Here is a 144,179-nt window from a genome sequence, read left to right on the forward strand (position 1 = left end):
GTACTCCAGTTCTTGTGTGCATAAATAAATAAATCTTTGGGGAAAAAAAAGAGTTAGGGCCTTTGGGAGGCGCTTAGGTCATAAGAGTGGAATTAGAGTAGGATCAGTGTGCTTATAAAAGAACCCACAAAGTTCCCTACCTCCTTTGCCTTCAACTGAAATTCTCTGTCCTGGAGGACACTCAGCCAGCATGATTTTAGTCTTCCAGGCTCCAGACTTATAAATTTCTGTTGTTTAGAAGCCAGTCTGTTGCATTTTATTATAGCAGCTTAAACACATGTAATTAATGGAAATTCTAGATCTGATTGACATGAGCTAGGGACCACAAGTCCTGTTAATTAGAAAAAGTCTTATATTTAGATAAATGTAACCAAATTAGAGAAGTTGCACTTCTCAGATACAAAAATTTTGAGAACCCCTGTCATATTGACTTCCCCTAAAGTGGTATTTGTCATTCTCTGGCTCTCTGGCTCACTCATGTTCTGCCACTCCAGCTTCAGCCTGTCATCTTGTCCACATTCCAGAATATCATGGGTCATGGCACTAGTTCATAGGAGAAATATGATACCTGAGTCATGAAAACACTGCTTGTGGTTCCTAAATAGCTTACATGTTCAAATTGCCATCACCATTACTATCACCACTGTGCTATCTAAGGACTCCTTAAGAAATAGAACAGAAAAAAGAAAAGGAAGAGGGGCCTCCCCCATGGTGCAGGGATTAAAGTCTCAGCAACTGCCAGCCACTGCAGCATGCGTTCAGTCCCAGCCAGGGAACTACCCACATGGTGCAGCAGACCTCTCCTGTCTCACCCGTTGCTCCCTTCAGCAGTGTATCTCAGTAGATCCACCTGTTCTGTTGCCCACTCTGTCTCTGGTGAATCCTCTCACCCACCCCCCACCTCTGGCCTACATCCCAGCTCCTGTATGTGCAAACATAAATGATTTTTTTTAAAGATTTATTTATTTATTTATACAAGCACTGGGTACAGTCAGAAGCGCGGGAGGGTGAGAGGATTCACCAGAGCCAGAGTGGAGAGCAGAACAGGCAGACTGATGAAGTACACTGATGAGGGGAGGAGCGGGCCAGACAGGAGAGGTCTGTCACGCCATGTGGGACCCTCACTGGCGGCGGGGATCGAACTGGAGCTGCAGAGGCTGCGGGCAGCTTCGCAGCCCAGCGCTCAACGGCTGCATCACCAGGGGAGGCCCCATAAATGAATCTTTTTTTTTTTTTTTAATAGAGGCATGTTATTTATTTGTTTGTTTGTTTGTTTGTTTGTTTTGTTTACACAAGCACTGGGTACAGTCAGAAGCGCGGGAGGGCGAGAGGATTCACCAGAGCCAGAGCGGGGAGCAGAGCAGGCAGAAGGACCGAAGTACACTGCTGAGGGGAGCAGCGGGCGGCAGGAGAGGTCTGCGCGCCATGTGGGATCCTCCTCTGGTGGCCGGGGAGCAGCCGGGGATCGAACCGGCGCCTCAGAGGCCGCGGGCAGCTTCGCAACCCAGCGCTCAACCGCGGCGCCACCGGGGAGGCCCCCCATAAATGAATCTTTAAAAAAAAATGGTTATAACAACACAGGACTCCCTCAAAAGGCCCTTTATACCATACCCATTTTCTCTCCATATCACCATCTACTGCTAAGCTGATGACACTTTCAAAATGTTATATAAATATTTCCAAAACACACACAAAGCAGTACACTGTGTGTATATGTGTGTGTGTGTGTGTGTGTGTAAAACATTTTGGAGGGGGCCTCCCTGATGGTGCAAGGGGTTAAGACCCAACCTATGAAGCTGTCTGTAGTCTCTGTAGCACGAGTTCGATCCCCGGCCAGCCAGGGAGCAACCCACATGGCTCAGCAGACATATATCTATATATACACACACACACACAAAGAGTACTCTGTGTACGTATATGTGTGTGTGTGTGTGTGTGTGTGTGTGTGTGTCTGTGTATGTATGTATATAAATAAATATATGGAGCGAGAGAGATCTTATATTTAGAAAAGTAATAAGGCCTAAAAAAGTAGCCCAGGGGCCTCCCCGGTGGCGCAGCGGTTGAGCGCTGGGTTGCGAATTTGCCCGCAGCCTCTGCGGCGCCGGTTCGATCCCCGGCTGCTCCCCGGCCACCGGAGGAGGGTCCCACATGGCGCGCAGAACTCTCCTGCCGCCCGCTGCTCCCCTCAGCAGTGTACTTCGGTCCTTCTGCCTGCTCTGCTCCCTGCTCTGGCTCTGGTGAATTCTCTCACCCTCCCGCGCTTCTGACTGTACCCAGTGCATGTATAAACAAAACAAACAAACAAACCAGCAAACAAATAAATAAAGCATGCCTCTATAAAAAAAAAAAATAAAAAAATAAAAAAATAAAAAAGTAGCCCAAATAAACATGTCACAATCCTACTCCTCTAAAATGGGTATAAGACAAACAAAAAAACTGATACCTCTGTTATCCCTTTCAAGCCTTCCAATATTTCCCCAATTTTACAAACTAAACTATTTTTAAACTATTTTTAAAGGACAGGCCCCTCTCATTCTTTTCAGCCTCTCAACAATAATCCTACACCCCAATATGTTCAGTTGGTCACTAGCTGAAATTTCAGCATCCTGAACTCTAAAGTAAGGCATGCAAAATTGTTCAATAAATATATTTCAAAAAATTGCTGAAATTCTTGCAGAGGAGTGATTTACTGTGAGAAAGGCAATTTCATTTCCATTTCTATCATACTATCAAGTCATAGCTTAGCCTTAGGCCTAATCAAATCACTTCTGCATTTCTTTCTCTCTCTCTCTCTCTCTCTCTCTCTCTCTCTCTCTCTAACTGCTGTTATTTTGGAGTAAAGCTTCAACTTCTTAGTGGAAAGAAGTGAAGGAAAAATGTGAAAAGCATTAAGAAAAGGGAGGGGAGAGGGAAGAAGAGTTTTGATCTTGCTGTCAGATCTGGATGTTGCTTCTGCTCCATCTGCAGATATGTGTGATTCTGGGTAAACCACTAAGTCTCTGGACTTTTTTCCACCTTTACAAAGTTGGGGTGGTGGTGGTAGGTGAATGGTGGTGGAGGTGGGGGGATTTTTTGGATGAAGTCTCAGTGCATTTAGCTCTCAGTGCATTTAGCTCTCAGTGCATTTAGCTCTCAGTGCATTTAGCACAAACTTCAGCCAGCCAGCCAAATCCAGTTGCCACCTTTTTGTATACCTGCCAGGTAATGGTGACTTTTACACTTTAAAATGGTTGAAAAAATTGAATAATATTTCTTGGAATGCGAAAATTATCTAAAATTCAAAACTTCATGTTTTATTGGAACACAGCCACAATTAGTCATTTACATACTTTGCCTAAGAAAAGTTTCATGCCAAGACAGCAGAGAACTCACGGTCCACAAAATCAAAAATAATTACTATTTTGACCTTTGCAGAAAAAGTTTGCCTACACCTGCTGTATGTATGTATAGTATATACCTGCTAATTTGGGGTTGACCCCTCTCTTTTATATGAGGCCTGTACTCATCAGGTCTTTTCAAAATGATAATATGTTAATATATGTTAATATATAATAATATAATCACATAAACTGTTCATCTTTTTAGGAGGGACTCTGATTTGCTAACTATTGGAATCCTGGTGCTTCACACAGTGCTGGCATACAGCTGGACACAGTAGTCTACCATCAGTGCCAAGCAAATAATTGCAAACCTCCAAAAGGAATTTCTCCTCTAGAACAAACTAAGTTGCTCATTTTATAATTTCGATTAAGAAAATATTTTTAAAACTTTCTCGATAACCAAAATTCTCCCACTTAATTTTACAAATGTAAAGAAAAGAGGATTTTAAAACATTGATTCGTCTTTCTTCGTAAATAAAACATATTAAAAATGAAATGGCCTCAGCCTTTTACATCTGTGCGCCACGTTTTAAAAAATGACGATTACTGGCGACCGCGGCAAGGTTGTCAGAAACATTCCGCGCAATTTAAGCACAGTGGGGGGAAAAAAATGCAAGCATGAGTGCCGACCAAAATGAGTGTGTAAGGAAAAAAGTAAAATTTTGCATTCTGTGCAATGTGTCGAACGTGAACGTATTACACGCTGTGTTGCAGATTTACTACAGCTGAGTCATTTCGGGACACGAGTGTGTATTTCCAGGAAAAAAACGAGAGGAAGGAACCAGACCGAGGGGCTCGCCGGGTTCCCCCAGGCACTCCCAGTAGCATTCACCGGTATTGCGCCGCGCTGCTCGGCGTGGTCCAAAAATGCGTTGCGGCCCCTTTAAGAGGCACAGCACCTTCTCCAAGATACCATCTTGCACCAGGAGTTCACGTACGCTCTCTACCTACCTTGCTAGAGCCCCTCCTGCTTAACTGGGTACGACCAGCCGGGCGGGGCGAGCGAGCCTTTTCATTGGCTTGGCGCGCACGGCCCTCTCTCTACTATTGGCTCTCGCAGTTGCCACTCAGCGCTGCCTCCCGCCCTCCTGAGCCGTCAGGCTAGGTTGCGTGAGCGCTCTTGGGTTAGTTCCTGTTAGGCCCCGGCCGGGGGAGTAGGTTGAAGTCTCCTAAGATGCCCGGTGGGCTGGGGCACCCGGAGCTGTGAAGAGGGCGTCAGGTGGCGGTGAGGGGAGACACGCGGCTGGCCTGAAGAAGAGCGGCGGCCGAGCCCGCCTTCCCTGCACCATGCTCATAGAGGATGTGGATGCCCTCAAGTCCTGGCTGGCCAAGTTACTGGAGCCGATGTGAGTGAGCCGGCCTGGGCCGGGGCGGGCGAACGTGGGCGTTGGGGGCCCGCGGGGGCGTGGGGGGAGGGGAGGCGGCGTGGGGGAGGGCGCTGCCGAGGGGCGGCGGTCGGGAGGTCCCGGCGACGTCTTCTCTGTAGTACTATCACCATTGTGGGGGTGGGGGGGGCAGGGTAGAGCAAGGGGCGAAGAGGCGGGGTGGCTGTGGGACCCGGGAGGGGCCCCCCCAGGATGGCGAAGGCTTTTAAAATACGGTGGGGTGCAGGAAGGAGTCGAAGGGACTGTGAGGGAATTTAAAATACTGCTGTTCGAGAACTGAGGGGTGGCAGGACTATCGAGGGATTTTTAAATGTGACTCCTGGGATCTGGGAGGGAATCGCCAGAAACCGAGGGCTTTACAAACAATGTTATTCCGTGACGAGAAGATCTAGAAGCGGAGTATCGAGGGCCTTTAAAAAAAACACGAGGGCAGAAAGGGAGAGGAGGGAGGTTTGAGGGCTCTGTGGAATTATTCATGAGCTCTAAGGGTTCAAGAGTATTGAAGGGTTTGAAATATGGGGGGCAGTTGAAAGCGATACTTGAGCCTTTGGAGGGTTTTAGGAAGCATTGGATAAGGGTGGTGGCAAGGATATTGATGGACTTGAAAATACTGACTTGATAGTGGGAGGAGGATTGATGAGTGAGGTACCATTGGGGGGAAAAATGGGGGTTTTCTAAGTTTAGGGGTTCACAGGGCTATCCTGGGGTGTAATAAAATTGAAGGAGGGCTGATAACCTGCAACATCTAGAGAGTTTCAGATGCAGGTGTGAGAGGAATAAAAGGGGTTGTAGGAAGAATCGAGTTTTGTAAATATTGTTGAAAAGATTGAGAGGGCAGCTGAAGATATTGAGGTGTAGAGTTGTTGTTGAGGTCTGAAAAGAATGAGAGGGGCCTGTTTTTCAAAAATGGCTTGGATTGTGTTCGTTGTAGAAATAGTGGGAGGCTTGAAAGGGATAGGCAGAGGTATCAACTTTTTGTTTGTCTTAAAACCATTTTAGAGGAGTAGGATTGTGAAGTGTTTATTTGGTACCCTGGGCCGTAGCTACTCTGAAACATAGTCTGAGGGAAAGCTGGAGGGAGGGTTGGAGAAAGACGATATCTTGAACCCTCTTTGGAAAGAAGGCATGGAAAGGGAAAGAAAGGGATCATTTCCTGCCCCCTCCTCATTTCTTCTGCTTCTTAAATTGTCCTCCTGTTAGAGGTCAGGGTTTTCTGGTTGAAAGAGAGGGGGTAGAGGAAAAGGGGGCAGGCTTTGATTCATTAACTTAGATCACTTCGGTGGAAAACTTGAGTGTTTTTCAGAGGTGAAGATAAGGGGTAGTTTGGGAGGTCCGCAGGTAAATTTGGGGCTGTTTGGGGAGTACAGTAACTTCCCTGTTTATCTATTTCCTGATCCTTTTGAGAAATCTTGTTAACTAACTTTTGTTTTGCTACTTCGGTTTCTTGGGGTGGAAAGAGAGTCATCTGTAGTCCAGTGTGTCAGCCTTGTGAAGGTAGGATGGATAAGGGGAGCAGCACTAGGGGAATTTTGATGTCTGAAGTGGTATTTGCATTCTGAGGATGAAAAGTATGTTTGTAGAGCACAGAAATGAATCAGTGTGCACTAAGGGCTTAGTGATGGTCTAGTTAAAGTGAAAATGACTTCTGAGCACACTTCAAAGTTTTGTAGAATGTGGATTTTTTCTCTTTTTTTTGAAGATTTATTTATTATTTATGCATGCAAGAACTGGTGTATAGGCCAGAGGTGTGGGGGGTGGGGGTGGAGGGTGAGAGGATTCACCAGAGACAGAGTGGGGAACAGAACAGGCAGATTGACTGAAATACACTGCTGAGGGGAGCAGCAGGCCAGTCAGGAGAGGTCTGCTGCACCATGTGGGTCACCTCCCTGCTGGGGTATAAACCTTGTGCTTCAGTGGCTGCACATAGCTTCATAGGCTATGAAGGCCATGAGGGCCTTCATAGGGCCAGGGAGGCCCTAGAATGTAAATTTCTTAAGTGTGCATATTTTTTTCTACAATGAGAAGTTTTTTTAGCACTAGGATGGAGGTAGATTGTGATGAATGTGGGAAATAATGAAATAGATCACATGTGGAAAGGTTGAAAAAAGGTCTGTGATTTCAAAATTCTTTACCTTTGGAGTGCTTACAGTTTTTCATGCAAACTCTGATTTTGTTGGTAGAGATGCAGAAGTATTAAATGTACATCTTATGTTTTGGGTAGAGGATGACAAGTTTTAGTAATACAGCTAATTGCTCTTTTTAAGGTGCCCTGAAATGTTTTACTGTGGGTTGTGTGTTTTTTTTTTTTTTAATTGTCAAAAGTGAACTTAAATCTCCTTATGGTGTTTTTTTATTAGGCTTTTCTAACTGTTTATGCTGATCTGTATAGATAATTTGTAATTTTTAAGAGTAGTAATTATCTTTCAAAATGATTGAATTTAGTTTACCCGTTTGAGTTTTATGTTCAATGTAAAGCACACATCATCCTTTTAAAAAAATTGTTGTTTATTTAATATTAAGAAAGATCTAAAATTACTTCTGACTTTATCAATGTCAGTGACTCTCCTAGAACTTCAGAATGAAAGTACTTATTTTTAACTCATATAAATAATGATTTTGAATGGAAGTCCTAATAAAAAATAGTAAATGCTAATGCAGATATCACATATGTTTTTATTCTTAGTGCGTGTCATGGGGGTTTATTTTTTGTTTGTTTAGACATCCTGACATGTAATAAATGATACGCTAAAGTGAGTTGTAGTTGTAGATTTACTTTTTTGCATATTCCAGATTCAAGAAAAATTTCACAGCAGATTGGCATGTTGCTACAACATAATATTTCAGAGCAGTTGTTAGGCTTTCAGATAATGTAGTTGCAGTGGATATGCACATGATTTTCTATTGCTCTTTCTTATTTAGCTTAATTTATAGTTTAAATTTATAAAAGTTTGCAGTTTGAGTATTTTTCAAGTATGTTCCATATTGTGACTGGTGAAACAAATGAAATAATGGGTTATTTTCTGTTTACATGTCGTTATAACCTATGGACAAATTAGAAGTGTCCTTTGCTGTTAGGTCTCATCTATTACCTTTCATTCCTTTTTTTTGTATGTGTTGGAACTTAGCTATAACTTTTACTGGAGGAAAGAGAGAAAGAGGGGGCCTGGAAGAAATTACTCTTTAACTGGCTGGGAAAAACCCAGTACCATTTTTTTTTGGCCATGCAGTAAAGGGAGAGAAACCATCTTAGTTAAGAAATTTATATAACTCTGTTCCTATTGCTTGCATGAGCAGACTGAGTTTGCAGATCTTGTTGGGGGTCCTCACTTTTTTTTCACTTAATATTCTAGGTAGCCTAGTCATCAAGACTTTGTCGGGAGTATACACAATTGGGAGATGTAATGGTTTTATTTTCATTAGAAATAATTGTTCATTTTAAGTGTGTGAACCCCTTGGAAGTAAGATTCTGAGTAAATCTTGGGGATAAATGAATCACTGTAGAAATTTGTACAAGTTCAGAAAAAGTTCAAGAAGCATTTTTCAATAACGAACATGTATTTCTTCCCAAAAAGGTTGTTTTTAATGGGGAATGTCTTATTTATATTATATGTATTGTATTAGCCATATATAAACATACAATTCACTGTTGTATATTTGGCTTATTGTATAAGCTTATCTTGGTATATATTTTAAAATTAATTATGAGGCTGGTAATACTTTTTGGACTGTTGCATCTTTATAATATCTGTTCTAAGTAAAGTTTCATTTTAGGAATCAGGACATTTAGTTGTCTAATTCTGTATCTCTCTAATTCACTCTGTGACTTCAGAGAAATTCTCTAACTTTTCTCTGTTAAACAGATCTAATTATAATAGCCTTTTATCTATCTCACATTATGGTATGAATATTAATGATGTAGGTTATAAGAAGTGTTTGGTATTCCTCAAATTCATTAAATATAAATGAAATTTTATGGTTTTGAAATATGAAAATATATTAAACTATCTGCAAAAATATTTTACTTGTTAATGTTAAGTACCACTGCCACTTAACACAATAATAATTAATTAGCAGTACAGAGCTAGAGGTAGTAATAGGCCCTAAGGTAGTAATAGGAATTGCTAGCAAAAGCCATAGAATTGATGTGCAGTTTGTGCAAGTTCAGTCCATATCAAGATATTTTTATTTACAAGAACTGGGGTGTAGGCCAGAGGTGCGGAGGGTGAGAGAGGTCACCATAGACAGGGTGGGGAGCAGAATAGGCATATCTACTGAATTACGCTGCTGAGATGAGCAGTGGGCGAGACAGACGAGATCTGCTGCGCCGTGTACTTTAGTTCCCTGGCTGGGGATGGAACTCTTGCTGCAGTGGCTTCTGATAGCTTCATAGTGCTGAGTCTTAACCCCTTGTGCCACCAAGGAGACCCCATATCAAGATGTTTTTAAGTGCACTAGTAGATTGAATATGTTGTCATCTATGAGTTTGATGGAAAAGGCAACAGTAAGGTTCATAGAATGAAATAATTTTATTGGTTTATGTTTATTGGTTCCCTGGACATGGAGGGGTATATACTGTACTTGAACTCTGTCTAGAGTTTATATGTTGTTATGGGTTTATAATCCTTATCAAGTTCAACTCTGACTAGCAATCTCTACAGTTGCTCAAATGGGAGGAAAAATCATCACCTAACAGCTGTTAGACCTGACCTCCATGATAAATAAACTACCAGGGTTAAGTAAGTATTGGGGAGGGGGTGGGAGTAATGTTCTTATTGAGAAGTACTGATTATTTTCTAAAGTAGTTAATGGCTTCTAAGAATGAGTGTCCCTCTAATCTGTGGAACTTGTCGTTCACCATTTCATAGAAAAGGACTTTTTTTAAAAAAAAGATTTATTTATTCATGCAAGAGCTGGAGTGTAGGCCAGAGGTGCCTAGGGTAAGAGGATTCACCAGAGACAGAGTGGGGAGAAGAACAGGCAGATTGACTGAAATACATTGCTGAGGGGAGCGGCGGGCAAGACAGGGGAGGTCTGCTGTGCCATGTGGGTCTGCTCTCTGGCAGGGGATTGAACTCTTGCTGCAGTAGCTGCTGATAGTGTCATCGTGCTGAGAGTTAACCCCTTGCACCACCAGGGAGGCCCAGAAAAGAACTTATTTTGACCAGAAGACTTATTAGCAAGTTTTAAGTATACTAAGTTGAGATCAGATTTGTTCTTGTGTCCTTTGAGGTCTGCCTCCTAAGTATGTCTGACTTCATTCTTTCTGGCCCAATTGCTACAGTCTAGAAGCCAGAAGTTTTCTTTTATAGCCTTATGTTTCCTACGAGTGTTTCTATCATCTTCGCACAGTGTTATAACTTCATTATTATTTTTTTTTACCATTTGTTATTTTTGTACTTTAATTATTTGTTTTTATATCCATTTCTCGGCCAGTGACTGAAGGACAAGTAAACACTCAGGAAATGTTTAAAAGAACCTGTGTTCTCATATGTATGTTTAGGTAGGTTGACAATTAGAAAAATAAGGTGGTTTGTTTTTTTTTTTTTAAAGATTTATTTATTTAGGGGCCTTCCTGGTGGCGCAAGGGGTTAAGCACCACGCTACGAGGCAATCCGCAGCCTCTGAAGCACGAGTTTGATCCCTGGCCAGGGAGCAACCCACATGGTGAGGCAGACCTCTCCTATCTCACCCACTGCTCCCCTCAGCAGTATATTTCAGTCGGTCTGTCTATTCTGCTCCCCACTCTGTCTCTGGTGAATCCTCTCACCCCCTGCATCTCTGGCCTACACCCCAGCTCTTGTATGCATAAATAAATAAATCTTTATTAAAAAAAAGATTTATTTATTTATACAAGAGCTGGGGTAAGGTCAGAGGCCAGGGAGAGTGAGAGAATTCACCAGAGAGACAGACTGAAGACACTGCTGAGGGGAGCAGCGGGCGAGGCAGGAGAGGTGTGCCCTGCCATGTCGGTATCTCCCTGGCCAGCCGGGAATTGAACCCGTGCTGCAGAGGCTGTGGACAGCTTCACAGTGTGGAGCTCAACCCGCCGCGCCACTAGGGAGGCCCCAATAAGGTTTTTTTTTTTTATATATAGTGTAATTTTCTTCGTATGGCTATCTAGTGTCTGCTGTTCCAGAAATGGTAGTCCAAATATTAATCACAATGGCGTTTGCAACTGACAAAATTATGAATATATTTTTCCCCTAAACAAAATCTAGAGGTATTTTCTTCCACATCATATTTGTTCTTGGAAGCCCCTAATTAATTAAGGGGAGGATGAGATCTTTAATTTCAGAAGAAAAAAATAGAAGTAGCAGTATTTGTATATCTTTAATATATTAACTGCTTCTTAGAATTGAATAGTTACTTTGATAAAATCAACTGTTTTATCAGTTATTCTCCTCCTAAATTTACTTTTTTATGAATTAAAAATGAAAGCATTGTATAGAAAGAGAAAATAAAATTATTTGTATATGTTTCTATTTCCAGTTTTTATTTTGTATATGAACTTTTGTGTAGCTGTAATCATATTCAAAGTAAAATTTCTTGATTTCCTCAATTGACATGTCAAAAGCATTTTTTTTATATTTGTGGAACTATTAGATGTCTAATGTTTCATACATTCAACAATAAGAAAAGTTACTTTGAGCTTACTTTTTATGTTAGTAATACTGTTTTCATTTTTATCATATATATTTAATAACTTAGGTACCAATAGTATTTTCTGTATTTGGATTTCCTGGGACAGGTTTACCTTAGGTATAATTACTATTCAAAGAATATGAGCATGGGCCTCCCTGGTGGCGCAAGGGTAACGTTAAGTCGCAACCTATGAAGCTATGTCCCCGGGCCGCCAGGGAGAAACCCACATGGCGCAGCAGACCTCTCCTGACTCACCCTCTGTTCCCCACTTTGTCTCTAGTGACTCCTCAAACACCCCTCCCTCCCCCACCCCTTTGGATCTCTGGCCTGTGTCCCAGCTTTTGTACGCATAAATAAAAAATCTTTAAAAAATATTAAAAAACAAAAAATAACATTTTTATTCACTGTTCATACACTGTTCATACGCTTTTCCTTTGGCTTACTAAATTAATTGTCTTGCTTCTGAAACAAAGACTAAAGGGGAACTTAAAATGAACCCCATACACAGAAACAGTTTTTTGGAAGGTGGAAAAGGTTTTAAGTAGTCTTGACTTTTTCCGAAAGCAAACAGACTGTAAGAGCTTATTAGTCGTGTTTCTTGGCTTCGGGCCTGAGGTAAGGAAGGACCTTTACTCTTTGGTCTTAGGATTGGGTATGTGTCTGAAATCTCTTTCAGTGATGTGCCTGCTCAGCAGATAAGTCATATACCTGCAATGGAAATTTCATTAGGGAGGAAAAAGACAAATTGGAGGTTTTTGCAAATAAGACATTTTTAAGGCAACATTTCTCTTAACTTCCCCTAATAAAAGTTTATTCTAATTTCTTTTTATTGATAAAAAATTAAAAGATAAATTATTGAAATATGTCCTTACAATATAATTATGCAAGACGCAATTTTTTTTTTTTTTAAGATTTATTTATGCATACAAGAACTGGGTTGTAGGCCAGAGGTGGGGGGGTGGGAGGGGTGATAGGATTCACTAGAGACAGAGCCAGGAACAGAACAGGACAGGCATTTGACTGAAACACACTGCTGAGGGGAGCAGTGGGCAAGACAGGAGAGGTCTGCTGCACCATGTGGTCACCTCCCTGGCCTGGAATTGAACTCAGTTTGCAGTAGCCGCAGATTGCTTCCTAGTGCTGACGCTTAACCCCTTGCACCACCAGGGAGCCCCATAAGATGTGATTTTTAAGGAGTCCGCATAGTTGTAACTTCGGTTAAGCGTTAGGAAATTTGTTGTTGTGTCTTTCACTGAAAGGTGACTACTGGTTGAGACTTAGCATACATTAATTTGTTGTACAGCAGTGTATTAGGAAATAGTGTCTTAGGAAAATGTGTCTTGTGAAACAGATTTTACAGTTGAGGGATTGCAGCTGAGATTTAGATTCACAGGTATGCTCTCTGATCTTGAATGGCTCACTTAATTTGTGCATATATATATATTTACAAATTAGGTATATATAAGATAGAGAATTCATTGATTATTCTGGTACGACCTTTTTAAAACAATAGTAAAATAAATTTTTAAAAAAATAAAAACAATAGTAGTTTTTAGATGAGTATTTCCTGTGTCTAGATTTTAAATCTTTTTCCTTCCACAATATGCTTGTCCCTCTAATGAAGTAGAAATGAATATCCATAAGTGTTGGTTACCAAAAAAATAGCGTCACAGTTTTTTTTTTTTTTTTAATAGAGGCATGTTTTATTTATTTATTTTGTTTGTTTGTTTTGTTTATACATGCACTGGGTACAGTCAGAAGCGCGGGAGGGTGAGAGAATTCACCAGAGCCAGAGCAGGGAGCAGAGCAGGCAGAAGGACCGAAGTACACTGCTGAGGGGAGCAGCGGGCGGCAGGAGAGGTCTGCGTGCCATGTGGGACCCTCCTCTGGTGGCCGGGGAGCAGCCGGGGATCGAACCGGTGCCGCAAAGCCCGCGGGCAGCTTCGCAAACCAGCGCTCAACCGCTGCGCCACAGGGGAGGCCCGCGTCACAGTTTTAAATACTGTTCTTGGATACTTCTTTTTTTTTTCTAAAGATGCCTTTTTTTTTTTTTTTTTTTTAAGATTTATTTATTTATACAAGCAGTGGGTACGGTCAGGAGCGCGGGAGGGTGAGAGAATTCACCAGAGCCAGAGCAGGGAGCAGAGCAGGCAGACTGACTACACTGCTGAGGGGAGCAGCGGGCAGCAGGAGAGGTCTGCGCGCCATGTGGAACCCTCCCCCTGTGTGGCCAGAGAGAACGAACCGGCGCTGCAGAGGCTGCGGGCGGGCAGCTTCGCAACCCAGCGCTCAACCGCTGTGTCACTAGGGAGGCCCTTTCTTGGATAGTTCTTGAATAAGAGCAATAAGAAGTGGTTTGGTTGCGGGGGCGAGGGTAGACCGAGTTGCTTTAGTTTTTCTGACACACTTCTGGAAGTCTTGTTGGGCTACTACTAGCACTGGTACCATAACTACTACAGTACTGTAATTGTCAGTTTAAAATGTTATATAGTTAGTAAGGGTCAGTGTATTGAAAGAATAAATAAGAACAATCATAAGGGTACAGAAAATTACAGCATTTAATTCCCAGGAGTACTTAAGTTTCTTTCACCATTCAGTTGGTGTGACTTCTTATTCAGACCAGCAATTTCCTTCATAGTGTACTTTATGGATATATGTTAGGAACTGTTAAATTTAAATGTTCCCATTCCTTTGGCAATAAATGTGTTTTTGTATGTGGTGTAGAATTCTAACTATCAGTTGACAATCATTTCACTTACATTAAACAAATATTTACAATCTATGGTCATTCTTGGTGTCTATTTTTTTTCCCTACTCTTTTACCTTCTCATAATTATTCTCCTTGAGTTTAAACATCATTCCATCAAAATGTATTTGATCTGAAGTAATCTAGTTATGCGTTTGTTTTTCAGAGTCTGAATACTAAATATAAGTGTAAGATAGCTGGGTTTGTTTAATCTACCCTGTTTATTCAGTTTTCTGTTGTTTTCTCATTTTCTCCTTAGAAACCTCATATCCTTACCCAGCATGTTATCCATGAGGTCATGAGACTCCTGAAGCCTCTAATAATGCTAGAGAAAATAGCGTTGCCTCTCTCTGACATTCTTACTTATTTTTTTTAAAGATTTATTTATTTATTTATACAAGCACTGGGTACAGTCAGAATCATGGGAGGGTGAACGAATTCACCAGAGCGGGGAGCAGAACAAGCAGACTGACGAAATACACTGCGAGGGGAGCAGCGGGCACGGTAGGGGAGGTCTGTCACGCCATGTGGTACCCTCGCTGGCGGCTGGGGATTGAACCAGCACTGCAGAGGCTGCGGGCAGCTTCGCAGCCCAGCGCTCAACTGCTGTGCCACCAGGGGAGGCCCCATTCTTACTTATTTTTTAAAGATTTATTTTTATTTACTTATGCATATAAGAATCGGGGTATAAGCTAGAGTTGCAGAGGGTGAGAGGGGTAACCAGAGACAGGGTGGGGAGCAGAATAGGCAGATCTACTGAATTGCGCTGGTGAGACGGGATAGGTCTGCTGCTCCATGTGGGTAGCTCCCTGGCTGGGGATCAAACTCTGTGCTGCAGTGGCTGTCGATAGCTTGATAGCTCTGAGACTTTAACCCCTGTGCCATCAGGGAGGCCCTTTACATATTTTTAAAAATCCTTTTATTTTTGTGATTGGAATACCTTCCTTATTCAGGATCTTAATTCAGAAGCAAAGGTAGAAATGTGATTCCTTCCCTCCCTCCCCCGTTTGAATGTTGGTCAGCACTGTACTGATCAAATATCTTACTGTTTTCAGGAGTGAACGTAAGTCTACCGACACATCTTTGCTTTATGGTGTTTATAGAATAGCCAAGGTGAATGTGGCATATGTAACATTTTTGTTGTTTTGTTTTGTTTTTTTAAAAAAGAGTTGAAGGAAATTTGGCATTTTTTTTAAGGTTTTTATTTTACTTATACAAGAACTGGGGTACAGGCCGGAGGTGTGGGAGGGTGAGAGGATTCACCAGAGACAGAGCGGGGAACAGAACAGGCAGACTGACTGAAATACACTGCTGAGGGGAGCAGTGACCGAGACAGGAGAGGTCTGCTGCACCATGTGGGATTCTCGCCCGCCGGCCGGGATGGAACCTGCCCTGCAGAGGCTGTGGACAGCTTCACAGTGCGGCACTTAACTGCCTGCACCACCAGGAGGCCCCCTAGTTTATATTTTTTACTGACAAAAATGTCCCTTTTAAATTGTATGGTTTGTTATGCTTTTTAACATTTTATTTATTTTTTTAAGATTTGTTAATTTATGCATGCAAGAGCTGGGGTACAGGCCAGAGATGTGGGGGGTGAGAGGATTCACCAGAGACAGAGCGGGGAACAAAACAGGCAGATTGACTGAAGCACACTGCTGAGGGGACCAGCAGGCAAGTCAGGAGAGGTCTACTGTGCCATGTGGGTTTCTCCCCAGCTGGTCTGGAATGGAACTCGTGCTGCAGAGGCTGCAGGTCGCTTCACAGTACAGTGTTTAACCCCTTGTGCCAACCGGGAGGCCCCGCTTTTTAACGTTTTAAAAGGACAGGTTTATTAGGAAAAGGAAAATGAAAGAGAGGCATAGTCACAAGTGAGCAGGAGAGCTGTTCAAATTACATGTTTTTATGAATCTAGTCTCATCATCTTTGCCACCCTTTCCTAATGTACCTTGACCCTTGACTTGCTCATAATTCTTTTAATTAACTCTGGATTTTGTAAAATTAACTGTCAGTGAAATTTGCTATTTTAGAATTTGGTATGTAGATAAATGTTTAAAAAAAAAAGATAGCCTTCCCCACAACAATGTTAATATTGACAATGAAAAACATTTTTGTTATTTTATTGAATTGTGAGTTTTTAAAATATAGACTAGAAGGAATTAAAGGTGCTGGTAGTTTTTTCTTTTGTTTGCTAATATCATAAGGTTGATAGAAATGGTATTAATACATATGAGCTGAAACTTTGTGGCTTCCTGGAGGCCCATGGATTACTGAACAAGATTAAATTTGAGTAATGTTTTATAGGGATAGGGTCACTTTGCTTGCATAATAATTTTATTTACTCTCATTCTGATTCTTTTCATTTTAACTTCACACCAACCTTACAAAGTCACAAAGGAGATGTATTACTTAAAGTACATTCATGGGGAAAGCAGAATTGTAAGTGTCTGTGTGTATTTATATATACATGCACATACTCCCTGAAAAGTTTCAGTTTCATGTAATTAGATAAGATATAAGTCTAACAGATTGCTATATGTCAGAAGTAGGCAACTCAGGGATCATGTGTTGCTTGTGCATAGTGATTTTTGAATGTCAAAGTTGGGTTACTACTGACCTGGGGAAAAAAAAGTGAAGTAGGGCCTCCCCAGTGGCGCAGCGGTTGAGCGCTGGGTTGCGAAGCTGCCCGCGGCCTCTGCGGCACCGGTTCGATCCCCGGCTGCTCCCCAGCCACCGGAGGAGGGTCCCACATGGCGCGCAGACCTCTCCTGCCGCCCACTGCTCCCCTCAGCAGTGTACTTCAGTCCTTCTGCCTGCTCTGCTCCCCACCCTGGCTCTGGTGAATTCTCTCACCCTCCCGTGCTTCTGACTGTACCTAGTGCATGTACAAACAAACAAACAAACAAATAAAGAAAAATACATGCCTCTTTTTTTAAAAAAAAAAAAAAGGTGAAGTAGATGAAGGTTATCTCTGCTGCCCTTATGCCACTTCCCTTATCCTTTCTTTTTCTAATCCTAAGAGCTTTATTTTCTTTCTTACAGCTACTAAAGAGTTGGCTAATAATACTTAAAGGGACATCTTACATTCTCACTTTTAACTTTTATTTTATAAGATTTTTTTATTTATGCAAGAATTGGGGTACAGGCAGAGGTATGGGAGGGTGACAGGATTCACCGGAGACAGAGTGGGGAACAGAACAGGCAGTCTGACTGAAATACACTGCTGAGGGGAGCAGCGGGCAAGTCAGGAGAGGTCTGCTGTACCATGTGGGTTGCTCCCTGGCTGGGGATCAATCTTGTGCTGCAGTGGCTGGGGTTAGCTTCATAGGTTGCATCTTAACCCCTTGCGCCACCAGGGAGGCCCCGTGTGCAATTACTTTTTAAAATAGCTTTTGACTTTTAGCTTTATAAAACGGAGATGGTTTCATTAATGACAGCATTGTTTTAAAAAAATGTTTAAATGCTTTTTTCTCTTTTTTTTAACTAGATGTGATGCTGACCCTTCAGCCTTAGCAAACTATGTTGTAGCTTTGGTCAAGAAGGACAAACCTGAGAAGGAATTGAAAGCCTTTTGTGCTGATCAGCTTGACGTCTTTTTGCAAAAAGGTAACCATAATGTACCCTAAATTACTTGGGTAAAGATTTTAAATTTAAAACTTCATAATAAAATCTTGAAGCTATAAGCTTGAAAGAAACTGGTCAGAGTCCTTAGAATATTTATATATATATATTTATGCTTAATTATTTATCATGTATTTTGGCAGAACTTTTTTTCCTTTTCTGCTGCTTTTCTATATTGAGGCAGTGGTGGCTATAATCCTTTTTAGGTGACTGGGTCCTAAGTGACTTGTGACAGGGTCTAGTTGATGGTGGGGGGATATTACTATTTTTTTTTTTTTGGTAAAGATTTACTAACTTGTGCATACAAGAGCTGGGATGCAGGCCAGAGATGCGGGGACAGGGTGTGTGTGAGAGAAGATTCTTCCCACACATGTGTGGGAAGAGAACAGGCAGACTGACTGAAATACACTGCTGAGGGGAGCAGCGGATGAGACAGGAGAGGTCTGCTTCACCATGTATGTTACCTGGCCGGCCAGGGATCGAACTTAAGCAGCTGAGGCTGTGGATTGCTTCTTAGTGCAGTGCTTTAATCCCTTACTCCACCAGGGAGGCCCGGGTATTACTTTTTTTTTTAATTAATTTATTTTTTAAGATTTGTTTTTATTTATTTATACAAGCACTGGGTACTTGTATTTATTTATACAAGCGCGGGAAGGTGAGAGAATTCACCAGAGCCAGAGTGGGGAGCAGGGCAGGCAGAAGGACTGAAGTACACTGCTGAGGGGAGCAGCGGGAGGCAGGAGAGGTCTGCGCGCCATGTGGGTGGCCGGGGAGCAGCTGGGGGTTGAACCGGCGCTGCAGAGGCTGCGGGCAGCTTCGCAACCCAGCGCTCAACCGCTGCGCTACCGGGGAGGCCCCCCCTCCCCTGGGTATCACTTTTAAGGATAATTAAGCTGCTTATTTTTGCTCTTTATTAGGACAATGAAACTGTATACCTCTTGATTGTGGCTACATGATATGGAAGAGGAGATGGGCATGGTCCTCTTCTTTTTATGCCTTAAACTTCCCATCTTTTTATTTTTTTAAAGGTTTATTTTTATTTATTTTACATGTACAAGAACTGGGGTGTAGGCCAAAGGTGTGGGCGGTGTGTGTGTGTGTGAGGATTCACCAGAGACAGGTTGGGGAACAGAACAGAGAAATGAACTGAAATACACTGCTGAGGGGAGCAGCGGGCGAGTCAGGAGAGGTCTGCTGTGCCATTTGGGTTATCTCTCTGGCCGGGGATGGAACTCTTGGTTCAGTGGCTGCTGATAGCTTCATAGTGCTGAGATTTAACCCCTTGCCTCACCAGGGAGGCCCAGTTTCCCATCTTTTAATAAATACATTGCTTTCCATGGTCTGCACAACTTTCAGGAAGTATCCCCTGCTGCTTTTCTGGCTTCTCTCCTCCCACCTCCCTCACTTACTCCATTATAGCCACATTCTAGCTATTCCCCCCACCCCCTCAATGGCAGACATGTTCCCAACTCAGGGCTTTTGAACTCTCTTTACCCTTGTTGGAACATGGTTTCCTCCCTATGGTTTCTGGTCTCTTCTCAAATGTCAGCTTCTCAGAGCGGTTTTTCCTGAGCAGCCTGTGAACAATATCATATGCCTCATGCCTCTGTTCACATCTCTTTCCAACTTTGCTTTGTTTGTTTTTTTCATGGCACTAGTCACTTCTCATGTTAAATATATATTTTTTGATGTATTATCTTTATTTACATGTTCATCTGTATGTGACTCTCCGCTTCTTCCTCCTGGCCCCCTTTTGTCTTTCCCTTTGTTGTAAGTGGAGACTTGGAACCTACAGTGCCTGGCACATAGAAGATATTCAATATTGTTGAATGGATGAATAGGAATGTGGATAATACGCACTTTTTGGTTCATCTAGCTACTGGCAATGAGAAGATAGCCTTTAACTCAATTACCTACTGAAAAAGAAAAGATAGTAAATATAACTTCTCAATCTAAAACACAGGATTTTTTTGTCCATTTTAAGGCTTTTTATACCCCTAAAATCTCAAGTCTTTCCCGATACATGAGTATTTTAATTTTTGCATGAATTAATTTATATGACCTAGTTTTTATTAAAGATGAATTATGAAATGTAGAACCATGAAAAAAGATGAAGAAAAACTAAACTTAACAGAGACATTTGGGATAAGAAGCATTTGTTATTAGACATTAAAAAAATGCCTTACTATAGGGCCACCCTGGTGGCGCAAGGGGTTAAGCACCGCACTATGAAGCAATCCTCAGCCTCTGCAGCACGAGTTCGATCCCTGGCTGGCCAGGGAGCAACCCACATGGCGCAGTAGACCTCTCCTATCTTGCCCGCTGCTCCCCTCAGCAGTGTATTTCAGTCAGTCTTCCTGTTCTGTTCCCCACTCTGTCTCTGGTGAATCCTCTCACCCCCGAACCCACCTCTGGCCTTTACCTCAGTTCTTGTATGCATAAGTAAGTAAATCTCTAAAAATATGCCTTATTATAAACCATAAGGGTTTTTTTTATTTTCAATATCATTTCTTTTTTTTTTTTTTTAATTTATTTTATTTATTTATTTATACAAGCACCGGGTACAGTCAGAAGCACGGGAGGGTGAGAGAATTCACCAGAGCCAGAGTGGGGAGCAGAGCAGGCAGAAGGACCGAAGTACACTGCTGAGGGGAGCAGTGGGCGGCAGGAGAGGTCTGCGCGCCATGTGGGACCCTCCCTCAGGTGTCCGGGGAGCAGCTGGGGATCAAACCGGCACTGCAGAGGCTGCAGGCAGCTTCACAGCCCAGCGCTCAACCGCTGCACCACCAGGGGAGGCCCTCATTTCTTTTTTTTTTTTTTTTTTAATTTAAATTTTATGTTTATGTTCCCCATGCAATTACAACCCCCTTATTTTGACCCCAATCCCTCCTTTCCCCGCCCCCCACCCCCCATAGAGTGTCTCTGGTTCATAGTTGTTTGTTGATTTTGATATTTTCTTTCTTATAGTTATTCTTTTTCCTGGTCCCTTATTTAAGTTTTCTAGATTCCTGCTATGAGTGAGACCATCCGGTATTTTTCTTTTTCTTTCTGGCTTATTTCGCTGAGCATGATCCCTTCCAGCTCCATCCATGTTGCTGCAAATTGCATGTGTTTATCTTTTTTGAATGCTGAGTAATATTCCATGGTGTATATGGACCACATCTTCTTGATCCAGTCATCTATTTTTGGGCATTTGGGTTGTTTCCAAAGCTTAGCTATTGTAAACAGTGCTGCTATAAACATAGGGGTGCAGGTGCTCTTTGGAATTGATGTTTCTGTGTCCTTTGGGTAAATACCTAGGAGTGGAATTGCTGGATCATGTGGAAGCTCTATGTTTAGTAGGTCAAGAAATCTCCACACAAACCATAAGGGTTTTTAGTGACATTTCGAAGTTGCAAAACCAATACATGTGGGGAAGAATTATAACAGAAAATGAACAACCATAAATTTGCCATCAGAGATAAAGTCACTTGCCTGTTCATAGAAGTCTTTAGATTAGCACTGTCCTGTAAAATTTACCTGTTATCTTCACTTTCAAATTCACCAGCTGCTAGCAGCTTTTGAACCCTTGATATGTGGCAAATGTGGCTTAGGAACTGATTTTTTTGTTGTTGTTGTTTTTATTTATTTATTTATTTTTATTTATTTATTTATACAAGTACTGGGTGCAGTCAGAAGCGTGGGAGGGTGAGAGAATTCACCAGAGCGGGGAACAGCACAGACAGATTGACACTGCTGAGGGGAGCAGCGGGCATGGCAGGAGAGGTCTGCGCGCCATGTGGGACCCTCGCCAGTGGTCGGGGATCGAACCGGTGCTGCAGAGGCTGCGGGCAGCTTCGCAGCCCAGTGCTCAACCACAGCGCCACCGTTGAGCGGGGGTGGGGGGCTGATTTTTTTATTTTAATGCATACAAGAACTGGGGTATAGGCCAGAGGTGCAGGGGTGCAGGGGTGGGGGTATGAGAGGATTCATCAGAGACAGAATGGGGAACAGAACAGGCGGACTGACTGAAATACAAAGCTGAAGGGCTAGGTGGGTAAGACAAGAGGGATCCACTGCACCATGTGGTTAGCTCCCTGCCTGGCCCGGGACTGAACTCATGCTGCATTGGCTGCGGATAGCTTCACAGTGCTGTATTTAACCCCTTGTGCCACAAGGGAGGCCCGGATTTTTTTAATTTAAATTAATTTAATGTCATGTAACTAGTTGCTACTCTCTTGGACAGCACAGTTCTAGATTCCTGTATATATGTTTATATTATATATTAAAATGGTTTTAAAGTAGTATACTCTTTAATGTGCTTTAGAAAATTTAATAGTATATTGAATCTTATTTAATATCAGATGCTTTGTTTCTTTCAATGGGTTACATGTATTTTAACTGACAAAAGTAATGCATGTTTTAAATATGTTTTAGAAATAACAAGCATATGATGAAAGTTCTGATCATAGAGTTTTTGAAGGTGTTGATTAATTTGTTCGTTGTTTTAACGTTGCGTGCAATAGCCAACAAGAGCTAACGGTTTTGTAGTCATGGAAAATGCTGACTACACAAATAATGTAAAGAAATTCATAGGAAGATGTTTTTCTGAAGAAAAATTAATTTGACATTTTATTTTTATTTATTTATTTATTTATTTTTATAGAGGCATGCTTTATTTATTTATTTTGTTTGTTTGTTTTGTTTATACATGCACTGGGTACAGTCAGAAGCGCGGGAGGGTGAGAGAATTCACCAGAGCCAGAGCGGGGAGCAGAGCAGGCAGAAGGACCGAAGTACACTGCTGAGGGGAACAGCGGGCGGCAGGAGAGGTCTGCGCACCATGTGGGACCCTCCTCTGGTGGCCGGGGAGCAGCCGGGGATCGAACCGGTACCGCAGAGGTTGTGGGCAGCTTCGCAACCGAGCGCTCAACCGCTGCGCCACCGGGGAGGCCCTAATTTGACATTTTAGACAAATTTATGTGACGTGAGTAACAGTTGCAGTGTAAGCATAGTGTGTTGTACTTTTTTTTTTATTTTTATTTTTTAAAGATTTATTTTTATTTATTTATACAAGCACTGGGTACAGTCAGAAGCGAGGGAGGGTGAGAGAATTCAGCAGAGCCAGAGCGGGGAGCAGAGCAGGCAGGAGGACGGAAGTACACTGCTGAGGGGAGCAGCAGGTGGCAGGAGAGGTCTGCGTGCCATGTGGGACCCTCCTTCGGGGACCGGGGAGCAGCTGGGGATAGAACTGGCACTGCAGAGGCTGTGGGCAGCTTTGCAACCCAGCGCTCAACCGCTGCGCCACTGGGGAGGCCCGTGTTGTACTTTTAATATGCTCTTTAGCTGTTGCTTACAGTAGGCCCAATGAAAGTTATTTAAATTTAAACTAGGTTTCAATAACTTTGTAAATATTTTGACATTTATATTTTTAATAAGTTTATCTGGTTTTTCCATTCAACTAGTCTGGAAATGTTACACAATAGAGCAGCTTTTATGTAAAATATGAAAGATACTTTAATATCATTTTCATGTCAGTATTTTTTCAACTACTTAAAAATGTTTTTAATTAAATTTTTTGAGGAGGCAGAGCAATTATGCCATATAAATGTATACAATGAAAAGTTTCTCTCACTTGTTCTTCTGTTTCTGCCTTCAGTATACAATCTTTGTCTTTTTAGCATTTATGCAAATGTAAACAGATACAATTATTTCATCCTATATCTTTGAATCTGGTGTTATCCTTGTTGATTCTTTTTATAATTACTGTGTATTCTATTGTATGGTTGTCTCATAGCTTAGACTTTTATTTGTGGCAGTTTGGGTTGTTACAGTCTTTTGCTTTGACATGCCAGAGAAATAATCCTGTATAGGTATCACTGTCTGTGTTCAAAGGATTTAAAGACCCAGGAGTGGGATTCTCCCCCTTAGAGTTAGGCTCAGTTTTATTCCTACCACCAGTGTATAAGACGTCCCATTTTCCTCAGGTTTGCCAGTAGCATTGTCTAACTTGTTGTTTGTGCAACACTTAAATATTATTTCTTCTTCTTAGAAACTTCAGGTTTTGTGGATAAACTTTTTGAAAGTCTCTATACTAAGAACTACCTTCCACCTTTGGAACCAGTTAAGCCTGAGCCAAAACAACCTGTCCAAGAAAAAGAAGAAATTAAAGAAGAGGTAATGCAAGGTTTTCTTTTGCTTTTGGGAACTTCTTAGATTCCATTACCAGTATCATTCTTAGTTCAGTGTTGCCCTATTTAAAAGTAATTAACTGTTATTGAAGTTTCAGGGTTTGAGGTTTGAAGCATAATCTTTATCAGTCCTTAGTTCATTCAATTTAAAGGATTAGAAGAATTTAAGACATGATTGTAGATGGTATCCTAATTGTTTGAACCAAGAAGGAAATTTTGCAGAGTTCGTTTGTAATTCTTTTATGCCCACAAAACTAACTATATGATGAGAGTGTAGGTTCAAAAATCAAGCTGCATGAGTGAAAATAGTTTCTGTATGCATAAATAAAAAATAAATCTTAAAAAAAAAATAAAAATAAAATACACACTATGAGTATTTAGGAGCCAAGGGAGGTAATGTATTTGACTTACTCCTAAATTATTCAGAAAAAAGTTATGGGTATGGATAGGTAAAGAGCGTAATAGGGTAAATCTTCAATAGGTGAATCTAAAATATAGGGATTTTGGGTACTATTCTTGAAAATTTATGGAAGTGTAATTTTATTTTGAAATAAAAAGCTGATCATATAATTGATTATAGTAAAAAGTCAGAAAATAAACATCTTGCTTTGGAGCCCAGCCCCAGCCCTAGGCAATCACTCATTCTTTCTGTCTCTACAGATTGGCCTACTCTGGATAGTTTATATTAAAGGCACTATATAATATGTCATCTTTTGTGTTGACTTCTTAGCATGTTTTCAAGTTTCATTCAAGTTGTAGCATGTATTAGTACTTGATTTTTTTAAAAAAGATTTTTATTTACTTACTCTGGCATAGTAGAACTGGGGTGTAGGGCCTTCCCAGTGGCACAGCAGTTGAGCGCTGGGTTGTGAAGCTGCCTGCAGCCTTTGCAGCACTGGTTCTATCCCCGGCCACTGGGTGAGGGTCCCATACGGCGCGCAGATCTCTCTTGCCACCCTCTGCTCCCCTCAGCAGTGTACTTTGTCAGTCTGCCTGCTCTGCTCTCCGCTCTAACTCTGGTGAATTCTGTCACCCTCCCGCGCTTCTGACTCTACCCAGTGCTTGTATAAATAAATAAATAAATCTTAAAAAAAAGGGGGGGGGAGAACTGGGGTGTAGTCCAGGGATGCAGGTAGTGACAGGATTCACCAGAGCCAAAATTGGGGAGCAGAGCAGGCGGATTGACTGAAATACACTGTTGAGGGTAGTAGCGGGTGAAACAGTAGAGGTCTGCTGTGCCATATGTGTGTTAGCTCCCTGGCCGGGATGGAAGTCAGGCTGTCACAGAGATAGCACTGAGACTTAACTCCCTAGGCCACCAGGGAGGCCCGGTGCTTGATTTTTTTTTAATGGCTAAATAGTATTTCTTTATATGGCTTTATCACGTTTTCTTTTTGGGGTTGATAGGCAAATGGGTTTTGGATTTTGTATTTTTTTTTTTAAAGATTTATATATTTATGCATATAAGAACTGGGGTATAGGCCAGGGGTGTGGGGGTGAGAGGATTCACCAGAGACAGAGTGGGGAACAGAACAGGTGGATTGACTGAAGTACACTGCTGAGGGGAGCAGTAGGCAAGTCAGGAGAGGTCTGCTGCGCCATGTGGGTAGCTCCCTGGCCGGCCAGGTATTGAACTCATGCTGCAGTGGCTGCAGTTAACTTCATAGGTTTCTTTTACATCTCTTCATAAAAGAGATGTAAAAGAAACCAACTTTGCTCTTTTTCCTTCCTTTTGATATTCTGTATTTTCCAAGGATTTTTTTTAGATGAACAAGTATTAACTTTTAACGGGGAAAATTATTCTTGAGAAAAATCAAAGGATTCAAGAAAAATAAAACATAAGTCCACAAAAAAATGCATAAACATCTTAACCTCATGTACTGCCAGGGAGGCCCTGGTTATTGGATCTTAATGAATAATGTTTCTAGAAATGTTTATGCATTTTTTTGTGGACTTATGTTTTATTTTTCTTGAATCCTTTGATTTTTCTCAAGAATAATTTTCCCTGTTAAAAGTTAATACTTGTCCATCTAAAAAAATCCTTGGAAAATACAGAATATCAAAAGGAAGGAAAAAGAGCAAAGTTGGTTTCTTTTACATCTCTTTTATTCTTTAAATCCCACTTTTAATACCTCCCTACGTGTCTTTTACTCATTTCCTCTGTAAATTTTGTTTTCTTGCAGAAACTCAATCATTTATCCTATAGAGTGTTTTACTGTTTGGATTTTGCTGATTGCATCCCAATGGAGTAATATATTCTCTGTATGTCCTGTCAATTGATAGAGAGAATGGTTTTTAAGTGTAGTCTGATTATATAATGTTTTTCTAAGCACCATATGGTTGCCATCTTGTGGCTTCCATTTTATGTTGCCTGAGTTGTTTTTTTTTTTAAGACTTTTTTTAATTCATGCATACTAGAGCTGGGGTGCAGGCCAGAGGTGCAGGGGGTGAGAGGACTCCCAGAGACAGAGTGGGGAGCAAAATATGTTGCCTGAGATTTATCAAATTGTTAGCTTTTGTTCCATTCACTCCTGACTAGATACTTATATCTCTACTACTTTTAAGGGACACTTGTTTAGCTCTTGCCAAATGATACTATTTCACCTAACTTTGGTAAAGACTGTACTTCTTTTGAGATTAACTTCTGTTTAAAGACAATAATGCAACCATTAATTCTCTATTTCTGGTGAGTCTTGGTTGTTAGACTTTAGGAAACCATAACATTTTCATTAGTCCCAATACCATTTTTTTTAATTTACATAAAATACTTAGTCTTACTCATTAATTTAATTATTTGATCCTAAAACCCTTTCCCTGAAACAGATCTAAAGCCTTCCTTAAATGAATTATGGTATGAATATGTTTTATAACTAGGAAAAAAAACTGTTTTACTATATGATAGTTATAAATAGAGATATGCTATTTTTACTTTTTCAATTTAAAGAATGAATTGCTGTTTTTCTCCCCTGCTATTTCTACTTTAAATTAACATTTAAAAATTATCATATTGCTGTTACAGTAGTTTCAGCATCTTTTTTACTTCTCCCTGTTGCCTAACTTTTTGTATGTGATTTACTTCATAATTGTTTCTTTGTATTTATTTGTTCCCTTTTATACCAGAAGGATGATTGGATAAATCTGTTTTGTAATTTATAGAAGAACTCTTCTTATTTCTAATAAATTTTTTCATACAGGTATTTCAGGAGCCAGTAGAAGAAGAACGAGATGGCAGAAAAAAGAAATATCCTAGTCCCCAGAAGACTCGTTCAGAATCTAGTGAGCGAAGGTTTGTGTTTAATTATTAGAAAGACATTAATAACTTTTCAGTTACCTTATAAGGGTATTACAGGATTTTTAACATATAGTCTGACTCTCTTAAGAACTGATTAAAGGAAGAGAGTGTTAAATCTCTTCCTTTCATTCTTTCTGCTTTTTGTCTTTGTCATACTTTATTTTCCTTTTATAAACAGTCATCATTATGTGCTTTCCCCAAGAGCTCAGGGGTGGGAGCTTTCTCCTTAGAGAATATTAATGAAATGTTCCATTTGGTTAGGGGTGCTCAGTGTTAAAATTATCCATAGCATTTTATGTTACTAGTAGCGCAGCTTAGATGTTGAATCATCAGCCTGCCATAAAATAAAATGGTCTTTGTGTAGGAAAACTTTGTATTGAGACTTCTTTCTTTTATAGTTTTGAATTTCCGTTTTCCCCTATTCCTCCTCTTATTTTGGATTCACCTCTTTTTCATTTCTCCCCACCCATTGCAGTTGAGGGAATACCTTTTCTTTTTACATAGTGGATTAGAGGAATTATGTGGCAGTCTTAGAGCTTTCTACTGATTTGCTTGCAGATTTGTTTTCTATAGTGTTCACATGGCTTTTATATCGGTGTATTATAGGACACGTGAGAAAAAAAGAGAAGATGGTAAGTGGAGAGACTATGACCGGTACTATGAACGGAGTGAATTGTACCGTGAGAAATATGACTGGAGAAGAGGTCGGAGTAAAAGCCGCAGTAAGAGCCGAGGCCTGAGTCGGAGTAGAAGTCGAAGTAGGGGACGCAGCAAAGACCGGGATCCAAATAGGAGTGTTGGTGAGTAGATGAGGCATTCCCCTAAATATTATCTTACTGTATCACAAGGGCTCAAGAATTTTGTTTGCTTAAAGGTAAATGTACTTTTAATGTGTCTGAACTATGTAGAAACTGGAATGGTTTAAAAAAATGTAATACTGATTTTGGTACAAAGATAGGGCCTCTGTTCTTGGGATAGAATCAAGGTGGTTTGACTAACAAGAAACTATTCATATAACTGTATCATAATTCATGTTTAGACTTAGGTCATTTTGCATAATTGAAACATGTCCATTTATCAACAAAGTTATCACTCTAGGAAGTGGATAGAAACATTGACTTTTTAAGAATAGTTTTTCACATTAGAAGTTAATACACGTCCATCAAAAAAAAAATCTCCCACTCTCCCCCAAAATAATTGGTTTGCTGTAAGGTTGCCTGCAGTTTATAAAACTAAAAGGAAAAAATTTACCTTATGTGCCGACATCCCAGCCACTGATCTCCTGGGATATCAGTTTGGGGAATCAATTCTTGGATAGCATTCTTATTAAGTGTCAGTGGAGAAACTGGCCTTTCTTCATTTTAAATTGATGTTGATGTTATGAAAGGTGATTTTACACGTTATTGTTACATATGAGACATTGTTGATGTTTCTGCTCTTAGAATATATTAATAATGAGAGTACTTGGAAATATGGATAGCTCAGTAATTTTCATTCAATATTCTCATCTTTCCAATTCTGTGAGAAAATAAAATTTAAGAACATAAATTTCTGATCTATTTTTTTGTTGTTTGTTTTTATATTGTCTCTAAAGCAGAGCATAGGGAAAGATCAAAGTTTAAGAGTGAAAGAAACGACTTGGAGAGTTCCTATGTGCCTGTGTCTGCACCACCTCCAAACTCTTCTGAGCAGTATTCTTCTGGGGCACAGTCTATTCCCAGCACTGTTACTGTGATCGCACCTGCGCACCATTCTGAAAACACAACTGAGAGTTGGTCTAATTACTATAACAATCACAGCTCTTCCAATTCTTTTGGTCGAAACCCACCACCAAAGAGGCGATGCAGAGATTATGATGGTAAAAACTCTCTTTTGTACCCAAAAGTAATAGTAAAGCAAATGTTGCTTATATTTGCATACACTTATCATTATAGCCCAGATTTTGTTAAAAGGATAATTGAGGAGACTCTTCTTTAGCATGTGCTAATTATTGTTTGATTTAATATTTTGACTCTTGTCAAGAAATGTTCAGATTTGACCCTTCAGTTGCTTTTTATTGTTTTTGTTATTTCAGACACTATGTATACCATAAAAATTGGTAGGATGTGATTTCTTTGTGGTATGTTTGGTGCTTGGAATTTGTTAAGCATATGTAACTGACTTACACTATTAACTTGGTGACTTTCCAATTCTGTGATTGGATCAGTGTGTGTGTGTGTGTGTGTGTGTGTATTCTAGTTTTTTTATTATAGAACTATTTAAATATTTCTAAGTCAACAAGATACTATAATTAACCCTAATGTTTCCAGGGCTTTGTATCCATGATCTTGGACACCTGTGTTTTCATCTATACTCTTTCTTCCTGGCCTATATTATTTTGAAGCAAATAGTAGATATATCATAAGCATTTTTCTGTAAATATAGAATATATGTATTTTTATATATAGGAAAGGAACTTTTTACATACTTATACAAATAGGAAATAAAATCATATCCTAAGTCAGGTACAGCTTCAGTTTTGCCATTGTCTCCCAACCACTGAGCTCTTTCCCAAGGCCATTTTTTTTTTTAAAGATTTATTTATCTATGCATACAAGAGCTGGGGTACAGGCCAGAGATGCGGGGGTGAGAGGATTCACCAGAGACAGAGTGGGGAACAGAAGAGGCAGATCTACTGAAATACACTACTGAGGGGAGCAGCGGGGGAATCAGGAGAGGTCTGCTGCGCCATGTGGGTTGCTCCCTGGCCAGCCGGGGATCGAACTTGTGCTGCAGAGACTCCGGATTGCTTCATGGTGCGGTGCTTAACCTCTTGCTCCACCAGGAGGGCCTCCTCCCAAGGCCATTTTAATGTTTCTTATATATCTTTCTAAACACAGTCTATACATGTGTATATAAACAAATGCATCTATCTTCCCCACTTCATTACACAAATGCTTGTTTATTCACACTCTTCTACATAGTGGGTGTTTTTTTTTTTTTAAATCTAGCAATATTTTCTGGCAATCTCCCTATATTAATATATAAAGAACTTTACATTTTTTAGGCTTCTTAGTATTCTGCAGTACTGGAGAAATGACCTTAACTTATTCCTTATTGATGCACTTTTGGAGTGTGTCTATATTTTGCTCTTAAAAACAATGCTGCAGTGAATAATCTGGGTTTTTTAATGGCCACTTGAATACTTTAAAGTCTCAGCTTGTGAATATATAGAAAAATGGTTGCTTTAGAATAATATGAAAATAAGTAGTTGAAGTTAGATCAACTAGTTCAGCTCCCTTGTTTTCACCTACCCCGGCCTTTGTTAGTAGATATTTATTTATCTTTCTATTATGAAAACATAGTAATAGCTAGTGGGTTTGTGTTTTAGTGACTAGTTACTTGTTTCTCACTCTGTGTCATTTGCTATCTCAATATATTATAGTGTCATAGTGTAGAAAGTAGAGAGAACACCTGCTTCTACCTTAGGGATATGTCATGATTAACAGAATAATACCAAGAGGACTTTAGACCCCCTAGGGAAGTGCTGTATAAATCAGATTGATGGGTTTTTTTTCTTTGTTTTCTGAACTCTAAGTAGGTCATAATAAGATTTTTTCTTTCATTCTTATAGAAAGAGGATTTTGTGTACTTGGTGACCTTTGTCAGTTTGATCATGGAAATGATCCCCTGGTTGTTGATGAAGTTGCTCTGCCAAGCATGATTCCTTTCCCTCCACCTCCTCCTGGACTTCCTCCTCCTCCACCTCCCGGGATGTTAATGCCTCCGATGCCAGGCCCGGGCCCTGGCCCTGGCCCTGGCCCAGGCCCAGGCCCAGGCCCAGGCCCAGGTCCTGGCCACAACATGAGACTTCCTGTTCCCCAAGGACATGGCCAGCCTCCACCTTCTGTTGTTCTTCCCATACCAAGTAAGTATATGTTCACTGACTGTTTCTTTGGTGGAGGATGATACATAGAAGAACCTGTCTTTTTTTGGCTAACCTAACACTATACTTAAAATTTTTGGAAGATAAGTTGATAATAGAATATGGTATATATTCATATAAATGCCGGTTAAAATGCTGCAATTTCCTTTACTCCATCCATCTTCGTATTATTGTATTATTTGTTATATCCTCTAAGTATAAAATATAAATGTAATCAACTAACTTATATATCTACAGTCAAAATCTTGCTAGTTTTTTTTAAGATGCTAGGAAAAAAACTCTGCTAATAGTATAGTGAAATTTCTCAATCTTTAAATAAAAAATCTTTAAGAATATTGAAAAAAAAAAAAAAGAATATTGAAATAGGGCCTCCAGGCCACCCCGGTGACAATGCAGGTTGAGCGAAGCACTGTGAAGCTGTCCGTAGCCGCCGCAGCGCAGTTTCAATTCCTGGCCAGCCAGGGAGATTCCCACATGCTCCCCTCAGCAGTGTACTTCGGTCAGTCTGCCTGTTGTGTTCCCCATTCTGTCTCTGGTGAATCCTCTCACCCTCCCCCCCCCAACCCCACACACACCTCTGGCCTAAATCCCAGCTCTGTGTGCATAAATAAATCTTTAAAAAATAAAAATAAAAATTTTGAAATAGGACCTCCCTGGTGGCGCAGGGGGTTAAGCACAGAACTGTGAAGCAATCCACAACCACTGCAGCATGAGTTCGATCCCCGGCTGGCCAGAGAGCTACCACAAGGCACAGCAGACCTCTCCTGCCTCATCTGCTGCTCCCCTCAGCAGTGTATTTCAGTCAGTCTGACTGTTCTGTTTCCCACTCTCTCTGGTGAGTCCTCTCACCCCCCACATCTCTGGTCTGTACCCCAGCTCTTGTATGCATAAATAAATAGATCTTAAATAAAGAAGAATATTGCAATAGTTTTAAAAACCTTTTATTATGGAAATTTTCAAATATACACAGAAGTAGAATAATAATTTAAGTATTCTATGTGACATCATCCATCTTCAGTGGCTATCAGTATTCAGCTCTTTCATCCCTTTCTCCTTTTATTTTCCCCTCTTTTTTGGCTTATTTTTTGTTGCTGGAAGAAATTCCTAGTGTCCTATTATTTCAACATTATATCCTTAAGTTTGACTCTCTTTGCTAATGAGGACTGTTTTTTGTTGTTGTCATTGTTTTATTAATCTATGCTCTTATATCCACCAAAATTGAATGAGTAATTAGGAGTTGATAGCTTAGCAGAAACCAAGACGAAACTTTTAAAATATTATTTAAAAAATTTATTATGAGTTTAACAACTTGTGTGATAGAAGATAAAATGTGTCTCTATGTATATCTAAATATTATTTATGTCTTATATTAACTATATCTAAAATTCTAAGTTTTTTAAAGATTTATTTATTTATGCATACAAGAACTGGGGTATAAGCCAGAGGTGTGGGGAGTGAGAGGATTTTCCAGAGACAGAGCGGGGAGCAGAACAGGCGGGCCTACTGAAACACACTGCTGATGGGAGCAGTGGGCGAGTTAGGAGAGGTCTGCTGTGCCATGTGGGTCAGCTCCCCGGCTGGGGATCGAACACATGCTGCAATGTTTGGTGATAGCTTGGAAGTGCTGAGACTTTAACCCCTATGCCACCAAGGAGGCCCTGTATCTAAAATTCTAAAGGATATTTCTAAACACATAAGAAACTTTACTTGAAGAAATTTAACATTGTTAAGTGATCACAGATATTAAGAATGATTGTCATTCATATTATTTAAGCAATACTTTTTTGTTGTTGTTGTTAAAGATTAATTTATTTATTATTTATACAAGCACTGGGTACAGTCAGAAGCGCGTGAGGGTGAGAGAATTCACCAGAGCCAGAGTGGGGAGCAGAGCAGGCAGAAGGACCAAAGTACACTGCTGAGGGGAGCAGCGGGCGGCAGGAGAGGTCTACGTGCCATGCGGGACCCTCCTCCCGTGGCCGGGGAGCAGCCGGGGATCAAACCGGTGCTACTGAGGCTGCGGGCAGCTTCGCAACCCAGCGCTCAACCGCTGCGCCACCGGGGAGGCCCTAAACAATACTTTTAAAATTTTCTTTTTTAAAACTTTACATTTTTGAAATTATAGCCTTATAAGATGTTCAGAAGTCATTTAGCATGATCTTTGTACCTATCACCTTTTATTTGTGCAGTAGCATCCTTACGGAACATATTTCAAGTTAATAAAGATTTGGAGTCATGCTTAAATTTGGTCAATAGAAATATGGCTCTTTTAACTCAGTGTTTGTGAATGCTTAATATTGTGACAAAAGTGGTGTAAATGAAGCCTGAGATTTTATTCCTCAGATAAAAAAGCATCTTTATATACAGTTTCTCCTACTGTCTGAAAAGAGGAGGTTCCTATTTGGTAGGATTTGGTAGGTTATTTTTGGGGTCTGGAAATACTGTTACCATGAATTTATATGGAAAATTTAAGGTGAATCCTATCATTTCCCCATGTATTCCTATGAAAAATTTCAAGGAAACAGAAAAGTTGAAAGTATTATATGTTGATCATCCATATACTCATCATTCAGTTTCTGCAGTTAACATTTTACTATATACATTTGGATTATTACATGCCATTTTAATTTTTGATGCATTTCATGCATAGTTCATTGCAGACATCAACTTAAACATGTCTGTAGAACATAACGTCACCCCAGAAAGTTTGTTCAAGTCCCTTCCTCGCTATTTTCCACCTCAATCCCTGAGGCAATCAGTTCTGCTATTTTCTTCCGGGATAAGTTTTGTCTGTTCTAGAACTAAGATGTCATTTTTAATTAATTATGCAGCTCACAGTGCTTAAGCAATTACATATATCAAATTCCTTAATTCTGTTCTCAGCCAAAGTAGGTAATTAGTATCAAGTAGAAACTATAATACCCTACCTTTCACTTCTGTTTTTAGGACCACCCATAACACAGTCAAGTTTGATAAACAACCGTGACCAGCCTGGGACAAGTACAGTCCCCAATCTTGCACCAGTGGGAGCAAGACTACCTCCTCCTTTACCCCAGAACCTCCTTTATACAGTATCAGAACGTAAGTAATTGTTGTTTGACTTAAAAATAGAAAAGCCAAGTTTTCTCCTATTTGGTTACTCTGTTAAAAAAATAGATAGTTAAATATCTCTTTTCAGGGACTGTGGCTTATAAAGATTATGTTGTGTTCACAAGGAATTTTCTTTGAGATTATGCTGTATAAAATACAGGTTGGCTATATTATGATTTTGTGTGATATTGGGAAAGGCAAGAATTTCTGTTTTAAAGAAGTCTACTCTGATGTAGCAAAATACAGTGTCTTCTAAAGTCATTTTATTTCTAAACTTCTGTTGAAAAATTGTTCCTCTGAATGAGTTTCTAAAACATAAGGTTTTCGAATAAGGACAACACAAAAAAGGAAAACTACAGGCCAATCTCCCTAATGAACACTGATGCAAAAATCCTCAATAAAATTTTAGCTATCAGAATCCAACAGTGTATCCATAAGATAATTCACCACGACCAAGTAGGATTCATTCCAGGGACACAAGGATGGTTTAACATCAGAAAATCAATCAACGTTATCCAACACATCAACAAAAAGAAATATAAAAACCATATGATAATATCAATAGATGCTGAGAAAGCTTTCGACAAAGTGCAACACCCATTCATGATAAAAGCCCTTGAAATTCTTGGGATACAAGGAACATACCTCAACATCATAAAGGCCATCTATGACAAGCCAACAGCCAATATCATCCTCAATGGTGAAAAGCTGAAAGCAATTCCATTAAGATCTGGAACAAGACAAGGATGTCCACTCTCACCACTGCTTTTCAATATAATACTGGAAGTCCTAGCCAGAGCAATAAGGCAAGAGAAAGACATCCAAGGAATCCAAATAGGAAAAGAAGAAGTCAAACTATCACTATTTGCAGATGATATAATAATATACATAGAGAACCCCAAAAACTCCACAGAAAAACTAATTCAACTTATCAATCAATTCAGTAAAGTGGCAGGATACAAAATCAACACGCAAAAGTCAATAGCCTTCCTATACACAAACAATAAATCTGAAGAAGAAGAAATAAAAAAAAACATCCCTTTTATTATCGAAACAAAAAAAATCAAATATTTGGGAATAAATCTAACAAAAGAGGTAAAGGACCTATACAAAGAAAATTATAAAACACTGTTAAAAGAAATAGAAGAAGACACAAAGAAATGGAAAGACATCCCCTGCTCATGGATTGGAAGAATAAACATTATTAAAATGGCCATCCTACCAAAAGCAATATACCGATTCATTGCTATTCCAATCAAAATTTCAATGTCATTCTTCAAAGAAATAGAACAATTATTGATGACATTCATATGGAATCACCAAAAACCCCGAATAGCCAAAGCTCTACTGAAAAAAAAAGAAGGAAATGGAGGCATCATACTCCCAGACTTCAAACTCTACTACAAAGCCATAATCATCAAAACTGCATGGTATTGGAACAAGAACAGACATACAGACCAATGGAATCGAATAGAAAATCCAGAAATAAACCCACAGATTTATGGTCAACTAATCTTTGACAAAGGAACAAAGACTATGCATTGGAGCAAAGAAAGTTTGTTCAATAAATGATGCTGGGAAAACTGGGTCGCTACATGCAAAAGAATGAAGCTTGACCCCTACCTCACACCATACACAAAAATCAACTCAAAATAGATTAAAGAACTTGACATAAGACCTGAAACCATAAAATATATAGAAGGAAATATAGGCGAAACACTACGTGATTTGTACATCAAAGACATCTTTACAGACACATCACCCAAAGCAGTGATAGTGAAGGCAAAGATAAACAGCTGGGACTACATCAAATTAAAGAGCTTCTGCACAGCAAAAGAGACAATAACAAAAACAAAGAGAAACTCCACCAACTGGGAGAACATTTTTGCACCCAACACTAATGATAAAGGACTGATCACAAAAATCTGCAAAGAGCTGATGAGACTCAACAACAACAAAGAAAATTATCCAGTCAAAAAATGGGCAGAAGAGCTAAAAAGAAACTTCTCTGAAGAGGAAATGCAAATGGCCAACAGGCATATGAAAAAATGTTCAACATCACTTGTCATCAGGGAAATGCAAATCAAAACTACCATGAGATACCATCTTACACCAGTGAGAATGGCACATATTAAAAAAACTAGCAACAACAAATGCTGGCGAGGGTGTGGAGAAAAAGGAACTCTTCTGCACTGTTGGTGGGAGTGCAAACTGGTCCAACCACTGTGGAGAGCTGTGTGGAGATTTCTGGACCTACTAAACATAGAGCTTCCATATGATCCAGCAATTCCACTCCTAGGTATTTACCCAAAGGACACAGAAACATCAATTCCAAAGAGCACCTGCACCCCTATGTTTATAGCAGCACTGTTTACAATAGCTAAGCTTTGGAAACAACCCAAATGCCCAAAAATAGATGACTGGATCAAGAAGATGTGGTCCATATACACCATAGAATATTACTCAGCATTCAAAAAAGATAAACACATGCAATTTGCAGCAACATGGATGGCGCTGGAAGGGATCATGCTCAGCGAAATAAGCCAGAAAGAAAAAGAAAAATACCGGATGGTCTCACTCATAGCAGGAATCTAGAAAACTTAAATAAGGGACCAGGAAAATGATTAACTATAAGAAAGTGAAAATCAAAATCAACAAAAAACTATGAACCAGAGACACTTTTAGGGGGGCGGGGGCGGGAGGGGAGGGATTGGGGTCAGAATGGGGGGGGGCTGCAATTGTATGGGGAATATAAAAATAAAATTATTTATAAAAAAAATTAAAATAAATAAATAAAACATAAGGTTTTATCTTCTAAGAGTCAAATAAAATATTGTTAATAATGATGTTACTTGTATGCTGAAGTGAAGATAGCGTCATTTAAACTAATATTAACATGACATTGTATTGGCACTGGAACTTTGGTGAAGCATGTGCACATGTTGAAGTGTGAAGTTGTACTCCCCAAATTTTTTAGTTATGTAAAAAAATGGCAAATCAATTAAATTATTTAAAATGATGAACTATAATATTTAGTGGTTAGGTTATTGTAAGTTTTATTTAATGATTTATTTTATTTATGCATACAAGAACTGGGGTGTAGGCGAGGTGCCAGGGGTGGAGGGGGCACAGCAGTGAGAGGATTCACCAGAGTGGGGAACAAAACAGGCAGATCTACTGAAATACACTGCTGAGGGGAGCAGCAGGCAAGGCAGTAGAGATCTGCTGCGCCATGGGGGTCAGCTCCATGGCTAAGGATTGAACTCAGGCCACAGTGGTTGGTGATAGCTTGATAGCACTGAGACTTTAACTCCTGCACCACCAGGGTGGCCAGCGCATTATGTTTAATGTTTTCCTTAAATTCCAATTCTCTTATTTCTTGGATTTTTCAAATTTTTTTTAAGTTTTTTTTTTTTATATAGAGGCATGTTTATTTGTTTGTTTGTTTGTTTATACATGCACTGGGTACAGTCAGAAGCGCGGGAGGGTGAGAGAATTCACCAGAGCCAGAGCGGGGAACAGAGCAGGCAGAAGGACTGAAGTACACTGCTGAGGGGAGCAGCGGACGGCAGGAGAGGTCTGCGCACCATGTGGGACCCTCCTCCGGTGGCCGGGGAGCAGCCAGGGATTGAACCGGTGCCGCAGAGGCCGCGGGCAGCTTCGCAACCCAGCGCTCAACTGCTGTGCCACCAGGGAGGCCCTCAAATTTTGTTTTTAATTTACTAAAGCTTATACTTTTAATTTACTGAAGCTTAAACTCCTTTCTCAAAAAACATAAAAATAAGGTCTTTATTGTCGTTAAAAATGTCAGGGAGTGAGATTTTTTTTTTCCAAGAGTGTGGATACATTCATCTTTTATGTTAACAGTATTTGTCAAAACAGTTTCTTTTGCCTCCTAAACTTTTCTTATCTTTGTCATGTCTTGGAGAGTTAAATTCAACTAGTGTTTAAGCATATTTTAAAATCCTTTTTCCATCATTTATTATTGAGACCTTGGACAGGTTACTTAACCCCTCAGTTTCATCTTTTTTTAAAAAAAAAAGATTTATTTTTACTTATTTATGTGTACAAGAACTGGGGTGTAGGCCAGAGGTACAAGGTGTGAGAAGATTCACCAGAGAGGTGGGGAACAGAACAGGCAGACTGACTGAAACACACTGCTGAGGGGAGTAGCGGGGGAGACGGTAGAGGTCTGCTGTGCCATGTGGGTTGTTCCCTGGCTGGCTGGGGATCGAACTCGTGCTGCCGTGGCTGCGGACAGCTTCATAAGCTATGTCTTAATCCCTTGCACCACCAGGGAGGCCCTGTTTTATGAAATATTAATTATATTTTTCCCTCAGACCAATGAAAGGTAACAACTTCCCATTTGCATTAGTAAATTACTGCTTTCAAAGATAGTATTCCTTATTTATTTATTTATTTGTTTGTTTGTTTATACAAGAACTGGGGTACAGGCCAGATGCGTGGGAGGGTGAAAGGATTCACCAGAGACAGAGCAGGGTACAGAACAGGCAAACTGACGAAACACAATACTGAGGGGAGCAGCTGGCGAGACAAGTGAGGTCTGCCGCGCCATGTGGGACCCTCACGGGCCAGCCGGGATTGAACCGGTGCTGCGGAGGCTGTGGACAGCTTCACAGCACTGCACTCAACCGCTGCACCACTAGGGGAGGCCCCAAAGATAGTATTTCATGCAGTACCAGTGTTGATAGAGATTTAATTGTTGGCAGCTGAATATTTTGAAAATTATAGAATACACATATTGAATGATTTAAAACTCTATAAGCCACTTTCTTAAAAGCTAAAAATTTGATTCTAAAATTTGTAGAGGAATTTGAAAGCCTATTAGATAATACTTAATAGCAATCTTAATCATTTAAAAAAATTTTTTTGTTGTAGTATGGATCAGTAATAGATTCTTTTTTGTTTTTAAAGATTTCATTTATACAAGCACTGGGTACAGTCAGAAGCGTGAGAAGGTGAGAGAATTCACCAGAGCCAGAGCAGAACAGACAGGCTGACGAAGTACACTGCTGAGGGGAGCAGCGGGCGTGGCAGGAGAGGTCTGCGCTCCATGTGGGACCCTTGCTGGCGGCCGGGGAGCAAACCGGCGCTGCGGAGGCTGCGGGCAGCTTTGCAGCCCAGCGCTCAACTGCTGTGCCACTGGGGAGGCCCAGTAATAGATTTACTTGATTTTAAAGTTTTTTAAAATTGTCCTTGAGGAGCCTCCTGGTGGCACAAAGGGTTAAGCACAGCACTGTGAAGCTCTCTGCAGCCTCTGTGGCATGAGTTCAGTCCACGGACAGGCTGATCAGGGAGCTACCTACATGACGCTACCTACATGGAGCTACCTACCTACATCAGGGAGCTACCTCTCCGGTCTCGCCGACAGCAGTGTATTTCAGTCAATTTGCCTGTTCTGTTCCTCACTCTCTCTGGTGAATCCTCGCTGGCCTAGACCCCAGTTCTTGTATGCATAAATATATAAATCTTTTTTTTTTTTTAAGATATTTTTGTACAAGAACTGGGGTACACTGAGAGACACAGGAGGGTGAGAGAATTCACCAGAGACAGAGTGGGGAGCAGAACAAGCAGATGGACCGAAGACACAGCTGAGGGGAACAGCGGATGAGGCAGGAGGGGTCTGCCGCGCCATGTGGGTTTCTCCCTGGCTGGCTGGGATCGAACCCATGCTGCAGAGGCTGCTGACAGCTTCACAGTGCGGCGCTCAACCCGCTGTGCCACCGGGGAGGCCCTAAATAAATAAATCTTGGAAAAAAAATAAAATGAAATTGTCTTTGAGACATAAGATGAATCCTTCAGGGCCTCCCTAGTGGCGCAGGGGTTAAGGTCTCAACTTTATCTAGCTATCGCCAGCTACTGTGGCGTGAATTTGATACCCAGCAAGGGAGCTACGGTGCAGCTAGAGGTGCAATGGGTGTCTAGCCCATTGCTGCCTTCATTAGTGTGTTCCAGTAGATCCAGGAGAGCCTGCTCTGCTCTCCACTCTGTCTCTGGTGAATCCTCTCACCCTTGTACCCCCTGCACGTCTGGCCTATACCTCAGTTCTTGTATGCATAAATAAATAGAAGTAAATCTTTTAAAAATTATTAATTCATAATGCAGAAAATTTATGCATGAATAACAAGTATATCAATCAATACTAAGTTGTGGAGTTTTGTTAGCAGGAACCCAAAGTAAAAGAAAAATGAAATCTGAATTTTCGGAGGTAAAACTAGGAGGCTGATCAATGCTAAATATAGGAGATATACAAATGAGCAGTAAGAAATGAGTCTTCCTAAAGAAAGTAGAAATCTAATAGTGGGGAAAAATACATCTTTAAAAAACCAACAAAATCCAAGCCAAAATCTGTTTTGCCGTTAGTAAATGAACATAATGCCTCAGAAACACAAGTGTGATAAAGGAACTAATTCTGCCAAAAATAAAACCTTCTAGTCTGTAATTATTACCTGTTTTGAAAGGCAACGATTGAATGTTAAAAGAAGGAAAAGAAACTACCCCTTTGTAAAACTGGAGAGGGTATGTGTGGCTCCTGATAATGCTATTTAAAAGTTAATGTTAAGAAGTTACAGCTGAGGGCCTCCCCTGGTGGCGCAGCAGTTGAGCGCTGGGCTGCGAAGCTGCCCGCAGCCTCTGAGGTGCTGGTTCCATCCCCAGCCTCCAGGCAAGGGTCCCACATGGCATGACAGACCCGCTGCTCCCCTCAGCAGTGTACTTTGTCACTCTGCCTGTACTGCTCTCCACTCTGGCTCTGGTGAATTCTCTCACCATCCCACGCTTCTGACTGTACCCAGTGCTTGTATGTATGTATGTATGCGTAAATAAATAAATAAATAAATCTTAAAAAAAAAAGTTAAAGCTGAGAAAAAAACTTTGAAATTTTATCATTTTTGTTGAGTGAAAATGTCACATATTTTGAGAGGATTTGAATAATGAGATGAATTGGTATTTCATGGAAAGAAGCAATATCACATACCCATTAAAATCAGTTATTTCCTCTGAAGTACTTAAACACTACTCAAATTTTAAGTCACCAACTCTAAATATCTTTTTGGTTTTCATAAGACCTTTTTAAAGTATACTTTCCCTTCTATCTAAAATTTGGTATGTTTCCTCTGCTTCTTTGGAGACATAGTACAAATATTTTATAACTGCTAAGTATATTATACTGGCTATATGCAATTGTCAGTTTTCAAATAAATTTGTGTAAGTTATCTTTATCCCTCAAAAAATAACTTTTTTTGCTATCAGCTATATAAAGTTACTATAATACTGTATTCCTAAACTTGAGGCTCCTCATTTAATTCTAACATTTCTCTGTGCAGAATGAAGGATTTTGATGTCTAAAAGAGTGAATTGGTTTCCAATAGACTATCTTCTGCCTTTAGTTTCTCCCCTGTGTTTTATTTGGATTTATATTGGATTAGTTGTCATAGTGCCCATTTCAACATACAGATTCTCATCCAAAGAAATACTTAATTGTCGTTGGGTTACTTTAAGTAAATAATCTTTAATTCTTTTAAGTGACTCTTTATTGAGTTCCTGCTATATGCCAGGCACCATTTAAGTCCTAGAACTCAAGAAGGTGTGCCAGTGACCTTGGATTCTAAAGAAGATATAATAAAATGTCAATATTTGGAAGAGGTAGCCTTTTATTTTTCTAAATTGAACCTTTTAGTTTCAAATATACCTTATGTTTTTTTTCCCCCTGTAAGTACTTTTGAAGACAAAAATCAGAAAAATCATGAAGAATAACTAAAATTTTAGTTTGAATAAAGACTTGTCAGCTGACTCAACTGAACATATTATGAATGTGAAAATGTTGCTATCAGGCGTGTAAGATACATGAACAGTTTAAGACAGGAATGTGAAACTGGAGATGTTTGTGGTTTGGAATTACCCAGTCACTCCCTACACTGACCAAAGCTAAATTGAGTGACTATAAATTGTGACTAGGTCATCTTCACCATTTTTGTAACTTTTAACAAATTACATTTTGCTTGTTTTTTTTTTTTTTTTAAGATTTATTTACATATGCATACAAGAGCTGGGGTACAGGCCAGAGGTGTGGGGGGTGAGGGGATTCACGAGAGAGAGTAGAGAACAGAACAAGCAGATTGACCAAAGTACAATGCTGGGGGGAGCAGTGGGCGAGTCAGGAGAGGGCTGCTTTGCCATGTGGGTTGCTCCCTGGTGGGCCGGGGGATCAAACTCAGTGCTGCAGAGGCTGCGTTTAGCTTCATAGGTTGTGTCTTAACCACTTGTGCCACCAGGAGGTCTTGCTTGTATTTCTTCATTTACACATTCACCACTTTGAACATTTACCTGTGTATGGTTAATCTCTAACTCATCTCTGATTCGATTATTTTTGAAAAACCCCAAATGTTAACATTTCATTTGCAAGCTTTTTATTATGTGTCTCCAAAAGATAAGGATTCAACATACATGTGCCCATGTATGCACAAATACATATGCAATCACAGTATTTTATCATTCTTCACAAAAAATTTATGACAGTTCACTATTGTCAAGTATCCAGTCAGTATTCATATTTCATAATTGTATCATAAATTTCCTTTTACAGCTGATTTGTTTAAAACTGGATCCAGGGTTATGTATTACATTTATTCATTCATTCATTTATTTATGCATAGAAGAACTGGTGTGTAGGCCAGAGGTGGGGGGTGGGTTAAGAGGATTCACCAGAAGCAGAGTGGGAAGCAGAGTGGGGAGCAGAGCAGGCTTGATCTTGTGAAATATACCGCCGAGGGAAGAAGTGGGCGAGAGAGGAGAGATCTGTTGTACCATATATAGGTTAGCTCCCTGGCTGGGAATTGAACTCAGGTCTTCATGGTGGTAGCGCTGAGACTTAACCCGTAGACCATGAGCGAGGCCCTACATTCTACAGTTAGCTGTTGTGTCTGTTAAGTCTTGAAAAATCTATACTGCTTCCCCCTACATATTTTTTTCCTTGACAATTTTTTGTTTGTTTTTGAAGAAACAGACCATTTGTCCTTAAGGATTTTTTCGCATTCTCAACTTGGCACATTTCTGTCTCCCTATTTCCTGTAAATTAGAGATAAGAGCTAGAGGAGCTAGTGTTAATTCAGTTCCTATGTAGAATTTTGGGGGGTCTGGGGGAGCATGACTATTTCATTGATGGGGCTATGTACTACTACTGCAGTACATCACAATGTTCGCAATATTGAGCTGTCGTCTTTCTGTGTTACATTTTTCAGCATTTATAGGTGTGTTCATTCTGACCCACTCATTTTACAAGTTGGTAATGGTTTCAACAGCTATTTGTGATCACTGTCTAAGTCTTCTGTTTTCCTTATAGGTTATAAAAGTGTGATATTCTGATTCTATGATTTCTTCTACATTTATTGGTTGGCATTCAACAAATTAGAACTTCTCATTTTTAACCACTAGGTTAATGTGAAATGCAGTTTTTCACAGGAAAGGCCAGATAAATGCTTGTTTCCATTCATTTGTCAGTTTTCAGAATAATGAACTCATGAAAATTTAACGTGTTTGCTACCTTGTTCCCTATTACAGCCCTTTTGGATATTCAAAACCTTTGATCACTGGTAGCCTCTTCATATTGGTTCCTACTGGTGGTTTGGTTACCATTGTTTTGATTTGTTTTTTTTGTTTTTTCTTTAAGATTTATTTATTTATTTATACAAACACTGGGTACAGTCAGAAGTGTGGGAGGGTGAGAGAATTCACCAGAGCCAGAGAGGAGAGCAGAGCACAACAGGCGAGTGACGAAGTACACTGCTAAGGGGAGCAGCGGGCGGCAGGAGAGGTCTGCGCACCATGTGGGACCCTCGCCCTGGCAGCCGGGGATCAAACCGGCGCTGAAGAGCTTCGCAGCCCAGTGCTCAACCGCTGCGCCACCGGGGAGGCCCTGTTTTGATTTGTTTTTGACATGCTATTGTTTGATAGCCATTTTCCTTCTGGAAGGATAAGGTGTATCAAGGTACCAGACTCATCTTATAAAATTCCTGCTCAGACCTAGAATCAGTCTTTTATTTAAGAAATGGTTTGTTTTTGAAATAATGTTCAGTGGTCTGAATAGGTTTAGGAAATCAGACTTCATTTGAATAAATAGCTTTCTTTTTTTTTTTTTTTAAGATTTATTTATTGATGCACACAAGAGCTGGGGTTTAGGCCAGAGGTGTGGGGGGTGAGAGTATTCACTAGAGACAGAGTGGGGAACAGAACAAGCAGATCAACCAAAGTACACTGCTGAGGGAAGCAGCAGGCGAGTCAGGAGAGGTCTGCTGCGCCAAGTGGGCAACTGCTCCCTGGCAGGCCCGGGAATCGAACTCGTGTTGGAGAGGCTGCAGACAGCTTCATGGGTTGCGTCTTAACCCCTTGCACCATCAGGGAGGCCCTCTGAAGTGTTTGAATACATGCTCTTTGTCATTTGAGAATTATTAATTAAATATACATGCTACGTTGAGTGGTATATCATAAATCATAGTCATAAGGACTGAGGTTACATTTACTATTCTCCTTTGCACACTACTTTATTCCCCAAGGAGTTCTCTGTAGTAGGTCAGCCTTTAAACTACTTCCAGATCTTTGAGATTTTGTAACGTAGTGGTTGCATAATTCTTTTTTACTGTAAATTTTGAAAGAATAAGTGTTAAATGTACAATTATATGTACATTTATTTCTCACTTTCTCCTTGGAAGAGAAAGGTAGTGAAATTTAGCTTCTATTTCCCTTTTGCATTTACCATGAAATTAAGTGGTTGCTTTGTGGCTTGTCCTATTAAGGTATTTTGAAAAGTATTTAGGAGCTTTGTAACTTTCAATGACATTTCTTAAGATGTAAAAAATATTCTAAATTTGCTTTATTTTGTCTTTTGCCATCTAATGAATGCCTGACTGTGAGCATAACATGTTGATTAAATCTTATAAGTAGGTCTCATTAGAGTTGTCAATGAAAAGGACTATTTAAATGACTAACCAAAGAGGTTTTGCTCCTTGATACCTTGTCCTTTTTAATCCACTTCTGTAAAATTTGACTTCATTGTGTTTGATATTCTTGCATTGGTATATATAAACTCAGAATGTACTTACTCTCACAAAGTGGTTCTTAACATCTGAGATAATTACCTGTGTACAGTGGCTGATGTGTTTATCTGAGATTTGTGTCCTTTTTCCCCCTTTCTCTGTATTTGTTATCCACCTGCTCCTGGATAACAAATTTTTATTATCTTGTTTAATTTTTCCTTTTGAATATTCCTTATTCTCTGTGAGGGTATGTTTGTAGTGGTTTTTCTTTTTAAAGTTTCTTTATTATTGTTCCTTTTCTTTATCTAGACATAGGAGTATATTTTGTACAAACATGAAATTATCTAAGTTTGGGGAGGAATGTTAGTTTTCTTTTTTTTCCTAATTGTGCAACAGCCTTCCTGCCACATGAAGGCATATTCATGACAGAACAAAACTGCTTGACAAGCAGCTCAGGGCTCCTTTGTCTAATAACTTGATGCTCACTTTTGGGTTAAATTAGCAAATAGTTGTTCCCTTTAAGATTTTAACAAATGGAGACGTTTGCTGTCATACTCCCTAATTCTTACTCTTTTCTTTATACCTTAGTGCATCCTAACGAGTTGCATGTCTGTTTCTTGAGTTAGAAAGAATCTCAGTAATATCTTTCTCTACTACTGTTCTTGGTGGTGTAATTTTTTCTGTTCTTGGCTCAAAGTCTCAGCAAGAATTCATTACCCTAAGAGAAGCTGTGCCTCTCAATCCCGGTTGCCTTCCTATTCTTTCCTCTGTAGGACAGCCCATGTACTCTCGTGAACATGGCGCTGCTGCATCTGAGCGACTTCAGTTGGGGACACCGCCTCCTCTGCTGGCAGCTCGTTTGGTGCCACCTCGAAACCTCATGGGATCTTCCATTGGGTACCATACCTCAGTCTCCAGCCCTACCCCTCTGGTCCCAGGTAAGCTTTGCTACAGATGACCATCCACCTCCCTGATCTTTTGTACCATAAACTGCCCAGCCTTGTGGGTGACCTGGCATCCTGATTTGCTGTCGAATTCCCATTAAATTTCTTAGGTGGTAGTATTTTCTGTTCTTCTACTACTTTGGTTTGTCCCTAGTGGCTGCTAGATGATTAGGCCTCCTGTGTGTCTGTCATCTCTGGTGTCCTCTGTATTTACTTTCAGTACCTCGGTAACAAAAGTCATGCTAGTTCCTTGAACTAGTTCTAATCAGGTGGATAGGGAGAGGATATCTACTTGAGTGTTTTCTAATTAATTATATATTAGAAGAAAAACTAGATTAATTTTTCCTTTAGACAAGACCAAAAAGCATCTAGTTTCTTGCTAATCATGGATGAACTTTTCTTTTTCTCCTCTGCCCTTTGTTGTATGGACTATTATATAGCATAGTGATTCTTAAAAAGAAAAATCCTTCCTCCCATTGAAGATCTGTGGAGTGTTTTGTGGTTGTCTCATAAGATTTAAACATTTCTCACTTGGCTTTTAGATACTAATTCATCATAATTAAAGAACATTAAAGTTTTTTGATATTCCCAGGAATAACAGAAACAAGGTCATTTGATTATATAATGTCTATAAAACTTTCTGCAGCCCTAATTATAGGAGCTTTTCTGTCAAGAATACCAACTGGTAACGAAAAACTTTTATCATGATTTGCTGATACTATTCTCTGAATCATAGAAGTAATTGACCAGTAATATATATGAATACCTTATCTTATAGCTGAAATGATAGGAAGTACATAAGGAATTTTTACATAAAGGAGAAAAGAGACTTGAGGGCTTTTAAATCACAATTGTAAAAATCAGTGTCTTCAGTTAGTCTTAACCCTTCTTTCATTTTATGTAGGATGAAGAGGATATATATATCATTTGGAAATTAACAGATTCAAAACTTTTAATCACTAACAAGTGTTAATTTAGCTTTATAATTCTAAAAGTTAAATTTTTAGTTGTAGAGAAAACACAGAAAACCTGATAAAAGTTGTATTGTGAGGAGTATGTTAGTGAGATAATGATTATTTTTATAAATACAGACTTATTTTAATGTTTGAAATAAAAACATATAAAGCCAGCTATTATTTCTACAGTATAAAGTGCAGTTAACCACATTAATAGATTGATGCCCCCTACCTCCGTCCTAATTAAGGGAGTATCTAGAAATTGGTGAGACATAACAAAAGAGTCTCCTTCATATATGGAATTTTGTGCATGTGAAAATTTCTCTTAAAAGTGTACTTTTAAGTTTAGATGGGTTATTTATAGGCTAAAAATGAGTAAGTGAATCTGGAAAGTTTTGTCTGAAGATTTATTTATTTATGCATGCAAGAGCTGGGGTGCAGGCCAGAGACGCGGGGGTGGGGGTGAGAGGATTCACCAGAGACAGAGTTGGGGGCAGAACAGGCAGATTGAGAGAAATACATGGCTAAGGGGAGCAGCGGGCAAGACAGGAGAGGTCTACTGTGCAATGTGGGTCACCTCCCTGGTCAGGGATCGAACTGCTGCAGTGGTGGCGGATAGCTTCATAGCGCTATGTGTTAACTCCTTGCGCCACCAGGGAGGCCCCGAATCTGGAAATTAATCGGTATTTAAGAATGGATTTGTTTATCAATGTTTTGTGACAGAAGCATCTTTATTTCTTTACCTTTAGGAAAAAAAAAATGTATATGGGTTGATGGAACTATATTTGTTGAAGGAAATTCATTTTTACAGTTACTTATTTTATAATAAATAATTTAACCATTCTTTGATTTGGTATGTGCTTTTTTGCTTTGTTTTCTCTCAGATACATATGAACCAGATGGTTATAACCCAGAAGCTCCTAGTATTACCAGTTCTGGTAGATCTCAGTACAGACAGTTCTTTTCAAGAACACAGACACAACGCCCAAATCTCATTGGCCTAACATCTGGAGATATGGATGCAAATCCAAGAGGTGAACTTTCTCTGTTGCTAAATGTTATATAATAGTTGAGTATAGTACTTCTGATCTCACAAAGGTCTAAAGGTATTTACATATTACTTCTTTTGAAGATTTAAATTGTGTTTGTCTTGTGTAGCTTTATCTCCATTTTTTCTTTTAAAGATTTATTTATTTATACAAGAACCGGGGTATAGGCCAGATGCGTGGGAGGGTGAGAGGATTCACTAGAGACAGAGCATAGAACAGAACAGGCAGACTGACTGAAATACACTGCTGAGGGGGAGCAGCGGGCAATACAGGAGAGGTCTGCTCGCCATGGGGGCCTTCGCCAGCCCACCGAGATTGAACCAGCTCTGCAGAGGCTGCGGACAGCTTCATATGTGGCGCTCAACCGCCTACGCCACCAGGGAGGCCCCTCCAAATTTTTTTTTTTTTTTTTAAGGATACATTTTTGGGGGGGGGGGGATACTCTTTTTTTTTTTTTTAAGATTTATTTATTTATTTATACAAGCACTGGGTACAATCAGAAGTGTGGGAGGGTGAGAGAATTCACCAGAGCCAGAGCAGGGAGCAGAGCAGGCAGAAGGACCGAAGTACACTGCTGAGGGGAGCAGCGGGCGGCAGGAGAGGTCTGCGCGCCATGTGGGACCCTCCTCCGGTGGCCGGGGAGCAGCCGGGGATCGAACCGGCGCTGCAGAGGCTGCGGCCAACTTCGCAACCCTGCACTCAACCGCTGCGCCACCGAGGAGGCCCTCCAATTTTTTTTTTAAAGAAATTTAACAGTGAGGGCCTCCCTGGTGGCGCAGCGGTTGAGCGCTGGGTTGCGAAGCTGCCCGCGGCTTCTGTGGCGCCGGTTCGATCCCCAGCTGCTCCCCGGCCACCGGAGGAGGGTCCCACATGGCGCGCAGACCTCTCCTGCCGCCCGCTGCTCCCCTCAGCAGTGTACTTCGGTCCTTCTGCCTGCTCTGCTCCCCGCTCTGGCTCTGGTGAATTCTCTCACCCTCCCGTGCTTCTGACTGTACCCAGTGCATGTATAAACAAAACAAACAACCCAGCAAACAAATAAATAAAGCATGCCTCTATAAAAAAAAAAAAAAAAAAGAAAGAAATTTAACAGTGAGGTTTTCATTTTCTTTTTTTATTTATATGATAGCTGGGGTACAGGCCAGAGGCGCTGGAAGGTGAGAGGATTCACCAGAGACAGAGTGGGGAACAGAATGGGCAAACAGACCAAAAGCACTGATGAGGGGAGCAGCAGGCATGACAGGAGAGTTCTCCCGCGCCATGTGGGAATCTTCCTCAGCCGGCCAGGAATTGAACCCTCACTGCAGAGGCTGTGCACAGCTACACAGCGCTGCACTCAACCCGCTGCCACTGGGAGTCCCTTTTTTTTTAAGATTTATTTATTTATGCATACAAGAGCTGGGGTACAGACCAGAGATGCAGGGGGTGAGAGGACTCACCAGAAACAGAGTAGGGAACAGAACAGGCAGACTGACTGAAATACACTGCTGAGGGGAGCAGCAGGCCAGACAAGAGAGGCCTGCTTTGCCATGTGGGTTGCTCCCTGGCTGGCTGGCTGGGGATTGAATTCAGGCTGCAGAGTCTGTGGATTGTTTCATAGTGTGGTGCTTAACCCCTTGTGCCACCAGGGAGGCCCAGACTTAGGCTAGTTTAGCTGAGTACTCCCACTCTGCTAGATATTAGGTATAGAAAGGTGAAATGACATGGCCCACTGCCCTCAAAGAACTGATCATATAAGGGCCTTCTTTGTGTTGCCAGAGCTATGCTTCATACTGCTATTATTGAGAACCTAAAACATTGCAATAAAACTTTAATATTTATGATTATTACCATCTGTTAGAACCCTTACAAAGCATATGCACAAACCTTGAAAGATTTAATCCACGTGTTTAATATGGGTGGGTACCCTAATTTCCTCTTCCCTCATAAACGTTCGATTAAAGAGTTTGATGAGATTCGAGTTTGCTTTTATTTACAGTAAGATTTCCAGTGTTTAATTTCAACTTGAATGACTGGTCATCGTGATGATATTTTTCTGATATAATTACATGATGAACATTTTCTGTTCTATCCTGATTTTATTAACCATTTTTTACAGCTATTACTAACAATCTTATCACGTAGGCTAACAGTTTTGTGACATGACTAAAGGAAATGCTTTTACATGTATTTTATCTTTTGTATCCCTTACTAACAACACTTTAAAAAGGTACTATTTTCTTTTATTCTCTTTTTACAGGTAAAAACATTGAGGCTTAGAGAAGTTAAAGTACTTCCCCAAGGTCACATAGCTATTAATGGGAGAACTGCAATTTGAACCCATTTCAAATAATAGATGTGTTCTTATTGCCTTTGCTTTAATGCATGCATTGTTAACAGCATACCTGAAATTAATGGGAATATCTCAGTGACTTCTGGTCTTTCCTTTGCCATCAGCCTGGTTTATATATTCATATGTAGTAGTCCTTAGATTTAGTAGATTCGCTATTATTGAGAACCGAAAGCATTGCAATAAAATTTTTTCAGTCTTTTTTCCTTGGACAACTTGAGAGTAAATTATAGACATTGTGGCACTGCTATACAAAAGACTTGCTTTGTCATCTTAGGCAAGTTACTTAACCTTTAGCTATATCTTTGCTTTTTTATAAAGCACTTCAGTTAAGAAAAATGTTAGGCAATTTCAGGTGGTAATGATTAACTATTTAGGGAAGACATAAAGACATCTCAAATTTTAGAATGCTTTATGCCATCACTATTGGCATGTCTCCTTTAGTCTTCTGAAAACACAGATCCTACAAGGGCAGGAATTGTGTTGATTTTATTCACTAATTTATACCCAAGGTGTCGTATGGTAGTTGAGCTGTAGTAGCTGCTCAAAAAAATGTGTATTAAATGAATGAATCTTCATCATGATTTCCCTGATTGTCACACTGTACCCCATTCTATTCCAGCATCCAGCCCTGTATGTTACTCTTTCCTGCTAATTGTACTTTTGGTTGAATTGCTGAAGTTAGGGAGAATACCCAAGAATATAATGCATTGTTTGTGTTATTTACTTTTTGGTTGAGCATACCTCCTCCCACCCACATATAATACATTGTAAGGTCAGTTTCTTACAGTATTTTAAGTGTTAGCTCTTGTGAATGAAATGTGCTGATTTATAATACTGGTGTTGGATTTTTTTTTTGCTTTTAAGTTTAGAAATTATAACCCTACCAAAAAAATCAAAAGAAGTACAATAAATGCCTGAATACCTTCTCATAGATATGCATTTTTCTTTTTCCTTTCCTCCTCCTGACCATGTTTTTTTTTCTTGGACAACTTGAGAGTAGATTATAGACATTGTAATGCTAGCTCCTTTCATCTTAGATACCTAAAAGGAAGACATGATCTTTTCATGTAACCACAGTATCATTGTTATACATAAGAAAAATCATAATTTCATAATATCTATCCAGATTAATTTCTTAGTGATACTTAAGGAAACATCAGGAGACAAATAATTTTGCTGTATTTAAAATGTTAAGTTTAATTGCTTGCCCAAGATGATAATTGTTAGACCTGTCCATTGTGAAGTAAATAATTTGTGGAGTAGTACATTTGTGGAGTAGTATATGACATCATATAATACATGTTCTCTAACAAACTTTCACTGCCTTTCTTTTTTGGGGGGGGCATCCATTGATGATACTTGACTTAAAATAATTTACTGCATAGGGATTGTCTGTGAGTTTTTAAACTTGGATATTGTTTTTTAAAGGGACAAAAAGACAGTTGATAATTTTTCTTGCTATTATGCATTTCTGAAAAGAATTATAATAGTTGGGTGCCTTTTTAATTTTTGCACTAAATGTTGTAATCATTTGAAATTCTCCAAATATAATGAATTGTGAGTAAATGTTAATTTTTGTTTTCAACAGCTGCAAACATTGTCATCCAGACTGAACCACCAGTCCCAGTTTCAATTAATAGCAACATAACCAGAGTCGTTCTTGAACCAGATAGTCGAAAAAGAGCTATGAGTGGTTTGGAAGGTCCACTCACAAAGAAACCTTGGCTGGGAAAGTAAGATAATTTGCTAACTAGTAGCATTCATTTTGTGTGTGTGTGTGTGTGTGGGGGGTCATTGTTTTGCTTGCATTAGTAAATTTGTAAAAATAAGAGTTCTGATTAATCAGTGATTTTCAAACTAGGTTTCTCAAAGTTTGGGATCCCGGAGGCACCATTAAAATGTCTCAAAAATTATAGTAGTAATTTGGTCCCATTTGTTTACAGGTCTGAGCCAATATTAAGAATTATTAAGATACTAGAACGGAATAGAAGAGGAAAGTTCTATACTTGTGCAGAAAAATGCACCATTAAAAAGTGATCGTTCTATGCTTTCCTTAATGTGAATCTTCTTGTTAATTTATATAATCATTTATAATTTAGTATAATCTCATTTGGACCTCTTCTGTTTGTGTTTTGTTTTGTTTTGCTTTTTTTTTTTTTTTAATTTTTTTTAAGATTTATTTATTTATTTATACAAGCACTGGGTACAGTCAGAAGCGTGGGAGGTGAGAGAATTCACCAGAGTCAGAGCGGGGAGCAGAGCAGGCAGAAGGACCGAAGTACACTGCTGAGGGGAGCAGCGGGCGGCAGGAGAGGTCTGCGCACCATGTGGGACCCTCCTCCAGTGACCGGGGAGCAGCCGGGGATCGAACGGGTGCTGCAGAGGCTGTGGGCAGCTTCGCAACCCAGCGCTCAACAGCTGCGCCACCGGGGAGGCCCTGTTTTGCTTTTTTATTTTTTTAAGATTTATTTATACATAATACATACATACATACATACATACATACATACATACATACATACATACATACAAGCACTGGGTATAGTCAGAAGCGTGGGAGGGTGAGAGAATTCACCAGAGCCAGAGCGGAGAGCAGAACAGGTAGAATGACAAAGTACACTGCTGAGGGGAGCAGCGGGCGGCAGGAGAGGTCTGTCGTGCCATGTGGGACCCTTGCCCAGTGGCTGGGATCAAACCAGTGCTGCAGAGGCAGCTTCGCAACCCAGCTCTCAACCGCTGCGCCACTGGGGAGGCCCTTGTTTTACTGTTCTATCTCTTCTGTTCCCATGTAATGAGGCTGGTGTGAAAATGGCCTAGTAGTTTCTGAAGTATGCTAAGGACTTATAAATGATAATTTATTATAAATTTGCATTCTTTACTGATTTATCCCTTGACTAGGAGTGAGGTAAGAGAATTAACAAGATCTGTTAATATTCCTTTCAGGCAAGGGAATAATAATCAGAGTAAACCAGGATTCTTGAGAAAGAATCAATATACAAACACCAAATTAGAAGTCAAGAAAATCCCTCAGGAATTGAACAACATTACCAAGCTCAATGAACACTTCAGCAAATTTGGAACCATTGTTAACATCCAGGTAAACGTGATCCATGTTGGTGACAGAATCCTTGTCTTTTATACATCTTTGAAAATATTTCTATCAGCTCCCCTTGCTTAAATGAGCCAGCAGTTAGTCTGATCACCTCTAAGTGTGAACTCCACTGAATTTTTGTGCACTCACCTTTATGATGGAATTGTTAAGCCAACTTTGTTCTTGTGACTTCAGTTTGGTCTTTTCTGCAACCTTTTCCTGAAAAACAATGTGCTAGTTACATTATTTTTGTTCAAAGTTCTATCTGTGGATAAATGATTTTTTTCTGCTTTAGTATTCTAACTAGGTAGATAAGTTTTATGATAGTTAATGCAACAATTGTAATTTTGTCTACTGATTTTTTTAATTTTTTTTTTTTAATAGAGGCATGCTTTATTTATTTGTTTGCTGGTTTGTTTGTTTTGTTTATACATGCACTGGGTACAGTCAGAAGCGCGGGAGGGTGAGAGAATTCACCAGAGCTAGAGCAGAGAGCAGAGCAGGCAGAAGGACCGAAGTACACTGCTGAGGGGAGCAGCGGGCGGCAGGAGAGGTCTGCACGCCATGTGGGACCCTCCTCCGGTGGCCGGGGAGCAGCCGGGGATTGAACCGGCGCCGCAGAGGCCGTGCGCAGTTTCGCAACCCAGCGCTCAACCGCTGCGCCACCAGGGAGGCCCTCTACTGATTTTTTTAAAATAAATTTTATTTTTATATTCCCTATACAATTGCAACCCCCTTATTTTGACCCCAATCCCTCTTCTCCCTGCCCCCCACCCCCCATAGAGTGTCTCTGTTTCATAGTTTTTTGTTGATTTTGATTTTCACTTTCTTAGAGTTATTCATTTTCCTGGTCCCTTATTCAAGTTTTCCAGTTTCCTGCAATGAGTGAGACCATCTGGTATTTTTCTTTTTCTTTCTGGCTTATTTTGCTGAGCATGATCCCTTCCAGTGCCATCATGTTGCAAATTGCATGTGTTTATCTTTTTTGAATGCTGAGTAATATTCCATGGTATATATGGACCACATCTTCTTGATCCAGTCATCTATTTTTGGGCATTTGGGTTGTTTCCAAAGCTTAGCTATTGTAAACAGTGCTGCTATAAACATAGGGGTGCAGGTGCTCTTTGGAATTGATGTTTCTGTGTCCTTTGGATAAATACCTAGGAGTGGAATTGCTGGATCATATGGAAGCTCTATGTTTAGTAGGTCAAGAAATCTGCACACAGCTCTCCGTAGTGGTTGGACCAGTTTGCACTCCCACCAACAGTGCAGGAGAGTTCCTTTTTCTCCACACCCTCGCCAGCATTTGTTGTTACTAGTTTTTTTAATATGTGCCATTCTCACTGGTGTAAGATGGTATCTCCTGGTAGTTTTGATTTGCATTTCCCTGATTACAAGTGATGTTGAACATTTTTGCATATGCCTGTTGGCCATTTTCATTTCCTCTTCTGAGAAATTTCTTTTTAGTTCTTCTGCCCATTTTTGACAGGATTATTTTCTTTGTTGTTGTTGAGTCTCATCAGCTCTTTGCAGATTTTTGTGATCAGTCCTTTATCATTAGTGTTATGTGCAAAAATTTTCTCCCAGTCAGTGGGGTTTCTCTTTGTTTTTGTTATTCTGTCTTTTGCTGTGCAGAAGCTCTTTAATTTGATGTAGTCCCAGCTGTTTATCTTTGCCTTCACTATCACTGCTTTGGGTGATGTGTCTGTAAAGATGTCTTTGATGTGCATATCACGTAGCGTTTCGCCTATATTTCCTTCTATGTATTTTATGGTTTCAGGTCTTATGTCTAGTTCTTTAATCCATTTTGAGTTGATTTTTGTGTATGGTGTGAGGTAGTGGTCAAGCTTCGTTCTTTTGCATGTAGCGACCCAGTTTTCCCAGCACCATTTATTGAACAAACTTTCTTTGCTCCAATGCATAGTCTTTGCTCCTTTGTCAAAGATTAGTTGACCATAAATCTGTGGGTTGATTTCTGGATTTTCTATTCAATTCCATTGGTCTGTGTGTGTGTTCTTGTTCCAATACCATGCAGTTTTGATGATTATGGCTTTGTAGTATAGTTTGAAGTCTGGGAGTGTGATGCCTCCATTCCTGACTGATTTTTATATTGTCATGAAATAGTAATTAAGGATGTTTCTAACATTGAGAATATTCTTTCTTATTCTTTTTTTATAAGATTTATTTATTTATGCATACAAGAACTAGGGTACACGTCAGATGTGCGGGGGGTGGGGGGTGAGAGGATTCACCAGAGGCAGAGTGGGGAACAGTACAGGCAGACTGATTGAGTGAAAAATACACTGGTGAGGGGAGCAGTGGGCAAGACAGAAGAGGTCTGCTGCGCCATGTGGGTAGCTCATTGGCTGGCTGTGGATAGCACTCATGTTGCAGACACTGCAGATAGCCTCATTGTGCTGTGCTTAACCCCTTGCACCACCAGGGAGGCCCAACATTGAGAATTTTAGGCAATGTATAATGTGTTCTGTAACATCAGGTAAATCATAGCTTTTGTATTTTGCTGTTTGCTTGTTAAATATTTTAATATATGAATTTGTTTTCGTGGTTTTATTGTAATCAAAGTCCTGTTTAAGTTGCAATTTTAGTCACTTACCCTGATATTTAGCACTGCCATCAAACCAAGATATAATTTCTATAACTGTGTTTAAGAAGGTGGTATTGGGGGATTTGATGTTTCAACGAAACAAATCTACAGATAATTGAAAATACAGTAAATTGAAAGTTTAAAATAACCAGTTACCCAAAACTTACCACGTAGATAAAGCCTTTAATGTTTATTTATTTATTTTTAAAGATTGGTTTATTTATGTATACAAGAGCTGGGTTACAGGCCAGAGGTGTGGGGGGTGAGAGGATTCAGCAGAGACAGTGGGGAACAGAACAGCCAGACTGACTGAAATACACTGCTGAGGGGAGCAGCAGGCAAGGCAGGAGAGGTCTGTTGTGCCATGTGGGTTGCTCCCTGCCCAGCCGGGAATCAAATTTATGCTGCAGAGGCTTTGGATTGCTTCATAGTGCAGTGCTTAATTTAATCCCTTGTGCTGCCAGGGAGGCCCTAACCTTTACTGTTTAGATGAAAAGACATAACTGTGTTTACTTATAAGCAAAATTACATGGACATAACATTCTCTTATAAAATATGATTCATGTGCTTAAAATTACAAAAAAGGTAATTATAGCAATGTATTGTAACTACCCTTGTTCCCTTCCATCTTTCCTAGGTCATTCTTTATGGCATTTAGAAAATTTCAGATGGCTAATGTAGATTAGTAATATTATTCTGCTCGGATTGCCATAACAAATACCATAGGCTGGTTGACTTAAACAACAAAAATTAACTTTTGGGGGGGCATTCCAGTTCAAGGAGGTGGCCAGTATGGTTTCTGGTGATGACTTTCTGATACCTACCTACTTGATTTGTCCTCACATGCAGAAGAAGGGTAATGAGATGGAGAGGGAGATAGAGGAGAGAGAGAAAGATCTCTTCCGATAAGGCCACCAATCTTACCAGATTAGGCCCTCTCCCTTATGAGCTCATTTAATCAAAATTATCTCCTAAAAGCTCCATTTCCAATTATAGTCATATGAGTTTAGGACTTCAGAATATAGGGGATAATTTATTTAACTATTCTTTGTTGTTTAGAATTTGTTTTCATTAGTTTTTAGAAAAACAGTGTTATGGCAAACCTCTTTGTGTCTGACTATAACTTTCATCATTTTTTCATTATTTTTTATAGTGCATTCCTGAGAATTTTACAAGTTTTTATTTGAATTGCCAAATTGTTCTCCAAAAGAGTTGTGCCAATTGATATTTCCAAATGTGCTGTATAAAACTTCAGCAAAACTGTACTAGGAATCAATTTAAAAAATTTTTAATAAGTGAAAAATTAGTTTTTTCTACCCAAGTGAAAAAATATTAAAATATATATATATATTTTTTTGGGGGGGGTGGGGCCTCCCTGGTGACGCAAGGGGTTTAGTACTGCACTATGAAGCTATCCGCAGCCTCTGCAGCACGAGTTCGATCCCTGGCCTGCCAGGAAGAAACCCACATGGCACAGCAGACCTCTCCTGACTTGCCCGCTGCTCCCTCAGCAGTGTACTTGGGTCAATCTGCCTGTTCTGTTCCATACTCTGTCTCTGGTGAATCCTCTCACCCCCCACATCTCTGGCCTGTACCCCGGCTCTTGTATGCATAAATAAAATAAATCTTAAAAAATATATATATTTTATTTTTTTCAGTTTGATAAGTGAAAAATCATACTTAAGTTGCTTTTTAAAATTCTGATAGACTAATTTATATAGAACATTTTAATTTTTGTATTTACTTATCAAAAATCTTTGCCCTCTTTATTAGGGAATTTAGAAAAATGCATGTTCAAACCCTTGCTTTGTGCACATGTGTGAGTGCACAGACATGAACATTTTTTCCATTTGTAATTTTATGTCATGTTTTAATTGACAGAGGTTATAGAATTTAATATGGTCAGATCTATAGCTGTTTGTCTTTATAGAGCCTGCCTTTGTAGGTGTGCATTAAGTGGTTTTTCCAAATGCTCAAATTATACAAAGTATTCTTCTGAGTTTTATTTATTTATTTATTTATTTTTTTGTTGCTGTAAAATATGTTCTGTTTTTGGAGTTCACTTGAATGTAAGCTGTCAGGGAGGTATCTAACAACTTTCCCCAAGTGGTTAGATAACATTACTGGGATTATTACTAAATAAACTTTTGTATATAATTCTGAAATACAAATGTCTTTTAGGGAATGGAGAACTTTATTCAAGATGGATTTCAACAGTTTTCTGTTTATAAATACTTTATTCACATTTTACTTTGGTTCATTTCTGTATTTTTATGTTGCTTTTTTTATGTTCTTGTTAGGTTGCTTTTAAGGGGGATCCAGAAGCAGCCCTCATTCAATATCTTACAAATGAGGAGGCCAGGAAAGCCATTTCCAGCACAGAAGCAGTTCTGAACAACCGATTCATTCGAGTCCTGTGGCATAGGGAAAATAATGAGCAACCAACACTACAGTCCCCGACACAGCTGCTCCTGCAGCAACAGCAAACACTTGGTCACCTGTCACAGCAGCACCATCACCTCCCACAGCACCTTCAGCAGCAACAGGTGCTGGTGGCTCAGTCTCCTCCCTCAACGGTACATGGAGGCATACAAAAGGTAATCACAGGAAATTAGAGTATCTATTTCCACCTTCTAGATGATTGTTTTTCAGTTTGTGGTCTGTGAATCTTCTATATCAGAGCTACTCAATTTGATCTGCAGACCAGCAGCATCTGATTTCCTGGAAGCTTTTTAAATATGCAGTTTCTTACTAGATAAGGGCCTCACCCCAATCTCCTGAATCAGAATTGCTGTGGTTGGCACTCAGGAATCTATCTTTTAAGCAGCTCTCCACGTGGTTTCTTACGTACCCTAATGCTGTTTTACATCAGAATTATTCCTGAGATTACCTTCCCAAACTTAATCACTTTCTCTATGCAGCTCATAATTCCATATGTTTAAAAATACTCTTAGTGATTCTGCTCTCTCTCGTTCTCTTTTTCCCATGATCAGACAATTACGTTTAGTAATCGACAATTACATTTAGTAATCATGGGTGCAAAAAAAAAACAAAACAAAAAAACTGCATTAAAATCCTTTATGGCAATAGAACAGAAACTGAAATAACCTGTTATGCAGTTAGTCACAAATACAGTCCTCGAGGTATTCCCTCCATAGACATGAGTATTTTCTAAAACATGTCGTCTTTGTAGTACCGATGCCCTACCACCACTGAGCTTCGCTGAGTTCACAAATCTGTTGTAACCTGTAGCTGCCCTATCACTTCTCTGTCTCTTTTGGCCTGCTGAGCTTTGTTTCCTGGCAGTTAATTAAAACCTTCTGCCGCTGCCATAGCTATAGCTACTGCTGCTGATGGCACCACTACAGCCACCTTGGTTTCGTGGTTTGGCAAAGTATTGGCTTCTGCCACCACAGGGGCCAGAGCTTCTGCCTCCAAAGCCCAAAATTTGAATATTGATTTTTGTAATTGCCAAAATCAATATAGCTTCCAGTGTATTCAGAATTGTTCTGCATACTTGCATCTAAAGTTGCCTTCCTTCTGTCTGTATCACACTTCTTGTTAGAGCCCAAAGGTGAATACTTCCCTGCTTGCTGACTGAATACTGTATACAAGAGTGATATCACTTCTGTGATTCATTAGACAGTATTTTCTTAGTGCCACCCAAGATTGCAATATGTTTTAGGGGGGTAGTAGCCTAATCTGTCAAGTAAAAGCCTTCCTAAGAACTACATATTGATGAAAGCATAAGACCTTATTAGACACTTATGTTTATATGAGGATGTACACATTTGCATGCATTTTGTTGTGACGTATTTCAGGTTTCTAAAAATGTATGGATGATAATTCAACAATTACTTGAATACCACCACTTCACTTAAAAAATAAACCCTTATAAAAATAAGCCCTTAAAAATAATTAAAGTGTTCCCTCTTCCCATTTCCTTACTTTCCTACCCAGAGTAAACACTATCCTAAACTTGTTTCATTCTTAGGCATTTAAAAAATTTCTTACCACATTTTTATTTTGTACATACAGATGATGAGCAAACCACAGACCTCAGGTGCGTATGTTCTTAACAAAGTTCCCGTTAAACATCGTCTTGGACTTGCAAGTGGTAACCAGAGTGATACCGCACACTTACTGAATCAGTCAGGTGGTGCTGGAGAGGATTCCCAGGTATGTACTTCTGTGAACTTCAAATACTAGAGTTGTTCAATGACACGAAGAAATTAACAAATTGATTATCATCCAGATTTGTAGTGTATTGCTTCTTTGCTCAAGTAAGTGTGACAGCCAACTTAAGTTAACATAATTTCCATATAGTTAGCCAGAATTTTTTTTTAATTTAAATTTTATTTTTATATTCCCCTTACAATTGCAACCCCCTTATTTTTACCCCAAACCCTCCTTTCCCCGCCCCCCCACCCCCCATAGAGTGTCTCTTGTTCATAGTTATTTGTTGATTTTGATATTTTCTTTCTTATAATTATTCTTTTTCCTGGTCCCTTATTTAAGTTTTCTAGATTCCTGCTATGAGTGAGACCATCCGGTATTTTTCTTTTTCTTTCTTAGCCAGAAATTTTTTGCTATTCAAAACTAAATAGGTATTTGAGGATTTTAGCCACTTATTAATACATATCTGTCTCTCCACTTCTTTTATCATTTTTCCTCTTGGATAAATTCAGAACACAGTGAAGGGAATTTACCCTAATCAAAAGTCAAACTTTTATTTATTTATTAAATTTTATTTTTATATTCCCCATACAATTGCAACCCCCTTATTTTGATCCCAGTCCCTCTTTTCCCTGCCCCCCCCCCCCCCGGTGTGTCTCTGGTTCATAGTTGTTTGTTGATTTTGATTTTTTCTTTCTTACAGCTATTAAAAATCAAACTTTTAAACATAAGTGGTGTGTTTTGCCCTTTGGAATGTAGCTAGACTGTGACTCTGGCATGATGATTATTTCAGTGAATGAGGAAAGCTCAGAAAAAATAATTACAAGAGGGTGTTAACCCTACTAGACAATAAGAAGTGCTGTAGTCTCTTAAAGTAGATAGTTTAATACTGGCACATGAAGAGACAGCCCAGTGGAATAAAAGATTGACTAATAAACTCATTTGCAAATAAAAATTTGTTCCTCCATGGTATCTCAGATCAGTGAGGAAGATACATACTTTCTGATAAATTGTTTTGGCGTAACTAGATAGCCATATAGAACAGAGCAAATTAGATTCATTTTTAGTTTTTTTAAAGATTTGTTTATTTATGCATACAAGAGCTGGGTATACATAGGCCAGGGTGCAGGGTCGAAAGGTGGGTGAGAGACAGAGACAGAGTAGGGAGCAGAACAGGCAGATTGACTGAAGCACACTGTTGAGGGGAGCAGCAGGTGAGACAGGAGAGGTCTGCTGGCTTAACTCCCTGACCGGGAATCAAACTCATGTTTTAGTGGCTGCCAATAGCTTCGTGGTGCTGAGACTTAACCCCTTGTGCCACCAGGGAGACCCTAGATTCATTTTTAAATTACATTTTAAACCAGGGTGAGTTTCAAACCAATCAGATTTAGATGCTTTGGAAATGCTAAATGTTACAACCTGCATGAAAAGAAATTTGATAGCATCTGGAATAGTTGTGTGTACATTTCTCTAACCAGTAATCTTTCTAAGGATATTGCAGAGATGCACAATTAAAACTGAAAAGATGTAAGTACAAAGCTAGAAATTGTGGACTCTTTATAGTCACAAAAGAATGGAAACACCCAAATGCCCATTAGTGGAGGACTGGATACTTAAAATGTAAAATAAACCAGAAAGAAGAATAAAATTTCGAATGGTTTCACTTATAGGAGCAATGTACGGGATCCAAATAAGGGATCAGGGGGGAAAAAGGTAATTATAATAAGTAAAAATCACAATCAACAGGCAACTATAAACCAGAGACATTCTGCAGGGGGTGGGGAGGTGGGGGGAGAAAGGAGTAGGATCAAAACAGGGGTGGGAAGAGCACAAGGGACCGTGGTGATGGTTCATGGGTGAATGGGTGGTAGGAATTTCATGGGGACTATAACCGAGATGAAAATGCATACATTATACAAAAATGAAAAATGATGTAAAAATATATAAAATAAAATAACCCAAAAAAATGTTTTGTATCTATACAGTAGCATATGGGTAACTTTGCAAAGGATATCTTTGTAACATGGGGTGATCATGAGGGTATATGACATCATGCAAACAAAATGGAACAAAAAAATGTATAATCAGTCACTGTTGGTACAAGAAACTAGGTGCAGGGACTCCCTGGTGGAGAGTTAAGTCTCAGCACTATATCACCACTAGGGCCTAAGTTCAATCCTTGGCCAGGGAGCTTAACCACATGGTGCAGCAGACCTCTCCTGTCTTGCCTTTTGCTTCCTGCTCTGTCTCTGGTGAATCCTCTCATCCTCTGTACTTCTGGCCTACACCCCAGTTTTTCTCTGCAAAATTGAAAAAAAAAATAGGGGCAATGAACACGTAAGTGTTTGTAGTAGGAAAAAATGTGTGTAATTTAAAACTGGTGGTTATAGCAAGGACAGAGAAGCCCATCCTACAGCTTTGACTATGTCTTGTTTTAAACATTTGTTTCGGAACCATGTAAATGATGCATGTAATTATGAAATGTAATAAAACAAAGATAATCCATAACAGTTGAAAAGTGAAACAAATGAACTAGCATGTCTGCATATATAGTGCCTTAAAACAGTTTTTTGACCGAATTCCTGGTAAGTTGTACTCTGAAGACAAAAAAAACAATTTTAAAAAGCCCTTTTCAGAAATAATATTGTTGGCTATGTTTTAATATTGGTTTCTGAGCATTGCGGAATAAATCAAAAGGAATTATATTGGTGTCATTAATTACTAAGATTTCATTGTGATTGAAAGAGAGATGTAAGATATATGAAATTAAGTAAAAACTCTATAGTGTCCTTATCTGAATTGAAAGTATAGTGTAGATTCAGGTTGTATTATATGTTAAAAAATAAGTAAACAAACAAACAAAAAAATCTCTAAAGCATTTTCTAATTCTGTTCACTAGAAAGATCTAGAAAAATGGCCTACCCAGTTAATGTGTACCCTTTGCACCCAAAGGTACTATTTTGTCAAACCTTAGAAAGTGAGGAAATTATTAGGGATTAGTGGAATCTTGTCAAAGAACAAAAATGTCATTAAGACTTTATATCTTTTCACCATCTTAAAGGAAATTCAGAAGACAGAGAAACATGTTAAAGGGTACTGTTGAGTCCTGGGGAGAACACTATAGGAAGAATGACCTGGTTTCTTCAACAGTTGTTTTGCAAGGAAAAGAAAGAACTGGAATGGGACATTGAATGAAAGGAAACTTTTAAGTGTACTGATGGTATTATGGTTATGTTTTAAAAAGAAAGGAATTCTTATGTAGAAAAAAACTGAAGTAGTTATAGATAACAATACTGTTTGGGTTGCAGGTATAGTTGGGAGGTATAAGTGAAACAAGTTTATTTTCTGTGTTGATCATTTTTGCTGCTTGTTGATGGGTGCATCAAGTTTATGTAACTTTGTAGTTTTGTCTGTTTCAAAAATTCCATTATAAAAAGAAAAAGAAAAACAATTACAGAGTTGGAAGCCAGGCAGACCTGACTTGATCTGCCTCTTGCTAGCTGTGCCAGATAACTTGTGAGCAATGATTTTCTTTTCCTTAAGCTGCTGTGGGTACTAAAACTTTCATGTTACAAAACATGAAAGGGAAGTGCTTAGCACATAATAAATGCTCACTAAATTATAGGTGTTTCCGTGTTTTATTAATAACTAGCAGTCATAATAGCACCATGAACAACAACTATATAGGATTCCAACCATACTTAAGGAATTTTATGTGTAGTTAAAATGACTTTGCTTAAATTTGAGAACAATTAAGCATTGTATGATTGAGAGAAATTTGGTATTTGTGATTGAATTTCACATGAATTCCTTAATATTATATCCTGTGTTCCTACATCTTGTATTCAAAGGTAATTTAAAAATTGAGAAAGGAACAGCATGTCTTAGGAAAGACCTGAACCAGGAAGATTGTAGTTTACCTTGTTGTTTTGCTGTGCCTTAAGGCGGGGGTGGTGGAGATTAACTAGAGAGTTATATGTTCAGAAGAGAAAAGGAATTGAGATACCAACACTAGTATAGTAAGGATGGCTGTCATTTGTTTGCAAAATCAGATCTATGAGCTAACTATTAGTCTTATGTTTGATTGTAAACTCATAATATTCAGTTAAGTAAATATTAAGATTATGATTGCAAAATACCTTAATTCTTTTTTTTTTAATATTTGTTTATGCATATAAGAACTGGGGTACAAGCCAGAGGTGGGGGGGGTGAGAGGATTCACCAGAGAGAGTGGGGAACAGAACAGGCGGATTGACCGAAGTACACTGCTGAGGGGAGCATCTGGTGAGTCAGGAGAGGTCTGCTTCGCCATGTGGGTTGCTCCCTGGCCAGCCGGGGATCAAACTGGTGCTGCAGTGGTTGCGGATAGCTTCATAGGTTAAGCTATGTCTTAACCGATTGTACCACCAGGAAGGCCCCAAAGTACCTTAATTCTAAGAAGGGTTTGCAGTTATCAGGAATGTGGGTTCTTCTTTCACACTTCATTTATGACAGTACCCTCTAGCTAAAGACCACCAAGAACACACCTATAGTTGAACATGTCTAGTTTATTATTATTCAGTAAGGAAGTATACACAGTGAAACTTCTCAGTCAAAATGTTATTTTAGGATTTGGACTGTGTCAGGTGATTTGGGGAAGGTTTAAATTAAGGAAATAGAAGAAATTCCACAATTGTGGATGTCTTAATAAATCTTAGAATTATAGAAGACTAGAATGAGGCCAAAGCTATAATTGGGTAAAGAAGCTACAGTGTTTTCTGTTTAGCCAGGGTAGAGAAATGTTTGGTCACTTTCATGGGTATAGTTTTCATGGGATTTTCCCCCTGATGTTTTATCATGATTATGTAGTGAGTGCTCTTGTTTTTGTCTTGATCTATCGTGGTCTTAGGAGTGACTTTATCTGAGATTTGATAGTTTGTGAAACTGTTTAACAGAAGGACACAAAGGCCTAGCTGTGCATGGCAGACCAACTGCTAGATATCGGGGATTGTTGTTCATTTTCTTAAAATAAATAAATATAATGATAGAGGTGATTGCATTCAGAAACAAAACGTTGCTAAGAATTAATTTTTGTATTTTGTTTTTGAATGATAATTGAATTTTACATATAAGGACCTAGCTAAGTTTTTCAGAATTCCTAAAAAAAAAAAATTTATATATGTAAAGTTTTTTCTTTTTTAAAGATTTATTTATGCACACAAGAGCTGGGGTACAGGCCAGAAATGTGGGGGTTGAGAGGACCCACCAGAGACAGACTGGGGAACAGAACGGGCAGACTGGCCAAAGCACACTGCTGGGGGGAGCAGCAGGCGAGTCAGGAGAGGTCTATATATGAAATATTTTTATATGTGTGTGTAGATATACATATACATTTACTTCCTTTCTAAGAAATGATTGTAAACATTTAATCTTGTGTTTTATAGATATTTTCAACTCCAGGTCATCAAAAAATGGTTTACAGCTCCTCAAACTTAAAGACACCTTCAAAACTTTGTTCAGGGTCTAAATCTCATGATGTTCAAGAAGTTCTTAAAAAGAAGCAGGTAACAATCTTAATTCTCCCCTTAAAGATGAAAGAACCTATTGAATTCTTAAGTGATTATGTTAACACCCTTGAACACTTCAGTAGTAATGGAACTACTTTATACTGTTTATTTAGCTCTTTCTTGATACAGTATAAACTTGGAAGAAAAATCAACAAACAGGAAAAATGTTTTGTAGTTGTCTTTCAGGGACTACATCAAACACAAAGAAAAAAAATTTTTTTTTTCTCTATTAAAGTAAACAGCATTGAGCTGTCATGTGTTTTTCCCTCCAAGGAACAGAAGCAAGCAGGCACTTTCATTTTTTTTTCTTTCAGTTCATTTCTGGTTTTGTTTCACACAAACTATAACGTTTATGTGGTTGTATTCATATGACTAAATTCTGAGTATCACTATCAGACTGACTTAAAAACTCACATGAGGTTTTTTTTAGAATTTTTTTTTTTTTTAAGATTTATTTATTTATTTATTTATTTATACAAGCACTGGGTACAGTCAGAAGCGCAGTAGGGTGAGAGAATTCACCAGAGCCAGAGCGGGGAACAGAACAGGCAGACCGATGAAATACACTGCTGAGGGGAGCAGCGGGTGGCAGGAGAGGTCTGCCCACCATGTGGGACCCTCGCCAGCGGCCCAGGATCGAACCGGTGCTGCAGAGGCTACTGGCAGCTTCGCAGCCCAGCGTTCAACCGCTGCGCCACCAGGGGAGGCCCCACATAAGGTTTTTAAATAAATATTTATGTGTATTACCCTGCCTCCCCTCCATGAATTAGTTTTGGTGATTTAATTTGACTGAGAGGTGGGAGGCAACATTTTCCTGGAAAAAGTTTATAGATGTTGCTGTCATTTCTAACCTATGCATCTCACATTGTGAAATTTTAAACTTTAAAGATAAGGTTTATTACATTGGCAAGTGAAAACAACTTATGTTTTCTTCATTTGGGTCAATAAGTGAATGAGCCCTTATATAGACAACTAATTAATGGTCAATATTTTAAAGGCCTTTAAAATTACATTTATAAATGTGAACAACTTTATGTTGGAAGTGTTGGGGGAATATATGTAAAGGTTTTAGCTATTTTTTGATAAGGAAGAAAATTCATCTTAAATAGGAATGTCCCAGAATAAATGAGAATATAATAGTCATATATCACTGGCAAATTCTATATTCCCTTACTAATTTTTTTTTTATTTATATAGGAAGCAATGAAGTTACAACAAGACATGAGGAAAAAGAGGCAAGAAGTGTTAGAAAAACAAATCGAATGCCAAAAGGTAAGAGCTCATTATTTGCTGTAATTGATATATAGAATGAATCTTATAAAGCTATTCCTAATAGTGAAATTTTTAAGGATTATTCATACAGAAATTTTCTAGGTATAGTTTTACTTATTTCTGTTTACTTTATAGATGCTGATATCTAAGTTAGAAAAAAACAAAAGCATGAAACCAGAAGAGAGAGCAAATATAATGAAGACTTTGAAAGAGCTTGGAGAAAAGATCTCACAGTTGAAAGATGAGTTAAAAACATCTTCTGCAGTCTCCATACCATCTAAAGTAAAGACAAAAACAGAGGTATCTATTTGCATTGTTCAGATGTTCAGGATTATTGAACATCTGTTTCAAAGTTTGTGGCACTTTGAAAGTATATCTGGAACTCTTGTGTAGCCAATAGTTTAGTAGGGAAACAATTATAAAATTTTTTTTTAATGTTTCTATAGGTGCTTGTGTACTCTTTGAGAGAGCAGACTTGTATTTTTTAAGTGAATTTCTTGGTTCTCTATACTGAAGATGAAACTGCTGGTGATGGGGAGGACAAAGGTGTCTCCTATTTCAGCAGGTTTTTTTGCTAATGTTATAATATTGTAATAACATTATTGACTTTAATATGGGTAAAAATGTGATGTTATTAAAAAGAATCTCAAGTTTAGATCCATTTCAGTCTAATTTTATCATTTCTCTTATTTCCATACCCTGGGAGAGAAATTGCTTTACCACAGTTCTGTAGTGGGATTTTAATTTCCAGCCCCTTGAGAACTAGGAATAAATTTGTCAGGTATATGGAATAAAAATTTTTATGTACAATATCATATTACATTTGAAGTTGTACTTCCTTATCATTATAGGAAGGGAAAGTGTTCCATTGCTTTTTCTTTTTAATAATACAAATACCTGATGGTAGAAAGAAAGTGTGCACATTGTAAAAATTAAAGCGCATATGGGAGAAAACAAGTATTTGAGTCTTGACCACAAAGATGGATAATTTATTTCATACCCTCCCCCCCAAAAAACAGTGGCAGCAGTACACGGTTCAAATCTGAAAGCAATTATGTAACTTACATTTGTACTGTTAATGAATTTTTGTTATTTAATTTACTTAAGCCCATTGTATTTTATTTATGATGCCTCATTATGGGAAAATTACTCTCAGATCCCTTATCTTAGATGACTTTACAAGGTCTCATTTTTAGGTCATCTTCAGCAGTAGTACTGCTTATTATTTTTACTAATATCATTATATTGTTTGCATGTTTTTAGTATTATACCTGTGAAGTTACTTTCTGTAAGGCACAAATGTATTGCCGCATCCTCTCATTTCTCCAAAAGAGAGATGCATCATTCTGTAAGTATAGTATTCTGACTTAAGATCTTTGATGTTATCTAACAATACATTTTTACTCTTAATTTTCCCAAGGCCCAGAAGGAGCTGTTAGATACTGAACTGGACCTTCACAAGAGGTTATCCTCAGGAGAAGACACGACAGAATTACGGAAAAAACTCAATCAGTTACAAGTTGAGGTGAGATTTAAGAGGGTTACTATACATTGATACCTCAAAAAAATAGTTTTCTGTTCTTCTGTTGTCCAAGGTTCAGTTTGTATTCTACATTCTGTCTTTTGCTGTTATTCAGGCTGCACGATTAGGTATTTTACCTGTGGGTCGAGGAAAGACCATGTCTTCTCAAGGTCGAGGACGAGGCCGAGGTCGTGGAGGACGAGGAAGGGGCTCACTCAATCACATGGTGGTTGACCACCGCCCCAAAGCACTAACAGTTGGGGCATTCATTGAGGAGGAAAAAGATGAATTACTTCAACATTTCTCAGTAAGTTTTAAAGTAGTAAATGCTAACTATAAAAAACACTGTGTTAAGCATTTTCTTGTTGCATACTGCATAAATGTCAAATGTTTTATGGATTATAAAAAGTTGTAAAAACATGGGTATTAGCAAATTCTTACTAATACACTTGAAGGTCAAATCAGTCAACATCATACAGTTAATAAGTTGCCAGAACCAATAAAAAAAAAACCATGGCTGACTATTAACATTCAGGATCCCTATTCGTTAAACTACTTTTCTGAGAGAAAATGCTTTTAACCTTTTAGGTTAAAGATGGTAAGGGGAAACTTGAAGAGCACACTTTCCTTCAGGGTTCTTATTAGTTTGATGTCCATTAATCCTATTTCACCCTGACTCGTGAAGACTGGTGGGTTGTTACAAAGCATACAAATTTGAGATCTGGACTGTGACTTAATCAATCTGGAGCAATTCTTTGATTAGTCTGAACCTTTTTTTCATTTTTGATAAAATGAGTTACTAGCTATAAATGACTCTTTGATAAGTAAATAGTATCCTTGTAGAAGGATGCAAAGTACATGTGCAAAGTATCCTTGTAGAAGCTGAGTGAATGTAGACTTTTCCCTTTTAAGAATGAGTATATAAAATTAAGATCTTTGCCAACTAAGTTGAACTTTCAGATCTAATGCCAGCTCAGGTGAGGTGATAATTCAATTATGTAACAAATTTTGAAAGTGAACTCTGCAGAACTTTCTTTTTTTTTCTTTTTAAAGATTTTATTTATTTATTTATTTGTTTAAGAACCGGGGTACAGGCCAGATGCACGGGAGGGTGAGAGGATTCACCAGAGACAGAGCAGGGAACAGAACAGGCAGACTGACGAAATACACTGCTGAAGGGAGCAGCGGACGAGACAGGAGAGGTCTGCTGCGCCATGTGGGACCCTTGCTGGCCGGCCGGGATCGAACCGGTGCTGCAGAGGCTGTGGACAGCTTCATAGTGTGGCACTCAACTGCCTGCGCCACCAGGGGAGGCCCCCACTGCAGAACTTTCTAGTTACGAATAGTGGGTAATCTTGTTAGGTAAGAAGCTGCATGCTCCACCATGAAGGTGAATAGAGACTATATCTAGATGTTTTATACTTGCTCAAATGGATATCTCTCTCTTAGAATTGGGGTCATTCTAGAACATCTAATAATAATTAATTGTTATGGTCATATGTTTGATAAGTCTGAAATACGGCATTCAGTTGCTGAAAGGGTTGTGGCCAGGCCTTTGGAGAAGGAACAAAGCCAAGGCAGATGAGTAACTCCAAGAATGATATACTACCCTTGGTTTTGATGGTGGGTGGTTTTGATAGGGTGGTATCAGGCTGTCTTGAATACAAGTAACATACCATAGAAATAGGTATTTGGGCAGTCTAGAATTCTTGGAAAGAAATATAGAAATACATATACCTAGACATCATTGTAGATAGATTTAGCAAAGTGAAAGGGTAAATTTTCTTCAAGGTCTTTCATAATCCACAGAACCTAACGTAAAATTTATTTGTTTCAGTTTTCCTTTACTGTCCTTAATGATTCTGAAGAGATCATGGATAAACCATATCTATAAAAAAAAAAAAAGATGAGTACATTTTAGTGAAGCTATTCTCAAGTGTGAGGATCTAATTCTTTCAAAGTTTATTCGTGTATCCAGTAATCCGCTTCTAAGATTTTTGGACTATGGTAGTGGGGTCTAACTGTGAACTCAGTGACATAGGTTGGCACTTGATTTTTTTCTTTCTTCCTGATTATGACAGTAATACATGCTACTTTTAGGATGCATTTGACTACAAGTAACAGATAAATAGCTTGGAAAATATGGACGCTTATTTTCTTTTATTTCATGGGGTGTATGTAGATAAATATTTAGGATTGATTGATTCATAAACTCAGCCACACAGATTCTTTTCATAATTGGCTTTTTTTCTTAGGCCTTTTTCTTCATGGTGTCAGAATGGTTATAGCAACAACAAACATCATGGCTTCTAACAAGAATGTCCAAAGACAGAAAAAGAAGAATACCTTTCTTAGGACATTTTTTATATTATGAAATAAACCTTAACAGAAAGTACTACAATGCTCTAGTCAGCAAAATGCCATCATGTGTACTAGCCAGAATTGCCACATACCCATTTCTAAACTTAGTACCCTGTTTAAGGGAAACAGACTAACCATAATTTAATTAAACCAGTCATGGTTCACCATATAGAGATTGGCCAGTGATGAAAATCAGTATGTATTAGAAAGAAGTTGAGTTAGTAGGTAGTTAACAGGTCTTCCATGTTCACTGACAAAAACTTGAAAAGTATGCAGTTATAGAAAGATGAAAACAGCTTCAAGTATCTTAGATTCTTTCCTTATGGATTTTTCAGGTTTTATTTTCATGAAAGTTAATATATGCATCATTTGAAGAGTCAAATGAATTTAACCACAAGCTGTTAAGTAGTCCCCAGCCCTATTCTCCCCATTTCTCCTTCTTTAGAGATGTCTGCTTTACCTCATATAACTGATTTCTTTGTTTTTTACTTCTAAATAATAGTGTACTTTTCTTGATTTTTGTTGGTTTACAACATTATATATGATTCAGAGGTAGAGATCTTGCTTTTTAAATTTATTAGTCCTGCTTTCCAGTTCCACAGTTTTTTTGACTGTTACATCTGCTTTTACTTTCTCTCTTCCTGTGTATTTATGCTTTAAAAAGAAGTCACTTTAGGGCCTCCCCTGGTGGCGCAGCGGTTGAGCACTGGGCTGCGAAGCTGCCCGCACCCTCTGCAGCACCAGTTCGATACCTGGCCACCAGTGAGGGTCCCACATGGCGCGTAGACCTCTCTCCTGTCACTCCCGCTGCTCCCCTCAGCAGTGTACTTTGGTCCTTCTGCCTGCTCTGCTCCCCGCTCTGGCACTGGTGAATTCTCTCACCCTCCCGCGCTTCTGACTGTACCCAGTGCTTGTATAAAATAAATAAATCTTAAAAAATAAAAATAAAAATAAATCACTTTACTGTCATTTCAGAGGGAATGGGAAGGATATGAAATTGTATACAATGGATGTCAGTCAGCCCTCCATCTTTAGCCAAAACAGCCTTTTTTTAAATTCATTATTTTTAAATTTTATATATTTTTTACATCGTTTTACATTTTTGTACAATGAATGCATTTTCTTTTTTATATATATTTTCTTTTATATATTTTCTACATCATTTTTCATTTTTGCACAATGGATGCTTTTTCAGTCTTGAAAAGAGCCTTTTGAGTCTGAAGAAGGAAGTTTAGAAGTCTGAGTTTCTGTGTCCCTCCCAAATATTTGTTTAATTCGTTCTAATTGTTGTTTTTTTACTGGCAGGAACCTTTAATTTTCCCACTTCATTCGTGGAACTTCATTCCAGACAACTGAGTACTTACGCTATAATTACTGGGGCTTTTCCTGATAGCCTCTCTAGACAAGGTTTTATCTTATCTCATTGTCCAAGGGTCTGAAAACATATTTGAGATTTTTACTGTGTATGAAAGTGATATCTTTTTGTTAGACCTTGTTTTTATCAAAACAAAAGTTACCTTTTCTTTGGATGAAGCATTCAGAAACTTTTTAGAATAGTGTCTTACTGATATCCCTTTATCAGAACTTGTTAAAAACTTTCAATAATAGTAGATCCTTTTGAATGACTGATATTTGCTGTTGGTTTTTTCACCATTGGGAACAGTGTTATATACATGTGACTGGATTTGAGGGTGGTCCTACACATTGCAAGTCCTTTAGGTACCTCTGGCTCTCCCACCTACTAAAAGTTAGTGAATGTTCTTTAGTTAGTGTGACAACTAAAATGCCTAAAGCAACATAATTGTCTCCATTTGAGAACGATTGCTTTAGGTAGGTTCATACAAGTGAGTTGACTGGATCAAAAGCATCCATATTTAAACTTTTGGTTGCCACATAACCTTTCAGAAGGTGCACTGATTTATATTTATTGTAACATTGGATGAGAGTGCCTATTTTCCCATACTCTGAAAGGCACTTGAGGTTTTTTTTAAGTTTTTTTTTAAAGATTTATTTATTTATGCATACAAGAACTTGGGTACTATGGGCCAGAGTTGTGGGGGTGAGAGGAATTACCAGAGACAGAGTGGGGAACAGAACAGGCAAATTGACTGAAATACACTGCTGAAGGGAGCAGCAGGCAAGTCAGGAGAGGTCTGCTGTTCCATGTGGGCAGCTCCTTGGCCAGGGATCGAACTTGTGGTGCAGTGGCTGCGGTCAACTTCATAGGTTGTGTCTTAACCCCTTGCGCCACCAGGGAGGGAGGCCTTTGAGTTTTTTTTTTTTCTCGTCCTTGCCAGTTAGGTGATTACTGAATGATGACAGGCACAGATTTGGCATTAGTTTCTGATATGGGAAATTGACGGGGCTAGATGATTTTCTTTCTGAATAACTTCTGCCCCTAAAGTTCAAGTACCTCTGAGTTGCATGTAACTTTTCATTGATGATATATATTTGATTTGCATATGTTCCCATATATTACTATTTTATTTGAGGGTTTTTTTTTTTTTCCCCAACACACATTTGCAAAGTATAAAGGAAATAAAAATGTATGTAATGGAAAGTAAAATTTCTACTTAGGTCACTGAATTTCATATAGTCAATTGCTGTTTATTATTTCTCACATTTTCTTAAGATTTTTTTTCTCTGTGCACACAGATACAGTTTAATCTTATTTTGCACAAATGGTAGCATGTTATATAGCACTTTTGCATGTGCACTTTATTTATTTATTTTTGAAGATTTATTTATTTATGCATACAAGAGCTGGGGCACAGGCCAGAGATGAGGGTGGGTGAGAGGAGTCACCAGACAATGGGGAACAGGACAGGCAGACTAATGAAATACACTGCTGAGGGGATCAGCGGGCGAGATAGGGGAGGTCTACTTCGCCATGTGGGTTTCTCCCTGGCCAGCCGGGGATCGAACTCGTGCTGCAGACACTGCGGATTGCTTCATGTGCGTTGCTTAACTCCTTGCACTACCAGGGAGGCCCTACATGTGCACTTTTAATTTATAACAAGTTGTTTAATTAGGAATTATGCTATACTAGTGTATAGCATGTTGCTTCATTCTTTTTAATGACTGCGTGGTATGTCATTGTAATAGTGCCACACTAGATTTGAATAGTCCCATATTGATGGGATCTAATTATTTTCCAATATTATTTCAAGTCACAGATATATGTGTAAGAGAATATGTGTTTTAATAACTACATGGCATTTTAAGAGGCGAGCCTTAAACTTTTTTAAGTGTTAAAAATTAGTATATATGGTTTAAAAATGTGCTTAATAAAGAGTAAAAATTTCTCTTAACATCTGCCTACCTTTAAAAGTTAGCTACTTCCTCCCTGGTGGTGTAGGGGTTAAATCTCAGCGCTATCATGCTATGACCACTGTGGCCTGAGTTTGATCCCTGGCCAGGGACCTAACCCACATACGGTATAGCAGACCTCTCCTGTCTTGCCCACTGCTCCCCTATTTCGTTAGTCTGCCTGTTTTGTTCCCCACTCTGTCTCTGGTGAATCCTCTCACCCCTCATACTTCTAGCCTACACTACACCCTTGTTCTTCTATAAATAAATAAATAAATCTTTTAAAAAAATTTTTGAAGTTAACTACTATTCTTGGGTATTTGCATAGAAAAAAGATTATGAATATAAAAATATACACATCTTTAAAAATAATTTTCTAAAGTGGGATCATATTAATACATGGTTGCATCACCAAAAATCACTTTTAGCATATAGTTTGGTATTTTTTAAAATTAAGCTATTGATTTTAAGTACTTATTAAAACATGCACTATCAATTCTAAACATATAGTTTAATGATTTATCAGAAGGTAAACTCCCAAATGCCTACCCCCTCAGTTCAAGAAATAGAACATTCTCAGCAACCTAAAACCTTTCTGCTATCCCTTTCTAGTCACTATCTTTTCTCTTGTCAGAAAGGCTTTGTTCAGGCATGAGAGATAATACTATGGCTGTTATTCAATGTTAGTGAAGCAAGTAGATATTAAATAAGATCTCTTTAAACATGAAACAAGCTTATGCATTGAAAAGGTGATGAAAATATATTCACCAGAAGCTTGTGGGATCCCAATCCTGTTTTTCCCCTAGAAAGAATGGTTCATTATTTGCTAATTTAGTGTTAGAATTGGCTTTATATAACTACCACAAATGACGAGAATCAGCTGTAGTTTTATCAGCCAAATGTGCGTTCTAGAATTTTGTAGTAGTATTCTGCCTGGTTTTTAAATTTTGTAACTGGAATTGCAGTGTTTATTCTTTTTTTTCTAGTTTCTTTTACTTAACCTTAAATTGTGAGATTCATTTGTGTTGTTACATATAAGAGTAACTTGCCATTTTTACTACTGTCTAATTTACAGTCATATAAATGTAGCACAATTTGTTTTCTATTTTCCTATTGTTAGGCACTTGGGTTATTTCCACTTTATTTTTATGAACATATGGTAACATGTAAGGATCTAGTATATGGCTTGATGGCTATAATTATAGCACTGTATGATATAATTGAAATTTGTTCAGAGTAGAACGTAAAGATTTATTTATTTATACATACAAGAGCTGGGGTACAGGCCAGAGATGTGGGGGGTGAGAGGATTCTCCAGAGACAGAGTGGGAAACAGAACAGGCAGGCAGACTGAAATACACTGCTGAGGAGAGCAGCGGGCGAGACAGGAGAGGTCTGCTGCCCATGTGGGTTGCTCCCCACAGGCCAGGGATCGAACTTGTGCTACAGAAGCTTCAGATGGCTTCATAGTGCAGTGCTTAACCTCTTGCACCACCAGGGAGGCCACCCCTAAATTTATAAGCCCCTCTTCTATGATGTTTTTCACAACTGAACCAAGAATTAGGATTATTCCATAATCCAGCATTGTTGATAGAAGAGCTATAGGAATGAATAAGTTTCCACTTTTCATGTAATGTTGGGTCCTTTTCATTTGTCTCTGCTGCTTTATATTTATTTTATTTTTAAGATTTATTTATTTATGCATACAAGAATTGGGGTACAGGCCAGTGGTGTGGAAAGTGAGAGGATTCACCAGAGATAGAGGAGGGAACAGAAAAGGCAGATCGACTGAAATATACTGCTGAGGGGAGCAGTGAGTGAGACAGGAGAGGTCTGCGGTACCGTGTGGGTAGCTCCCTGGCCAGAGATAGAACTCGTGCTGCAATGGCTGTGGATAGCTTCATAGTGTTGCATCTTAACCCCTTGCACTACCTGGGAGGCCCTGCTTTATCTTTAAAAGTAAACATTTTATTTCTCTTACTGAATTTTGCTGGGGAAGAAAAAAATGTACAGTACTACAAAGAAATACATTTGAAACTGAGGAGTTTTACCTTAAGTTAGACGAGTAGATGTTTAATGAATATTTGTTGAATTCTTAGGTGAGTTGGGGAGTACTTGTCATAGTGATGTATCATGTTAGAAGGTGAAATAGGAATAGCTTTAGCAAATATAGGTGGAACTATAAGAGATACCCTGATGTAAATAAATGCTTTTTAAAAAACTGCTTATAATTTTAAGGTTCCAGTCTAAATATGCAGTCAAAGCCAAAGACCATTAATTGTATATAGATAGCTTTTGTTTTCATCATGACTTAAGTAGAGTGACTATATAATTTATTATCCAGACCAAGATATATGCTAAATTTTACCTGACATAGGTAGAAGCTTTGAACTATGAGCAAACCAGAACATCCAGTCTTCTAATCAAAAAAGGCCCTTCAGTTTTTCTAATCCTCATTGCAAATCATGGATCAGCTTTACACATTTTACAATTTAAAATAGCACACATTTGAAGAAATCATTAGTATTGTGAATACAAACTTTTGTGTTCTTCTAAAATCTATTTTAGGCTCCAAACCAAGGGTCAAAATTCAAAGACCGTCGGCTACAAATATCATGGCACAAGGCCAAAGTGCCTTCTGTATCCAATGAGACTGAGGAAGAAGAAGTCAAGGAAGAGGTAAATTTAATGATTGAAAATAAGAGTTGAATTGGATCATTTCCCAGTTCTGTGTTTTTCTTAATTTTAAAATAACTTAAACTGCTGCTTTTGTGCAGGCAGTTAAGACTTGTCTACAAATTTATTAAAGCATCAGAACAAGTGCAGAAATAAAGCTCTTTGGGGTTTGTTTTCTGGTCTAGGAGAAACTATTTTTTATTGCATTTATTTTGGCTTTATTTGAGCTCATGAAATTTTAACTCTGGTAAATGAAGACATGGATTATGTGACCAAATTAAACTTGACCTTTTTTTAAAAATTGAGTTTACATTGATAGGCAACACTGTATATGATTTAGGGGAATAGGTTCATAGCTCTTTAGGTGTGTGTTACCCACACCACACCCACCACCAAAGAACCCAGTCCTTTGCCATAGACTGTTGAGCTCTCTCCCACTTTATTCCCACCCCTACTTTTCTTCCCCCTTTAGTACCCTCAATTCTGCAGTCATATTTCTAGAATTTGTTTTGATTCAGTTTTATCAGTTCCTTTGTTGTTTCTTTATTCCACATGTGAGTGAAATCATCTGATATTTATCTTTGCCTTCTGATTAATTTCTAAGCATAATCCCCTGCACGTCTATCCATGTTGTCACAAATGACTAGAGTTCATTTTTTTTTTTTAAATAATTGAGTAGTACTCCATGGTGTATATATACCTCATAGCCTTAATCTTTTCCTCTGTTTTGGGGCACTTAAATTGTTTCCATTACTTGGCTGTTGTAAGTAATCCTACAGTGAACATAGAAGTGCCTTCATCCCTTAGAATTAGTGTTTATTGCATTCCTTGGGTAAATATCTAGGAGTAGAATTGATGGGTCATAAGGTTGATCTATTTTTAATATTTTGAGACGTTTTCATACTGTTTTCCCATTGGGGCTGAAATGGCCTATGTTCCCACCAAAAGTGTATGAGAGTTCCTTTTTCTCTACACCCTTGCCAATAATAATATAAATTTTAGCTGGTTTCTTTAGCTTATTCAAGTTCCACAAGTAGTAAGTAGATTTGAATTTCTTGTTTTCTTTCTATGTGCAAATCTAAAATCAGAGTGTGAGGGGATTTTTGGACATAAGCGGGAAGATTAGGAAAACCAAGGACTTAAAATTATTATAAATACTAAATAAGTTATCAGCCTCTTAAGGTGTATGACAGTTTTGCTTTTTTACTCCCCTCTTTCTACTTAGTTTGTTGAAATGCACACTTAGCCAGCATTACAAGTTACTCCTGATTCATGATAATTTTGGTTTTGAAAGTCTTTAGCATTATAGTTGATGAAAGTCTTCTGACCATATGGGTAATTCTACGTAAGAAAAGCAGAAACAATTATCATTTTTTTAAAAAAAGGGCATGATATTTGGGGAATGTTTATAGATACAATACATCTACTTTCCTTAAGATTTTATATTATTAGTAAACTTTGGACTGTCCATGTCATGAGGAAATTAGTGTATTCTTCACTCAAAGATAATCAGATAGCAAAGAAAAGATTTGGGAGTTAGGTCATTTATTTTCCTTAATGTGAAGTTAGTGGAATAAAAGCACATTTCATCAAAACTATTTCATAGATATTTTTCTCTCATTTCCCCTGTAAAATGTTCATATGTTCTTTATTTTTGTAATTATTGGATTGGAAATCTAGTAAAACCAGGAAACACAGAAGGAGAGAAGAATAGATAATACGTTTAAAAAATGTTTCAGGTTTTGGTGGGGTTTTTTGGCCTTGAAAGATGCTCCGAATGCATCATTTGTAAATCCAGTCTGGACTTTGTATATGAATCTGTTCGTCCTTTGGCCTAAAATGTATCTTGACTTTTTTCTACTACTAAGCAAATTTTTCCTTCTCTTTCTTTAGGAAACAGAAACCTCAGATTTGTTTTTGCATGATGATGACGATGAAGATGAAGATGAATATGAATCTCGTTCATGGCGAAGATGAAATCTGATTCGAGCTGTATACTTTTTAGGAATATTGTTTAGAAGAACAACTTTTTAAAATTATTTAAAGAAGTCAATGAGCCAAAAAAATTTCTTTTTATTTTCTTTTCAACACAATAGGTTTAAGGACAGCAAGTTTGCTATTTAAACACATCTCATAACTGTTCATGATATTAAAGCACCAAAGGCCTAGTGACTTTTACACAGTTGTGAAGATCCACAGGAATGACACGGATACTCTCTAGAGCCTTATTTTCCACACCACCTGTTTTTGTTGCTATTGGTGTTGGATTATAATGTAAATGACAGGGTGTTCAGAAATTTTATTTTGGATTCTAATCTGCTGATAAAATTTCATTAAATGTCAAAATTGCCTGGAATCTCTTAACTCTCAGCTATTATGGATGGGTCGTCAGACAGTAGGAGATATTTGTGATTAAAATGCCCTTTTGCTTTCAAAAATTATCTTGAAAGTAAATTTAATTTTTTTACTGTGGAGGAGCCCAGTTTCTATTCAGTCTAAATTTTGGTGTTCCATGTGTGGTAGTAACTACTACTTTTAGTGTAAATCACAGCAAACTCTGTGGTCTTAAATGCTGTAAGGCAGTGGTAGCTAGCTCCATAGTATTTCCATTCTCATTAACTCTCCTGGACTCTGCTACTGATCTTCGTTTACTTTGATACTTAGTGGACATTGATTCAGTTGATCCTTTTTCTTAACATTCTCACAAAGTAAAAGGCTTTCAACTATTGCCCCTTTCTTGTCCCTGTTTTCTTTCTCCTGCCTTTTTATTAATAGGCCTGACTTATCCATTATTGAGATAAGTGATTTTTTAGGGTCACCAAAAGTCAGTCCTCAATAAAAAGTTGAAACCAGCACCTTGATAAATAAGTGATGTTTTGATGAGAATAATGTAAAGATTTGTAGAGGAGAGTCACCAGCTTTTTTTATTTTTTATTTTTTTTTTTAAGCTTCAGTTTAGTTTACTTACACAAAAGGGTTAAAAAGTATCTGAAATTCTTTTCCTAAATTTAAACCATGATGGTTTGGTGACTGGGGGTAGGGTCGGGCTTGGGTAGGGTAGGGGATGGGTATGCTAGAAATAAATGGGAGTCATAACTTGACTTTGATCAGATGAACTTATATTTTCATAATTTTGTAGCTTGTTGCTATCCATGAACATGCATCCTTCAGTAGACAGTTTCCTTCACTGTGTGCATTTTTACTGTACACTGTATAGAGTAGAGTATTTGTTAAGTAAAATATATATGTAAATTTATGTCCTTGTGTTCTGAATGTTAGATGGAAAAGCAGAGGAGCAACACTACACTGTATTGACCCCTGGGGAAATAAAATGATTAATGTACATAGGATGTCACTTTTTCAAGGATATACACATCTATGTTTTTATAAGTGTGTGGTGTGAAAATTTGCAACTTCTGTTGGCTTCAAAAGGCTCTTGGTGATCACTATATTAAGGATTTTGTTGCCTGAGGTGAAGACTGTTTTTCACAGTAGAACCTATTCACTAAGAAACTTAAAACCATCAGGCTCTAGATTTACTTAGTTAGCTACAAGAAGTTAAATCCCACATCCTGATTGTCTTTTCTACATATTTTCCTGGAATGATGTATCAAACCAGGATCATTTTTAAGTTCATAATAATAAAGACTTCCTCTTTGTAGGTTATTATTGTATTTCTGATAACACTGAAACTAAAATAAGCTTATAAAAGAAGTAAAACATTACAATGGGGTACCTAGAACAAGCAATCTTGCTCCTTCCTCCTCCATCATCTCTAATGAGATTTTCTTGATGTCTGTGGCTCAGTCGGTATATATTTTGAAAGATTCATTGTGGTGAATATTTTGAGTCCTGACAGTTTAAACGTGATAGAGGGAACAAAGGATTTATATATTTTTTGTACAAAGTTTTTTCTTAAACTGTATAATTTTGTAAATAATTTGTTTGGTTTTTTTGTGTACTAAAACTACCAGCGTATAGATTTCAATAAGAATTGTTGTATTTTTGTATTTGGAAACTGAAAATTACAGTAAATTAATGGATCTGTAAGAAAATTTTCAGTAGACTGACAGTTTGACAGAATGAGATTCCTTTTCATATGATTTTTTTAAACCTCAAAATAGACTTCTTGTACTCTCAGTACAGAGAGTTAAGGATTTGTTTGACTTTTTAGTTATTGGGGGGAGGGGATATTTGAAGGAAAGGATGTTAAAGTGACAAGATACTTTTTCAGTAAGATTGAAACCCTTTGTATAAAAATTTTCAGTATACCTTAAATAGGACTTAAGTGCTTTAAAATGACCTTTCTAAGAATTCTAAAACGTGTTTGATTCTCAAAAATTAACTCAAAGTATGGATTAAACATAATATTAGAAATTTTTAAAGTTAGCATAAAGTGGTTAAAAGTGTATGTATATATTTTTTCCTTTAGATTTTTTTCACCCGCACCCTCAAATCCCCAAGTGTTCGAATTTCTGTGAAACCGAGTAACTACCTTGACTTGTTTTCTTGACATCATTTATAGAAAAAACATAGTACCTGAGGCAAATTCTGTTATTTTCAATGTGTCTGACATCTTTATGAATAGCTGATGAGGAAAAACAAACACCGATTTGGCCAGGTCAGCCTGGTTTGCTAGTGGATTGCTGCCCAAGCTTAAAAAGGTGACCCCAGGGAATGCAGAATTTCCCTCAATTTCTTCATGTTGTAATTTTGGGGAAACATCATCAGTAGCTAAGATGACAAATTGGAAAACAGTCTTGTTAGGGTGGAAAAGGTCCATAGTGATGGATCATTATTTCAAAATGAAGGAAAAAATCATGTGAAAAGGAATAGTGGTTCATCTTGATGTATAGTACGCCTGTATTATAGTTTTTACAAAATTGTGAACTTGTGTAATAGTATAATAGGAGATATTGTTGAATTTCTAACTGTTTATATACATTTAAATTCATATATGTAATGTTTGTTTTATCGATTACAATCTGAATTTCTAAGAAGCATGTTGACTTTTGCAATAAAGATGCAATATGGAATGGTTCACAATTGGCAAAAAAGAAAAGAGAAAAGAAAAAGTATTACGAATTTAAAAGAATTTGAAAAATTTATGAACCATTCCAAAAATTATAACAATCACCAAAAGAGCTGTAATTCTGGCTTGTTCTGGAAAGAAAGAAAATGTGTGGGTATGCCTGCTTGTGTGTGAGAGTGAGCGTGTAGAGGACATGTGTGTGTGTTTTATGTTCGGTTCATGAACATGAGAGAATGTCACTATTAATTTGGGTACTGAAGTTACTGGCTATTAAATATTGAGTAGAGTAACTCCCTCATTGGGGTCGTGTTGAAACAGTAGTGTGTTAAAGTGCTACTTGTAAGTAACCTTTGATAGCCAGTTTTCTTTGTGGCAGGGTCTGGGTTTCCTACCTATGAAGCACAATTTTATAAAAACAATTATTTTTAGAGACATCTCTGCCCTTACTGGTGTCAAGTAGGCTACCTGAGGAAGACGAAGCTGTAGGAGTGGGTGATCTCTATGCCAGGCCGTGATCCGTGAGCTGGTAGGTGATGGAGCGTTCGTCCAGTTAGTGGCCGATTGTCTCAGCATCACTTCTACTTGATTGAAGGTCTTGTAGGTGCCCACCATTTTGGGCCACATAATCATGTCTCACAGGTATGTCTTCATTTGAGGCTGCTCCATCTGCAACGGATCATTTTCACATTATCTTGATACCAACAGTAGGAAAGGCATTTTCCTTAAGTGAACAGAGAAAAGGGAAAAAACACCTTGAAGAGATAACCTGAAGTCTAATTGTGATGAATATTTGTAAGGAATAACAGGAGGAAGTCATTTTACACACTAGAGACTAGGTGGTAATGGGAAAATGAGGTGCATTACTTGGGCCCAGACCTGCTCCGTCTCCCGCCCCCAGCCTTCCCATCCAAATAAGAGGATTTATTGTGCCCTTTTTTTTTTTTTATTTGTTTATGCATACAAGAACTGGGCTACAGGCGGGAGGTGTGGGCAAGACAGGAGAGGTCTGCTGCATCATGTGGGTTAGCTCCCTGGCCAGGATGGAGCTTCAGTGGCAGCGCTTCAGTGGCTGCATGCTGAGACTTAACCTCTTGTGCTACCATGGAGGCCCCATCTTTTGCTATCTTAGAAAGTTCTTCAAATGATTACTAAGAAGCACTTAAAAAGCATACACAGGAAAATACTAAAGTATTAGTAAATTTCATTCTTTTCACAACAAAGAATCTTTTATGCATTAGGTAAATGCTAAGTAAGTTGTATTTGCCTGTTTTGAATAATTTACCCTATGTTTATAATCAGCATTAGATCTGGGATTTGGGGGGGAGCATAACTCTGAATATAGTTATAGCTTTAATAGTCAAATATTTTACTGAAAAGGAACTCAACAAAAATTAGTGTTTTTACTGGTTTTGATGTAAATTATTCTAAGGATAACTAAGGAAATTCTGAGAATAAGCCAAGCAAGGAAAAATTTTGGCTCATGTCACCCAGTATAATCTCTAGTCTGTATCTGATTGTTTTAGTAAATAAGATAACATGAGTGTGAATGTCAAAGTTGGGATTTAAGTGAGTCAGGAATATTTTAAACAAGTGGACCAACATCTCACAGGGCAGACTTGCCCATTTTGTATGATATTTAGTATAAAAGATCTGTTTGAGGGACTGAGACTGAAGAAAAACTAAAAGCAACCCCCCTGCCAGGCTTTAATACTGCTATTAAATGTGTTAGATCACCTTCATTATGCGAGACTAACTATGCCAACTGATCTTTCTACAAGATTATTTCTACCACTTGGCCTCTTTCCTGGTTCTGCTATGGATCTGAGGTGAATTAAACCATTCAGCATTTTGAGTATAGAAGTGAAAATAAGGGCAGTAATAGTGTTTGATGTGTGATTGCAAGGTATTTTGTAGGTTGAATCTGCTCTTAGGCTTCTGCAAACTTTGTTTTAGCCTTTTCATAGAGTTCTACAACTTTGATTCACTAGTTCTTAATATTTGGGGTTGGGGTCATGGATTTAGCATTTGATAGTTCAAAATTGTTCTTTTTTTCAATTCTTTGTTGGGGAATAGCAATGTGGAAATACACCTTTTAATTACCTCATCATAAATTAAGTTCTCAGCACTATTTTTGTAAAATCTTATAAAAGTGAATGTCTTAACAGTTTTCTAAAGTCCTTGTAACTCCATCTTAGTTTGCCCTCAGAGTTGTAGTTGTGAGATCTGATATGTTTTTCCCAGTTTTAAATGAGAGCTAGTATAGACATTGCCGCCCACGTGTTCAGTTTGAGTTCTTAGACCAAACTGCCTATTTATTTATGTAAGCATCTGCTATGTGAACTGTGGTCGTTCAGTTCCTGAACAACCCTCCAACAAAGGATTTTTTCCTGTAGGCTACAAGTTTTTAACAGAGCCTGTAGAGGGCTCTAGAAGGCAAAATTTAATTGACATTAGAGCAGTGACTGAATCTTTCTCATAGCAGGTCACAGTGCAAAATACTTCGCGTTGTTGACACGGTAAACACCCTCCCCCCCAACAAAGTTTACGAAGCAATATATATAGCTGTACTCTCAATATACAGTAGATATGCTTATTGTACTAGGTATTCCCATGATGACCCACTATTTGGCTTCAGTTTGGAAAATGCTAGCCTAATAGGTTGCAGGGTGATTTGCATTTTAAATCAGTCTCCTGTTGTGACATTGTCAGTATTTTAAGCTTGTTGACACATATTTTTGTCATGATTTATTCTGGGTAGAGAGTGGCATTCTGATATATTGGTGCTACTTTTTTTTTTTTTAATTATTTATTTATTTATACAAGCACCGGGTATAGTCAGAAGTGTGGGAGGGTGAGAGAATTCACCAGAGCCATAGCAGGGAGCAGGACAGGCATACTGACGAAGTACACTGCTGAGGGGAGCAGTGGGCGGCAGAAGAGATCTGCATGCCATGTGGGACCCTCGCCCAGGGGCCGGGGATTGAACTGGCGCTGCAGAGGCTGTGTGCAGCTTCGCAAGCCAGCGCTCAACCACTGCACCGCCGGGGAGGCCCTGGTGCTACTTTTTTGGACATTCAAGTCATTTTGCAGAAAATACTGAAAAAGAACTTGCCTGTGAAGTCCATACAATTATGACTTTAATATCTGTGAATCAAAAAGGTTATTTAACTTTGGATTTAATTTTGCATTGACTTAACCTACCAAGCTTTCAAAATAAACCAAGTTTGATACCCCTGTGAGAAAATGTACATATCCCAACATTGTGATAATGAATTCAACCCTTGTCAAACACATTGCCCTGTAGGTTTATAAGAAACCGGAACTATTGATAGATCTCTATATAAACAATGAATGACCTAATCTTGCCACTTAATGTTGGGCAAGTGTGTTATTTGTGTCTTTACATGCTTGAGCTTTTCCAGTTTCTAAATTTTAAAGAGAGAGAAACATGAGAATGTTACTGTCTTCAAAAATCCACAGAAGAAAACTACTAAGTCTGCAAAGTAATGAAATAGCCAATCAGCAGCATGTTTTTTCTACTTTTAAGTATTTCTGTTTTCTTGTCCATTCCTTTAGGGATTCCCTAAACAATAGTCCAGACATTCCTGTAATACCATGATGCCAAGAAATTGCAATTAAGCCAGGTGATAAATTTTAACTTCTTTTTTTCAAAGTATTAACTGGAATGTATCAAATACAGACTGAATCAGGTAATGACTCAGTATGCCTGTTTTCTGTGCTTCAGTGGGCCTTGGAAAAAAGGTGCTCTTACCTCCCTTGTTCAGCACCGAAAACTGGATTTTGGAGAGAGAAAGTATCTCCCTGGAGGTCACAGAGCCTTGTAGTGATGGCACCAGGATTTGAACTTGATTCCAGAGCTTATGCTTTTAACCTGTGTGTGCTGCTGCTTCTAATAAAATGGAATATTGCAAGTTTGTAGAATGTCACTGATCTTTTTAATTAGTGTCTGTCAAACGCTGCCATTCTGGCTCCATCTATTTCTTCTTGGATTGGAACCAGACTCCCTTGGGGAAAAACCATTGTGTTTTTAGGTAGCATATTGGAACCTAGAGAGAACAGTGTTAATATATGCTAATTTGTGGGAAAACATTTTAAAGTAATAATTTTTTGTGACCTCCATAATGTACAGCCAGCCAATTTGATACACTTCACAATAATTTGGCTATATCATAACCTATGTTTATTTTATTTTCAATTTTATCTTAAGGTGGCAAACTAAATTATGATAATCTCACAGTATTTCTACCTTGCTTCTTTGTGTTTTTCAATATTTCTGGTGCCTTATTCTAGTGCCTTGGCATTAAAAGCATCATATTGTACATAAATAAGTTTACATGCTTTAATTTAATGATGTTTTCATATAGTATACTGAATTTTCTAGGCAGAAAGTGCTGAGAATAGCAGTGTTCCTTTATAGTTATATTTATGCCATAGATTTTTTAGAAAGAATATATTCTCAGTGAATAAAACTGATGTTCATGTCACTGTTTCAGTTACAGTTATTTGATTTTTTTTACAAGTTCAGATTTCTTACTTTAGTAATGTCATGCCAAATCCTTGTGAATTTCTAATTTTAGCTATTTGGGCAACTATGAAATGTTTATTGACTACTAATGGTATGGCAATAATTGTCATCTGCAAAGAAAAAATAAAAGAAATACAAGCACCATTGGGAGAAAGGGAGCATTTTATTCTCTGAGAGCCCGTGAGAAAGCCAGGCATGTTTTAATACATTCAACAGAAAAAGGGTTTTATCCCTGACAAATTTAGTAGCCACTGGGAATATTTCCAGTATGGTAATTATCAAGGAAATTGATGAGACAAAAGAGAATGTTTACACCATTCTACTAGTGACAGTACATGTTTCTACGAAGGTGTTTTCCCAGCTAACAATAAAATTGAATTAAGTTATTGAAATATTTTACCGTCTTTGAATGCTAAAAGCAGTATGTGCTAATAATGTTTTGCCTGGAAATACTAAAGATGGGAAAAACCTACACACAGAAGCTAATTTCTTAGAATTAAAATTTTTTGGTTTTTAAACTTTCCATCAAAATCTTTAAGGTGCTTCTCTCCTGTGATTTATTGAAATCCTAATAAATTATGCATTTCTGCACTTTAGCCATTCATGTGAAAATTATTTGAAGTGATCTCAATAGAATGGTATTGTGTATTCTCCTGAGCCCCAAGTGTGTCAAAGAAATTCCATTCATTCTTAGTTTTACATTTTCAAGTGACTGTTGTTGATAAATCAAATAAAGCTGAAGAAAAGTCCTTAAAGAATTGAAGCAAATGATTAAAATCTACTTAGAAGTGAGGGCATTTATGGAAGAATTCTGTTCTGAAGTTTGTCTAATATTTTTGGAAAACCATTTAGGGGTTTGTAGGTACCTACCAACTTCTCAGAAATGACCTCCTGTAGGGGAATAAAAAAAAGCTAACTGGTCTTCAGACATGGTCAGAAAGCCTCTCCTGTTTTCTACCAAGGGAGATTGCCTTCTATTCATCCTGAATTTTGGCCATCATCACTGCAGTGCTTCTCTGCTTCATAGACTATTGCAGTAGGTGATTAGATTTTCTTTCTTTGCGGCCTACATGAGTCAGAATCCAAAGAAAATCTGCATACTTCAAATAGGAGAAAAGTACAATGAGGTTTGATTCTATTCAACATTTCAGTAGGGTCATCCTTTACTGTTCTTACCCAGAACCAGGATGGACTTTGTGTTTCATGTAAACAAGAAATTTAAAAAAAATGTTCGGTCAGAGTAAACTATTCTGCACACAGAAGCCATTTAATAACTGTTTAGGAAATGACTTGAAGAATCAGGAGAGGAAATAACTGATTTCTGCCTTTTATTTGGGTAACTCATTTTGTTACAGGGCAGGGAGAGGGGCAGCCCAAACCCCGCAAACCGGCCTGTTCTAAATGGGTTCTGCCATCCGCCGCATCACACAAAACATATGAGACTTTAATGGGAAGGAACTTTAATACAACTAGGAAACAATACAGGTAAGGCAAAGAATCTAGTTTCTAAATCAAGCACCCAAAGTTACCCGTCCCCTCGTGGGTAAAAGTCCACCCAAGCAGGATTGGCCCAGAGCAAGGCCCCAAAGCCTGCCACAAGTCTAAAGCATCTTCCAGTGGGGACCCACAGAAAAGGATCAGAAACAACCAGACAAGTCTGGAGGGAAAAGAGCAAAATCAAGACAAAAACCACCATGGTCACCCCCCCATGGGTCTCACCCACATTTGTGTCACCTAGTCCACAACCAAAAGGCAAGTGCAGTTTCTTCACATGTCTCTCCATTCCATGTGCCTCCTCCAGGTCTCCTGGCCCCATCCTGCTTCCTTCCTTCCTCAGTCTCCTCTGCAGCTTCTTCTCTCCCTGCTCAGCTCCACCCTGCATTTGGGTGGGGCAGGGAACCTGGAACCTCCCCCTTTCCTGGGGACCACCCTGTGCCAATGTATATGGTGGTAAGAAAAAATGATTGTAAATGTGGAATTTTTTTTTTTTAAAGTTTATTTATTTACGCATACAAGAGCTGGGTGTAGGCCAGAGGTGGGGGGAGGGCGAGGAGGAGGGTGTGTGTGTGTGTGTATGTGTGTGTGTGTGTGAGAGAGAGAGAGAGAGAGAGAGAGAGGGTTCACCAGAGACAGAGTGGGGAGCAGAACAGGCAAAGCCACTGAAATACACTGCTGAGGGGAACAGCTGGCTAGATGGGAGAGGTCTGCTGCGCCTTGCCTTGTGCTTAGCTCCCTGGCTGGGGATCATATTCGTGGTACAGTGGCTGGTGATAGCTTGATAGCGCTGAGACTTAACCCCTGCACCACTAGGGAGGCCCTGTAAATGTGGAATTGTAAAGGCAATTAATTAATTTCCCGATAAATTATTTCAAGTCTTGTTTTCTTTAATATGCTGCCATTTCTGTGCTCATTAGGCGACTCACTTGTGCTGAGCGTTTTCAAACATTCTTAGTCCTTTCAACAACTCTGAGGTGTACTATTTTTCCCCCTATTCTACAAGAGAAAACTGAGGTACAGACAGGTTATGTTATCCATAGTTTCAAAGCAAAGTTGAAAAGTTGAAGCTACATTTTATCTGACTTCAGAGTAAGACTTTTAAGCATTGTTTGTCACTGTATGTATGTCACAATTCTTGCTACCTGTGTGAGCTGGAATGGATGACTTAGTTTTCTTATTTTTACAACTTTTTTTTTTTAAAGATTTATTTATTCATTTATACAAGCACTGGGTACAGTCAGAAGCGCAGGAGGGTGAGAGGATTCACCAGAGCCAGAGCGGGGAACCGAATAGGCAGACTGACCGAAACACACTGCTGAGGGGAGCAGCGGGTGGCAGGTGAGGTCTGCGTGCCAGGAGGGACCCTGGACCCTCGCTGGCGGCCAGGGATCGAACCGGTGCCGCAGAGGCTGCGGGCAGCTTCGCAGCCCAGCGCTCAACTGCTGGGCCACCAGGGGAGGCCCTATTTTACAACTCTTTTTAAAAATTTTTGTATTTATTTTTTTTATTGAGGTAACATTGTTTTCCAACACTATATGATTCAGAGTAATAGGTTCACACCTCTTCAGATGCTGTTACCACACCCTCAAACAGGGCACCCACAGTCCTCCACCATAGTCCATTGCCCTCTCCCAATTTTCTCCCCACCCCCAATTGGGGCTACCAGATGGGGAAGAACCCGTCTAAATCAATTTCTAGGGTTTATGTTGGTTTAGTTTTGTTTGTTCCTTTGTTTCGTTTCCGTACATTCCACGGAGTGAGATCATCCAGTCTTTCCTCTGACTTATTTAATTTAGCATCATCCCCTCTAGTTCTACTTCCATCCATGCTGTTACTTGGCCCACTCACCTGTTCTGGGGCACTCCGACGGTTTCCATAACTTGACTACTGTAAACCATGCTGCAATGATTATAGCAATGTGTATATCCCTTCAAATTAGTGTTTTTGCATTCTTTTCATAGATATGTAGGAGTGGAATTAATGGATCTTATGGTAGATCTGTTTTTTCATATTTTGAGAAATTTCCATATGGGCTGGACCAGTCTGCATTCCCACCAACAGTGTAGAAGCTTTTCTTAATTGTTTAGTCTTTTAAGTGCTTGGTTTTTACATATAAAATGAGTATTATGATATTAGTACCTACTTACTGTTACTAGTTTTCCATGAACATTAAATGAGAATATCACTGAAAGCACTTTTTGAAATGTAAACAATTAGCAGATCTTTTAAGCTGCACTGAATTGTCTGAACGGAGTTATTTTCAGTTACAATTGAATTTCCTACACTGGTTATTGTAGTGGGGAGAAATAGCAAGGTAAAGCTGAAGGCATAGTGGTGAAAGGGTTCATCAAAGACAGAGCAGAGAACAGAACAGGTGGATTTATTAAAATACACTGCTAAGAGGAGCATTGGGCAAGACGAGAGAAGTCTGCACACTAAGGAGGATTTGAGGCTTTTTTATACTCTTGCTTTCTTGAGCTTTCTAACTTGGGACACCAGTTTGCACCAGTTATCTGCTGGGATGTCTGGTCTTGGGCAGTGGTGTTTGACACAGAAACATCTCCTGGCCTGTGCTGCTGCATTCCTGGAGCTGGCCTGGTTTTTCAGGTCATGGTGGTGGGTCTTATGACCTGTTCCCTGAGGCATCCTTATCCATTCCCTTATCAATTTAAGCCTCCCAAAGCTGCCTGCTGGGCCAGGGGTGGGGTTTTTAACTTTATTAATGTTTTAAACTTTATTAAAATGTACCCTAACAGTTATTAAATCTTGTGACATTGCCTCAATAAATGTGTTTAGTAATGTTAAGTTCAAGAGAAGGGATTACTTCCTACTTGAGTTTGGCTCTCTGCATTGCTATGACATAAAACATCCTTATAACTTATTAAACTAAGTAAAGACAACTGGACTCTAGGTGATGACATTTTCTAATCCTTAGTGATTGTAAATGGACAGTAAAGGTAACCATGAGGTGAATTAAATATAGGCTATTTTGATCACTTACCTGAAATGCTTAAAGGGTCTTTGCTTTCCTGACCACAATCCCCTTGCCAGTCTGCCACGAAAGTGCATAGGTGTTTTGGTTTTTTTTTCTGATTTCAGTTTTTCTTTGTGTTTTTTTTGAGACAGAGCTGGGAGCAGAAAAGGCAGACTGACTGAAATACACTGCTGAGGGGAGTAGCAGGCTAGACAGGAGAGGTGTGCTGCTCCATGTGGGTCACCTCCCTGGCTAGGGATTGAATTCGTGACGCAGAGGCTGCGGACAGCTTCCTAGTGCTGTGCTTAACCCCTAGCGCCACCAGGGAGGCCCCTCTTTGTGTTCTTATGTGATGTATGACAGAAAGGCATACGTATTTCCTCAGTGTCCCAAGCCTTTTGAGCTGTAATTTACGTAACAGTCATACTTCACAATTACCTTCACTAACTGTTCTGCTGTTTGCGATAGGGTCTGCTCCAGCCTGATGAATCCTTTAATGTGAATCTCTTGGTTGTGTAAAATGAGATATTTCCTTGTCCTAACAATCTATAAAGTGTATATACCTGCCTACTGAAAGGTGGCCAGTGACTAATGCTATAGGATATGACCAAAGGAAAACATGTGAAATAGAACCTTGACGGAACTTAAATCTATGATAATTTCAAGGAAATATATCTATAATATGATTCTAGTTCAAGGAATCACAATCACTAGAATTAGCTATCAAACAGCTATATTTTATTATTAACAAAGTATGTGAATAACTGCACAAGTTGTTCATTGATCTTGTGTTTCTGGATAAAAGGCAAAAATATTTCAAAGCAAGCTGTCATTCTCCATTTTTAAATAAAATTATCGGGCCTCCCTGATGGCGCAGCGGTTGAGCTCTGGGTTGCAAAGCTGCCCGCGGCCTCTGCGGCGCCGGTTCGATCCCCGGCTGCTCCCCGGCCACAGGAGGAGGGTCCCGCATGGCACGCAGACCTCTCCTGCCGCCCGCTGCTCCCCTCAGCAGTGTGCTTCGGTCCTTCTGCCTGCTCTGCTCCCCGCTCTGGCTCTGGTGAATTCTCTCACCCTCCTGCGCTTCTGACTGTACCCAGTGTTTGCATGAATAAATAAATAAATAAATCTTTAAATAAATAAATAAATAAAATTATCATCCAAATGATACACTGAAAAAAATCACATTATTGGAATTATTATTTATTTTTTTTTAGTGGACTCTATTGTAACCATCTAGGCAAATGTATTGATTTAATGAGCATTCTACAAGCTAACAATGTTTTAAACGCTCAAATTGAAAATATAGACACATTTTGTCTGAAAACATGCTATTTTCCTGAACTTGCTTCCTAGCTTCCTAACGATCACACTATTAAAGTGACCAGTGGGAGACTTTTCCTTATTTGAAATTCTTTTTATATACTTTACACTTCCTCAGGACATCATCTTTCTATTGCAAGACTTAAAATGAGAAAACAAGGCTCATTTCCTGTAGCAAAAGGTCCCCTTTTAGGAGGTGTGGAAGCAGTATTCCCGAGGGAATAGCCAAGGGCTCCATTCTTAATTCACTGGGAGTCCCTCTTTGTCCGCTGTGTTATTCTTTCTTATTCTTGGAATGATTAACTTAATGTAACTACCCAGAAGCCATAGGCAAAGTTGCACTTAAAATTTAAAATCAAAACAGGATGGCAGGTGTGAAAATTTTGATAATGACTTTATCTGGACTCGATCTGGAACATTAGGCAAATGGGCCTCTCCACTGGTAATGAATGTCACCTGTGGCTTCCATTCTACCACTACACTGTAACCCAAGAGTAAAAGTACCTGTGGACAAAAATGAGCCTATCTTACAATCAACAGAGTGCGTTTCTAGGGCAACACCACTGAGGATTATGTAATCATTCAAACCTTTACAAATTACTTTCTGCCCTCAGATCACAGATTGCATGAGAGTCTGGAACGTTCATGGAAAAGATCATTTGCTGTCGCCACTCTGTGCCTTGGTAGTAATACTGGAAAGCCACTTACAGGATTTTTTTGAGCAACTTCTCATCTACTGCATTGTATCAGGAACAAACGAGTGTCATCTGCACATGTGATTCAAGAGTATAATAAATTACATGATTAGCAGGGAGGAAACATCCTTGTCCTTTCCCCTATAGAAGTCAATTTTGCACAAGCTTATTAATTAGCTCAAATTTTTAAAGGGATTCTCTCTTTTTATGGAGCAATAAGAGGCTGACAACACCGAGAAGATTCTATGATAACTTTAATTTTCCTCCTTTCTCCGACTAGCTAGTTTGTTACTACCACACATTCTGCAGATATTTTAGTTGCTTATTAAAGATGATGGTGTCTGTCTTAAAGTGGAACACCTGAGCAGAAGTTTCCATAGATCAGTTTGAAAAAATGTTCTGAAAATTGTAATTTTGAATATATTTGTAGGCAAATGAGAGTTTTCCTGCAGTGAAACATAAAATATCGAAGTGTAACCAGTTTGGCAAAAAGTCTTACCTCTTCGATCCCCTGCCTGTTTTAATTTGTAGGATTTATAAAGTGTTTGTAATTTTCCTTTACTTGTTCTGCTCTGTGGGAGCCGACACGTTATAAGCTTATCCTTTGGATTAGAAATGTGAGGGCAGGAATTGCGCCAGGGACTATGGTGAAGGTGCACAGGTGAGTTGGTGGTGGAAATTCTATGGGGACTACACCTGAGAAAAGAAAGCAAAATTGTGGGGAAAAAAAAAAAGAACAATGATGTAAAAATATATATAAATAATTAAATAATTAAAGCAAAAAATAGAACATATAAGGAAAAAAAAAGGTGTGGAGAAGAAAATAGAAACCGGACCAGTAGAGGGTGAAGAATGTTGCCGTCCACCTTGAATGGCTTCTGGAGCTCAGCTGTTCTGGGTATGCAAACTAGTGGGCTGTGTTGTTTAATCAAACGTAGCAGGGACACGGCAATCTTGGGCTACGCGTCGGCTTTGATGTTGTTAGTACAGCTAGTGGCAAGTGTGATTTGCCCAGACCCTGCGTGTTTCCCCCACATGTGGACAAGGGAACTAATGTGCTATTTCCAGGGAGCTTGGCTCTAGGTAACAGGCTATCCTTTCCTTGTGGTATTTCTACTTTAACCTCACAACCAAATGGCTGGTCCAGGGATCATTGATGCTCAAAGAATGTGGGCTGGCGGTGGTGGGAAGCAGGGAGGCTGGACACCACAGGCATCTGTTCTTTGCTGATTGCATGTCTATTTCTTCTGCACTCGCCTGTGGGTCCCTGACTGAAGTCATCCAGGATAAGGTAGGTACTGAAAGAAAAATGTACAGAGGGCTTAGAGAGACCTTGATTGCAGAGCGAGGGCAGACTCATGCCTCTGAGAGGTGCTTGCTTGAAAGGTGAGGCAGTCACTCTGGCCCCCAAATTTGCTGCTAGGCTGCTGTAGACGCGGGCAGGTCTGAGCTGCTCAGCTTGGTGGATACTGCATAATTACTGCCAGCCCGTTAAACTCATGAGTTTATTGTACTAGTTACTGAAAATAGTCCCCCCCTTTTTCTGGTAAGTAAAGTAATATTTCAACCACATTTACTAACGGCCCATCAGTGGCACTCACTCTGCAGATTCCTGCTGCAGAGATTACACAGGATGCCCGTGTAGGCACAGGCAATATAACTCCCTCTTCTCTCCCATGCAGAAGAGCATTAGGGCGTGCGTGTGAGGGAGAGTGACTTCATTATAGGGGATAACCTCAAATCCATCCTAACTTATGACAGCGAATCTCTCATAAATGTTAACAGTCTTTAAATCGTAGCAAATGCCATGAGACACACAACTGTGCTGTGCACAGAATGTTGAGGCTCCTGCCTTTGAATAGCAGCTCCATGATCTGACTGCTCCCCAAAAGTTTCCTAGGAACTTTGAAAAAGTGCAAGTTACTGTGTCTTAACCCTGAAGATTGTAGAAAGGGACTTGAATTCAGTGGTCTGGTACAGAAAGCAGTGTGCCCTCATGCTCCCTCCAGAAATATGTGTGCTTATATGTATATGTACATATTTTAAACTTTCCCAAGTGATTCCGGCAGAGAACGAGAAGAGCTTCCTAGGATCACTCCATATAATGATGACACATAGTTTAGCAGGCATGACAGAGGCGACCTTTTCAAAGAGGAGTAAGGACACATTCCTTGTGACTATTTATTTTTTATTTTATTTTTTTTAAAGATTTAGTTTTTCTTTATACAAGAGCCGGGGTACAGGCCAGATGCACGGGAGGGTGAGAGGGTTCACCAGAGCCACAGCGGGGAACAGAACAGGCAGACTGATGAAATACACTGCTGAGGGGAGCAGTGGGCGAGACAGGAGAGGTCTGCTGCGCCATGTGGGACCCTCGCTGGCTGGCCAGGATTGAACCAGCACTGCAGAGGCTGCAGACGGCTTCACAGTGCAGCGCTCAACCGCCTGTGCCACCCAGGGAGGCCCTCCCTGTTACTATTTAGAGACAAGTTCTGAAAGCCACATGGGCCACTGAAAGGCTCTAACCCCCAGTTTCCAGCGTGGTTGGGAGAGGAGCTCTGAAAAAAGGACGGGATTGGCAATCTAGTTTCCTGATGTCTCCGTTCTGGGCACCACATAGGTACTAACCACCCTGCAAACCTTCAGAACTTGAAGGATCTTGGGTTATGTTCAAAGAATTGTGGGACATCATCATGATTAGGAATATGAGTTTGGAGGCAAGGTGGGAAGCTGTCACTGTCCTGTCATGAAAGCTGTGACGAAAGGACAGTGAACACTCTATCAAACACCTAGTGTGGTCACACTCATAAACAGATCACCAGGTTGTCCTGAAAATAATAACTCATAAAAACTGAGCCTATATTGTGGTTTGTCTTAAGAGCTCACTTTGTAACTTTTTGTGGTGAGTCCTCTACAATCCCACTTTGGTGATAAGAAGACTGAGGTGTGGAGAGATTACTTTGCCCAAGTTTCAAAGCTAGTAAGTGGAAGGGGCAGGTTTAAATCCAGATGGTCCGGTTCTCAGAAATGGTCCCGCTCTCACCACCTCCCCCATACTGTAGATCACAGGACCAGGGCTATTTTAACACCATCCTGGCAACTCAAAAAAGGAACTGATGGCTGTTCTTCTGACCAAATGTGTATGAAGGCAAAAATGAAGGCTCAAATCATTTCCGGTTTGTATGTGCCAATATCAAAATATAAACCCTACCTTTATATAACATCCCTGAAAGAGATCATTTTTCCAGGGTCTTGGGAAATTAGATAGCTTCCTAAGTGCTGTTTTAAAAAGTAGACATCTCAGTCTTTTTATTCTCAGCATTAGTCTTTGCTCCATGCACTCAACTATTATTATTGCTTATGTAATATTTACATATTGGAAAACAGTGACAAAACCTGCTCTGATGATTTTTCTATGCCTTGCAGTTTAAACAAATAGACAATGATGCACCCGCTAGTATTGGTTCCTGTCATGACTGTACATACTCATATTTTTTTCTACTTGTACTTCTTTTATACTCATTCTGTTCTTCAAGATTGTCTCTATGAAGATACATCTGTTTAGCTTTGGTGATTAGCAGAAACATTAGCAGACCTACTGTTTCAGAGCATAAATAATTAATGGATGCTCCTCATTAATTTCTTCTGAAACTGACTCTTGTTAGACTACTGTTAGATATATTTCTTGAATTAAGAGAAAATAGGAGGAGCAGGGACTCTGCCTATCTTGAAAATAGGCCATTTACTTTTGAGAGGAAATTGTGACATTGGAGTCCATCGGTGGCAATAAAAGGAACCTCTTTTAATGAGATGCAACACATGTCTTTTGTTTGCTAAGCAGCACCTTCCATCAGAAGGTGTTTGTTCTGGGATCTATTTCTCTACATTTCCACATAAGCCTGCCTTTTAATCAAACAAATATGGAACTCAAGGATTCCACTAGCTCTGCACTTGACCGCCTTCTTCCCTTTGCTTTAAAAAACTGCCCAGGGGCCTCCCTGGTGGCGAAGGCGGTTGAGCGCAGCGCTGTGAAGCTGCTTGCAGCCTCTGCAGCGTTGGTTCGATCCCGGCTGGGAAGGGTCCCACATAGTGCAGCAGACCTCTCCTGTCTCACCCACTGCTCCCCTCAGCAGTGTATTTCAGTCAGTCTGCCTGTTCTGCTCCCTACTCTGTCTTGGTGAATCCTCTCACTCCCCCACACCTATGGCCTGTACCCCAGTTCTTGTGTGCATAAATAATACATCTTAAAAAAATAAATTAGTAGAATAAGTTTATAATACAGAAGTATTGCTTCAAATGTAATAATAAAGTGTCTTATCTCCTATGTGGGCCTGCTAAAATGCTAAAGAATGGAAACCACTATAGGGAAGACAAGTTGTTTTCTTAACTAGGCTGGATTTTAAAGGTTAACCCCAGGTAATAAAGCCAAGTACCAAGCCAAGCCAAGCCATGAGAAATGTTGCCAACCTGGAAGACCAGCTTTTGTCGATTGATTAGATGGATTATTGAATGGCAATACAGAACCCATCCATTATAAATGATATTGTGACAGCAACAATAGCTAAGTTTTTGAGCATACATTATACATGGTATTAAGTGTTAAATACTAGTTTTAAAGATTCTTTTCAAATGTCTCATTTATTTGTGCAATAGTTCTTAAGGTGCATGTTGTCATCCTCATTTTACAGATGAGAAAATTAAAGCACAGAGAGATTAAGTAACTGGCCCAAGGTTACCCAGTAAAGACATAGCAGAACTGGACTATGAATCCAGGTAAGAGTAAATGAAAAACTTTCCAAACTGTCAGAAGAGAAAAGGACTGGGGAAAATTGATGATCCAGTATGTTCCCATTTTAATTTTTAAAACATAGCTTTATTTTCTTTTTTTTACTAGCGATCATATATCATATCTTTATTTTTGTGATTATCTTTAAAGAATTATCTTTATATTTGAGATAAAGCCTGTTGGGTTGTATTTGACATGAAAATATTTGGCTCTGTGTAGGACTCTGTTACAACGTCTGTTTAGTGTCTACTTAATCACATTAAGATAATATTCCTATAGCCAAGATGAAAATGCATACATTATGCAAAAATGAAAAATGATGTAAAAATATATAAAATTAAAAAATTTTTAAAAAACCATGATATTCCTTCCCTTGAGCTTGCTGTTTAAATTCAGAAAAGAGCAGGCAACTTGTAAACAAAAACTGGGAAAAGGGAGAAAGTCCTACTTTACTGTCAAATTTGTTTCTGTCGTAATTTATATTTGGTGCATACAGGAAACTAGGTAGTGACTCTTACAGGTCTAAGTAAGTGCAAAGCACCAGTTGGCTGTGGCCCTGAGCCCGCCCTGCAAGGCACACAATGGAAAAAAGTGCTCACCCACACACTCACAGCTCAATCTCAATATTGGTTTCTTTAATAAATGGTGCCATAAAGTTGTATTGAAGTGAATATACATTATGAGTATTGCTTACCATGTTTATGATCCTCTCCACATCAAAGTGACATAAAAGGCAGAGCGAGTACCAATTAATATCCAATTGCTCATCAAACTTTAATTTGTATTTGCTTCCCCCTGATTGATACATCTTTTATAACTGAAAAGCTCCATCTCTTTATAACGTGTGCTATCATTCAAGGCCACTTGTTTTAATCACTCTGCAAACCAGCATGAAATTGTCTAATAATTCACCTAGACTTTGTCACAAGTGCCTGAAGTTACAGCAGTTTAAAAAGGAGCAGCTGTCCTCCTCGGAACGTTTGGAATTATTAAAAAAGTGGATCAGATCCCTGGCTAGAAATCAATCTTGTCCAAATGATTGATGAATCAAAGGTTGATTATTCAGAGGCATGATGTTTATTTCTTTTTCTTCCACTGTTTCGGATTTTGGGAGCAGAGACCCCTTATTAAGTCTGGGGAGTGGCATCAATAGACATGGGACTGTAGGAGTGGGTTTGGGGGAAGGTTGCAGTTGAGAAGTGTCAGCGTGTCAGTGTGTGTCAGTGTGGCCCAGCAACAGCAATATTCAATAGCTACCTGCCACAGCCAGAGCTGACATCACCTGGACCTATGGTGAAAGTAGAATGGATATCTTTCACATCGCTTTTTATCTGCTCATCTATAAATACTGAATACAGAACCGTACAAGAGGCTTTGCTTTGTTGGGCAGTTGCAACAGCTTGAGAGTTCTCTCAGGAGCCAGAGGGAATCCCCAGCATGCAGAGGAGTGACCCACAAGTCCCTGGCTCCTCTCCTCTCCCCGGGAGCCACAGCAGAGCTTCTCAGGGGTCCAGGTCACTGTCATGCTTTAGAGGTGCCTGAGATACTAAAAAATAATAAAAGTACTGAAAAGAGAATTTGAAATTGGCCTTTTTACAGACTACAGACTATAGATCTGAGGTGCCCAACAGGGGAGCGGGGTGGGGGAGGGGGTCCTCTCAGGGGAGGGAGGAGCACAAGGGTCTAAGGTGTTGGGTTACAGGTGATGTGGTGGTGGAGATTTACAGGGACTGCACCTGAGGGAAGAAATCAAATATTGTACAAAATTGAACAATGATAAAAGAAAATTTAAAAGTTTATTTAAAAAAAAAAGAAATTTGGCCTATTTAAAATCCTCATATTAAATGCTTCCAGCATTTAAGGAAGAAGGAAAGAGGCCTCCCTGGTGACTTAGGGGTTAATTCTCAGTGCTATCACCACTACAGCCTGAGCACCCCAGCTGACCTCTCCTGTCTCACCTGCTGCTCCCCTCAGCAGTGTATTTCAGTCAATCCACCAGTTCTGAGTGGGGAGCAGAACAGGCAGACTGACTGAAACACACTGCTGAGGGGAGCAGCGGGTGAGACAGGAGAGGTCTGCTGGGCCATGTGGGTCAGCTCCCTGGCCGGGGATCGAACTCATGTTGTAGTGGCTGGCGATAGCTGGATAGTGCTGAATCTAAACCCCTTGCACCACCAGGGAGGCCCCTAAATATCAAAAGCTTAATGCTGATCAACAAAAGCCAGTGGCAGTGGACTATGTACATTATGACACACCAGTTAGAACAAGTGTATGCTCTGCTCCCCCCACTATGTTCTGCATGTGTGTATGTGTGTGTTTGGGGCGGGGGTGGTTGGTGCTCAAACCTAGGGAATGGAAGTGTTAAGATGCGCCCGGGCAATGAGAAGCAGTGTTGTCTCAAGAAAGCTTTGAGGGATGGGAGTCCTTCATTCTCAGGTGTCCCGGCTTTGTTCTCAGCAGGGCCTGGGCCAAGGGCTTCTCTCCCTGCTGTCTACATAGATGTCAGCCCCTGTGGAGACAGGACCCTAGGCAAACAGTGTTAAGTACATTGAAAGCAAAATTCTTCCTTTGAATGTACTTGGCTCCCATTAAAGGCCAGGGGCGCTCCCCCTGCAGGCCCCCACATCATGCCGTGACACATCCAACCTGGGTCCTGAAGGTTGCTTGTAACATAAAAGCAGCCAACCAACAGCATAAATGTATATGAAATGAAATCAATAAAAAGTGGATTTTTCCCCCTCTATTGAAGCTAGTCCTGGGAGGGTACATCACAGGAGCTAGGATGATGCTGGGGAGATGCTAACAGAAAGGATGAAGGGGGGCAGAGAGGGTACATGTGGGGGGCTGGAGAGAGGGGTTCGTTAAGGTTACTGTTCACCATGTGAGCTACGGTTTTGTGAGAAATGTCCTTCCTTTCCCTCATTACTGAGAAAACTCAACTATCAATCTTATGTGCTGAAATAGGGGCTTCTGTTTTGTTCACTCCACTCTATTCTGGATGTCATCAGAATCAAGTAACATTTCTGAGATCAGGTTAATTTCTGTCACGAAAGGTTGATATCCTATTTGGAGCATGTGATGAAATGAAAAACTAAATCAGACTGAGAGAGAAATGCCTTTATTCATATAATTTTTTTACTTATAACAACCGTGGAAGTTTTATGTTTCATGACATTAAAATGCCAGGCATGGCAGTGAGTCCTGAGCATCACTTATTTCCGTATCCCCCGGAATCAACATACAAGGTGGTATCGGGAGCTTATGTAAAACTGGAGGTGCACGATAGGAACAGGATTGAACTCAGAGGGTCTGATCCCCAAATCTATGCTGTATCATCATGCAATATAACCACCCCTGTTTACTAACAAGTGATCCTCAAGATGTGTTTAAACGTTACCCCCTTTCTTTATTGCTGGCAAGGCTTTGGAAATTATGTAATGTGACCCTCTGTGTCATAAGACTTCTGTGTTACGTGATAATGCAGCTCCAGTAATTGGTCTGGGAACTGGGGGCCTGCTGCTAATTCCTCCCGTCTTGTTCAAAAATGACCCTGCTGAAACAGACACACCTTTCCTGGCTTCTGCCCCTGCCTCCCTCCTCCCCAGTCCTGAGCTTCTGCATCTTTTTTTTTTTTTTTTTAAAAAAGATTTATTTATTTATGCATACAAGAACTGGGTGCAGGCCAGAGGTGCAGCGGGTGAGAGGATTCACCAGAGACAGAGTGGGCAGCAGAACAGGCAGATCTACCGAAATACCCTGCTGAGGGGAGCAGTGGGCAAGACAGGAGAGGTCTGAGGCACCATGTGGGTAGCTCCCTGGGGGGGGATCGAACTTGTGCTGCAGTGGCTGTGCTGAGAGTGCTGAGACGAAATCCCTTGCGCCACCAGTGAGGCTCTGCATCCTTTTTCATATGACATGACCTATCCCTCTGTGACCTCAGGTGAGTGAACCTGACCTAAGGAAAGCAGTAATGGGGGCAGAATCAGCCTGACCACCTTCTGGGAATTTAGACAAAGAAAGAGAGGGTTACGAAGTCATGCTGTCTCCTTTCTACATCTGAGTGATGTTGTTTAGATGCCTGCAGTCATGGGCTTGTAATTATGTAATTATGAAATTAGGCCTAAAGACCCACAGTTTTTCATTCTCAGCTCAGAGCAGTTGGCATATAGTTTCAGCTTTGTTTCTTTTATCCCCCTCTCTCTTCTCGGAACTCCTTACTAGGGAGTCACTAAAACTTTGGCTGCTCCCTCATCATTGCTTTGGGTTATGTTTTCCAGGATTTTAGTATTTTGCACTTGTTGCATTTCAGAATGTTTTCCTCCTTATAGCAGATGGTGGTAGTGATGACTCATAATCTCAGAAGAGTGCTATTTTCAGAACACTGTATTATGGTACATTATTGGTTTGTATTTGTTTCATTTCCAGGACATAATAGATTCTGACCTCTTGTCACCAGACTTAGACACCTGTGTCATTGACCGCTGTCATCTTGTGACTTTGCAGGGACTCGGAGGCTGGATATGCAAGTGGCTCATGAAAAGGGGTTTTGGGCTTCTTTGGGATCCTTGGTCATGTGCAATAAAATGATATCTGGCTAACTTAAACAAAAATAGAATTTATTGCAAATGTAGATTAGTACACAGAATTGAAGGAAAGGATGAAAATCTCAGGGAATGGCAGGAGCCAGGCAGCCTGAGGCAGGTGGAAGAAGGGCCAATGCTCTGTCCTGAATGGGCTCCTCCAGCCCTGGTCAGTCCACGCGAGTAAGTGTCCTTGTAGAGGACATGTGCCAGCCTGCCTTGAATTTTAAACCAAATTATCAGCTTGAAGAGGGTAGGAATTTTTTTAAGCTTTATTTATTTGATTTATTTATGCATACAAGAGCTGGGATACAGGCCAGAGGTGCAGGGGGTGAGAGGATTCACCAGAGACAGAGTGGGGAGCAGAACAGGCAGACTTACTGAAATACACTGCTGAGGGGAGCAGCAGGCGAGACAGGAGAGGTCTGCTGTGTCATGTGGGTCACCTCCCTGGCCGGGCATCGAACTCGTGTTGTAGTGGCTGGCGATAGCTTGGTAGCACTGAGGCTTAACCCCTTGCGCCACTAGGGAGGCCCAGGGTAGGAATCTTGATTGGCAGTCTCAGCGATCGGTATCCAGTCAGGAAGGGCTAGTTCCCCAAAGCAAAATTGCAGTGTGTCACAGTAGAAGGGGAAATGGATGATGGTTAATGAAAAGTAGCTGTTTATGGGCCTCACAACACAAGAGTGAATAAATTCATAAAGAATGAAACCATATCAAATATCTTCTCTAATCATTATGTTATTAAACTAGAGATTAGGGCCTCCCTGGTGGCCTAGGGGCTAAGTCTCAGCACTACCACTGCAAAGGCCTGAGTTTGATCCCCGGCCAGGGAGCTACTCACATGGCACAGCAGACCTCTCCTGTCTCACCTGCTGCTCCCCTCAGCAGTGTATTTCAGTGGATTTGCCTGTTTGGCTCCCCACGCTGTCTCTGGTGAATCCTTTCACTCCCCCGCACCTGCCCTGCACCCTGGCCCACACCCCAGCTCTTATATGCATAAATAAATAAAATAAATCTTTCAAAAAAAAAAAGTAGATGTTCATTCTATTCTCTCAACTTTGTTTTGACCCTCTCCAGGAGGGGCAGGAGCAAGCGTCTGTGAGAAACATCAGCAAATATAGGCTGATGATCATCTCACTCATGGATCAGCCCCACTTAGCAATATGTTGCTTCACCCACTAGGCTTATGCTTGGGGTATGTGAGTCTGCAGAGAGACCTCCAGAACTACACAAGACCAAGTAGAGCTCGGGTTTGGGGTGATGACTGCTAGTACAATGTAATATGTGTCGAGACGCTCCCTCTCAACTTCAGTTGGCTCTGAGAAGAATTGAGAGGACAGGTCAGAGAAGGAAAATCTGACCTGGAGCAACATTTGGAGTCCGAGTTTTCTAAGTGGTAATACAAAATCAATAACTATCCCTAATCAGGTCCCCGGATAGGTCTACTGCAAGTCAGGAAATATCTCCTCCCCTTAATTTACTTACTTCTTTCCAATGAAAACAAATACTTTGGATTACTCAGCCTTGGATCATGTCCACATATATAATATGAAAGCTTCCCGGTTTATTCTCTATTTAGGTTCACAGAGATCATTGTCCTCTAAAATATTCATCACTTACTTTAAAGTAATTTTTAGCACTCAAGTAATTTATGTTCATTGTAGGAAAATTAGGAAGCAGGGATAGGCCAACAGGAAGAAAATGAAAAACCATAGACAACCATTTGATATTATTTTGTGAGTATAGGTCCAGATTTTTCCCTGTGATCACTGTATTTCCACACACGTGTGTATTCACCGTTTACAAAATGGAATCGTGCTGATCATGTTGCTTTCAGTATCATTTTCACTCAACAGTAAATTATTAACTTTCCATTACTATAAAAATATTCCTTCTGGGGGGTGAGGGGTGGGAGGGGAGGGATTGGGGTCAAAATGGGGGGGTTGCAATTGTATGGGGAATATAAAAATAAAATTTATTTAAAAAAAAACAAAAAAAAAAATTCCTTCTACATTGCCTTTACACCTCCAACACATTCCACATGCTCATTTCGTTTTTTTCTGAATCATTGTGGAGACAAAGAAAAGGCAATTCTGGATTCCTCTTTGGCGTCTTCATTTTGATTTGCCCTCCTTATATGAGCGTGAAGCCTAGATTTATCTGAAGTAACACAAAATCCCTGTTACAGTGGTGACTTTTTAAAAAATGCCTTGTGGATTTCGGAGAGCGCCGCTTATCTTGAGGCACTTGTGGGTATTCTCCACGTGGAGCGTGGGGCGTGGAGCGGGCTAGCAGTGTTACCTGCCTCTCACCACAGAGAAAAAGGAGACAGACAGGACGGAGGCCCTGGGAGAAGTCATCGGCAGAGCCCAAAAGCGAACTTGAAGTTCTAATGGCCCAGTCCTCTGATCAAACCACAAAGCCACACTTGCTTCCCCTTCCGCTGCCTGGGGGCCGGGCTTGGATATGAAAGTGCTGCTGGGCGCTGAGGCTGAATGGTGATTCGCCATTCACTGGCCGGGCGTCCCTGCCGAGGGAGCCCAGCCGCCTCTCAATTGCGGGCGCAAGCTGGTTCTCGCGTGCAGGACCCATTGATCTGTTTCGACAACGACTCCTGAATTATATGGCCCCTAAATGTTTGCTGCCAGAGAGATCTATACTGTGGATGCAATGATGGGTACTTACTGGAAACGTTGCCTGATAGATGAATTTTGCTGTTTTGCCTCAATGAAATATCCCTGCATGCCCAGAGGTCTCTCTTTCACCCAATTCTATTCCTCTACTCTAATATAATGTACTCTGCAAGAAAAAGGTGAAATAAAATAATTTTCAAATGTCTTAACATTTAAAGTAAAGCCAGATGGGTTGTGCCAGTACAGAGTCGTCAAAGCTTTTCAGAGACTGATTTCTCAATTCATTTAAAAGAAAAATGCTGGGGCCTCCCTGGTGGCAGAAGGGGTTAAGCATCGCATTATGAAGCAATCCGCAGCCTCTGCAGCACAAGTTCGATCCCCAGCCGACCAGGGAGCAACCCACATGGTGCAGCAGACCTCTCCTGTCTCTCTCTGCTGCTCCCTTCAGCAGTGCATTTCAGTAGATCTGCCTGTTCTGCTCCCCACTCTGTCTCTGGTGAATCCTCTCACCCCCCATCTCTGGCCTGTACCCCAGCCCTTGTATATGTAAATAAATAAATCTTAAAATAAATAAATAAATAAAGTAAAAATGCTAAAAAAAAAAAAAATGTGTGAACCCATTTACCAGGTCATTTATCCAAAGAGAATGATAGTGGAGGAGGGCAAAGATTGATTTACAGGGTCTTCTGTTTACTTTTACAGTGGTAAAAAAATTGAAACCATTTCAAAGCTGAACAATGGGTGATTGGTTAAATGCATTATGATTTGGTTCTACAGAGGTATTATATGCTGTCGTTAAAAAATTATATTATGATCTGCAACCCCACTGCTGGGTGTCTACCCAAAGAACGCAAAAACACTAATTCCAAGGGAAATATGCACTCCCATGTACATTGTGGCACTATTTACAATAGCCAAGTTATGGAAATAACCTAAGAGCCCAAATACAGATGAGTGTATCAGGAAGATGTGGTATATACACAATGGAATACTATTCAGCTATCAAAAAGATAATCTCATGCCATTTGCAGCAACGTGATAGAGCTGGAAGGGTTTAGGCTAAATGAAGTAAATCAGAAGGAGACAGTCAAATACCTGATATTGTCACTTATATGTGGAATATAGAGAAACTGAACAAAGGGTTAGATAAAGCCAAATTAAGAATCCTTGAAAGCTGACTCTAGAAGTGGTGCTACCAGAGAGAGTGTGGGCAGAGGAATGGGTAAGAGCAAGGCCAGGAGGGAGCACAATGGACTGTACTAGTGAACTCTGGGTATCTTGGAGGTGGGTGTGGTGTGGTAACAACATCTGAAGGGAGAGATCCCATATCTGTAAAACACAATCATGTAAACCAATGTTACCTCCATTAAAAAAAAATTGCTGTATTTGTCTTTATAATGTCAAGGAAAAGTTGTGTATAATACAAAGTGAAGTTGAGAAAAATAGACTATGAAACAATTTGAGTTTGATACCTGCTTTGTAAAATTAATACATAGATACACACACTCCCCCTCACACAAAGGCACAAGCATTCCTGCTGGTCCTGCCTGCTTCTCTTGCTTCCTCTCCAACTATTCTCCCTTTTGATTCTTTTGATGACTCTCCCTACCAGAGGCCGATTGCTCAAGACCTTGATTCACGCTCTTTGATACATCTTCCTCCCTTTAGCTCCATATTCTTCAGACCTCAGCTCAAATATCACTTCTCACAAGTATGTTTCACCATGTCTGAGAAAGACATTGTATGCATAGCTCCATGACAATCATTAATGCTGTTGAGCAAATACATGATATCCCAAAGCCTGGAAACAAGAAATTTTAATTCTGTCACAAATCTAACTATCAATGAACTGATATGAAGGGTAGAATTGCTTGTTTAGTAGGAAACTAGAGGTAGCATATATTGTTGACTTGCAAAGATGCACACTTGGACATGTTAAAATTGCAATTTATTTCAATTTAAAAAAGTGACAGCTAAATAAACTATTCTACGTTCTTCTACACTTTCAGACATTGTGGACCCCTGTGCTTTTGATTCCCCTCTGTCTAGATGTGTGATTGGTTCATGCTTTCTTTGCCTCCATGGACAAAGGTATAATTTGCTTTGACCATGAAATGGGAGCAGAACTGATATCTATCCCTTCCAAGTAGACGTCATTAAAAAGCAGTTGAATTTGCTTGGATTTCTCCTCCCTGCTATGGAACTGCCCAATGGTACCGACTCAGTCAGCCTGCATCGCTCAGTGAGGATGACCTGGGCAGGGACCACCTCCTACCCCCAGATGGGAGGACATGCATTGTATTGGGTGGACTTGCATTGTGAGAGAGAAACAGTTCTTTGTTATTTGAGATGACCAAAATGTGGGATTGTTTGTTACTGCAGGTTAACCCAGCCTATCTTGACCTCATGCAAAGTTGCAATATTTATATACCAAAGTTGCAATATTTATATTATCTCACTTATGGCACACAGACACTTCTAGAACCTGGGACCTCAGCACTGAACCAGATATAAACAAAGTTCCTTTCTCTTGTAGAGTTTCAGTCTGGGGATGGGGGTGAAACAGACTGTAAACAAAGGAGAAAATTGCATGAAAACAAGCATGTATATAGCTTGGGAGCAGACAGTTCCAGGTAGAAGGATGAATAAGTTCAGAGAGAGGGGTCCAGGTTCCTGAGGCTGGGGTGCCAGAAGGAGGGTAGGAAGAAGGGTGTGGAGGAGGGAAGTAGATGACATAGAACTTTGTGGGCCCTGAGAAAGTCTTGGAGTTTTCTTCTGAGTGTGATGGGAGGCTACTGTCAGGTTTTGAGCAGGGGTATGATAGGATGAGCTCTTTTGAAAAGATCACTCTGGCTGTTGTTTGGAGAATTGGCTAGAGAGCTAGGAAGTAAAGGCGGTCAGTTAGAAAGCAAAAGTGTGGGTCTCCTTGGTGGCTCAGGGGTTAAAGTCTCAGTGCCTATCAAGCTATTACCAGGCCCTGTGGCCTGAGTTCAATCCTCAGCCAGGGAGCTGACCCACATGGTGCAGCAGACCTCTCCTGTCTCACCTGCTGCTCCCCTCAGCAGTGTATTTCAGTGGATCTGCCTGTTCTGCTCCCCACTCTGTCTCTGGTGATTCCTTTTACCCCATGTGCCTCTGGCCTGCACCCCAGTTCTTATATGCATAAATAGATACAAATAAATCTTTAAAAAAAGGAAGTGGTGTGAGTGATCAGGACCTGGCTGATGGCCCTGGAAATAGATACCTATGTAAGGTGGGAGATATGAAATTTGTCAATGGATTGGATGTGGAGGGTGAAAGAGAGGATTCAAACATCATTCCTAGATACTGTTCCAAAGAACTGGGCCAATGGTGGCACTAATGGTAGACAGGCAACACTGAGGGAGGAGAGCACTTAGGGGAACCGCGGTATTAATCAACCTGTAGATAAATAAATATGATGTCCAGAAGAAAAAAAGACTAGAATGATATATACTAAAATGATAGTGTTTGTGAGTTGTGAATTGTGCTTCTCCAGATTTTTTTAAAGATTTATTTATGCATACAAGAACTGGGATACAGGCCAGAGGTGTGGGGGGTGAGAGAATTCACCAGAGACAGAGCAGGGAGCAGAACAGGCGGAATGACTGAAGTACACTGCTGAGGGGAGCAGTGGGCACGGCAGGAGAAGTCTGCGCACCATATGGGACCCTTGCCTGGCAGCTGGGGCTCGAACCTGCGCTGCAGAGGCTGCGGGCAGCTTCGCAGCCCAGAGCTCAACTGCTGCGCCACCAGCGGAGGCCCCCTCTGTCCATTTTTTAATTGGGTAGTTTGGGGATTTTTGTGGTTGAATTTTGTGAGTTCCTTGCATATTTCAGATATTAGCCATGTGGTAGTATGTCTTTTTCTCTTGAATGATGGTTTCTTTTGCTGTGTCTGCACCCATCTTAGTGAGCACTTACACCTAATCCTGGAAGATAGCTATTAATAGCATCCCTAGCATATAAATGAGGGAGCTGAAGGTCAGAGTGGTTAATTAACTTGCCCCAGGTCACACAGCTGGGAAGAGGGATTCCAGCCAGCCTCTGTCTCTGGCTCTAGAGCTAGTGCTCTCAAGCCACTGTGCCATACTGTGTCCTAGCAGAGTCACTCTCACAGGCATGTGTCTTTTTTAAATTTATATATATTTTACATCATTGTTCATTTTTAAACAACGTTTACTTTCTTTTCTCAGGTGTAGTCCCCATAGAATTTCCACCACCAATTCACCTGTGCACCATCACCACAGTCCCTTATGCTCTTCCTGCCCCTCTTCTGCTTTTTTTTAAAAAGATTTATTTATTTATTTATGTATACAAAAACTGGGGTACAGGCCAGAGATGCAGGGGTGGGGGATAGTGAGAGGATTCACCAGAGACAGAGCTGGAAGCAGAACAGGCAGACTGAAATACACTGCTGAGTAGCTCCCTTGGCTGGCTGGGATCAGGGATCTAACTGGTGCTGCAGAGGCTGCGGATAGCTTCACAGTGCTGTGCTTAACCCCTTGTGCCACCAGGAAGGCCTTCCTCTTCTGTTTTAAGGAACAGACCAGAAGCGCTAGTTCTCTGGCCATCACACAGGACCGCCAGGTCAGTCACAGGCAAAGCTCAGTCCTGCTCTGGGGTTCACACACAAAGGTCTGAAAAGCATGAGCACATTTTATAGCAGTTATGTGTGAATCCACCAGAAGGAGAGCGGACCCCTCTAGAAAGTGTGGTGATGTGTGCATTAAGGACTGGACAATGCACTGCTTAATGCCATTTGAAAAGTGTTGCTTCAGTTGCCTGATAAGCCTGGAACCACGTAATTAGAATAATTAGAGGCAGATGTGGGTCTGGAAGTAATGGGAAGACACACTAAAGGGATAGCAAAGTTGTAACTTATTCACACAGTTGGCATAGGAACAGTTTTCCTTGTTCCAAATTAGGTGATTAGAGAATGTTTTTAGGCCTCCAATGAAAATACAGACTTCTGCCTCATTTCAGAACCAACTATGTCATACATCCCATTTGCTTAAAATATATATAATATGTAATGTATATAATATAAATATATAAAATATATGTGTGTATGTGTATATATGCCTATGTGTATATATATATGTGTGTGCATATATATACACACACACATATATAGAAGAGCTTCATTATAATAGGCTTGAAATTATTATATGCCTTTACAAATGTATATGACCTTTTAAGTGTGTTTCCATATATATTTAAAAGCCATAAGGAACTTCCCTTCAGTGCCCTCACAGCTCTTCAAATGAGGGTGACACAGTTATATTATTATGTTATTAAATATGATAGCTCATTTGTCCATTCTGGTATAATAGAAGCAGATCCTGTTGAGGACACCAAGTTTAAATACGAGTTGGAGATAATTCCTATTCAGGTTCTAAATGACATTAACTATTCAAATATTGATGTTTACAGTCTGACTACTGCTAGGCATTGCAAAAAATAAAGAGATCTAATTTTCTCAGTTCAGAGAGGAGTCACCAAGGGCCAGATCTCTCTGGGGGACTGATTTAGCAATAATATGAAGAATTTTGTAGTTATTTAAAGATCATTTAAGGGCCTCCCTGATGGCGCAGCGGTTGAGCGCTGGGTTGTGAAACTGCCCGCAGCCTCTGCAGCGCTGGTTCAATCCCTGGCCACTGGGCAAGGGTCCCACATGGCGCCATACCTCTCCTGCTGCCCGCTGCTCCCCTCAGCAGTGTACTTTGTCAGTCTGCCTGTTCTACTCTCCGCTCTGGCTCTGGTGAATTTTCTCACCCTCCCGCACTTCTAACTGTACCCAGTGCTTGTATAAATAAATAAATAAATCTTAAAAAATAAATAAAATAAAAAGAGGTATGCTTTTAAAAAAAATAAAATAAAGATCATATAAGCGAGACTTTCCTCAACAACCAAAAAAATAGTACCCTATTTATATCTATAAATGTATATGTCTAATGATTACTTTCAATATCTGATTATGTTTTCAGTAGAAAGAATAAATATCAGTCTTTTAAAATATTTTTATTACTTATGTGATGTCATAATCACTCTAAACAATTGAGAAAATACAGATGACTAAGTAAATCATGAATATCCTTACAATGGAATACTATACAGTCATGGAATGCTGGATTTATATATTGATGTGGAGTCGCAGAGCTGCATGTATTGATTTGGAAAGATGGCTGTGACAGCCACTCCTGTAACCACCACAAAGACAATAGCTACTGTTATTGAGGGCCTAAATGTTTCAAACAGTGTGTATTTTGCAGGTAATAATTTATTTTCCCCTTAAAACAAGCCTATAACTAGATACTAAATATTATACTCTGAATGCAGATAAATTACTCTCTGGAAATTTCCAAGGGCAGGCCTTTCTGGCTGTTAAGCTTTAGTTGAGTTTGAGATCAACTAACAAGTGAGCTCCATCTGGCCATGCTAAGCATCTGTCAGTCCCCACAATCACTTTGTGAGCAAAATGGACATAAGTTAACATATGAAATTTCAACAAAATATTTTCAAACCAGTGAATTAAGGGAGTGGTCAATTCAACAAACTTTACCCAGAATTCTATGGCAGAATAGTTCCTTTCAGTGGTCTAGACAGGCCCAAGCATTTGCACTATATATAGACTTTAGCTAGTTCTTAAGAAGCATATGATGGGAACTTCTTAAAATGAATGTTATTTACCTGCTAGGATGTAAATGCTGAAAGGATGTGGTCTACATTATGGACAAGGACTCTGTAAAAATGTGATATTAGAAAATGGAAATTTTATGAGTTCTGGGAACAGAAACAGGTGATGTGAGTGAAATGGGGGAAAATTCTAATTTTTGCTGCATTGCTAGAACTTAATAATTGAAAGAAGTTTTTCTTAAAAATCATGAATAATCGAACCACATATTTCTGGGTTAGTTGCACCCCTGTTGGCTCTTTCAAGTTGTCTTTTGCTGAAAAATAACTCTTGTGCTTCAAACAAGGGCCCTTTACCCCTGGGTTGTTGGAGCTAGCATCATAGAAATCCAACCTGAGGTTTTCCCTCCAAACTCCCAGGCTGCGGCATGAGTTATTCTTTGTTGGGTGGTTATTTCTTTCCTATGTATTTATGTATTAATGTGGAGTTACAGCGCTCATGTATTTCTAGTATTTCATTCCAGATTTCTAGGATGGTAGGAGAGTGAAGTGGATGAGAGCACAATAGTGTTTGCTTTCAGATGGTCCTTACTAGTTCTGTGACCATGGCTGCTTGTTAGTCTTTTAAGACTTGTATCAACCCATCTCTAAGACAAGAACACATAATGGGGCAATTAGAAGGACTAAATGAAGAGGCCTCAGGAAAGCCTTCATTACAGTGGCTACCAGAATTGATAACCACCTTCATCTTGTTATCTTAACGTCTCCCAGGGATACATTTAATCACAAACTACCTGCCTTATCTTGATGGGGACCATTCTCCATGAGCCCCACTATTTCTGGGTTCTTGGGAGAATTTTGTTCCTCTCAATTTCAGGAATTTTAATGATGCTCTTCTGTTTTGAATATTCCTGCCCTCCGAAAGCACCAGATCATGCTTTCCTTAGTATAGATAGAACAGGAAAACAAAATCAAACATAGGAAAGTAGGTAGGTAACAAGCTGACTGACCCACCCCCTTCCAGGATGAAGCCTATTTGTTTTGGTATAGTATTAACCTGTAATATAAATATATGGTGACAAATACTTTCTTTCTCTTAGTTTGTTTTAATTCTCACTAGCAAACTTGGGAGGAAGATAGAACAGAGCATATATCATCAGTTTTGTTCTACAGATAGGGATCTAAGAAGAGAAAGCAACTAACTTGCCCAAGATATAGAGTTATTATTAATAAAAGTAAAATAAGAATCTCTGGAAATAGACTTCTAGCCTGTTGTCTTTTCACTACACCAGAGAAAGTATGTGTAGCCACTCTTACTCTTCACTCGTAACAGATGTCATTAATCAACCACAATTTTCTTTCCCACCATCTGAATCCTCAGAGGAGTCCTTCTTATCACAGAGTTCCAGATAGCCATCACCAGTTGAATCTAAGTGACATGGAACTATAACAAACCTATTGGTCATTCCTGGACAAGGCGAGCTAGCCTTCAGCATTGATCTCATCATCCAGTTCGATTGGCATATCAAAGCTGCGGGGAAGATCTTTTCCTTAGAACCCTGATGCCAGGTCCTATTTCCAGCGGGCATGTGGTCAACATTGATTGTATGCTTCTCCAGGCCAGAACTCCAGTCATTTCCATAACCAGTAACCTGGAATGGAACCTGACACAAACAGACATTGAACCATGTTTGGGTGGGTGGATGGATGGATGGATGGATGGACTTAGCAAGTGAAAAAGTCCATAGGAACAGATCCAGGGTGGAAAGGGGCCTCGAGTGCTGATGGCTTTATAGACTCACTCAGATGACCACTTGACGCCTTTGTGTCTCCTAGGATTGGGCTGTCAATCTAGAAAGCACTGTCCATCTTCCAAACACAATTTATCTCCATTTATCAGAAGATATTATTAGACACTGTGCTGCTGAGATAGCAAATTAGTTAGGGCTTTTAGTTCTGGGTCCAGGAGAAGGATTTGGGGGAAATGTGTTCTGCCAGGGGAGGGAAGGTACGTGGTCTCTCTATTACCCTGGCCTGATGACAGCGGCTAGCACTCTGCTGAATGATCAATAATTGGCTGCCAGTCCAGTTACTCCTTGCTGGCTATTTTAAGGACGCCCACTGAGACCCACCATAGGCTCATAGGAAAATATTCTTAAACAAGGAAGCCCACTGTTCATCTCCCTGCCAGCTTTCACCTCCCACAGAGGGTCCAGGGAAACATACCATCCAGAGCCCCTCAGAGCTGTGCTCCTGAAAGCCACTTATGATGGGGCACAGAAGCAGCTGCTCCCAGGCACTCAGCCATCGATCGGGGTGCTGTCCCACTGGCGCCTAGACTTTGGCATTGTTGGTGAGAATTGGAGGTTCCAGCTATTTCTGCCTTCCCCTGATTGCTTTTCATTTCAGTTGCCTCTTTCCAAAATACAGATAAAGGGAGCTTGCAAGGCGACCAGCCAGTCCCCAAAGAGTCCTAGATTATAAGAAGAGCTGGTTTCACAAGGACAGATTTATACAAACAAATAGAATTGCTTTCTTTACTTCTTGTTTTATATATAAAATCTCTGGAAAGAACTTACAGGCCTAGGGACAAATTTTGACCGAATGACATTTTTATGAGCTTTGTTTTATTTACCCAGCAATATGGGATGGAATTGGTACCACATATGTATTTCCATTTCCTGTATTTTCCTGGAGAACAGATCTTACAACCTCTTTTATGGTAATGATGACTATTAAAAAGATACTTAACATGGACTTCAGTTAACTGGATTTTTTTAAGAGTTAAATACTTCATTTCAGTCAATCTGCCTATTCTGCTCCCCACTCTGTCTCTGGTGAATTCTCCCACCGCCCCACCCACCTCTGGCCTATACCCCAGTTCTTCGATGCAAAAGAAAAAAGTGAAATACTTCAAAAATATGAGAGGCTATAGAAAATAAAATTAACCTATGTATTTATTGCCAGCTTAGAAATAAAACATAATAAATATAGTTTAAACTCCCAGTAATACGATTTATTCCAACTTCTACTCTCATCCCCAGGGAGCCACTGTATGGATTTTGGAGTCCTTTGTTCCCACTAATGTCTTTCTATTCTATGTATGTATCAATAGATAATGATAATATTTTGCTTTGCTTTAAAATTTTATATAAATGGCATCAAAGAAAACGTGTCTTTCTGGGAATGGGCCTTATGAACTCACCAGCATATATGTGGAATTTTTTCCATTGGTATATGTGGTTTGGGTTAATTTCTGACATCTAGCAATGAATTTTTCCAGGAGCAATTTGAGAGTCAAATTCAGGAGGCTTCTCCAATCTCTAGACCAGGTCAAGATCCCTATGTGGGTTCTCATCACACCCTGCATTTAATCACATGCTCTCGATTATTTTTGTTTAATTATTAAATAAGAAATCATTATGTATTTATACCCTGCCTGACTTCCCTGCTGGAAGGTAAGCTCCCGGAGGGCAAGGACCAGGTATGCTGTCCTTACTGCCATAGCCACTGCACGTCCTTCAGCCTGGCACAAAGCAGACAGGTACACGGAGGGTGCTTTGCTCCAGTACAAAACTCAGCTTCCTTAAAATTACATACACTGTCCCTTGTGATATGGTTGCTGCTTCTACTTCTAGTCCTAATTCCTGCCCAACCTGTGACTTGCGTCCTGCCCTCTTGTCCCTCCGAAATGGTCGCAAATTCCTGATGTCTCTTGGGCCTTTTGCTTTGACGCATGCTACCCCCTCAGACTGAACATGTCCAGTCTTGTTGCTGTCGAACTCCTTCTCATCCCTCAAGACTCATCTGAAATGACACCTCTTCCGGGAAGCCATCAGTAACAATTTCAGGCATAATGCTGTGCTCCTCCTCTCTACTCCCATAGTGCCATCAAATTTCTCTAGTACTTTCTTCATTAATCTATTCAGAGATATTTGCTGGACTCCTACTACGAGCCAGCCCTTACTCTGTGTTCTAGAGCTGCAGGGATGAACAAAATACGGTCCCTGCTGTTTACAAATCAATCAAAAGGATCTATGAGGGCGGTCAGTGGGGGAGGCACACACGTGGGAGGGGAGTGGAGGAAAGCCTGTCTCAGGTGCTGTCACTTGAGCTGAGACCAAACGATATGAACCAGTCAGTCACGTGAAGGCTGTGGCAGTATTTTCCAGAATGCATGGCTCCATGCCCACTCTCCCACCCTGAGGATAGGAAGAGCTTATAATTTATCGGCTTCCCCAATGCCTGGCATATTGCCCAGTCTCACGAAGGTGCTCAGCGAATGACCATCAAAGGATTTCATGAATGAATGAATGAATGAGCCAAATTATGTTGGCTCAGAAGGAACCTCAGTTATCAAACTTGCAACAGCCTTACCTCACATGAAATATTCACATCCACCCAAATCTGGCCCTTCTCAGGTGCTAATAGCTGTGGGGAGAAAGGAATTCCACTGAAACCTGTACCCAGGGTATTCCCAGCTCAGAGAGTAAGTGGTTTACCTTGTCTTGTAGTTTGCATGCTTGGAAACTTTACCTTATGAAGACACTTTGCCCAGGCCAAGAGCAGCTTCACTCTATAGTCACTAACTTGTCAGCAACATTTCCATGGCGTTAAAGGTAATTATCCCCAACCGAGTGGTCCGCATGTGTGCCAAGCAGGGTCTCACTTAATCCTCATTTGCTCCTATTATTATCTCAAAAAAAAAAGAACAACCAAAACAGAGACACAGCTATGCTTTACAGCTAGTACAGGGGAAACCAGAGCTCATGCCAGTGTCTGTCTCCTTTGGAAGTTTGTGCTGTTGAACTTTCAAGCCAGGGCTGACTTTATGGGCTTGGAACCTCTCTTACACTAGGGCCCTGCTGTTTGGTTTAATCGTGTGCTGTCACCAGTTTGAAATTCTTAATTTTTGAACAAGGGGCTTCACTATTTCATTTTGCAGTAGGCCCTACAAATTACATTTTGTAGGGTTTCCTGCACTACGCTGCCCCTTACCAACCACTTACCAACACATTTGATGTGGGGAGCTTCCAGCTTCTTTGTTCAGCTTGTATCAACTGCAGTATGCACTGAAACTCAAAACACAAACTCCTTTTATCAAGATCTATATCCTCAGATCTAACACGCCTGTCTTGGACAACTAATGTTTTCAAGAGGGACAAGAATATTCAATGGAGAAAGAACAGTCTCTGGAATACGTGGTTCTGGGGAAACTGAATACTCCCATGTAAAAGAAGGAAACTAACCCCTTTCTTACACCACTCACAAACATTAAACTCAAAATGGATTAAAACTTAATGTAAGAGGGCCTCCCCTGGTGGCACAGTGGTTGAGCGCTGGGTTGCGAAGCTGCCGGCAGCCTCTGCAGCACTGATTTGATCCCCAGCTGCCAGGCGAGGGTCCCACATGGCACGCAGACCTCTCCTGCCATGCCCGCTGCTCCCCTCAGCAGTGTACTTCGTAGGTCTGCCTGTTCTGCTCCCTGTTCTGGCTCTGGTGAATTCTCTCACCCTCCCGCGCTTTTGACTGTACACAGTGCTTGTATAAATAAGTAAATAAATCTTAAAAAAAAAAAGGGAGATTTAAAATCTCAAATCTATACTTAAAAAAAAAAAACTTAATGTCAGATCAGATCAGAAAGCACAAAACCCTTGCTCTTTGACATGGGTCTTGACATGATTTTCTGGATATGGCACCTAAAGCACCAGCAACAAAAAATAATCAAGTAGTACCACATCGAACTAAAAAGCCTCTAAATGGCAAAAGAAATGTTCAACTAAATGAAAATATGTGATAAGTCCTTTTTATGATTATAAAATGCACATAGGTACTGGTGATGGTAGTATAGAGTGGAATGAGTTTTTATAAGGAGAAAGTTAATTATATTTATATATAATTGTACTATATATAAAGCCCTATGTCCTCTTCATTAACTTCTGTAGGCTATTTGTACATTTCCCTATTAGAATGCTCTTTATTTATTTATTTTTTTACTCTTTTTTTTTAAGATTTATTTATTTATACAAGCACTGGGTACAGTCAGAAGCGCGGGAGGGTGAGAGAATTCACCAGAGCCAGAGCGGGGAGCAGAGCAGGCAGAAGGACCGAAGTACACTGCTGAGGGGAGCAGCGGGCGGCAGGAGAGGTCTGCGCGCCATGTGGGACCCTCCTCCGGTGGCTGGGGAGCAGCTGGGGATCAAACAGGCGCTGCAGAGGCTACGGGCAGCTTCGCAACCCAGCGCTCAACCGCTGCACCACCGGGGAGGACCTAGAATGCTCTTTAGACTCACTCTCAGATGACTGCCTGAAGAGAAAATCCAAGAATTTGTAGCACTTGGAGAAATGTTTATTATACTTATAGCCTACTGTTGTTCAACTATATGCTAGATAAGCATCTTCAACTATTAACTAAAATATTAATATTAATGTTGTGAAAGATTCTTACTCCTCTTGGTAAATCCCCTCATTTGGAAAAGGTGATTTAGATCTTATACATGCATTCTGCTGTCTCTCAGTCCAGCTCATATTAGCCTCAGCCACTTCCCTTTGCCCAAGCTGAAAATAGCCCCCGTGGCATTTACCAGCTGATCTCCCTGAGGCAATCCCTGGGCCCTCTCTTGCCATGAAAACACTCACACTGGGAAGGTTGCAATGTTGTAGGCTGGTCAGGTAACTTCTGTTACTTAGCAACTTTCTCTGGCTTTGTTAAGTTGGGCTGTTCAATCTCCTTAATGAATAAGAGCATCAAGCCAGGTAATTGATGCCTGGACGTTTAGCTCATGAATAATTGACTGTCTGGGTAATCCTAGATACATTTCCTCGATCAGATTGTGCAATGGAACAGTCATGTCATAGCCAGTGTCAAGTTTTTGTGTTTTCTTTTTTTTGGTTTGTTTTTGTTTTGTCTTAATTGGTTTATCATATCAGAAATCCGCTTTCTTGACCCAAAGGCTCAGGTGAACAATGGGGGCAGCAATCCTCCCAAAGCGGGGCATACTTCGCCTTTGGTCCACAAGAACTCAGCATTTCCCCTTCATCTGGGTTTAGAAAGGTTTCAGCTCTTCTCGTTTATCTTTTTGGGTATCTTTTCCCACATACATCGGGGAAGGCAATGTGGTCTAAAGGGGAGGAGAGAACTGGGGATGGGATTTCCTGAGCAATGCCAATCACTTACTCTGCAGCGCTAGGCCAACCTTAGCTTGTCTGATATATTAATTTCTGCACTCTTAGGGCATCTCATGCAAAACAAGGTTGCCTGTGTGTCTGCCTTCACGGAGATGACATTGCAGTGAGAGCACATGTAAGGCAGTAAAGGAACAAAGAATTTTCAGATAGAGGCAAATGCTAGGTTGAAAATTTGAAAGGGAATAATGGGATAGAAAGTGACTGCTAAAGGGATGGGGTAGATAGATATAATTTTTTTTTTTGTGGGACCCTCGCCGGTGGCCGGGGTGGCCGGGGAACAAACCAGCGCCTCAGAGGCTGCGAGCAGCCTCGCAGCCCAGCACTCAACCGCTGTGCTACCAGAGGAGGCCCGATAGATATAATTTTGATTGGGTATTCGGGGAAGGTCAGAAAGTCCTCTCCGATGATGTAACCTTTGAGCTAAGAACTGAATGACGAGGAGCCTGTCAGGTGAAGAAATGAGGGAAGAAGATTCCAGATAGAGAAGATTCTAGAAGATTCATGATGGCAAAGGTTCTGAGATGAGAATGGGCTTAGCATGTGTGAGGATAGAGACATCCCCGGGGCTAGAGCAGAATGATGGGAAGCCTGACATCAGGTGAGGGTGATGCCCACATTGACTGCTCACCTTGGTACCTCCCAAGCCACAATTCTGTGTGGCCTCCCCTTAGTCCTGGGGACCTGAATAAGCATTACAGGTGGAACTACATTTTTCAAAATATATACCCCCATGATACAGTCAGTGTCATTTTTTGTATATGAAAATCAGATATCAAAACCCAGCTTAGGCTAATTCATCTATTCCACACATTCATTGAGCCATGTTTGTGATGAATGCCAAATCCCTGCTCTCATCAAACTTATTTCTATTAGCATAATAGAAACTAAATTAATAAATAAGTAAAATACAGCTATAAAGTATCTGAGATAATAGGTGTTATGGAGAGAAGTAAAGCAGGAACCTTGAAATTTGAAACAGAGAGCCCGGGGAAGGCTTCACTGAGAAGGTGACATTACAGGAGTGTGTGCCTGAACCAGGTGACTGTGTGGGGAAAAGTGTTCCAGACAAATGGAACACTTTTTTTCTGTCACTTTTTCCTGGAGCCCTCCTCTCTGCTACCTGCCTGCCAGTAGCCTGGGTTTTGCTGCCCCTTTTATGAAACGTTAATCAAAATATTCACTACTGTCCTGCTTAAAATGTTCTGCCACCCTTGTTATAAAGCATAAATATCTTACCATGGCCAATAAGGTCCTAGTTAATCCCTTCACCTCTCCAATTCATCTCCCTTTCCTCTTCCTCTTGTTTCAAGGCCCCAGCCACAGTAGTAATCTTCCCGCTCTTTGAAAATGCAAACTTTTTCCCAGCTGGGGGTGCACCACTTATTAATCCTCAGTCTAGAATAAGTCGGAGAAGGTCTACTGTTGGTTCCTTCTCAGGTCTTAGCACTCAGAGACTGCTTCCTTGGCTCTCCCAGACCTTATGGCTATTGTTTACCCCACTCCCCACTCACAGCAGTTATCAAGGGCTCACCAGTCAGGAAGACTAACCACTTACTCACAGAGGATGTAGTCATTTCCTTCTCCACTGAAACTGGCCCATTATGTGTTATATGCTCTTTGGAGAAAAAGGCGGTTATAAATGCAAGAAGAAATATAACACAGTACTCACCTATCATATCACGAGGTTTACAGCCTTTTAGAATATGATGTGCATTTCCAGATCCTTCTACTTACTATCAGGCCTGATTTTGAATTTTGAAAGACTCACTTGCAAATGCATACAAACTCGCTACACTGCTCAGGAAGTAGAACATAAGAGCCGAGGAAAGGAAGAAGTGTCATTCCTCAGAAAGAAAAAAAAAAATTCTGGAAAATCAGTAGAAAACAGTTTCCAGGTTCTCTGCATTTCTTTTTTTTTTTCCTGTGAAAATATAATTTACTAAAACCAAATTTCCAAACATCTGAAAGTCACTAATGTAATAGACCATATCATTAGAACAAAGGATTAAAAACCACATCATTTTAATAAATACAGAAAAAGTACTTGATAAGCTTCAAAAGATTTAAATTACTTTACATGGGGAAAAATGGGGTGGGGCAGTGCCAGTTTATATTATTTTGTTTTGTTTATAAGGTGATAAATGTTAGTAAGGGGGAGGCAACTGCAAAACCCTTTTGGTCTAATGAATTAAAATAGGTCAGTGACAAATGACCTATTGTATGTTGAAAGCTGAAATCGTCTTTTACTATGGTTCACCCGAATGGGTTACACCAGACAGAAGACGTGGGTCTTGGAAGATGAGGTCTCCACCATCACCACCACCTGCACTCCCCTGGGAGGTGCCACAAATGAATTCCAGGTCAAAATATCTCCATGCCCCCAAGCTGGCAACATTTTCCAGTAGGTGCTCTGTTTACGACAAGCAAACAATACAGGCACAAATTCATCCTTCAACTCAGATTTAATGGTAGAGTAGAGAGGTGCCTACGTATGTTTCTTTTCAACCCACTATATTTATTTATTTATTGGTTTATCAGAGCATGAGAAATTAAAGAGCTTTAAAAAGGGAAGTAGAGAGCTTCTCCTCAGTTAGAAACTCCTGCCTTTGATTTCCAAGAAAGAGAAAGGATTGTGTTTAGTTGGGGAAATCTGCCTGTCCACCCTACATCCTAACAGAGAAAGCTGGTCAAGGAGGCCCTGATGGGGGAGGCCTGGGAGGAGAGAAGGCCTAGGAGGCTGCTCTGTGCTCTCCTTGACTACCAGGTAAGCACAGCCTCTCCTCATTTCCAAAGATTCAACCTTGAATGAGTCATCACTATTATTTCCAATTTGGTGGCTTTTTTCCTTTTCAAATTCAGGAGCCCTATCAATTATTCAGGGCTTCGAGGTGCTCTCAGGTGGTGACACCTCGGAGCGCCGTGTGGTGTTTCTGAAGGGAAACCATCTGGCCTTCCTTCACTTGTTCATCCCTGGGCTTCTCCCTGGGTGGGTAAGGTGTGGCGGCCACAGAGGGAGCCAAAACCATCAATATTTCACAGCCTTAATTAAAGTAAGCGGAGAGCAGCGGGCCTCTTGCAAGTGGCTTCCTTTTCCAAAACAATCGCCAGGTCTCTTGAGCAGTGGGCGCACAGACAGAAATGGGGGTTTGGCTAAAGTGGGGCTAGGGGAGTGAGGGCGCCCAGGATTCCATTTACCAGGGCCTCCTGGAGTTATAGACCCGCCAGAGCTGAGGGGTGGAGGTGGGAGATTCCCAGGCGCTGGCCTGGGGGCTGGAGACAGGGGCTGAGGGTCCTCCTTGTGAGGTCTCCCAGGATGTCTCTCGAAAGGGATTATCCAGTTGAGCAGCTGGGAATTGCAGCCCAAAGACGAGGACATCCACTAGACTGATAAGAATTAACTCCTGGGTCTCAGGAAAGGCCTTATAAACCAAGGGTCAGGAGGGTAGGAGACAGGTCTCCTCTGCTTCCGCCTGCTTCCTGCACCCCAAGTGCCAAGGCCCCCCGCACCACCCAGCCCCGCGGGCAGGAGAGCCGGGAGCTCTGCGATTTATACATCTATTAATTACCTCCAGCATGGAAGAACTGCCTATAAATACAGTGGCACTTTAGATAAAACTTTCATGCAGCTATTTAGATCCTTTAAAATATAAATGATTTCCTCTAAATTTTTTATCATAAATCAGAGCATGGAGCTAGGCGACACGACGCCGGATTTCCCCCCTGATGGGAGCAAAGCCTCTGCTTGTTTTCCCTCTCTCTTTTTCTTTTCTACCTTTCTTTTTCTTCTTTTTAAAAATTTACAGAGGCTGGTTAATAGCAGGGTTTCTTTATGCTGCATACTGGATTTAAGGGGAAGTGAACAAGTGGCACAAAGTAGCCCCCCTCTTCCTGGAGGCTGCCCAGCGCTGGAGGAAAGCTTGCTGCCAGGGGCACAGACCAGGGTGCAGATCCTATTCCAGCCACGTGTTCCTGTATGGCCTGGAGGAAAACCCATTTCTTTCCTCTCGGAACCTCGGCCCTCCCAATGTGAAATATAGATACGAAAAAATTTTTCCTGCTTCATAGGTGATTGTGAGGATGAACTGACATAATGCACAGAGCCAGGGAGAAGAGGAAGAGCTCAAGAAACAGTGAGTTGTGAGCTGATAGCAAGGAATGGCCTCTCTGGGTCTTGGTTCCTCATCTCCAAAGAAAAGGTGGGGCCTCCCTGGTGGCTCAAGGGGTTAAGATGCAACCTATGAAGCTGTCAGCAGCCACTGCAGCACCAGTTCGATCCCCAGCCAGGGAGCTACCCACATGGCACAGCAGACCTCTCCTGGCCTGCCCGCTGCTCCCCTCAGCAGTGTATTTCAGTCAATTTGCCTGTTCTGTTCCCCACTCTGTCGCTGGTGAATCCTCTCACCTCCCCCCACACCTCTGGCCTATACCCCAGTTCTTATATGCATAAATAAATAAATCTTTAAATTTATATATATATATATAGATATATTTAAAGGAAAGGTGGAGGAGTGAAACTCAGTTACAGGGGCTGTTCGGAATGAATAAGACAACAGCGGACTCTAGGGTTTTTGAAGCAGAGTTTGTGTGGCCCTTGTTTATGGTTGCATACCCAGTGCTAGCAGGTGCCCACCACAGGGGAGGTGTTCAGCAAATATCCGATGATATAGGAAGCTACAGAGCCTCCTGCTCTGCCAGGAGCATCCTCTAGAACCATCAGAACTGGTTTCCATTTATGGTGATGGATTTGGCCTCTACTCTCTTTCCAAGATCCACGTAGACTCTTGACATAGCCACACTGAGAGTGTCTGTGGAGCCAGTTTTCCTGACCCTCTGGTAGTGGTGAGGAAATAGGCCCGGAGCCCGTGAATGACTTGGCCAGGATCACAGAGCCGCTTAGCTACGTATCCAAGTTTGAGTCCAGACCTCCTCTGTCCAGTGCTCCTTGCTCTTTCTTTGCAGCCAAGTTAGCTGGGTGAGAGAAATGGCCTAATCCTTTGGCTTTGGGAGAGGTGACAAACCCAGTAGGCCGCAAGGGGATTGACTTTATGATTTTGAACTCCAGGATGCCTTTGAACTGGAGACGCAGAAGGCAAAACCAGTCGTCATGTGCCAGGAATAGGTCCATGTGTTTATTGAGTCCAGATTTTTCAGGACAAGCACAGAGCTGACCCTGCTGCTGATGACCCAGATAGTCTCAAAGATAGTGGGACCAACATTGGGGGTGAAGGGGCAAATATGAAGAAACCAAACACTGACTACAGGGCATTATTAGGAAGAGTCTCCTGGGCAACGGCAAGTCCAAACTATTGACCCTGATTCTTCCAGAAGCCGTAGACGCAACCCAGAAAACTTGGGGCCTCTGTCTTGCTTGCTGGATGACTGCAACCCAGTTGCTGCAAGATCACCAGAAGCAGACCTCAAATCATAGTACTGCCCTATTTAAACCCCCCCTCCCCCCCAGGTGCTCCAATCTCTTTGGAGCAAAGCCAGCTCCCTGCAAAATCCAGCTCCTGCCTTTTGATAATGTCATTCCCCACTTCAAACTTTCCTCTCACTAAACTCCCTCCACCCTTCTTTTCCTCCTCTTCCTTGGGCACCCCTTGTTTGCTCCCTCTCTAGGACTTTCACAACTCAGGGTTCCCTAGTCCTTTATTTTATCCTTCGGACTTGACTCCTTTTCTGCCCATGCATTCTCTGTCCCATCACCTGCTTTTGTTTTCCCTGTGGCAGCTGTCACCGTGGCAGGCTTTGTTTATTGCTCACCTTCTACTGAAACATCAGTGCGGAAGGGAGGCTGATGGGGATGGAGGCTTGTCTGTTTTGTTTGCAGCTGAGTGCTTACCTCTAACATAGCGACTGCCACATAGTAGGGCCCAATAAAGGTACTCAATAAAAGAACGCACAGTGGACACGTTCTTGGCGACCCCTTGACTCAATTCCCTCATTTTTCAGATAAGGAGGCTGAGGTCCTGAGGACGCAGGACGCAGCCTGGAGCCCTACCGCCTGGCGCTCCGTCTGCGGCCAGGACCCCAGGGGAAGGGAGGGCTGCTGGCGCGTGCCGACCCCTCGCGGAGGCCCGGCCTCCGGCTCCCGAGTCCCTCTGGGCATCTCGAATCTTCAGAGCCCGACACAGACAATGCGAGGCGAGCGGTCGACAGGCGAGTCTACAGCAGCTGCGCAGGCGGCGGGTACATGTGAGAAGTTTGTGAAAAGAGACGAGAGAAAGGGAGAGGAAGGCCAGGCGGGCGGCCGCGAACACCTGGCCCCGCAGCCCCGCCAGCTGCCTCCCCGCGATGGCATCTTGAGTTCGGGGACCTATCAGGGCCATCTCCCATTCCACCCCCTTTTTTCCTAACCCCAACTCTGGGGCGTGGAGCTCGGCCAGGGGTGGAGGCGGGAGGAGGTAGGATCCAACTTCTGCTCTCAGCCGGAAGCGCTCCTGGCGCCGGGCCAGCCTCCCAGCCTGTGGCAGCAGGTCTTCCCTCTTCTGGAAGAGAAGCAAAATCCGGGTACCCGACTCCCTCAGCCCCTGGGCGTGGTGGTGGGGAAACCCGAGGCCGTCCAGGATGATCAGTTCAAAGTATGAGTTCCAGAGTCAGATAAACTTGGGTTCTAATCCTCCATGTTTGCCTTTGTGACCTTGGGCTACTCAATCACTCTGTGCCCCAATTTACTCATCTGTAAAATGGAGATAATATCAACGTCACAGGATTGACGTGGGCATTCAGTGTACAAGTTTTTAAATTAATTAATTAATTAATTTATACAAGCACTGGGTACAGTCAGAAGCACGAGAGGATGAGAGAATTCACCAGAGCCAGAGCGGGGAGCAGAGCAGGCAGAAGGACCGAAGTACACTGCTGAGGGGAGCAGCGGGCGGCAGGAGAGGTCTGCGCGCCATGCGGGACCCTCCTCCGGTGGTGGCCGGGGAGCAGCCGGGGATTGAACCAGCGCTGCAGAGGCTGCGGGCAGCTTCGCAACCCAGCGCTCAACCGCTGCGCCACCGGGGAGGCCCCAGTGTACAAAATTTTGAGAGCACACAGCCCCAGAGTGTGGCATAAAGGAACCACTCCACTCCACAAATGACTTTCTGCACCAGCACACCAGTGCTCTGGGGGAAGGGTACTAGACACCCCTGCATGCATTCATTCATTCAACACAAGGTGTTATGTTAAACCCCAGGGTGATAACTAGCGGTAAACAGAGGGACAGATCAGAGTCATCCTCAGAGTTGTCCTAGGTTACATCAAGGAAAAAAGACCATAAAATATCATGTACATACTAATGGATAACAGAAGATGCAAAAGACTCAAAGAAGGAAAACTCTTTGAGTCATGATAAAATGTGCATAATTTGGTCAAGGCTCTAAGGTGATGATAGGTAAGAAGGGTCCAGAGCAGTATTTCAAGTTAATGGTCCCAGATCACCTGCATGCAATCGCAGATGTCTCTTAAGGGCTTTAGTCCTTGTGGTTGCAATCTCTGGCGTGATCTTAGGTGACTGTATTTTCAGAGACTTCAGCTGATTCCTACTCATGCTGAAGTCGCAAACCACTGGTAAACAGGAAAATGTGTCTGCCTTCCCACCCCAGCCTCCCAGGAGTTAGTGTCCATAGGATAGAGTGCTTTGTGTCCTGAATGAAGTTACACATGGCAATCCTGTGTCCCTGACTAAGCTCCTGAAGCAGCACACCTTACACCTGTGGAATCTTCCTCAAGACCCAGCTGTCAGGGCCTCCCCGGTGGCGCAGCGGTTGAGCGCTGGGTTGCGAAGCTGCCCGCGGCCTCTGCAGCGCTGGTTCAATCCCCGGCTGCTCCCCGGCCACCAGAGGAGGGTCCCACATGGCGCGCAGACCTCTTCTGCCGCCCGCTGCTCCCCTCAGCAGTGTACTTGGGTCCTTCTGCCTGCTCTGCTCCCCGCTCTGGCTCTGGTGAATTCTCTCGCCCTCCCGCGCTTCTGACTGTACCCAGTGCATGTATAAACAAAACAAACAAACAAACAAACAAACAAATAAATAAAAACATGCCTCTATTAAAAAAAATTAAAAAACAAAAAAAAAGACCCAGCTGTCAGTAGGCATTCTGAAATGATTGTGGAATGAAGAACTGGTCCTCTGTAGTGTTAGTTGTCGAAATACCCATGTGGTCCTTACTTGGACCCTCTGACTAATTCTATTTTGTCTATGTGTGTGTTGTAATTAGTGCCATGAAGATGAGTTTAGGGAAACATGTTTCTCCATAATCCCAATCTTCCTTTTTATACTTCCAGATAGATCATTTACTTTACTGCATTTGCTGCTGGCAGAATTTAAATTTGCAAGTCCTGTGAAGTGTAGAGGATGTTATCAATCACATTCTAAGGCTATCTTTCCAGTTGCTTGCTCTGTGGTCTTTTTTCTCTCTCGTCCCCCACCCCCAAGTCCTTTATCTCCAGTGCTTTCTCAAAAAGACTGGTCCCCAGGGATGGGTGTCATCTTACCGCTGGCTGCCTAGAACTGCTAGTAGACCTTCTTGAAGGAAAGAATGGGAAAAACTCAGGAACACAGGTTGCCAGATGCCAGCATGGTTTTTGATTTGTGACCCTAATGCTGAAATGGGGGTTGATGAGCTGAAGGTTAGCCTTGGAGCACTAAGGGGCCATATGACTTTGCTCTAGCTCTGACCCCTGCCTGACCTCGGCCCTGGTCAGTTACTCCCAGGCCTCTGAGGGGACAAAGCAGTGGAGGATGGATGTAGATGGACTCTTCCCTCAATTACTAGGGATACAGTTTCACAGACAAGTAGGGTATCACAGGACCAGGGCATCACAGGACCAGGCAAGTTATGGATTCTTCTCACTAGAGGATCCAGTATCATCATCTTCTCTCTTTCCCTTTTAGTTTCCCATGTTGGGCAGAAAACAAGAATGAGTAGATCTAAATACTCGTGAGTGATAAATCTGCATCCAACTTCTGGGGAGTTAAGTATCCCTAGAGAGAAACTCCTGATTTTCTCAAAATGTGTTTCATTAACATTAACCAGAATAGTAATCTTCTGCTGGAGTTGGAAGCACTCAGCAACTATCTTGCCCTGTCCTCTTCTTGTGAGTACGCAGAAGCCCAATCAGGGTCTCATAAGGACCAGTGTTAGAATGTTGTCCCAAATCTGGACCGCCCGTGGTCCAGCATTCTGATGTATATCCTGTATTTCAAGGATCCCATCAGCCTTGCACTATATCTAGGGTATGAATCAACACATTTTGCACTACAGGACAAGTTTCTAATAAGTTTACTGCAGCGGATTTTAGACTGGTGATGCTGTGAAGCCAGAGATGGAATCTGAATCTCATCTGTGCCCCAGCCCTCTACCTGGAGTCTGGCACAAAGCAGGTGTTGAATGCATGAAGGTGAGCAAGTTTGCACCTACAGACAAACAATTCTCCAGGGAGATGATCCAAGCCACCCCCGTTTCCAAATGCTTTCTCTTTAAATTGAGGGAGGAAGAGAGAGGAACACACATTTCTTTCATGATTTCAATGTGCCAGGCACTGTGCCAATGCTTATCTCAGTGTATTCTTCACAACAATCAATGGAGGAGAAACTATTATTTCTAACAGACAAGGAAACTGCAGTACAGATAGGCTGAGATGGCTCATGGGCTCTCTGGCAAGAGGCAGGGTTGTGTTTTGAATCTAAAGGCAGTACCTGCACCCCAAACCACTAGGCTGTTGAGGAGATTTATTGAGTGCTTGGTTGGGTGCTCCAGTGCTTTCTTAATTTTAGCTTGAAACACCACCAGAACCCAAGAAGACAAGCAGAAGGACAATTGCAGTTCAGAATGTGGGAAACTGAGTCTCAGTGAAAGAGCAATTCTGGGCTCCTGCACCTGGATTGAGCTTCTTTTGCTGTTGGAGGGTGGAACCCAGGCAAGGTGGCTGGTTCCCATGCAGACCTAAGAAGGGTTGGGGGGGACAAGAGGGTAGGGATGTCAGAGTTCTAGGCAGATTTCCTCTCAGACCAAATGAGTGGGTGAGGGAGTGGGCGTCCACCTCCCGCCCCCCACCACGTTAACATTCTGGGAAACAGGGCCCACACACACCGAGTGTGAGGCCTAGTCTAAGCCTGGTCGGGTCTCAGAACCCCAAAGACTGCTCCCCGGCGGAGGCTGTGGTGGTGGGGAGGTGGGCTCAGCTGGGTGTGCGGGCTTCTTTCTAACCCGGAGGGCGGTGCGGCCGCGGTCCCAGGATTCCCCATACATTATTCACGATGTTTACTAGCGCGGGGAACAGAGAAGAGAGAAGGCAGGAGAGGGGCTGAAAGCTGAGGGGAGAAGGGGCGGGGCAGGACGAACCCCCAGGCACTTAGGTCCGGAAACTTGGGGGAGGAATCAAAAAGTAGCTGAAGTGGTTAAGGGCCTGGTAAGTCGGGCGCGGCGTTTGGCACACAGTAGGCCTTGCGTCAATATTTGTGGAATGACTGCTCCCGAGCTCGTTTTCCTCATCTGTAAAAGGGAACCACAGTACTTAGACCACAGGGATTGCGCGGCTACAATGAACTAACTCCAAATTGCCTAGCAGATATTAGGAGCTCAAAAATGGCCCCTGTTGTTAAAGGTGCGCGCTGCGTCTGACAGCGTTGGGGACCTAGCCCGAGTGCCTTGACCGACTACCAAGGCCAGTGGGAGGTTTTGAGTTCTTACTATCTAAAAATACACAAGAAGCTCCCTTGGACTGGCAGGTTGGGGAAAGGTGGGAGCCAAGCTGTCTTTCTCAAGTTCTCAAGCGAAGGCAAGAAAGGCTAGTGTGGGGAGGAAACCTTCTGGACAGGGCAGGCAGTTACTTTGCCTACGTCCTCCGGGCGGCAGATTGGGGAGTGGGGGGTCACCAGGGGCTCATTCTGGCAGCCCCTCACCCTCCCTGGAGCCCGTCTGGGTGCTTGGAGGCGCCTCTTCGCTGCGCCGCGAGGTCGGGTTCTAGTGGACGGCTCGGGCGTGGGGCCAGGAGCGCCCTGGAAATGGGCCGTTGGCGGCAGCAAGGCCGACAGAGAGTGTGCGTGTGGGGGGAGGGTTGGAGTAGGGTCAGCTTCCTGGTGTCTCTCAGTCCGGGGCTGCCCTTCCATCTGGACCGTGCGCGTTGGGACAGGAGGAAGAGGTTTAGGATTTGGGGGGGGGGGGGTCAGGGAGGGGCGGGAAGTCCACGAAGAAGAAGAAGAGTAAGGAAAAGGTCTGTCGGGCTGGAGCCAGGCGGGGCGGGGCGGCCCGGGAGAGGCCAGGCCCGGGCCCGGCTATAAATGCTGTGGCGCGGGCGGCCGCCGCGGGCGCAGAGAGGCGCGCCGAGAGCTGCCGCCTGGCCTCGCCTCCCGGGCCGCCCCTGCGAGTCCCGGGCTCGTGAGCACGCCTGCGCGCTCCCGGGCCCTTCCTGGCAGGCTGCTTGTAAGATGAGTGAAGAAGCAGGTGGGGGAGAGGGGAGGCAGCTAGCTAGAGCGCGAGGGGAGTGCGGGCGCTGAGCGGCGCTCACTTGGAGTGCGGCGAGCGAGCAAGACGAGCCTGATCCATGTCCCTCGCTGTCTCCTTGCCAGGCGCGCGAAGATGATGGCCATGAACGCCAAGCAGCCTTTCGGCATGCACCCGGTGCTTCAAGAACCCAAATTCTCCAGCCTACACTCCGGCTCCGAGGCCATGCGCCGAGTCTGTCTCCCAGCCCCGCAGGTACGTAGTGGAGCATAATTACCGCTCTAAGGCACATTTTTTGACAGGCACTTGCTTCATGTTTTTTTCATGTCGCCCAGAACAATCGCCTCTGTCTGAACCCCTCTCCTTGTCTCCCCCGCGCTCTCTCCAGGCGCGCGCTCTCTCTCATTCATGTCTCTGATCCACACGTCTGTTCCAGCAGAGCCTCTGTCTCCGTATTAATTTTTATGACCTGGGCTTTGAGGAGAGGCATCTCGGTTGCTTGAAAATGTGTTTTAATCCTGAGTTGACAGTATTCCCCACTGACCGTGCTGTGTGCCTCCTCGCTTGCAGCTGCAGGGTAATATATTTGGAAGCTTTGATGAGAGCCTGCTGGCACGCGCCGAAGCTCTGGCGGCTGTGGATATCGTCTCCCACGGCAAGAACCATCCGTTCAAGCCCGACGCCACCTACCATACCATGAGCAGCGTGCCCTGCACGTCCACTTCGTCCACCGTGCCCATCTCCCACCCAGCAGCGCTCACCTCGCACCCGCACCACGCGGTGCACCAGGGCCTCGAGGGCGACCTGCTAGAGCACATCTCGCCCACGCTGAGCGTGAGCGGCTTGGGCGCCCCAGAGCACTCTGTAATGCCGGCGCAGATCCACCCGCACCACCTGGGCGCCATGGGCCACCTTCACCAGGCCATGGGCATGAGCCACCCACATGCTGTGGCACCTCACAGCGCCATGCCCGCGTGCCTCAGCGACGTAGAGTCGGACCCGCGAGAGCTGGAGGCCTTCGCGGAGCGCTTCAAGCAGCGGCGCATCAAGCTGGGGGTGACCCAGGCAGACGTGGGCGCGGCTCTCGCCAACCTCAAGATCCCCGGTGTAGGCTCGCTCAGCCAGAGCACCATCTGCAGGTTCGAGTCTCTCACTCTCTCCCACAACAACATGATCGCGCTCAAACCGGTGCTCCAGGCCTGGCTGGAGGAAGCCGAGGCTGCCTACCGAGAGAAAAACAGCAAGCCGGAGCTCTTCAACGGCAGTGAACGGAAGCGCAAACGCACGTCCATCGCTGCGCCGGAGAAGCGCTCGCTCGAGGCCTACTTTGCCATCCAGCCACGGCCCTCATCTGAAAAGATCGCGGCCATCGCTGAAAAACTGGACCTTAAAAAGAACGTGGTGAGGGTCTGGTTCTGCAACCAGAGACAGAAACAGAAACGAATGAAGTACTCGGCTGTCCACTGACTGCGGCGGGACGCAGAGTCAGGGGCCTGGAGGAGCTGAGTGTCCTTCCACCCACACCCCATCAGGGGGAGGGGACGCTTAAGGGGGACTCCTAGACTGTTCCTGGCAGGTCAGGCTCTCCACCCCAAAGCCACAGACTTACCCCCTTTTATCCTGCCTGGTTGCCTCCAGCCTTCTCTTTCTCTTTCCGCCCCTTTCTACGCCTATCAGAAAAGTTTTGGCGCTAAGAAAAAAATCACGAAGGGCAGGCCTGGTGGGGGGTGGTGCTGTCCGTGGTGCTGAAACCCGCCCTCGCGCGCTGGACTGCGCTACCACAGGCAAGAGCCCTAACGTAGGGGATGTAGTGCGTTGTCCCGACCGCACGACTCTGGTGTTCAGGGGCCACTTTGCTGAGCGCGATTAGGCGAAGGGTAAAGGGATGGGAAGGAAACGATTCATAATAATACAAAGTGTATATGAGGCACAAACATGTACTGGAGATTTATTTAGAGTATATAAAATACATGTATGTTTCCAAAGGATAGCCTTATACTTCCTCCCCAGTCTGTATTTTAATCCATCTCATCTCCTTTGGTTTGCTGTAAATTCCCTAAAGTAGCATGGATTAGATTCAGGGAAAGTCTGCATGGAGTTACAGTCTCCGAGCTGTTCGGGGGTATGTAAGGCTCCAGAACAGGTGGGCCAAATTCAGCACTGAAAATATTGGGATCGCTTAGCTATTTACAAGTAGCAGCCAGCACTTGCTCTGACCCATCCTCCACCATCTGCTGGCTTTTGAGGGGTAATTAACAACTGCTGGAGAGCAAGGTGGGGGGGATTGTTGGTAGCGTTCTGGAAGAACCAAGGACACTACCCCCAGCTCGGTGTTCCAAGCAGTCTCCCAGTGAAGCTTAGAGGCAACTGCTCGAGAAAGTAATTGTTACTTCTCAGAATCATATGCAGTCGTTCTAAGTCTAACCCCCTTGCTCGCGAATATTATTGTTGTTGGCATTGTTATTTCCTATTATTTATTTAACTCCGCTTCTTTCCATTCCCCTTAGATGGGTGTCTCTCTCGATGGTTATTCACTTATAGTTTTGGCCGCAAAGAAGGGGTCAGACCACCTGCTTGGATCCTTTTCACCCCAGCCCCTCTGGCCCCTTCACATTTTAGTCTTTCGTTGTTTTATGTAATTTGCGTGTTGCTGTGTGACCTTTGGTTTCATTCTCCGAATAGATACAAATAAAATACTAAGCTTTCTTCTCTCCTAATCCTTTGAATTAACTTCTAAAATAAATGCTTTATTTTTCAACCCGAATCATAGTGCTTTTCTTTCTCAGAGTTGAGAACCAGTCTTGGAAAGGATTTAAAAGTGAGAACCTCGGAGGGCTGGGCTGTCACTTTCATTAGGCCAGTTCCCTGCCATCTCCTAGCCTTTCTTTCACCTTTTCCTTGGCCTGCTCACCCTCTTCTGTAGATCTCTCTGGAGATCCAGGGGCTTGTTTCTGGACCTCAGAGTTTCAAGGCACTTGCCTTCACGCTTCATGCCTGTGAATCTACCAGCTCCTGTTAGCTCAACTTAGATCACAAACTTTGAAGCCTGGCTGTTGGGGGTACAGCCCCTACCCCATGCCTCCAATAATTGGTTGAAGGATTCTGAAGCCAGTTTCTTAACTTCTCTGAGCCCCTGTTTCTTATCTGCAGGATGAAGATGCTAATTCCTAACTCAGAAGGTTATTGTCAGGACTAAGTAAGTTGTTTGTTTAAGGAGCTTGGTAGTACTCCGCACTTAATAGGAAACATTATCTTAAAAGATTCTAATAGCTAGATAGGAGCTGAGCGGATAGATGCAAAGAGGGAAGAAAATGTTCTGTCGCTGTGTCAGAGACGCTGGGTCCCCTTCCGAGGTTCCTCATATTCATTTGGAATTGTAGTTCAAGAGGTTACCCATTCTGCCGGGGACTAAGTACCTGCTGCAAAGATCCCAGCATAGTGTTGAGTACATAGTAGGCGTTCAACCAGTGCCAGTTCCCTTCTTTCCCACTACCTCTAAAAGGGGGAGGACACCTTTTTATTTGTGAGCCGCAGAAACGCCTTCATGATTTAAAAATTAATTCTCCAAGTCCAAGACTCGTCTGCACATTTCCCCACTGTGTCTTCAAAGAACTCTGGGTCACCAGACCTCCTGCCGGAAATTCGAAGCAGAGCGTGTCTCCCCTCCGCGCGGTGCGCCCCCTTACTACAAAAGCAAACCTGGGGATCGCCCCCAGCCTCCGAGCCTCAGCCCCTTGCCCCCGCCTAGCGCCACAACCCCAACGATTCCTCCACCTCCCTCTCCATCGGGTGGCCTTTAATAATAAATGCCCTTATGCCATTACATTATATTGTGGGTTTTGAAAATTTAAAATACGGCTGATGCAATATTAATTGCCTATAGTGGTATAAAACACAGGGCCGGAGCCCAGCCGGGCTGCAGAGGAGGCGGCCGTGAGCGTCCCGCGCCGAAGCTAAGCGTTCCAGACCCACGCGCCTTTGCCGGCTCCGAGGTTTCCTGCAGGTAAGAGCCTTCGGCTTCTCCGTCCCCGGAAGGAACTCCAGATCCGCCCCCAACGCCTTTTCGAAAAGCTCCCTTCTGTTATTTATTTAGCTTTAAAAAATTAACCTCAAAAGTTTGGGTGACTTTTTTGGAGAAGGTGAGACGAGGCCCCGAATGCAAAATTTGCGACAAACCCACGAGGATTGGGTGTGAGTCGGACCCGGTGCCTCGGCACTTGCTCTCTCATTTCAGGCGCGGGGACCGCCAGCTCGCACGAGTATTTTGCCCAGTATCTACCTGGGGGCGGGAGTTGTGGCCAGGGCCACCAAGCGCTCTATTCTCTCCCACCCTTGAGTGCGCCGATCCGGCGCCGGTGCCTCTCTCTTTGGGCTTGCTCAGGAAGCAATGGGAGCTGCGGTTTCTCCGGAATTGTGCAGTCGCCATTGCCATTTGTCCGGTGGAGACACAGACCTCTCAAGTGTGTGTGCGTGTGTGTGTTGAATGGGTACCAGCGATTTGGGGTCCATACAAGGCCTGGTTTGCATCCTGGAGGGCCATTTCCTGATGGTGTGACCTTGGGCAAGTCACATCACCTCTCCAGGCTGTAAAACCTCACAAACATTATTTTGAATAATTGAAAAGCACCTTGGGGCAGATTTCCTTTCTCAAACCCCACCAACTTGCAATAGTCACTGTCCAAGTCCTAGCTGGGAGTTTGTTTAAACTGCACCAAGAGAAAGTAAGGCCAACATTCAGGGATATTTGTAAGGAATATTCCTCGTCTTCTCAAGGTGGGACTTTGAGACTCTTCTGTGGACCAGGGGGGAAGGCTTCCAGATACCTAACTTCCAGGAAGCAGGACCTGACCTGAACTGACTGGAAGCATACACAAGTCAACAAGGTTGAAGCCCTGGCAGGTAGAACTTGCAGAGAGTAATCCTGGGTTTCTGAGTCTGGGCTGTGTGATCTCCAGCCAGGAGCTTCCCCTCTCTGTGCTTAAGGTAGTTAGTTTCTTTATCTTTTCATGTCCAGTTCCCAGCTGGCTCAGTTTCAGGCAATAGATATCTGTCAATAAGTGAATGAGGCTGTTTTGTAAAACGAAAAGGCCTCTTCCAGGCCAATCCTCTTTGGATTTTAGAGATTATAGGGAAGAACAGAGACCATCAAGAAGAGAGAAGTCTTCTTAAGAGTGGGATCCAAGTCAAGAGGGGGGTCTATCTCAAAAGCAGTCAGTTACCTTCCTGTTTAAATGAGAAGAGGCTGTGTATCGCTCTCTGGTGACTATGGCTACAGAGAGGTGCTCTGTGACTTCCGGAGAAGGAATCACGGAGGACCAGGGTGTAACCTCTGCCCTGCTGAGTGAGCCTGATCCTCTTTTGTGAATGTGGGTTCTTTTAGTTCCTGCTGAGACGTAAAGAGCTCCAGCTTTGGAATGGGTGGAATACAGACTCCATCTCTTATTTGAGTAGATGACTGTAAGGCTCTTAGCTTGCTGCCTTCATCTGTAAAGTTGGAAAAAAGATTATCTTTTGAGATTGATCTATTGACTACCTGAAATCACATAACCCTAGAACTTGACACAGAGTAGGCATTAATGGATGCTTAGTCTCTTCATAACTTCATCTTCAGAAAAGGGAGCATAGTGTTATGGGGCAAATTCAGGGCTTGGTGTCAGGTGGGATCAACATTTCCCCTCTGAGAGTTACAGCCTGTTCCCCTATAATGTAAGGGTAGTAGCAGTGCCTACCAGCTCTCCACCACATTGTCAGGGGCAGACCAGAAAGTATAAAAGAAACCTCTTTGCAACATCCCAGCCAGGAAAGGGAAGATGAATTCTTTCTCCAGGAGTCCATGATGCCAATACACAGTTCCCAATGAGAAGCTTCATCCTAATCAGTGACTCCTGGAGTTGCAGCCTTCCTCCCCTGAAGAATCCTGGCATGCATCTAGGGGTGGCCACCCCTGGGCAGTTGGTGGAGGAGGCCTCTCCCCAGAAGGCAGAGAAAGCCAGGGGATGAGGTCTTTGGCTGGTCCTCCCACAGCCCTCTTCCTATCTTTGGGCCCCTGTGCTAGAGAGTGAGTGGACAGGGCAGAGCACCAAAAGTCCCCATTTTTTACTAAATGAGAGACTAAGGCCTCTCTCTTTACTGAAGGAGTAAAGACAGACTGAGCTGGGAAGGGGCGAAGGGACCCACCTGTTTCCTTGTATCTAAAATAGCAATTTTCCCCAGTCCCACCATCACACTCATCATCCCGTTTTCGTTCTTAGTCCTTATTACTCCCGCATAGCATCCTGTTTATTTATTTAGCAGTAAATGGGTTGGGGAGAGCAAGTACTAATCTGCCCAGAGCCCCACTGACCCCAACCCAGTGAGCGCCTCGCAGAGTGATCGCTCACAAACGCTTGTTGGATAAATTAATAAATAACACTAACTATACCAAGTATGTATCGAGCATTTCCTGTATGTCAGATACTGCTCCAAACACTTTATGTGTATTAATTAATGCTCGAACAACAGCATGGCTAGGTACAATTTAAAATCCCTTTTTCCGCATGAGAACTTGGAGACAGCGAGTGGTTTGCCCGGGGCAAGGCGTGGGCACCGCAGTTTGGCCGAGCGATCTGGCAAAAACCTGTGTCTACTCGCTCTCGCCTTCCCCCAGTGGGACCCACCCTGGACTGCGGGCTGGGAAGGGGCGCTCAGGGGGTGTCAGCGGCGCAGGCTCCTTGGATGTGGCTGAGACGCCGCGCGAGCCGAAGAGGCCCCTGAAACCTCGCGGTCCCCGCCGGGACGCGGGCCCCCCACTCACGCTCGGTCCCCGCCATTCGCTCGGCCCCTCACGTCTGCGTCCCAGCTCGTGTCTGTTTTTCTCGTCTCCCCGCAACCGGCTCTTAGCCTCCCTCCAAGCTCGAGGCGCGCAACTCTGACCCCCGAGAGCAGGCGCGCGCTGGGGCGCGTCTCCCCACCTGTAGAAAGTCCCCTGCCCGCTTCCCCCTCTTTCCCGGAGCGGCGGGACCCCCAGCCGCCGCAGCCCCGCCCGGCGAGCAGACGGAGCCAGCCCGGGACCCCGCGGCGGACGAATTAGTCTCCCCTTCGATCGCTCTTTTCCGATGAGGTCAGGTTTCCCCCGCCCCCCGACGGCGCATCCGCACCCTCCCGGCCCCCAGGGCTCCCCCGCGGGGTCAGAGGTCGCCCGGCTCCTCCCAGAGCCTGCGGAGGGGGCTTCCCCTGGGCGGGGTTCTGGTCCAGGGAGCCCCCAGGACTTTGGGAGGAGCGGTGCGGAGAGAGGAGTGCCCCCCCCCCGCTCCACCCGGGGAGTCCTCTGCAGCTTTGGTTTCCAGTCCCCCCGCGCGCAGAGTCACTGTCTCCATAACACGTAAGTTCTGCGGCCCCTCCCTGCGCCCAGACCTGCCCAGCCCAGCGCAGGATGCAGACTCTTCTTTGAGTTTTAGTTTTTGAATTTCACTCACAGAAGAGCCTAGCAATATTTTCAAATAGGCCTTTGAAAATGCATGTTTAGGATTAATATCGTTTTCACTTTGAAATACATAGGAGGGGACGCCACCATAATTTCAAGGGGTCTCTAGCCAAACCCCAATTCTAGTCTCTCCTAATGTCTCTCTTTCCTCCAGTTACAACCCCTCATGCTCCTCCTCCCCCACCCTCACCCCAAACTCAGCCCAGCTACAAGTCCCAACATCCCTGCCTGAGACCGAGCCCTCCAATGCCTGGGGCTTTGCTAGGCAGCTTACCTCTTGGCAGATATAGTTAATGTCCAGCCCTCATAAATCAAGACCATAAAAAGCTTACTTTCATATGCACTCAATTTCTACCAAACCTAAACTAATTGCATAAATTCCTTTAGGCCACTCAGAGCTGCTCTCTGGGTTGGGATCTGATCAATTAGTCATTAGGCACTCCATTAGCTGGGGTTTAAGCTGCCTCATATAAATGTCTCCTGTCAATTTGCTTGTAATTGAATGAATAAAAAAGGGTACAATTATTAGCACAGAAGATCAAAGTGAGGAGAGGTCAATTTTATTCAAAATATTCTAAAAATGTCTTAATCTAATAATAATAACAATAATAACAATAATTAGAAGGCATTTAGACACTGACACTCCAAGTCTCTGGCCATGGGAAGGGAAGCTCTGACCTGAGACACAGCGGCCTAAGTGTTTGTGTGCTCTGCCACCCTCTGGCCTCAGTCTCTCCACCTGTAAAACCGTTTGGGTGGGAATGATTTTCTTTTCACTTTTAAAATTAGTTTTATTTTTTCAAAGTGATTCAAAGACACAGTTGAAAAATTGAATACAGAAGGGCAAGTTGGCAAATGCCCACCCTTAGCCACTTTTAACTTTCTTTTGGAAGTTAATTACAGGTCTAAATAATGTACTTTTGACACTGTTTTTCTCTTTTAGATTCAAGACTTATTTCTTAATATTTTGATTAAATACATGATTCAAATTCAAAAGAACCAGAAGATTTGCAGTGAAAAGTCTTTTCCCCATCATTGGTCCAAATTACCCAGTTCCCTTTGTTGAAGGCAAATGACTCAATTTCTTGTTTACTTTCCAGAGATACTATCCTAGGAAGTTTTATAAAATTAATTGTTAAAAATATGAAGTTAATGGGTCGAAACTTCTGATTCCTTTTTTTTTTTTTTTTGGCCAAAATTAATGTGAAGGTGCAGAAACCATAATGTATAAAAAATGTCAACTCACAAACATAAAGTGTGTTTAGATGTTGATTTGGATGGAGGCACCTTTATCTGTTGCATTCTTCAGCACATAGAACACTTGGTTTTATTAGATTTAGTCAAAATTCTGTCTTCACTTTTTTTCCTCTGCCAAGTGACCGATTTCCCCGGTAAGATGAATTTTTTTCTGGTATACACAGCTGTGATGGCACTGGGGAAGACATTGGTGACATCATTTAATAATCCACCTCGGGTGGGAATTGAGCATCAGTGTGTAGAAACTCCAGCTGAGCACCCACATGTCAGGGAGCCAAGAGCCTTGGAACATAAATTCTCTGTCTGACAAAACTTGAAGGTGGTGATCCTGACTGACTGATGGGGGATGTACTGGGAGCCCTAGACCTGGGGGCAGAATTGATTTCTGTTGAGCCTCTGCACATTCTCGATGAATTCCTCTGGTAGTGAAAAGCATGGTTAGAAGAGGGGTGATTGAGAGCATTGGAATCAGCTCTGGTCAGTGTGCCGGGCATGGACACATGCAGTGGGCAAGAGTCTGGAATGTGCATGGAGACATGCGTTCCAGGTTTTCTCTGTTCTGTGGGATCTTGGCAACTTGATTCACTGTTCAGTGCTTCTGTGCTCCACAGTTGAACTTGACGAAATTGAACTATGTCGTAGTTCATTTTTGGTGAGGATTCATGAACTCCCTTGAGAATCTGAGGAAAACGGTGTTCCTAAAAAAAATAGACATTATAATGGACATCAAAATGGACATCAGAATTTTTGTTAACTTCTTGAAGTTCTACCATGGACTCCTGAGTTTCAGCCTATGAGATTATGGGTCCCAGATTATGAACCCCCCTAGGTCCCACAGTTTGTAAATTTAAAAACTAAAACAGGGTGGGTGTAGGAGGCAAGATGAAATGAAAACATTTGGTAACATTAGGTCTTTATGTTCTTATCTGAGCTTATGGTCAAATACCCATAAGCACACAGTTTAAACGAACTGAGAACTTTACCGAGGGCAAATATAAAGTGTCAATTAGACAACGAGCCAATTGTCAATACTCTAAATGCGTTGTCAAAATTATTTTTTTAGATCGATAGTCTCTCAAGAGACAGTGTGGTAGAGTGAAAAAAGCACTACATTAGGGGTCTGAATATATGGGTTTTTTGTTGTTGTTATTGTTGACCAGTTGGCCCACAACTAGAATTGTGATTTTGAGCTGATAACTCCTCTACTCTGACCTTCGCTTTCCCTGCCACAAAATGAGGGTGGACCAGATGATGTCTAACATTGCCAGCTGGGACATTATGTGAAGTTATGTGTATAGGCATTGGCATTACTTACAACTGATATTTGTTATGGCTTATTTTAGTTTTCTGTTTTGTTTTTAAAAGGGTAGTTGTGTAATCAAAGTAGAACTAGAAGAAGGCTTCACCAACTATGTTTCTCCTGAGTTCCTAGCACCGAAACTTCTAAAGCCATGTGCCAGAAACACAGCTCTCACTTCCTAATGAAACAAACAAACAAACAAAAAACACCCACAGTTTGTAAATTTATTTTTAAAAAAGATTTATTTATGTATGCATACAAGAGCTGGGGTACAGGCCAGAGGTGTGGGGGGTGAGAGGATTCACCAGAGATAGAGTGGGGAGCAGAACAGGTGGACTGACCGAAGTACACTGCTGAGGGGAGCAGCGGGCGAGTCAGGAGAGGTCTGCTTCGCCATGTGTGTTGCTCCCTGGCCAGCCAGGGATTGAACTCAACGCTGCAGAGGCTGCGGACAGCTTCATAACTTGTGTCTTCACCCCTTGTGCCATCAGGGAGGCCCCACAGTTTGTAAATTTAAAAACTGAAACAGGGTGGGTATAGGAGGCAGGATGAAATGAAAACATTTGGTAAGATTAAACCATCCTGGCCCAACCAACCATTTTGTCAGCATGTCTGGGGAGACCAGTGGGGAGCAGGCATGCTGGGGATTGTCTTAGACTGGAGCCAGGCTGACCCCAGCTGTGGCTGGAATCTGCAGATAAGGGAATGTTGACCTGGTCTTTTGTTCTCTGCTCTCAGATCTTCATTTTTTCTACCCTTCTTATGCCAGTTAATGCTTACAGCCTGTGAGCTCACTCTGCCTTTGAGGATCTGTGTGTCTAGGACTTGGCTGAGGTGAATTGAATAGACCACGGACCACCTTCAACTCTCTCTCTTCAACTTCCCAGACTTTCTGTCTTTCCTAAGGTTTCTCCCCCTACCTCAATTTTTATTGATCTATAATGGATATATAACTGTGTAAGTTGAAGGTATACCACATAATAATTTGATACAGGTATATATTTCAAAATGATTCCCATAGGACATTAGTTAACATCCATCACCTCACATAGTTATAATATTTTTTTCTTGTGGATGAGAATGTATACAATAGATTCTCTCAGCAACTTTCAAATATACAATGCAGTAGATATTTTTAATTTTTAACTTATGTATATATTTTAGTGAATTACTATTATTTTACATCCTTGTTAATTTTTTCACATTATGGGATTTCTCCCCTCGGGTGTAGTTACCATAGTTCTCCAACAACCAAAGCACCCATAATCCTCACCATCGACCATTGTGCTGTCCCCTACCCTGTTTTCTCCCCCTTCTTCCGTTTTCGCCTCCTTTCCCGGATGCCTCAGATCTACGGTCAGCTTTCAAGGGTCAGTTTTGAAGTCTGTCTTTGTCTAATCCTTTGTTTGAGTTCTCTGTATTCCATATATAAGCAAAACCATCTAGGACTTTTCTCCTTCTGGCTTATTTCACCTAGGATAACCCCTTCTAGTTTCATCCATGTTGTCACAAGTGGCATCAATTGATATTTTTTGATCGCTGGGTAGTATTCTGTTGTGACACTACTGTATGGTAAACTGTAATCACCATGTTGTATATTATAGCTCCAGAATTTAAAACTGAAAGTTTATCACTTTGATCACCCATATGTATGGTTTGACTTCCTGATTTTGTCACCACTATTATTTTACTATTATGTGTGACTTAACTTTTCTAGTAATGCTGTTAGGTCATGGAGGGGCAGGCTTGTATTTCTTGGGTGTCACAGTGGATTTTCCATCACAAAGAAGATTCTGTGTACTCAAATGTTTATATTATCTGTGGTAGACTCATTGAATTCTAGAATGTGATTTGAGAAGAGTGTTTAGAGAGCTGCTGGCTTGACAATATGTTGCAGTTCTACGGACCCAGGGACAAATATTTGTACAATCACTCCATGTGCCTTGGATTAATTGCCCGCATTAGGAAGATGTTTCTTACACTTTTTCCTCTACCAGAGTGCCCGCCCTGCAGTCTGGGTATTTCGCCTGAAATAAAAAATTTCTTTAAATTCTTACCTCATTAAAGGCAGTAAAAATTTCTATTTGTTTCCCAGCACATCTGTGACTGTTTCACCCTCCCCTGTCCATGGGTAATTTACTTATCATGGAACATTTGTCTACACCCGCAGCCTGCATACTGCTAAGTGGCCTGTAAGAACATGTTCGAAAGTAAATCTTAGGGCAGCCTCTTTATTTTAGGGCAAGAATGAGAATGAAATGGAGTTTAGTATGTGGTAAACAACAGTAAAACAAACAAGACCTCTACCCACTCACTCAAGAATTGTAGGTATTTTTTTTAAAGAATTATTTATGCATACAAGAGCTGGGGTACAGGCTAGAGGTGCGGGGGGTGAGAGGATTTACCAGAGACAGAGTGGGGAGCAGAACAGGCAGACAGACTGAAATACACTGCTGAGGGGAGCAGCGGGTGAGACAGGAGAGGTCTGCTTTGCCATGTGGGTCAGCTCCCTGGCCGCGCATGGGACTCATGCTGCAGTAGCTGCAGCTAGCTTCATAGTGCTGTCGCTTAAACCCTGGCGTCACCAGGGAGGTCCAAGAATAGTAGGTATTTTTTTTAAAGATTTATTTATTTATTTATACAAGCACTGGGTACAGTCAGAAGCGCGGGAGGGTGAGAGAATTTACCAGAGCCAGAGCGGGGAGCAGAGCAGGCAGAAGGACCGAGGTACACTGCTGAGGGGAGCGGCAGGTGGCAGGAGAGGTCTGCGCGCCATGTGGGACCCTCGCCCGGTGTTGGGGGATCGAAACGGCGCTGCAGAGGCTGCGGGCAACTTCACAGCCCAGCGCTCAACTACTGAGCCACCGGGGAGGCCCCAATAGTAGGTATTTTTTAACAAATTTTTGAAATTGAGTCCGTGAATGAGATATTCTTGCTTATTATCCACCTGATCACGCCTCCTCCCCCTCCCTCCCGCCACCAAGGGAAATGTAATAATTGTAAGGTGTAGAGTGTTCTTATATTCAAAGTATTGCCTCTTCTAACATGTTTTACAAACCCAGGTAAAGTATATATATTAGAATCCATACTTGACAAATGAGGAATCAGAAAGATGAGGCACCTGATCCAAGATGACATGGCCAGTAAGGACAGTTCCTAGGAGTTAAACCCAGGATTGTCTGCCTCTAGAACTGTACTGGCTCGGCTGTGCCTTGCTTACTCCTATGGAAGAAAATGAACTTATGTGTTAGGGGTATAACTAGATAGGAAATGACAGTGACAGAGAAGAAGAAATTTCAGCTCCCTGCAGGGAAGAAGGCCTGGGAAATCAACAATTTCCAAGGGGTGGACTGTGTTGTTCGTCCCGGGCTTTGAGAAGAGCAGGGATTTTAGTGAGTGACCATGGGGGGAGATTCGGTATCAGATGATATATCATTTGGGTTTGGGTCATAATCCCATGACCAGCATCACTCAGTCCAACCTGAGCACTGGTGCTACTTTATTTATTATTATTATTATTATTTTAAAGATTTATTTTATTTATACAAGTGCTGGGGTACAGGCCAGAGGCGCGGGAGGGTGAGAGGATTCACTAGAGACAGAGCAGGGAACAGAACAGGCAGACTGATGAAATACACTGCTGAGGGGAGAAGCAGGTGAGACAGGAGAGGTCTGTCGCGCCATGTGG

At 41.2% G+C, this 144,179-nt stretch overlaps 2 protein-coding genes across 5 annotated transcripts; both read left to right on the forward strand.

Annotated features, from left to right (window-relative positions):
- Window positions 1-4,667: 4,667 nt before the first annotated feature.
- Window positions 4,668-79,112, forward strand: LOC311182933 (RNA-binding protein 27; the record flags this gene model as incomplete). Of its 4 annotated transcripts, XM_084252085.1 has the most annotated exons (21): window positions 4,668-4,726; window positions 17,638-17,756; window positions 23,803-23,927; window positions 27,136-27,227; window positions 27,840-28,033; window positions 28,831-29,091; window positions 30,847-31,140; window positions 34,105-34,239; window positions 46,073-46,237; window positions 48,084-48,233; window positions 52,166-52,310; window positions 53,521-53,674; window positions 58,574-58,870; window positions 60,312-60,452; window positions 65,873-65,992; window positions 67,193-67,267; window positions 67,403-67,567; window positions 68,688-68,792; window positions 68,905-69,096; window positions 77,028-77,138; window positions 79,029-79,112. In XM_084252085.1, 21 exons carry the CDS (start codon window positions 4,668-4,670, stop codon window positions 79,110-79,112), a joined length of 3,183 nt encoding a protein of 1,060 aa, XP_084108211.1. The 4 variants fall into 4 exon arrangements, with proteins under 4 accessions (XP_084108211.1, XP_084108212.1, XP_084108214.1 ...); XM_084252086.1 differs by lacking the exon at window positions 46,073-46,237; XM_084252088.1 differs by lacking the exons at window positions 30,847-31,140; window positions 46,073-46,237.
- Window positions 79,113-130,607: 51,495 nt separating this feature from the next.
- POU4F3 (POU class 4 homeobox 3) lies at window positions 130,608-131,939 on the forward strand (the record flags this gene model as incomplete). Its single annotated transcript, XM_084252090.1, has 2 exons — window positions 130,608-130,727; window positions 131,043-131,939. The coding sequence occupies 2 exons, from the start codon at window positions 130,608-130,610 to the stop codon at window positions 131,937-131,939; spliced, it is 1,017 nt and encodes a 338-aa protein (XP_084108216.1).
- Window positions 131,940-144,179: the final 12,240 nt, after the last annotated feature.

This window comes from Talpa europaea, assembly GCF_964194135.1.
Source record: "Talpa europaea genome assembly, chromosome: 13".
Classification (NCBI taxonomy): Eukaryota; Metazoa; Chordata; class Mammalia; order Eulipotyphla; family Talpidae; genus Talpa; species Talpa europaea.